Consider the following 132,905-nt stretch of genomic DNA (forward strand, 5'->3'; position numbering starts at 1 on the left):
CGAACAAAATTTTATACATACGTAACACGAACACAAATTCGGAAACAGTTAAAACTTCTGTACCACATACGAAAATTTCTCAAATCAAAGTGCATGTGTATGTCTCTGTGTTTATTTTTCTGCTAGAACACTGATAACATGTGTGTGTTTGTGAAATAGATTTGGAAGGGCTAATTAATTTGTAAAATTTGAAAATTGTTGAAGTGATGAGAATAAAATGGATAGATATATGTGTGGTTATGTGTATATAAAAATAGGATAAAATGAAAAGAAAAAGTAAAGAGTAGAAGTATACGTTAGATGGGTTTGGTGATATGGTGATGCATGGAAGCATTTCCCAATAAGAGAATCGAATCAGTACTCTCACTAGCCTTTCTTTTTGCTTTCACAGCTTGCTACAGCCTTCTTTACCATTCCCCAAGAAAAATGGTGGGTGATTTCTATTAGTTTTAAGATTTCCTTCTTTTTATTTTTTCTGGGGTTTTTCGAGCTATATGTTTTTCCCTCTTTGCTAGCTAATTCCCTTTCTTTGAGAGAGAGAGAGAGAGAGAGATAAGGAAAAAAGAACGAGAGAATATGCGATAATGAGGAAGGAAAAGAACATGACAGCGAAAAAGCCATATCAGTGTAACGAAGGGGAAAAAGAAAAAGAAAAGATGGTCAAAATTTGAACCTCGAAGACTTCTCTTCCATCATCATCAACTTCGACTATCTTTATCGAAACTCTACCAAGTTTTGCTCCTTGCTTTGATTTTTGAACTATTCCTTCAATTCCAATCAACATTTAGTCATCAATGACAATCGTTTCTCTTTCACTAAGTGGCATCCTAGTGCAATAATTTGAACCAAGGACGTTCCTTGAAGTAATGCCCATGCAACTTTTACTTTAACATCGCCTACCTCTCGGAGCTATACACAATTTCACCCATCTGACATGCACGAGTGATCCTCATTTTTTTTTTCCTTTTCCTTTTAATATATATTAACACAGATTTACATGTTTCGCAGTCCAAAATCTCGTCGCCACTATCATTACTATAACCATATGCATGTGTAACCAACATTAACTACACTATTTGCATTCGGGACCACTTCCATTAAATATCAGGATTACTAACTTAATATTGCTTAGATGATCATAAACCCTTTTTAGTATCTTCCTTCTGTTGAATGGCTTTATAGTATGCTGGGGAATGGCAACACACACCTGTAAAATTTCTTTTAATTTTTTAGAGTCCATGATGTTGTTCATTAATAGAGTAAAAGATTTAGGAGGTAGTAGGTATAAAATATTAAGGTAAAGAAGATGACATAAGAAGAAGGTTATGTGATATTATAATCCTTTTGACTTACGGCCAAAAGAAATTAAGTGGGAAGTACAAAAGAGGAATATTGAAAATTGAAAAGCAGCAGAGATTTTTATACAATGGTTCTTGAGAATTATTTATGAATATGGGAATATATAAGCTGGTCCACTGCTAAGCACTGGGGTCAACAATCTCTGATATTAAGGTTTTCCTTGAAGTGTGAGGAATATTCATTTTGTCTGGTGATAAACAATGAATTTTCTCTCCTTCTTATCCACTCCTCTCATTGATCAATGACATGAAAAAGAGAAAAATTAGAAAAGATGCAGTCGGAGACCATGCGGTGGGTGATTTCTTTTCTTTTCTTTCCCCGCCACTTCACTATAAATGAGGGTCCAATTAACACATCTCCACAGTCAAAAAGGTCTTTTGCTATCATTTATGGACTACAACATTTAAAAGACAGGGCACGGGCAATGCCCATTGTGCTGTTTAGAGGTTACAATGCTAATTTTGCTTTTTGTGGGCACACAAAAGAGCAGCTTGACAAAGTTGAACAACTTACTTCTAATTTCCATAATCAATTCTTATATTTTTACGTGCATCTCCTAAAACCCTACACAATAACTCTTGTTGCCCATTTCATACTCATATATACTTTTTATTTATTATACAATATGGTGGTGTGTATGGAGTGGCACTTCAAAAATTCCTTTCACTCCAAATTTAGTTTATGATGATATCACATTGGGTTGAAGGAAACAAAAAATAACCACCCATTGTTCTGCCCAGCTACTTACTTCGATCTGCTCGATTTTCGAGGCCCTAATTGGCAGTATATATACCACCTCAGCCTCTGCACTCATCTGCACCACAACACACTTCAACAATATCTCTCTCCTTATTTAACTTCTCCAGCTACTTCCACTCTCATTCTTCACAGGTGAATATCCCTCCTTCCCTCCTTTTCAGTTTTAACGTTTCTCTTCTTCTTTTTTTCCCATGCACTCTCTCATTCTTTTACGTTAACATCTACACTTCCATGCACCGCCAACAGAAATTCTATAATTCTAGTTTAATAACGTGCTAAAATAAACAGACGAGAAATTCATTGAATACTAATTCTATATATGCATGGTGGAATTTGGAAACTATGAAGGAAAATGAGCAGACCGGGAGATTGGAACTGCAGGACATGCAACCACCTTAACTTCCAGAGAAGAGAATCGTGCCAGCGATGCGGGGAGCCAAGGAGTGGCGGCGACTACGGCGGAGCCTTCGGAGGCAGAGGCTCTTCCTCCTTTGGCTTCACCACTGGCCCTGATGTTCGCCCCGGTGACTGGTACTGCACCGTCGGAAACTGTGGAGCCCACAACTTCGCCAGCCGCTCCAGCTGCTTCAAGTGCGGTGTCTCCAAGGAGGACTCCTCCACCGGATCATACGACGTCGACATCACCCGAATGAGACCCTACGGCTTCGGCGGCGGCTCCTCCACCCGGCCCGGCTGGAAATCCGGTGACTGGATATGCACCAGGTACGTATGTCACTTCATTCAGTATCATACTATACCAACCAAATTTAAGGGTTTTATCATATGTTTTTTAGTCAATTGTTGAATGGTTTAAACGCACTTAAGATAAAGAAAAAAATTGCAACAACAATGCCAAAATTCTTATTTTCTTGAGATATATATATCTTAGAATTTCTCCTGTCCCACCAGTAGCTTTATCTGTTAGCATGTAAATTATATCTGCAACTCATGTTATACCTAAGTTTGTGATAGATATGTTACAGTTTTATTAATTATTTTATTATCTGTGTTTGTTTAATAATTATAAGCATAATTTAAGAAAAAAAAGAAGTATGAGTAAATAAAACAGTAGTGATATTGAAGAAGTGGTGTGATTAAAATGTGCAGGTCTGGATGCAACGAGCATAACTTCGCCAATAGAATGGAGTGCTACAGATGCAATGCACCCAGGGACTCTAACAGTGGCAGACCACCCTATTCATCGTAGAGTTCCTGATCCATGTGGTAATTGCAATCATCTTTATAATCAAAATAATTTCATCATGCCATAGCTCTCTGTTTGTGTATGCAGAATATTATAGATAGTTACATGCACTGATGACCCTTTATTTTGTAATTTACAGCTTTGCTGTCCAAGGAGAGAATCAAGAGGCTATCCCTATTTCCCAGTGACAGTTACTTTTTTTTGGACTCTTGCCTCCACATGTTACTTTCATCATCATCATCATCTCATGCGGATATTTATTTTTGCTTTTTTTTTCTTAATTTGATTTTCTTCCAGCTAGGAAGGTTTAGGTGAGTTATGATTTTGAGGTTTTGTTGGCGCTGAGTGATTCTGGTATATGACTCAGCAGCTAGCCCATGCACTCTTTTAAGTATCAACAATTTAATATCAGTGTTAATGTGTTTTGAGAGGGGGCTAGCTATATAGCTAGCTAGCTTCTAAGCCTCACTATGATTTGGTGCAAAGCGTTCTTTATCTAATTCTCAGATATGTGTTCAGAAAAGATGCTCTTTGCTTCTGTCTTTCTCTCTTTAACTCTCACATATACACATAGATGTGTATAGCTTTACAGTGGGGACGTGGTCCAAGGAATAATTGATTCATGACATAACTGTAGTCGTAAAACTCAATGTTACAGTCCATCTTCTTTAATATAAGGACCACTATCAAACAGTTTCCTAGTATAATACACTGTGTATATGCATGCATATGTATGTGATGATAAAAATCTCATTCTTTCAAAAGGATTGAACACGCGCGCTTTCTCATTTTGAAATCAAGAATATAGCCATTGCATTAATATTAGCTTAACCATAGGTCAAGACAAACCCACCAATATGCTGCTTTTATATTGTTGTTTCTTTGGTGAATTTAATACTTTAAGACTATACCGATCAAACTTTGAAAAGAAACAGCCAGCTGCAATTTCTAAAATATGTATGTTGTAGAAATTATAGTACCATTGCCCTGAACATTTGCCAGTAATGACAATGGAAGTGTATTGTTCGTACAGAAATTACTAAGCGTTCTCAATCGCATGATGTTTCTAAACTTTCTATTAATAATTAAAAGAAAAATGTCAATACTTTTTTTCATAAATTAAAATATTTAAATATTAATTTACATAAAAATTAATTAAGATCACAGATAAATATACGTTGATTACCTTATATTTTGTCATAATCATGTTGCATGATAGACTAATAGGTATAATTATAATACTAGTTACAGAAAGAAAAAAAAGTGGGAGTAAATTTTACTCCCTTTATGTAATGCACGAAACCTTTAGAAAATAAAGTAGTAAAAGCAGTAAATAATTGTATGGATCACGTTTAATTAGATAAATTGATATAATAAATGTTAATATTCTGAATGATTTAAAGTGTTTCAAAATTTACATAGCGTATATGAATAAAAAAAATTGTGATATTATAAAATTTATGAAATATTACTTATAATATTAATATTTTAAATATATTTTTTAATTTAAAATACTAATATTTATATACATGATTATATTATTAAAACCGGTTGTAAATATGTTCTTTATAAAGTGTCATAGAGTAAAAATTTTCTTGATAAAATTTATTGCTTATAAAAAAAATTCGTGACTTATGTGAAAGTGTCAACCAATCATTCTTGAATTTTTTAAATATTTTTTTTGAATCTTGTTTTCTCTTTTAAAATTATGATGAAATGTTTACAAAATGTTTTGTGGCGAGAAGGAGCTAATCCAACCGAAAGGGAGTTTATGCAATGGAGAATTTCTTAAAAATTTGCTTAGAGTGAAATAGGATAATTTCTTAAGTGTGTTCAGAAAATTTACAGTCTTATTTAAGATAGTTAATATTTATTGGGTCTTTTTTATGACATATTTCAAGTGCAATTCACAGTAAATTTATTTCTGCCCTAGCTATTTCTTTCTCTTTTTCCCGAGTTCCCTAGCTATTTCTATTTATGGTATTTTAAGTATATATCCATTTAAGATCTCTAAGACATGTGAGTAATTTTGTTGTCAGTTTTCTTTTTCTTCTTACAACACTTTTAAGTCTAAATCAACATTTATACAAGATGCCCTGACTTTTCTAAATGATTGATATGATTTGATAGAAGAAGATCCAATAAATAAAGAACCATCTTTTTTCATAACTATGGAAGTTATATACTAATTTTAGAATATTGGATAATACTAGTGAGACATAATGTTAAATTATTATAACTTGTTATGAATGTTATCCATTTTCGATTTATGATTTGAACAAGCCAATGAGAATCTTTTCTGTCGTGTATTATATTGTTGTCTTGTTAAAAAGTTTTATTTATAATATTTGTTATTACATACCCTAAGTCTTAGAGTGATGGATCGGTTTTTCATACTACTACATGACACACATTCATTCTGACATGTTTTTTTAATAAAAGAATAAAAAATAATAATGTGTCAAACTAAAAAGTATATTAAAGTGATTTTTTTATCGAAATATATAAACATATATATATATATATATATATATATATATATATATATATATATTTGAAAAAAAAATTAATATTGTAATTTTTTTGAAATATTTAGTAAAATAATATGAATAGTTAACGATAAAAAACTCAGAAGATTTAAAATTTATTATTTATCACAAATAAGTAAAAGGTATATTATGAAAAAACTAAAATAAAACAGAAAATCAAATTTAAATTTATAGTTGAAGGTATAAAAACATGAATAAATATAAATAATTTATACTAGATTATATTACATTTTAATAAACAATTTTATTTATTAATTAATTATTTTTTCACTTAATTATTGACCATCAATCAAAATAATGATATAAATAAAATATTGATCTATATTTATCACATAAATAATTATATATAACATTAAAAATTTAAAGAACGTAATTACACATACATATATATATATATATATATATATATATATATATATATATATATATGGGTTTGTTAACGCGTACGTCTGTTTTTCAGTTGGTACATTTTAGCAATGTGTATCGGGCTTTAGTAGACAAAAATACCCTTATATATCATTGATTCTAAGTTTTAAGGTTAAGGGTATTTTAATAATTTTCATTCTCAAAACTAAAAAAAAAAAGAAACTCCCAAACTCTTACTCACCTCTCTCATTCCTCTCAACCCTTTCTCTTTCATCTCTCTCACTCCAACGTTTTATCTGCCATCTGTACTGTAGTCCTAATTGAAAAAAATCAGAAACACTTGCCGTTAAACAATCTTACAAAAAAATGATTTTATAATGAGTTTTCATTTTATAATTTGTCTTATCTAATTTTATCCAATTTTCACAAGCATGGAATTGGTAATTGACTTGGAAAAAAAAATCAGAAATACTCGCCGTTAAACAATTTCTTACAAAAAACTGATTTTATAATGAGTTTTCATTTTATAATTTGTCTTATGTAATTTTATCTAATTTTCACAAGCATAATGACATCAAAGGAATTGGTAATTGGCTTGGAAAAAAAACAGAAACACTTATTGTTAAACAATTTCTTACAAAAAATGATTTTATAATGAGTTTTCATTTTATAATTTTTGTTGTATATAATTTTATCTAATTTTCACAAGCATAATGACATCCGAAGGAATTGGTAATTGGCCTGGAGGGTTTTTTTAGAGATAATGATTCAACATATGCAGATGATGAAATTAGAGAGGTTAGTGAAGATGGTGAAATTGAAGAGATCTTGAATGAACCTTTGCCTGAAGGTGAATATGTCAATGACTCAACTCTTTACAAAGATAAATTGTTTAACGGCAAGTGTTTCTGATTTTTTTCAATTGGAGCTACAGTAGGGATGACAGAGAAAAAGGTTGGAGTGAGAGATGAAAGAGAAAGGGTCGAGAGGAATGAGAGAGGTGAGTAAGGGTTTCCGGGGTTTCTTTTTTTTGTTTTGAGAATGAAAATTATTAAAATCTCTTAACTTTGAAACTTAGAATCCATGATATATAAATGTATTTTTGTCTATTAAAACCGGTACAAATTGCTAATATGTACGAACTGAAAAACAGGGGTACGCCTTAGCAAACCCCTATATTATATTATATTATATATATATATATATATATATATAAAAGTTTAATTTACGTAATATCACTTTTAATTTAAAATATTTACGTAATATAACTTTTAATTTAAAATATTCAAATAACGAGTTTATGAGTTTTTTTTGGTCATGTTTATACTTTAACTTATATTCTAAGGTAATTTTTTTCCTGATTAATTTTGAAATTTATTAATATGAGTAGATTATCAGGATTTTTTTTTCAAACTAGACCATTTTACTTTTTAAGTACAATTTCTGAAAGACTAAATTCTAATAATGTTTTTTCTAATTTTGCAGGTTGTTTGCGGTTGGAAATATGTTTTTTGAGGAACGAAATCTTAACAACATTTTGTTCTAGTTCTATAGATTTGTAAATTTATTTATAATAAATTATTATATTAACAAATTATATTTTTTATAAATTTATATGAATATAAATTTAAAAAATATATTTAATTTAATATTTATAAATTAATTGAGAATAAAAAATTTGAATAATGATTATAATAAATAAGATAATTTAAATCTATTGTAATGGTAATATAAAAATTAGCATAATAAATTTTGTAACAAGGGTTGTTTTTCGTAAAATTAATTTTGATAAATATATATTTATTTGGTTAAAATAATTTATGTAATATTTTGTGTGTGTAATATGTAACATCTCAAAACTACAGTGTAAAACCATATATGAGAATCATCACGTATTAACAATAATACATATCAGTTCTACACAGAACGAGATACTATTATGGCCGAACGACCTTACATAATAACAGAGAATTTAAAAACGTACGCTAGCTACTACTAGACTGAACGGTGTACAAAATAAATTATACCGAATGGTCTTACAACATATAAAGCTAATAACAGACCGAACGTCCCTAAGGTTCGGTCTTCACTTCTGCCGCGTCTTCCAATACTTCTTCCAGCAGCTCTCCTTCTGCTCACATCCACACGGATGATCATTGCAACAGGACAACGACAGGACGTACAACACAGACAAAAATAATAAATAAGGTAAGCTTATGTAATTTAATTTATTCAATCACAACATACAATATTCATAACAAAACCAACAACGACCACATCATAATTCATACATCCATGCATGCAAATAACGACCACATGACTCTAACTGTCTGGACTGTATGAATCATGTGTAGCTACGACGTTCGTGCACCCAGGTGATGTAGTAACTGGGATACCCTCAACAGCTGCCACCCGAGGTTGATCCGTTCCGTCCAAGTTAACCTTATGGACTAGGACCTCCTGCCATTCCCACACGTGACTTACTCCTCTCTACATGAGAACGAGTAATCATGGAATATCAGGATGAACGCCCGCTAAGCTTTGCCCACATTCATACTTTACCAATCAATAACCACTTTCTGAGATATTCCTCCCTAGAATACTCGTTCATAATCAACTATTTCATACACATCACATCTCAATTTTTCCTCATACTTAATCATCCATACATTCAAATGAAATAAGATCATACGCTCTTATCATAGCCCAAGTACGACTGGAATAACGCTTCTTAGAAACTAACCAGACTGAGCGCTACTCATCTACTTTAATAAACAAACTCCTAAGAGTTCAAACCGGACGCAACGAAGCCTAGGCCGAGTACTAAGACTCTAGGCCGAACACCTTTTAAAGACCAACACTGACTTATACTAAATAATAATACTGATGAGAAACTATGAATTAACGAACACTATCTAGTTTGAATAAAGACTCTGATTCTAAGCACAATAATACTATATTACAGAAAACAAGACCTAGCGCTTGGTTTAAGACCGAGCCCTGTAGAAACCGAGCACTTTTGAACGAGCGCTACTGAAACTAAAAGATTGGTCCAAGACCGATCGCTAATAAACTCACAGAAAATGAATGAATATATATATACAATTGAGCCACCACTTATTCTGAATGAAAAGAACAATAATGTCTACGACCTTAAGTAGTATATAACCCATTTAACTAAACTGTTTAGGAAGGCTAAAGAAGAACTTAACATGAACGGACGCTCAATGAAAACTGAACGATGAATACAAACTCTCGGTCACAGTTTACCTATTCTTATATCATATTACAGAAAGACTCTTAAACAATATCCCTAACGCATGATAATTCAAGTAAGACCATGCACTCCCAAGAAAGACCGAACGCTTGCTAATGACGCTCGACCATACTATCACCTTTGCTCATAATACTGTGGTTCAAAAATTAAACTCTATTCCAACTCAGTTCACAACGTATATCATACGTCCATCCAAACGTCCAAACCAGTAGTACAATCATATTTCATACTCATCAAATAATCAAACGTATCATGCAAGCATACAAACATTCAACACAACAAGCTAAATTAAATTATATAAGCTTCCCTTACCTCGACACGTAACCGAACGCTCAACTATGCAGAATTTGAGCTCCCTACTACGAAAGACTTAAAGTCCAACAGCCACGTTTTAGGAATACTAAACCACATAGAAAACCAGAAACACTCAGAATAATATTACCCACTCAGGCGACCAGAACTAGAGGGTTACATGCGAGTCTTAAACGAACACGCTTAAAGAGAAAGAACTCACTAGCTCAGAATCACAAACCGATCTATTTAAATGGAAGCTCTTGACGCCAGGAGTGTTCCAGTGGTGCATGAGAGGTGATCGGAAGAAGAAATGATGATGTTTTCTTAGAGAGAAGAAGGAGATAATGGTTTCAACAGGGTGGGGAAGAAGAAAGACATGCAGAGAAGTGGCATGATATTTGAAATTTAGCCTTAAATACTACCGTCGTCCAAAACGAACGGTCACTCTCCTACAGCCATCCACCTGTTCTCTACTAACTGAAACGCTCACTCACTTCTTGACACATGGATCCCACTACTTAGGATTTTTGGGAGTATTTTTAATGGGGTCTGACATAATAAGTTAGAAAAATAAAATTAAATAATAATATAATTGTATGTGAAAATATTTAAAAAGAAATTTAATGTAAAGTTAGAAATTAGTAACATGAATGTAAAATATTTAAGTTTATTAATAAAAGAATATTTTAATAAAATATTAAAAAAGTACATAATTTTTTAAAAAGGTTTTATTTAGAAAAAAATATAAATTTAAAATACAGAAAAATATGAAAGTTCTTAATATAATTTTATAAAAAATTAAATTACAAAAGGTTTAAAATTTAAAAATTCAAATTCAAATATAAAATTCAAAAATTCAAATTTAAAAACAATAAAACAAAAGAGCAAAGGATATCTATTTGTTGTTTTATTTTATTGTTTTTAAATTTTATTTTATTTTTTTCTATTTGCTCTTATATTTTATTTTATTTTTTAATTTTATACCTTTTGTATTTCAATTTTTTTTATAAAATTCTATTTAGAATTTTATATTTTTGGTATATTTTAAATTTATATATTTTTTCTAAATAAAACCGTTTTCAAAAAATCTATAATTTTTTAATATTTTCTTTAAATATTTTTTTATAAACAAACCTAAATGTTTTGCATTCATTTTACTAATTTTTAACTTTACATTAAATTTATTTTCAAAATTTTCCATCTCCAACTATATTATTATTTAGTTTTATTTTTCTAACTTATTACACACAAAAATAGTACATAAATTATTTTAACCAAATAAATATACATTTATCAAAATTAATTTAAAAAACAACAACCATATTTAAAATATTTTAGTATGATACTTTTCCTATTACAATAATTATAATATATTTAAATTATCTTATTTATTATAATCACTTTTCAAATTTTATATTTCTAATTAATTTATAAATATTAAATTAAATATACGTTTCAAATTTATATTTACACTAGTTTATAAAAATTCTAAATTTTTTTAAAAACAATTTATTATAAGTAAATATACAAATCTATAAAATTGGAAAAAATGGTTGCGAAGTATTTATTTATCCAAAAACCAAAACAACAAATAACTTAAAAATTAAGAAAAAAAAAACCATGATGAGAATTTAGTCTTTTATAAAAAAAAATGTACTTAAACAATAAAAAGTCTTGTTTGAAAAAAATGTGTTAATAAAATACAAAAGTGGTCTATAATAAAAAAAATATCAACAAAAGTTCGTAATAACTTTATATGATAGATTTGGAACAGAGGTACTCGTAATAACATATTACTTTGGAAACAAGTAATAAAAGTAGATATTAAAAGGTGGAAGAAATGTGATTATTTGTTCACTAATTTGATTAACACAATGAACTTTTCCAACTTTACAAAGGTGCAATATGTGAATCGGTATGAGAGGTATTTCTCTTGTCAGTCATGAAAACTACACTCATGAAGTAAGAGAGCTTAAGGTGGACTGCAACTACGTATAAGATAAAATTACCTCAAAAACTATACATAAAATGTTAAGAAGATGCAAAGAAAAGTGATTATTGTTGAAGAAACTGTGGTTTGTAGGGGAAATATTTGTATAGTATGAGTGTAGCAAAGACAGAATTCTGGTTGTATATTTGTATAAATGAGTTAGAATACCTAAGATAACTTATTAATAATTTTTTCTACGTACTCAATAGTTCTATATTACTTGAGAGTCGAATTTTAAAACAATTTAAATACTTTTATTTTTTTTCTTTTTTTATTTTTTAAGAACAAAATTGTAATAAAATTTTACACTTCAAAATAAATAATAAAATAGATAATACTTTGAATGTATATATAACAGTATCATTCAATAATAAATAAAGAAATGACTAATACTTATTATTGAATTCATAATAAATGAATTATGTAATATGATTAAAATAATATTTATTTATTAAAAGTTAATCCAATGTTATTATACCTCAATGATATAATACATGTATAGAATTAGTTAATTAAGAACTACTATTTCTGTTGTCATATAGTAAACTTTTTTTCTCTTTTACAAAAGATAAACCTCCTTTGAGATTCACATTTTTGTTTTGATTTGCTGCTAAGTTGATTATTTGTTTTCCACGAAAATTCATTATTGAATTGAAAGTTTGTATTACATTACGTACCTTATGTTCATAAAAAGTTTATTTTTTATATGTTCATAAATTCAAGCATTGAAATAAGAACTATTAAAGTATCGTAGGTTTGATACGATAATTAGAAATTACGTAAGAAAACCCTTTGGCACTAAAGTAAAACTTAGATGAGTTAAAACATAAATTTTCTTTATTTTATTGATCAACGGAGGGGGTTTAATGACCTTGATTAATTAAGCAAAACCAAGCTTTGTGTTTTTGTTAAAGAAGAAAAAGAATAAGAGTAAAAATTTGAAAGCATCAATTGACATAGGATTCCGAAACTTTAGAAGCTTATGATAGATTTCATGGGTTTCCCCATTGACCTCTTGTGTTGGTTACGTTTAACAGCAACACTCGTTGGTCAAAAGTAACCCAATTCATTAATAGTGTCTGCTACTACACTCCATTATATAGCTTTTAACAAGATTCTTTAAATCCACTTTAGTCTAAGCTTTATGTTACTTCATATCCTTTCTTCAATCATGTCTTTTGCTCAACTACCTCCTACTTCTTTACTCAATCATGTATGTAATTTCAGCCATTTTTAGCACATTTCCCATGAATTATTTTCAAGTTCAAAAGGGAGAAGGTTTAATTAAACCGTTTTTCAGTGAATTAGAAAGGTTTTAATTAATTTTGTTGTCGTGTTTTGATGGGTGGTTGTGTGTGAGTTTTTAGGTTTTTTCATGGCAATGTAACAAAGACAAGACCTACGAAAGACAGTTGTTTATAAAAGCAGAACAAAAACATCTTTAATGATGAGGATTTGGGTCCCAAATACCATCAAAACTAAAACCACCCAACCAGTTGAAAACTGTATACTGTGGCAGTCAAGGTTAGGACTTTTTATCCAAAACAAAATAAGATACACTTTCAAAAGCTTTAGTTTCCCTTTTCCTTTCTTTTCAACCCAAGCTACCATGTTTAAAGGTTTCCTTTTCCTTCCTTTCAAATAAATCCTTTTAGCTTTGGTTTACAGGTCAAACACACTACCTCTTCCAAAGTTGTATAATTCAGATCGATACATCATGTGCTGCTGCTTGTGCTACGTCCCAAATAACTAGCTGACACAAACCCCTAAAAACGATACAAATAAATCTAACTATTTTAGCCTTCTTCATCACTTTTTGTATCCCTCTCTACGTTAAAATCAATCATTTCTATCTCAATTATGCACAACATGATTGAAAATGGTTTTTTTTTAAACAATTATACTACACAGTTACATTCATGATACGATAACTCAACCCAAACTAAATTCAAATTCAGAAAAAAATAATTAAAAATTTACATCAATTTATATAATTTATATATTATAATTGATATGAAATTTGCATTCTCACTTATAATGAATTAATAATTTTTACGTCTCGCATTTAAATATTTTTATTTATTATTTTTGTTATATAAGAATGTTTCACTTTTATTAATTTCAAGTTTTGAATCATATGGTTAAATATAATAAAAATTATATATAAAATTAACTTTTTTTTAATTCAATATCACATAAGATTTTTTTATTATAATAGAAAAAATATAATTTAAGCCTAAATTATAAATAAAAAAAAATATTAAACTAATTAAAAGATAAAAATAAATATAAATATGAGCATAATAAGCCTTGTTAATTTGTTGTTGTTTTTTGAATAGTTCAAACACTTCATCATCGATCTTCTCAAACCCTTGAAATAAAAAGTCGCTGGCAAAGATGATGCACATGACCTTTTACTGGAGCCGGAAGGTGAATCTCCTGATTGATTCCTGGCGGACCGAGGATTGGACCCATTATCTTCTCACCCTTCTTGCCTGCCTCATGGTTTCCGCTTTCTATCAGTTAATTGAGAATTGCAGAATTCGCCTCAAGCTCATTGGTGCTGGAAAGCCCTTCCCGTCAGAGATACAGACCCCTCTGTTGCAGCGGAAGCTCACCGGAAACGGAGACAAGTTGGGCGTGAAGGTCGCTGGGGCGATTCTCTTTGGGCTGAGCTCGGTCATAGGGTATTTGTTGATGTTATCGGTTATGTCCTTCAACGGAGGGGTCTTTGTGGCCATAGTCGTGGGTCTCGTTGTTGGTTACTTTTTCTTCAGGAACGAGGGTGAAGATTCCATTTTAGTAGACACTTCTTGCGCCTGTGCTTAAATTCAGTCACTTTTAAATCTTTCAATCTTTTCTGCTGAAAATCCTAATTGTTGTTTATTATTCCCTGTTTTAATTTAGCCCTATTCATTATGGATATGTAATTTCTTCTATGGAATTATAATTAACTGTAACTGTAATAATGGGAAGTGGGAACCCTTGATTGATTCTAAAGTTTAATATATTTTTCGGCAGCTTTTTATTCCCAGGCAAAAAAAATTACACAAACCCTTTTATTTATTTATTAGGTAATAAAAAAATTTCTTTATTATGTTTGATTTAATTTTTATTTTATGTGAAGATCTTTTGTTTTATTAAAGTAACTTTAATTGTTTTTATTGTAATTTTTATTTTATCACATTCTTAATTATACTTTTCTTTACAATTTATTTAATATATTAATTTGTTTATGAAATACACATTATATTATTTTTATTTGTGTTGATTTTTGCCATATAAAATATTTTTTTGATATTTTTTGTTTATTTATTTTTATTTTATACTCATTATTATAAGTATTATTTTATTATTGTAATTGTATAAAAATATTTTATTTAATTTAATGTCATGAATCTTATTTATTACTATGAGATGAATATTTGTTTTTTTATAATTTTTTAAAATATCTTTTGTATTTATTTTATTAACTTTGTTTCTTTAAATTGATAGAGATAAAAATAATACAAAAGTTATATATATATATATATATATATATATATATATATATATATATATATATATATATATATATATATATATATATATATATATATATATATATATATATATATATATATATATATATATATATATATATATATATATATATATATATATATATATATATATATATATATATATATGGGGTTTGCTAACGCGCGTACGTCTCTTTTTCAGTTGGTACATTTTAGCAATGTGTAGCGGATTTTAGTAGACAAAAATATCCTTACATATATATATATATATATATATATATATATATATATATATATATATATATATATATATATATATATATATATATATATATATATATATATATATATATATATATATATATATGAATTCTATGTTTTAAGGTTAAGGGTATTTTAATAATTTTCATTCTCAAAACTTAAAAAAAAAAAGAAACCCCGAAACCCTTACTCACCTCTCTCATTCCTCTCAATCCTTTCTCTTTCATCTCTCTCACTCCACCCTTTTCTCTGTCATCCTACTGTAGTTCCAATTGAAAAAATCAGAAACACTTGTCTTTGTAAAGAGCTGAGTCATTAACATATTCACCTTCAGACAAAGGTTCATTCATGATCTCTTCAATTTCACCATCTTCACTAATCTCTCTAATTTCATCATCTACATATGTTGAATCCCAGGCCAATTACCAATTCTTTCGGATGTCATTATGCTTGTAAAAATTAGATAAAATTATATACAACAAAAATTATAAAAAAACTCATTATAAAGTCATTTTTTGTATGAAATTGTTTAACAAGGAGTGTTTCTAATCTTTTTTCCAAACCAATTACCAATTCCTTTGATGTCATTATGCTTGTGAAAATTAGATAAAATTAGGTAAGACAAAAAGTATAAAATAAAAACTCATTATAAAATCATTTTTTGTAAGAAATTGTTTAACAACGAATATTTCTGATTTTTTCCAAGTCAATTACCAATTATTTTATGCTTGTGAAAATTGGATAAAATTAGATAAGACAAAAATTATAAGATGAAAACTCAGTATAAAATCATTTTTTTGTAAGATTGTTTAACGGCAAGTGTTTTTTATTTTTTCAATTGGGACTAGAGTAGGGATGACAGAGAAAAGATTGGAGTGAGAAAGATGAAAGAGTAAGGGTTGAGAGGAATGAAAAAGGTGAATAAGGGTTTGGGGTTTCTTTTTTAGTTTTGAGAATGAAAATTATTAAAATACCCTTAACCTTAAAACTTAGAATCAATGATATATAAGGATATTTTTGTCTACTAAAACCCGGTAGACGTAAGCGCGTTAACAAACCCTTATATATATATATTACGTTTGATTTTTTTTTAGATCACTATAATGTTAAAATTTCCGATAAAATTTTAAATTCCTTTTGAGTTCTATATTCAAATGTTTTTTACATATTTATTTCAATTTAAAATATTGATTTATTATATTCGCCTATAGTACAGAAAGATATTTACAACTAGTATATAAAATCCGTTAAGTAGAAAAAAGATATTTAAATGAATATTCCAAGAGCTAAATAAATTTTTCTTCATGAATGGGATGAGAGCAAATATATTTGTAAACAAGAACGTCATACATTTGATGGAGATTTTTCTGCAGTTTTTTTACAAAAAAATTAAGAATTTTTCACCTTTTTTTCATTCGTTAGTAATTCCTGTGAGTAATTATAGTTACTGTAGAATTTTAAAATTGGATGAAAATTTCTTGTAAAATTTTCTATAAAATACGAAAAATATCCACAACAAATTTTTATGAAAAAAAAAATCGTAACAATTTTTCTTGTAAAAAATCAGTAGGACACTTTATCTTCAAATTTAAATTTTACAAATAATTTTCTTACACATTTTAAATTCGCAACCAATTTCTTAAAAAAAAAATTCCAACTATTTTTTCTTGCCAAATTGAATTTGTAAGTATATCTTTTTCACAAATTATTTTGCAAGAAATTCCACAAAAACTTTCTATAATAAATTAAAAAATATATAAAATTACTCTTCGAAACCTAGTACTGTTATTTAATCCTTATATATTTTTTAATTATAATTTTATCAAAATTTAAATTCTATATTTATTGATATATTTTATATTTTAATTAAATAGACTACTTCTTAGTATTCCCTTAAATGAATATAACAGATTTAAAGTTGAATTGAACTATAATAGAAAGTAAACAAAACATACAAATTTAAAACCATAAAAAAAATCATAAGAAAAATATGAATGAATTAAAACAAAATGATTTAGCTTATTACTTTTGTAGTTTTATTAGTCACTTTAGTTCAAAGAAGGAAATTGCAAAGATCTATCACTTTATTATATTCCAAAACCTATAGACAAATAATACAAATTAGAGACTCAATCAGTAAAATGCTTGTGTTTTTTCAATGAAAACTTGTGGGGCTAAACCTACATATTAAACAATAACATAAATCTGTGCAAGATTCTGCAGAATACAAAGATTTGTGCTAATGGTGGTCCCACCATTCTATTAAAGCTCTCGACTATAAACCAAACCTATAGAGATACAAATAAAATAGATACCTAAAAGTTGCCCCCACTTCCTCATAACTAGCCAAAGTAATGAGTTTTAAAAAATACATCGAAGATTCTTGAATGCTCATGTGACTGCTATACTCTCAGCTCAACATAGAAGTTAACTAGCTAATCAAGATCAACTGCTATTACATCACCAAGATCGGTTAGTTCTATTAGACACCTCTGCCCATGCTCCGAATGAGTTATAGCTTTCAACAGAATATCCACACAGTAAGTCACCATTTTCTAGCAAGATAGGCTGAATAACAGTTCTTGAATTCAGTACCAAAAACATAAATTTGTCCTGACTGAGTTATAAACCCCAAGGCCAAAGGTACAGACAAAATGTTACTTAGTAAGTCAGTAGTTTCAGTTTAACCTTATTCTTGATAGGTCCTAATATACCAGGAGGAAGTTGTTCTCTTTCTGTCCAGGTAATTCCTTTGTCATTTGAGCGTTTCATGAATCCATTCCACCTGAAATTAAACAACCAAATTCTCCTCATTTGTTCGAAATTAACTAGAGCCTCATACATTTGAGTACGATGACTACCAAAATGATCAATATAAAACACTTGATTCAGTAAAGAAGGCAAAAACATGTTAAGATGAATATTGAATTGATATTCCATCTTTAAAACAATTGTTTTCTATAAAACTTAACATTCAAATGAAGAGATTTCCAGATTTGCTGTTCCTTAATTAAAAAAATAAGCATTTCCCGAAAGAAAATGTTCTGGTGTGTATTCTAAAAAGATTAAGACCGATTTTCTATAAAACTTAACATGAAATGAAGAGATTTCCAGATTTGCTGTTCCTTAATTACAAAAATAAGCATATCCTGAAAGAATGTGTGCTGGTGTGTATTACTAAAAAGATTAAGACCGATTTAAAATTACCTACATTTTACTAGAGAGTGATATTGAGTACCAAAACATGGATCTCAATCAATGGAGTGTCACACATTCATACTTGGGAATGTAGACTTTCCATAATGCATGGTGATACCACTTCAAAGATTCTTAACCATAAAAAGATACAAAAGCACCCATGAAAACAAAAAGAATCAAGTTGACGTAGTGTGGAATCCCATTCCCAGCCAATGTATAATCCTACTTTATGTAGGATGTTGCAGAATAAAGAAATAGGTAGGAAATATTGTTATAATTGCAATTTTGTATACAATAAAGGATGAACTTCCCTCTTTACAAAGGGAGAACATTTTACCAAAATCGGGATCATATCTCAATTGTGTAGGACATGGGTGCAAAAGGAAGGGAATTTTGGCAAAAAAGAATAAGTTTGATGGTGTATAAAGTAATTATTCCCTATGGTTTTGTTTTCTACAGAAAATGTGGAGATGTTGTGCTAATTGTTTTCCTCCTTCCAATTGTCATATAATCACTAAAAATTAAGCTTATAAGTGTTCCTAATTTCTTCAATCAAAGGAATCTTATCTTACCGTCAAATAGAGAATAGCTGCAAAGATTTGTGCTAATGGTGGTAATTTAATCAAAGACATAGGACTGTATCTGTGCTCTGGTATTGCTGAGTTTGTAGTAAGCATCCGCTGCCTTTTCTGCCAATGCTCGATATTGGATAGAAGCAACCACAGTAACAAACACATTATCCTCCTGATGGAATGCATCACAACATCCGATAATTCATCATTTCAGCCATTACTGAGATGAATATATGTTCAACCATTTGCAGGAAAAGAAATGACCAAAACAAAGTATTGTTAGATATGTCATACAAGCTCTCCTGAATTCGGGTGCTTGCTCGATCTTAACTTGGTTAGCATTTCATTATACGAGTGAAGATAAAATATTTGACATATTTTTCTCCTGCAAAGCAAATAAGAAAGTTGGTATCATTAACTGTTTAACAAAATAAGAGAACAGATTCAAATATACCTGGCCACCGGATAAAAGCAACACAGCTAACTTGCCATCTGAAATAGCCTTCAACCCCATTTTCCACCGTCTCTCACGATCCTCCTGGCTTCTCTCCTCCACCGTAGACACACTGCTCTCCGGCACTGGCTCAATGACCGCCGACGGCAACCCTAGCAAGCAATCACAATTCAGCCACAGGAGGCAAACAAACAATCACTAACAAATGCACATGAAGGGAAGAAATCGATTGGATTAATTAACAAACACGGAGTCACTTATTAACATCAAAACCTTGAAATCGTAGCGAGCATTGAATAATCCGACCAATTCGCCAAAAATCTCAACTCTGCAACACGGAACACAATTAGCGAATCTGGAGCTCGGGATTCTAACCGGAGGCGAAAAGAGGGAATTGGATCGAGAAAAGTTAATTACCTCAATGTCCTTGATGAGGAGGTCAGGTTTCTCGGGGAAGAGCTCATACCAGAGGGCGAAAGCATCTTCCTGACCGAAGTCTCTGAGTCTCTCGGGGAGAGCTTGCGACGGCGGAGAAACGATGTCGTTGCCTTCGAGTCCCACCGACGACGGTTCCCTCATTTCTCAATCTTTCTTCGATTTCGATTCAGATCTCAAGTTGTGAAGAGAGAGGGAGGTTGAAGGTTTTGTTAAAGAGACAGGGAAACAGTGGTGAGGAAAGAATCAAATCGATAGTGAGGTAATAAATAATTTTAAAATATTAATTTCTATTCCAGCAGTGTATTTTCCTCGGAAAAATATGTATGAAAAAACTACATATAAGTATAGTGTAGAATACTAAAACGTAGAATTTTTATATGTAAGAACGATAATAAAGAGTATATACATTAAATAATTAAATATTTTGTAAAAACAAATCAATATAAATGAAACATAACTATTTAACATTACAACACACAAACACGATATAGAGGAGAATTGAATTGCTCTGAAATGAGTAATTAGAGAAGATGGATACAATAAAATAAAATAAAATAAAAAATAGAGAAACAAGGAAGTTGACTGATTGATGAGGTCTTCGAAGGACGTGAGCATTCTAAGATTGTTTTATCTGCCAGATTGAGCAAATTGTTTGAACAAAAGAGAGAATAAGAACAACAATAGCAGCAACGGTAGCAGCGGTTTGCCAAGGACTTTTACAGTAATCACGTCTGAGAGTTGACTTCAACTTAAGACGACGACTTTTATACGAAGCATCCAAGTCCTGCCATAGAGAAACGTAATCAGAACTAAAATCTTTGAGAACAATATTTCTGCAAAGACGTTTAGTCCTTTCAGCCGCAGAATCACTGTCCCCTAATAAGTTCCTCATAATTCCCGCTCTAACCAGTACATCCACATCCTTACCTGTGTTTACTAGGTATTGCAGAACAAGAGCATACTCTGTTATGTAGCCATCATCAGGATAGTGAAACTGCTCCAAAGCCACCATATTGCGAAACAAAAGTTCAGTACCATCATCCACTCTGAATTTTGGTATTTTAAGAACCTTTCTTGAAAAACTCAAGTTTAGAAAGCACTTACTTTCGTTGGTTTCAAACCTTATTCCTGCTTCTGACAGCTTAGTAACACTGGGAATTTGCTGCCATTGGCTACTCCTTGTAGTTTGTTTTCTTCCACATAAGTAAAAATTTCGTAACAAATCTGTGAAATGGTGACATGTTGGGATAAGATTTGGAGACAAATCTAACCTATTGAAAAAGTCAAAGTATTTAAATGTAAGCAGGATGAATGAAGGAATGTCACTGTCACCACCGCCAATAGATAGGGAAAAGAGATCGTGAAGAACAAAAAAAGGAACTTGGTTCTCAAGCAACAACAAATCATATAATATCATAAATCCAAACCATGGTGTTGAAAGATACTTGTCATATGTCTTATAGTGAGTTGTCCAAAAGAGTTCGAGTATAAATCCGGAATCCACACAGATTATCTCTACCAGTTCCTTCGGGCTAAACTCAAGTACGTCTGAGTAGCATTGACGAATTTGGAGCTCCTTACCTGCTATATAATTGATCCAGCTTTCCATCCTTGTGTTGGTTCGTTCAAGAAATGACTTGCAATACGTTAGTTTGTGTCTTTCCATGTTCTGAAGATGGGAGTTGTTATGGTGATAAGGGCCTATGGAAACAACCTTTGGGGTGTAAGCTTCATGGTTGATTTGGCGAATAAGTAAAGGTACTCTGTAGATGCAGCACTCTTCAGATATGGGTGGGTTTGCTTTCTCCAGCATTCCTTGAACATGGATCACAACATCATCCATGTTCATCATTCTACTAATCTAAATATTAAAAAATGTAACTAGTAAGGTAGAGTCAGAAACTAAAACCAGAATTAAAATGATCAATTTATCACATAATCTGACAGTAGGACATTGTGGCTGATCCATCCCTCTTTTCCCTGATCCATCTATTTATATGTCAATCACGCACCTAAACTTATTATTGTGCATTTTTTTTATATTTACATCATTCATTAGGCTATATTAATTTTAGTCAAGTTGTAGAAATATTTTTTTAGTCAGAAAGTTGCCGAGGAAGGGCAATAAAATGAAGAAACTATGAACATTCCATTCCAAATTCAGCAACTACGTTTAATCTCTCATCGTGGTGTTAAAATCCTAACCATAATTGTTGATTACTCCACACACAAAATAATCTGATTAATTTAAGTTCATTTAATTCAAATGATAATTCTGAATTGGTCTTCTTGTTTGTTAGACAAATAAATTATTAGATGTTCTCGAATTAGTCTTCTGTCGTTTGTTAGATGAATAAATTATTAGATGATTGTTAAGCGTTGAAATGTATTTATTTTATAACGTGATAAAATTATACTTATTTTGCATTGAGATTGATAATATCTTTTGTAATTATATTAAAAATGAAAATGGATAATACGTGATGCATGGAAAATTATACTTTATCCTAATGTTTTTTTCTAAGTAATTGATGAATATGATTTAATTGGAAAATTTACAATCAGTGAAATGTAAAGTAAAAACGTTGAATAACTAATTAATTTGGTGGAAGAACGTGAAATTACTATAAAAGCTAAGAATAAAGATTCCTTGACACACCTAAATATTTTACATTCATTTGATATTATCTTTACTTACTTTTTATTCTCTTTTTTTTAAACAATACAAAAACTTATTCTTATAACCTGTGTCAAATAAATGTAAAAGTGTGTCATGGTATCATTACTAAAAAATTAACTAAAAAAAATTGTTTATGGTCATGTAACCATAAAACAGAACCATCATCACCAAGTAAGGACAGCTTAATTTGTCATTACTTTCCGTGACTATTTTATAAAAGTTTAGAAAAACTTTATTCTAAGTGAATTTAATTCATACATGTAAAAAGAGACATTCTTCTAGTGGTCTGTTTAATCTCCCCCGGTGGGTGATAGTTTCCATTATCCGTGTTTGTTTGAGTGTGGAAAAACCTTCATATGAGTGTGAACCAGAAAATTGAGAAGAGAAGAACCAAATAACAAGATTTCTAACCTCTTATTATTCAGTCATGTCCACAATCTATAAATTATTGTAATATACCGTGTTCATGTACACGTTGTTTTATCTTGACTTTCACGCTCCATCTTCTACTTCTGTTATCTTTTCTGGTCTTCAAAATTCTATAAACTATCCTCGATATTAATTTTTCTCCTGGCTCTTCCTCCACAGGAGAATCCGCAGTATCTAACTCATCCTGCCTTTCATCACCAGTGGGATACTGGTCCTTTAGAAGGTCATTTATAATCTCAGCTTTGTCCCTTGCACCATTGCATTCTGCTCTGCTGTCATGCACCTCTTTGTAGGGGAAAACATTTTCATGAAAAATGACATTTCTACTTATAAAAAGCTCCTTGGTATTTATGTCCAGCACAATGTAGCCTTTCACACCATATTTGTATCCTAAAAAGACTCCCTTTCTAGCTCTAGGGTCGAGCTTGCTTCTGTTATTTTCAAGGGTTGAGGCAAAACATAAGCTGTCAAAAGTCTTGAGATCTAAATAAGTGGGAGGTATTTTATAGAGAAGTTCATGAGGCGTTTTATGGTTAAGAATTATGGTAGGTAGTCTATTTATAAGATAGACAGCATGGCCAACAGCATAAGACCAGTAGGCATTGGGTAGATTGGATTGAAAAAGAAGGCCACGGGCAACATTTAAAATATGTTGATGTTTTCTCTCAACAACAGAGTTTTGTTCTGGGGTCTCAACACAACTCTTTTGGTGATTGATCCCATGTTTATTATAAAAATCCTCACAATTGAACTCAGGTCCATTATCAGACCTTATGGTTTTGATTAATTTGTCAAACTGATTTTTAACTTTGATTACAAAATTCTGCAGTAACTCCCTAGTTTGACCCTTATTGTTCATTAGAAAAATCCATGTGTGCCTACTGTAATCATCCACAATAGTGAGAAAATATTTATGGCCATGCACAGAAACAGTATTAAGAAGACCCCAAATATCACAGTGAACAATTTCAAAACTATCAGTGGTGACAGAAACACTCTTAGGAAAAGATAACCTTCGTTGTTTAGCATAGTGGCAAGTGTCACAAACAGTATTAGTGTCAACCTTAACATAGGGAAAAGTTTCACATATGAATTTCATAACCCTGTTTCCAGGGTGGCCTAATCTATAGTGCCACAAGTTTACATCAAGATTCTTAAACGAGAAAGCAGTCTTAACAGTATATCTTTGATCAGATTTAGGGAAAGCTTGTAGATAATAGAGGCCCTTCCAAGAGTTAGCACATCCAATCATCTTCAATGTATGATTCTCCTTTATCTGGCAGGTCTTAGAGTAAAAAGTCAGACTGCAATCTAAGTCTCTAATGAGACTTTGAACAGAAATTAAATTGAAGCAAAATTCAGGTATATAGAGAACATTAAAAATAATAAGATCCTTGGAAAATTGTACAGTTCCAGCATATTCAGCAGTTAAAATAGCATTGTTTGGCAGTTTTACTGAAATAGGTTTAATTTTATGAAAAGAGACAAAGTTCGTTCTATCATGTGTCACATGATCTGTGGCACCAGTGTCTATAATCCAGGAAAGTGTACCTTGTTTATGTTGAGTGTCACTTCTCTGAACTTGATTAACTTTGTGAGGAGGTTCATCCATTTTGTCCATCATCCTGAGTAGTTTTTGGACTTGTTCAGCAGTGAAGGGGGGAAGAATATTACCACTGTTTGTTTGTTGTGTGCTCTGAACTCCTTCAGGTTCAGTGCTGGTCTGGCATGCATTTGCAGACCCCCAGTCAGTCCTCTTGTCTTGGTTATTGTCACCCTTCTTGTACCAAGGAGGGTATCCATGCTTAGAATAGCATTCATCTATAGTGTGGTTCATCTTGTTACAAAAGGAGCATTGTTTCCCATAATTGGGATTTCTGCCCCTTCCTCTGCCACGAAAACCAGATCCTCTTCCCTGGCCCTTCCATTGGCTGTTCTTATCAGTTGTATTTGCCAGAATTTTGACTTCGGGAGAGCTGTGTTTCTCTTGTCTCTCCTGCTGCATAATGAGAGAGAAAACCCGATTGATATTGGGTAGAGGATCCATTAAAAGGATCTGTGTCTTGACTGTACTATAAGAGTCGTTTAACCCTTTCAAGAAACATATTACATGCTCCATCTCCCTGTATTTTAAGGAGATTCTTGAAAGATCACAACTACAGGGAACTTTACATGTGCAACTAGGAATGGGTCTTAGAAATTCCAACTCTTCCCATAGGATTTTCAGATCAGTAAAGTATTGGCTCACTCCCCTTTCTCCCTGTTTGATAGAGTGTATATCCTGTAACAAGTCAGAAATCTTGAAATAATCTCCTTTGGAGAATCTTTCTCTCAGTTCATCCCATAATTCCTTGGCCTCTTCAACATATATGACACTTTCAGCAATCTGTGGAGAGAGAGTCTTTGTTATCCAAGATAAGATCATCACATTACATCTTTCCCATGCATCAAACAGTGCATCAGTTTGCTGGGGTTTCTTTATGGACCCATCAACAAACTTGGTTTTATTCTTGGAGAGCAAGGCTCTCCTCATACTTCTGCTCCATGAAGAGTAATTACTCTCGTTCAAAGTCTGTGTAATGAGGGTGAGACCCGGGTTCTCACCTGGATGCAGATAATAGGGGCTGGATGGGTTGGTGGGGTCTTCCATAAAAAAAACCGAAACAGCCCAAGAAGATACCAAGAATAGAATCAGAGGTGCAAGGCAGCAGAGCAGGTACTAGACCTGCTCTGATACCATATTGAAGTTGGCCCAGCACTGTGCAATCAGTTGTGCGGCCCAGCCCATTTGGAATTGCACCCGAGAAGGCTTAATACAGAAAAGAAAAGCCACGCAAGCAGAGTTGCGTGATATGCGCACAGGAAGAGAGAGAACGGAGCGTTCTGGAAGCTCCTTCAACCTCGGGTGCTGTCCGTTCAAGGTGGTGGTTCCGGAGGCAGCGGTTGACGACGGTGAAGAAGGCAAAGATGGAGAGCGTGCCAAAACAGGTAAGAAAAACCTAGCATTTTCTCATTATCTGAAATCTTAAGAAGTTCTGATACAGATTGAATGTAATGTAATATTTCTTAGTGTTAACGGAGGAAAAAGGGGAGAGCTCTATTTATAGAGCTCTTGTCTGAACAACCATGAAAAACATAGGAAAACAGTAAAACCTAACAAACATTTAAACTAACTAACAGAAAACAGAAAGGGGTTACTGTCTTTATGACAGTAACCAACTTTATTCCCAATATTCCATGTTCTGGTTTACGGTGATAAGGGCCTATGGAAATAACCTTTGGGGTGTAAGCTTCTTCGTTGAGTTGGCGAATAAGTAAGGGTACTCTGTAGATGCAGCACTCTTCAGTTACGGGTGGGTTTGCTCTCTCCAACATTCCTTGAACATGGATCACAACATCATCCATGTTCATCATTCTACTTATCTAAATAATCGAACTCTGTTTCTCACCCTATGCACAGACAATTCCCACCCTCTTTGATACAAATAGACCAAGAAATAGACATAACGTGTGTTCGATTACAAAGAAAGTGAGATCATATTTTAGTATTTTAGTATCTCCTCGAAAACTATAACCTGTAGAAAACTCATTATATTAATATTTTAATTATATTTTTTTATTTTATTGCCAAAGAAAATGGAAATAAATATTAAAGCTGGTTGGTGTAAGGAGACATATTCTGTTTAACGTAGTTTCCACGTAATGAATTATATAAGCAACTAGTTCTACAATGCTCAAGGATCATCGTTACGATGAGAGATTATTAATAGATTTTTTTATTATCAAAGCTGAAATTATTGTATGTACAGTTGGACTTTTTCTGAATTTAAACATAATGTAAAAACTTATGATTTTCCATTTTTGCAATATATATTATCTAAATTATATTTTTATTCTTTCTAATCTAAAAATAAACATGTGTCTCTTTTTAATAAAATGAGTTTACATTATTTTAATCGTATATTTATTTACTTTTTGTATATTTTAATAAATGACACTATTTTTTTATATTTTTATTTAAATGTCTCTCACCTCCCTTTTTATTTAAAAATATAATTCATCAGAACTTACATACAAAAATTATGAAAATTAAAATTAAATTTTTAGAACATAAAATTAAATATTTTTAAAAATAAAAATTGAATGATTTTATCGTAGAAAAAAAAAATGTTCATATATGCAGTCCAAAAATATCTAATTTAAACGAGAGTTTACTAACAAAAATCATAATCATCTCAATAAAAATAGGTAATACGGTGTACAAATCACTTATAAGTGTTATAATTTGGACAATTATAACACTTATAAGTTCCAATAAAAGTTATCTTATATCGACAGTTATTGCTCTATAGTTATAATCTTTTGCATATGTATAGCAAGACATCTTAGGTATGCATTTTCTTCTGAATGTGCTATTTTAGCATGGCTCTTCTCTTTAACGTTCATATAAGTTTATTAATTTTATTTTATTGTTTGTTTTTGTTATCTCTTAGTATATGTAATTAGTTATGAATAGGTCTAGTTTAAGTTCCAAAAGTCTAAATTCAATGCAAGCTATCATATGCCAAAAAAAAAACATATTTGTGACCGTTTACATCTGTCCATCTTCATGCATACTTGTTATGAGCGCTGAAAACTGCAAGTGTGATAGTATTTAACCAAAATTTTGTTGTGCTTTTCTTTATTGCCATGCTAGAGTAGGACAAATAAGTAGTTATCGTGTTCGAATGAGCACAGTATATAATAATACATAAAGCAGATATCATAGCTTATGTCAAAATGTTACATATACATGTGATGGCTTTTAATAAGGTGTTGATTGCGTTAGTTAGCTGGCTCAGATGATTATATTATTTTCCACTTTATTACCGAATTCAAGATTGCTATATTATTGGTTAAATATGGTTTGAATTACAAATTTTTTTTTGCTAAAAACAGACATTTAGCTACAATTTTACTGCATTTATGACACAGTGTGATGTTACTGGGATTTACATAAAAATAATGATATCTTCCCAATGAATATTACTTGCGTGTTTAACAATTTGTTAAAATATCATTAGTTAAATCTACATTTAAACATAGAACAATTTGACGCTCACAGTGAAACAAATTAACTTCAAATTTTATCAATATTTTTATTTTTTTAAATTAATTATGATTCTTTTTCATATCTCTACTAGTAGAAAAACAACAAATTTCAGTTTTTGGTATTTTATAAAACATGAACTATGAATGTGTAGTGTATCAACAACAAACAATAATAACAAAATAACAAACAAGTTCAATCAAACAACAAAAACAAACAGATTCAACCAAACATCAAAAAACAAGTTCAACAAAAAACAAAAAACAAGTTCAACAAATAAGTTCTTTAAAACGAAAACGAAAACTAATCTTCAAAATGTGGATTCGTCGAAATAAAGGGTTGCCACCATTGAAAGAGAAAACACACCAACAAAAACACGAAAATAATCGGTCAAAACAAAAGTAATTAATTAACATTCATTTGTAACAAATGAAACAAAAATTATATGTGATGGTCGTCAAACTTTGTTCCAGACAAATTTGAGCAAAGAAGAGGGTATCGCGTCCTAACATAAATTGAATGAATTTTCAATCTTCCACTCAAATTTATATCCTTTTGACGTCTAATTCTATACATAAATACATTTTCACCTTCACACCAAACATTTTCGCAAATTTTACCCAATATAGCAAATTGACGTCAAATTACAATCCTAAACTACCTCTAATAATTGTATTTATTTATAAAAATGTCACTAATCATTTATTACGTTGATTATTTTTGTAACGTTATAGGTTGTTTTTACACCAGTCCTATATGCAATTTATTGACAAAAGAAACTTTAATTCCATTGTTAAATGTGAAAAAAAACTTTAATTTTAAAGTAATTATTGATTAACTTTTAATTCCATCTTTAAATGATTATTAAATTTTTATTGTCGATCGGTTATTAAAAAATTAGTCATATCCAAACATTGAAGACCAATTTAATGATCAAAACATGTTCGTAATTATGCTCATTAATTTGACAAATTTTTCGTTTGTTAATTGAGTGGTTGAAATAAAAATATACAGCAGCCAATTCTTCGGTTGAAAATGGGACAAATTTTATTAAATTGAAAAATAATTTCGGTTGTTAATTTGTTCAGGATGTGAATTGTATAATAATATTATATAGTTTTCGGTTGCTAAGATGTGAGATTTTTAGTTTAAATAAAATAGCTTCTATGATAAACAATAAAAATGTTTAGTGACCAAAATATTTCAATAGTTAAATAACAAATTTAAATATTTCTTTTGTCGAAATACTAGTGACTAATTCAGTGTACAATATGTTGACCTTGTAAACAATTTTATAGTGGGAATAATTGTCAACTCCAATTTATAATGCAGTAGATAGTAATATAAAAATTAAAAGTATTAATATTACATGAATAAAACTAAAAATAGTTTTAAATAAATATCACAATATTTAAAGTTTTCATATAATTAAATATACACCTAACAATTCTCTTGTTTATCATTATTAGGATAGCAAAAAATTATGCGGATAAAATCCGCGATAGATAGTTGGTACCTGCTGATATTTATTACTTGTTTAGTAGGTATTTTAATACCCGTTAATAAATGGGTAAAATGCAGATATTATATTATTTGTATCCGCGTATATTTGATACCTCAAAAAAAAATTTAATTTATATTTTATTAAGTTAAATTTAATTAAAATTAATATTAATTTATATTTTATAAGGTTAAATTTAATTAAAATTAAAATTTAATTTATATTATATTTTATAGATTTTTTGTAATTTTATTTAAATTTTATTTTAATAATTTATAAAATATATATTTTTAAATATTTACGGGTATCAACAGGTATCCGTGAGTTTTTAAATACCTACGAATATCTTTTAAGCAAATATCTGTGCAAATAACAGGTCGGATAGCGGATGAAGTTTTTTTATCAGGTCAGATTATGGATAGACATTGTCTGTGTCCGATCCGAATGGTCTACTCTATCATCTCTATTGTTAAGAGAATTAGAAGAGTATGGTATAAGATTTTTCAGTTCACTTTGCTAAAATAAGTTTTATATGCTCATTTTATTGTGTATGCATTCACTCTAGCTCGTAATTTTGCATTTGTTATTCTCTTAACATCCAATTTGGTCCGAAGTAAAAATTATTTATAAAAAATTTCAAAAATAGACCTTTAACTAAAAGGGTAAAACAAAGTTTCCTCAAATTTAAAAGAATATTAAAAAATTAATTAATTAATTTTTTTAATTAAAAAAATCAATTAATAAAAATATTAAATTAGATTTTTTTGTTGAGTTCAAGTCCATTTTCATTCCCACACCATCCCTTTTTTTACACCTTGATTTTATTTTATTAGGCCAATTTCTTTTATTCCTACACGCTCCCATTTTTGTTTTTTTTACCAAGCAACCCACTCTTACCACTACAACCCAATTCATTTTTTTTAACATTTTCTCCTCCTACCATTAATAAAAATATCAATATAATATTTATATAAATAATAAATTTTATTTTAATTTAAAGAAAAAAATATTATTTTATTTAAAAAATTAAAATTAAATTAAATAAAAGAACATATATATATATATATACATATTAAATTAAATACAAAATAATAATATTTAATGATAATATTAACACATAACATTACATGTGACAGTGAAATGTAACATTACTATGTTACATGATATGCAACATACTTGACACATAATAAAAAAAGTTTAGATAAAAAATATTAAAAAATAATTAAAATTAAAATAAATAAAAGACTCTAAACTGACATGTAACATTGTTGATTGTTGGTATATTATTAACGAAAATTATTTAATTGAATTAATTTTTTAAAAATTAGAACCTAATAAAAGAAAAACAAATTTGTAACTTTTCAGTAAAAATTAGAAAAAAATTAAAAATAATTAAGCCTAATTAAAATAATATTTTTTTCTTAAGAAAATTATAATGTTGAGGTTAAATTATTATATCATTAAAGAAAAACTGAAGATTTTAGAACTTCTACTAAAATTTAACGTTAGTATATCTATATTATAAAATAAAAAGGGTGTTACAGAATATATAAGTTTAATTTATGGAAAGGCACGTAAGTGAAAATAAAAAATAGAAAAGGCGAAGTGTTTTGCTTCTTGTTTTTTTTTTTACTTTTAGAACAAAAGATAATACGAATATCTTAAAAGTAAAAGTAATGTAAGAACGTGATACCCACAAAAATTATTAAAGAAATTAGTGTAAAAGATCATTGTTAGATATATTTATTAGAATCCCCAATCAAATTGGTTAAATTAATTGGTAGTTTAGTTTGGTTAATTAGTCCATTTCTCCCAAATAAACTAAACAATTTAAAGTAAAGTAGAGCGCAAACACCAAAAACGGACAAGCAATAAAAGTGCTCAAAGCGTGAATATTATCCCGTAATGTGAACTGTGATACTATCCAACTGGCAGCTTATTGTAATTTGTAATTTATTTTAGTGATCTTTATTGCGGAAAATAATATTTCCATCGTAGTTATACATAATTAAAATAAGACGAATTAATTGATAAACCATAAAAATGTTATCTACTTTTATCAATGGTTGACACAATTTAAAAGATGCTATATAAATTTTAAAATTCTAGAAGGGTGGGAGCATTAATAATAAAGTATCAAGTTTAAATATCAAATTAATCTTTTATTGTGAACTAAAATTTAAAGAATAATATTATCAGTATGACCTGTAAGAGAAAATGTCGATGCCATACTGTAAGTAAAAGGAAAACATTAATTTTAAACGAAAATTTTATATGACAATGTTCTTTATTCGTATAATAATAGAAATTAATATAATAAATTGAAAAAAAATATATCATGCAGATAGAACAATCTCTTTTCAAGACATTATCTTTATTTCAGATCTCTGCAGTCCCAGCGAGACTCATTACATTAGATTAGATCATGTTCTGCATAATATTCTTTGAGAGCATCACCAAGCTTTACGCTTAGCATCATAAGAATAATCAATTACAACACTCCAAGTGAGGAAACCATTGAAACACCGAAATTGAACTGATTAAAAAAAAAACTCACAACAATTAGCATGTAACATGTAAAAATAACTGAATTGATCAGGCATAAATCTATTCTTTCGGGAGTACACCGATGATAGAACAAACTGTTTGAATCACGGAGAGAACAAGGAGAACAATTGCAGCAATGGTAGCAGCAGTTTGCCAAGGACTGTTGCAATAATCACGTCTCAGAGTGGATTTCATCTTATTAAAGATATTACGATAAAAAACATTCAATTTTTGGCTGACAGTAAGGTAATTTGAATTCATGTTTGACTGTGTAATATTTTTGCTAAGACTATTGAACAGATTGACCACAGTATCAGTGTCTCCTGTCCAGTTCACCAGTACTTCCTGTTGGACAAGTGTATCCACATCTCTGCTGCTGTTTATAAGGAAGTCAAAAAGACAAACATAGTCTGTAATGTAGGAGTCTAGAGGATAGTTACACTGCTCCAAAGCCACCATATTTCGAAACAAAACCTCAGTACGATCTTCCACTGTCAACTGCGGCATTTGAAGAACTCCTCCTGAAAATTTCAAGTCTAGTAAAGAAAACAGTGGCCCAACAGAAGGCCTAAACCTGTGGCCCAGTATCGAGACTTAAGTCTCTCCTTTGCAAAATATCTTTAGAATCAGAAAGTGGCTGAGAACGTTGAAAGCTTCAAATCCCGTGTGCTCTGCAAGGACGATGCGCGACAAAGACACTTGGATGTCCGTTCCGGTCAGTTCGATAGTGATGGAAAGTATTCCGGTGAGATGGCCATGGGTGGCAGATGAGAAGGATATCGGAAGAAAAGAAGATGCACGGTAAAGGTATGTAATCTATATTTGAGAGAAAAGTAAAATTGCTGTTGTTATTTTCTTGATTTCTTCTACATCTTTTGTTTCTGATACTGGAAGCCCTTATATAGGGTTCCGGTAACACCAAAACAGAAAACCCCAAAAATAGAACACCCTAGAAGCAAAATTACTGTTCAAATGAACAGTAACCACTAACAGAACAATAAAAGACTCAACGGAAATAACAAACACAATTTAATATCCTCCCCTCAAGCTGGATGGTGGATGTTCACCATTCCAAGCTTGGGAATAATCGACTTAAATCGAGTGCGATGAGGGAATTTTGTGAAGACATCAGCAAGCTGTTCTTCTGACCGAATAGGTAGTAAATGTAGAAATTTAGCTTGTATCTTCTCACGGACAACGTGACAATCCAACTCTATATGCTTGGTGCGCTCATGAAAACTTTGGTTTTGAGCTATGTGTCTCGCAGAGTTGTTGTCACAGTATAAGATAGCTGTAGCAACCGGTGTGACTTCGAGGTCTTGAAGGAGATAATGCAACCATTGCATCTCACAAACTGTAGCAGCAAGAGCCCTGTATTCCGCCTCTGTAGATGATCTCGAAACCGTACTCTGCTTCTCTGATCTCCAAGAGACGAGAGATTTTCCTAGGAAAACGCAATAACCTGTGGTTGATCTCCTTGTATTAGGGCAGGTGGCCCAGTCAGAGTCGCTGAATCCCTTTATCTGTATCTCCGAATCAGAAGCAAAGAAAAGTCCTTCAGATGGACTTGACTTAACATATCTAAGTATATGTTGCAAAGCCTGATAATGATGCTTGGTTGGTTCCTGCATAAACTGACTCAACAGGTTAACTGTAAAACATATATCAGGTCTAGTGTTAGTAAGGTAGAAAAGTTTTCCTATTAGTCTCCGATAATCACTAGGATTATCCATGTAATCCTCTGTCTTGTATAATGAGTTGTTGTTGCTCAAATATGGTGTAGAACTGGGTTTGCTTCCAAGCATCCCTGTTTCCTCAAGAATATCAAGTGCATATTTTCTTTGGCAAACGTGTATTCCTTTTCTAGACCTAGCAACTTCAAAACCAAGAAAATACTTAAGTTCTCCCAGGTCCTTAATGTGAAATTGGTTGTGTAAAAGGGTTTTTACCAAACTGATTTCTTTCATTGAATTTCCTGCTAAGACAACATCATCAACATAGACAAGTAAAGCTGTGAAGTCTGTGTTAGTTCTTTTGACAAATAAAGAGTGATCTGATTTAGACTGATTGTATCCAGAAGAAATAAGAAATGAGGAAAGTTTATCAAACCATTGTCTACTGGCTTGTTTCAAGCCATATAAGGACTTAGTTAACTTACAAACTTAACCTTTATTATCAACATTTAAGCCTGGCGGAGGATCCATATATACATCTTCATTCAAGTCTCCATGGAGAAAGGCATTGTCTACATCAAGTTGATGTAGAAACCAATTCTTAGAAGCTGCAAGAGCAAGAAGCATTCTAACAGAAGTAAGTTTAGCAACAGGGGAAAATATGTCTAGAAAATCTATACCCTCTTGTTGGGTATACCCTTTGGCTACCAACCGAGCCTTGTATCTTTCAACACTACCATCAGCTTTGTGTTTGATCTTATAGACCCACTTACATCCAATAGATCTCTTTCCCGGAGGAAGTTGAGTCATGAACCAGGTTTTATTTGCTTGTAGAGCTTGAATTTCCTTTTGCATAGCATTGATCCATTCTGGGTTGTTCTTGGCTTGTTCATAAGAACTTGGTTCTTTGTTATTAGTTATAGCAAGAGTATATCTTAAGTGCTTGTCAGATAGATTTTTGTAAGATAAAACATTTGTTATTGGGTAAGGAGTACTCAAACCATTTTTGACAGTCAAGTATGTAGATGGAGATTCATCTCCTTCTTGAATATAATTCTTCAAGTATTCTGGAGTTTTTCTAACTCTGCTAGATCTTCTGTGAACATTTTCTTGCTGCTGTTCTGTGGGATTTGTGTCTTCATTAGTGGAAGTATTGCTTTCTGTCGAGTTTCTACCATTTGAATTACTTTGATCAGGATTCTGGTTCTCTCTTTCATCCTCTGCAGATTCTTTCTCATTCCTGGAATAAATATTATCAAGGAAAAACATATTTTCTTCACCACAATTACCACTATCTTTCCCTTTCTGTTTATCCCTATATGGGAATACGTTTTCATAGAAAACAACATTTCTGCTTATGATTATCTCTCTACTATTGATATCAAGAACTATATACCCTTTCATTCCACTCTTGTATCCTAGGAATATTCCTTTCCTAGCTCTCGGATCAAGCTTGCTCCTATTGTTTTCTAAAGTAGATGCAAAACAAAGGCATCCAAACACCTTTAGATCAAGATAGGTGGGTGAATCATTATACAAGAGTTCAAAAGGTGTTTTGTCATTGATAACAGGAGAAGGCAATCTATTTATTAAAAAGACAGCATGAGATAAAGCATAAGACCAATAGGTGTGAGGGATATTTGATTGAAAGATTAAGCTACGAGTAACATTCAATATGTGTTGGTGTTTTCTTTCAACAACAGAATTCTGTTGTGGAGTTTCAACACAACTTCTTTGATGCTCAATTCCATTAGAATTATAAGTAGCAAGGCAATTAAATTCAGGTCCATTATCAGTCCTAATAATTTTAATTGTTTTGTTAAATTGAGTCTTGATTTTCATGATAAAAGCCTGCAAAAGATCTCTGGTCTGACCTTTGTTATTCATTAGAAAGGCCCAAGTGTGCCTACTATGGTCATCAACTATGGTAAGAAAATATTTGTGCCCATGAACAGAAGGAGTAGAAATAGGACCCCAAATATCACAATGTATTAAATCAAAACAGTTAGTAGACAAAGTATTGCTCTTAGGAAATGTGGATTCGTCGAAATAAAGGGTTGTCACCACTGAAAGAGAAAATAGAATGCACCTGTGAAAGACAAGAACACGAAAATAATCGGTCAAAACAAAAGTAATTAATTAACATTCATTTGTAACAAATGAAACAAAAATTACATGTGATGGTAGTCAAACTTTGTTCCAGAAAAATTTGAGCAAAGAAGAGGGTATCACACGCTAACATAAACTGAATGAATTTTCAATCTTCCACTCAAATTTTTATTGAATTCACTGGCATTTTAACGTCTAACGCTGGGGCATTCGACGTTTTATATCCTTTTGACGTCTGATTCTATACATAAATATATTTTCACCTTCACGCCAAACATTCTCTCGCAAAATTTACCCAATATAACAAATTGATGTTGAATTACAATCCTAAACTACCTCTAATAATTGCATTTATTTACAAAAATGTCACTAATAATTTATTTACGTTGGCTATTTTTGTAACGTTATACGTTGTTTTTACACTAGTCTTATATGCAATTTATTGACAAAAGAAACTTTAATTCCATTGTTAAATGTGAAAAAAAACTTTAATTTTAAAGTAATTATTGATTAACTTTTAATTCCATCTTTAAATGATTATTAAATTTTTATTGTTGATCGGTTATTAAAAAATTAGTCATATCCAAACATTGAAGACCAATTTAATGATCAAAACATGTTCGTAATTATGCTCATTAATTTGACAAATTTTTCGTTTGTTAATTGAGTGGTTGAAATAAAAATATACAGCAGCCAATTCTTCGGTTGAAAATGGGACAAATTTTATTAAATTGAAAAATAATTTCCGTTGTTAATTTGTTCAGGATGTGAATTGTATAATAATATTATATAGTTTTCGGTTGCTAAGATGTGAGATTTTTAGTTTAAATAAAATAGCTTCTATGATAAACAATAAAAATGTTTAGTGACCAAAATATTTCAATAGTTAAATAACAAAATTTAAATATTTCTTTTGTCGAAATACTAGTGACTAATTCAGTGTACAATATGTTGACCTTGTAAACAATTTTATAGTGGGAATAATTGTCAACTCCAATTTATAACGCAATAGATAGTAATATAAAAATTAAAAGTATTAATATTACATGAATAAAACAAAAAATAGTTTTTAATAAATATCATAATATTTAAAGTTTATATATAATTAAATATACACCTAACAATTCTCTTGTCTATTATTATTAGGATGGCAAAAAATTATGGGTACGCAGATAAAATCCGGATAGTTGGTACCTGCTGATATTTATTACCTGCAATCTTAGGTATTTTAATATCCATTAATAAATGGGTCGAATGCGGATATTATACTATTTGTACTTGCGTATATTCTATATCTGAAAAAAATAAAAATAAAAATTTAATTTATATTATTAAGTTACATTTAATTAAAATTAACATTAATTTATATTTTATAAGATTAAATTTAATTAAAATTAAAATTAAATTTATATTATATTTTATATATTTTATGTAATTTTATTTTAATTTTATTTTAATAATTTATAAAATATATATTTTTAAATATTTGCGGATAACAACGGATATTCATGGATATCTGCGAGTTTTTAAATATCTACAAATATTTTTTAAGCAAGTATCAGTGCGAATAGCAGGTCGGATAGCGGGTGAAATTTTTTTATCAAGTCAGATTGTGGATAGGCACTGTTCGTGTCCGACCCGAATGTTTTACTCTATCATCTCTATTGTTAAGAGAATTAGAAGAGTATGGTATAAGATTTTTCAGTTCACTTTGCTAAAATAAGTTTTATATGCTCATTTTATTGTGTATGCATTCACTGTAGCTCGAAATTTTGCATTTGTTATTCTCTTAACATCCAATTTGGTACGAAGCAAAAAATTATTTATAAAAAATTTCAAAAGTAGACCTTTAACTAAAAGGGGTAAAACAAAGTTTCCTCAAATTTAAAAAGAATATTAAAAAAATTAATTAATTAATTTTTAAAATTTTTTAATTAAAAAATTCAATTAATAAAAATATTAAATTAGATTTTTTTGTTGAGTTCAAGTCCATTTTCATTCCCACACCATCCCTTTTTTTACACCTTGATTTTATTTTATTAGGCCAATTTCTTTTATTCCTACACGCTCCCATTTTTGTTTTTTTACCAAGCAACCGACCCTTACCACTACAACCCAATTCATTTTTTTTAACATTTTCTTCTCCTACCATTAATAAAAATGTCAATATAATATTTATATAAATAATAAATTTTATTTTAATTTAAAGAAAAAAAATATTATTTTATTTAAAAAAATTAAAATTAAATTAAATAAAAGAACATATATATACATATTAAATTAAATACAAAATAATAATATTTAATGATAATATTAACACATAACATTACATGTGACAGTGAAATGCAACATTACTATGTTACATGATATGCAACATACTTGACACATAATAAAAAATGTTTAGATAAAAAATATTAAAAAATAATTAAAATTAAAATAATAAAAGACTCTAAACTGACATGTAACATTGTTGATTGTTGGTATATTATTAACGAAAATTATTTAATTGAATTAATTTTTCAAAAATTAGAACCTAATAAAAAAATAAAAACAAATTTGTAACTTTTCAGTCAAAATTAGAAAAAAATAAAAAATAATTAAGCCTAATTAAAATAATATTTTTTCTTTAGAAAATTATAATGTTGAGGTTAAATTATTATATCATTAAAGAAAAACTGAAGATTTTAGAACTTCTACTAAAATTTAACGTTAGTATATCTATGTTGTAAAATAAAAAGGGTGTTACAGAATATATAATTATAATTTATTGAAAGGCAAGTAAGTGAAAATAAAAAATAGAAAAGGCCAAGTGTTTTGCTTCTTCTTTTTTTTTTTTACTTTTAGAACAAAAGATAATACGAATCTCTTAAAAGTAAAAGTAATGTAAGAACCTGATAGCCACAAAAATTATTAAAGAAATTATTGTAAAAGATCATTGTTAGATATATTTATTAGAATCCCCAATCAAATTGGTTAAATTAATTGGTAATTTAGTTTGGTTAATTAGTCCATTTCTCCCAAATAAACTAAACAATTTAAAGTAAAGTAGAGCGCAAAAACCAAACGTGGATGATAGAAAAAGAAAACCAGAGAAATGCGTAATGTCGTTGAAATGTGATGAACAAAGATGGAATAATCTGAGTGGAGAAATATGCAGAATTACACGATTCCTTTCTTTCGATTAAATTTTGAGTCTTTGTCACGAAAGTTTTATCTCTTGCTTGATGCTTTTCTTGAGAGAATCAGAATAATTAATACTCATTTCTTGTGAGCTAAGGGTTTCTTTTATCACAGAACAATATCTGATACACCTTCAGTATGAGTATGATTGACAAAAGCACTGGTATGCATGCATTCGTAATTCCAGCAGCTTTCTAACCGTTTCTCTTCATCTTTCCTCCCTGTAAAATCTTAATCTTATATACCACAAATTCTTATATATCTTGTGCCCAATCTTTACTAGACATATGCATACCGTGTTGAGAAACAACGGTATTTGTTCTCTATGTGAACTCCAAAAATAGACACTGTGCGAAAGCGTAGAAATAGAAGTGTATGCGTAAGAAAAATAATACCGGAAATTTTAACGTGGAAAACCCTCTCGGGAAAAATCACGAGACCTAGTCAAGAAAAATATTTCCACTATAAAAGTAGGATTACAGTGTTTCTCTCACTCTCTCTGAGGATCTCACAGTAAATCTCACCCTCTCGTATGGTATACAAAACTCTCACTTTCACACTCATATTATCTTCTATTGCACTATATCTACACCTCTCGATCGGTATTTCTCTCACACAAAAAATACTCTCTATTTCTCTCCTTCACCGTAGCTCTCTTTTCTTCACGGTAGGTTTCTCTTCTTCTTTTTGTTGGTGTATCTTCTCCATTGATGACCTCCATTTTATAGTAGAGTAAAGAAGAAAAAACAAGGAACATGGTTGGTGAGGTGCACTCATGTTCCGTAAAAAAAGGAGAAATGGGAGACATTTTCTCCAACTTTCGGTGCACTATCTTTTGGTGCATTATTTCTCACTTTGTTCAGCAAGTGGTGGGTCCATTTATTTGTTTATTCAACAAATCTCCCCCATAAGCATTAAATGGACCTTTTTATCTTTCTGACTTAGTTAGAAGGTACCAATATACCAGCACCTTGGCAACAGTCTTCAACCTTCTTGGTTGGTATTGACTTAGTCATCATGTCAGACCAATTCAAGTCTGTATGGATTTTCTCTATCTTCAATTTTTTCTCATCCAGCGCTTCTCGTATCCAGTGATACCGCACGTCGATATGCTTCGAGCGTGAATGAAACATGGGGTTCTTGGTTAGATGGATGATACTTTGATTATCATAATTCACCACATAATCGTCTTGATTATGTCCTAATTCACTTAGGAAATTCTTCATCCATAGCATCTCTTTAGAGGCTTCAGTCACCGCAACATACTCTGCTTCAGTAGTAGACAATGTCACACATTTTTGTAGCTTTGACTGCCAAGAAACAGCTCCCCCTGCAAAAGTAATGAGATAACCTGATGTTGACTTCCTTGAATCGACATCTCCAGCCATGTCTGAGTCTGAATATCTGATTAACTTTAGGTCTCCATTGCCAAAACACAAGCTTCTTTTGACAGATCCTCTTAGATACCTTAATATCCACTTAACAGCTTCCCAATGCTCCTTTGCTGAATTTGACAGGAATCTGCTCACAACTCCTACAACATAGCCAATATCTGGCCTTGTACAAACCATTGCATACATAAGGCTACCCACGGCAGAAGAGTAGGGTACCTTGCTCATTTCTTCTTTTTCTTCTTCATTCTTTGGACATTGCGACTTGCTAAGTTTGAAATGTCCAGCAAATGGAACACGAGCAGATTTGACATTGTGCATGTTGAACCTTTTGAGAATTTTCTCAATGTAATTTTCTTGAGATACCCATAACATTCTTCTAGAACGATCTCTGGAGATTTTCATTCCAAATATCTTCTTTAGTGCACTCAGGTCTTTCATGGCAAAAGACTTGCTCAATACCTTTCTTAGAGCAACTATTTTAATTTTGTCTTTTCCTACCATCAACATATCATCAACACACAAGAGAAGTATGATGGACTCACCATTTTTATAATGCTTCAAAAACACGCAATGGTCTTCTTGAAATTATGTTGGTTGTCAAACATACCATTTTCCATATTAAAACTATTATGAATGCGTGGTTTACTAATAACTCGGCAGGTATGGGTGAACTTCACTCCTCTATTTAACAAACCCCAAACACTGCACATTCATCCCACATAACTTTCTTTGTAATAATTGAGATTTCATACGAATAAGGACGTCGTCAATCAGGTAATATATATCATAATTCCCCACTGCTACATTATTTCTTAATGTCATCATTTTAATTCCTTCCCCATTTTGGTTTCTGGTTTCAGAAATTACTGGAAAAAGATGAGCAAGGATGATGTAGAGATCGATATTAAAAAGTTGTTGGAGAAAGGAAAGTCTCTCATAACTGATGAGTGTTGCATCTACAGAGTACCCTTAAATATTCGCAAACTCAACGAAGATGCTTACACCCCACAGGTTGTTTCTATTGGCCCTTTTCACCATGACACCATCGATCGCCTTCGGGATATGGAAAGTCACAAAAGAATGTATTGCAAGTCATTTCTTGATCGAACCCATACGACATCGGAAAGCTGGATCAGCTACATTGAACGTGAGGAGCCCAAAATTCGCAGTTGTTACTCAGGTACACTTGTCTCCGACAAGAAGAAACTGCTAGAGATAATCTTTGTGGATTGCGGTTTTATACTTGAACTCTTTTGGAGAAAATATTATGATGACAATGTGTTAAGTGATGACATCAATTCTCTTTCAGCACCATGGCTAACCAATATGATGCTATATGATTTGTTGTTACTTGAAAATCAACTTCCCTTTTATGTCCTTGACAATCTCTATTCGGCCAGCTATGATTCTACATATGGTCGTAATTGTAACATCCCTTCGTTCATCGAGCTTACGTATAGGTTTTTTGGCCGTTTCAATATATCCGAGTTGACTTTTGTCAACAATAACGAGATAAAACACTTCACTGATCTGATACGAGTCTTTCACTTTAAACATCCTTGGAGAGGAGAACAAGAGCTTTCAAGGAGCGACGAATTTCTGAAACATCTTCCCAGTGCTACTCAGTTGTCAGAAGCAGGAGTAAGGTTTAAGGTAACCGAAAGTAAATGTTTACTGGATTTGAAATTTACAAAATCGGTTCTTGAAATCCCGCAATTGCTTGTACATGATGCTTCTGAACTTGTGTTTCGCAACATGATAGCTTTAGAGCAGTGTCATTATCCTTATGAGTCCTATATTACTGATTATATTGTAGTTCTGGACGTTCTAGTAAACACAAGCCATGACGTGGATCTACTGCTTCGAAAGGGAATACTGGTGAACTTTTTAGGAGACAGCGATTCTGCGGCTAAAATGATTAATGGTCTTTGTAAAAATTTACTGCAGATAAATTTTAGTTGCCATTACTTTCGTCTCTGCGAAGACTTGAATGCTTTCCTTAGAAATCCCTTTCGTAAATTGAGGTCAAGTTTGAAACGTAATTATTGGCAAACCGCTGCTACCTCTGCTGTAATTCTTCTTGTTCTCTCTTTTGTTCAAACACTTTGCTCTATCTGGGAACTATACAAGCGTTAGAAGTCAATACCTGCTCAATAACTCTTTCCTCTTTCTTTGGTTGCTGTTTATGTTTTTTTTTTTTCATTTGTACCTTTTTTTTAGCTTTATTGTATCATGATCTCTTTGTCTTGTTGCTTAATTAAGAGCAACCTATAGTTCTCTTTTTTATGTTGTGTTTGGTGTGTCATTTTGCTACCAATTATTAATGTACCGTGTTTAGTAATTTCAATGCCATCAATTATGTCAGGTTTATTTTAGTTTTGTTTTTTTGCTCATTTCTTTTTCTTTGCAAATTATTTTATTGACATAATAAATAATTTAATCTACGTACCAATGTATACTGTGTGTTATATTAACAGATTAACAATTGAAAATTAAAGGAATAAAAGACCAATTTTATTTGTGAGAGGAACCAGGTCAATGATTATATATATATATATATATATATAACAAAATGTTAATTAAGATAATCCTAAAGATGGTTTCAGTTATATGGTGTTCTTAACACTTAAGGACTGGTAAAAACAATACATTTTTTTTGAGTATTTTTAGTGTAGGTCTATCAATAAAAGTGGAAGGAAGGATGTTCGACATCGAAGAAACATGTTGAAGTATTGCTCTTGACAATGCTGCCACAAATTTCTATTCATGTATTTGGTGGCCTATTTTATATAAGTTATAAATATTTAAGAATTGAAGTTAAAAGGTTACTAATACAAGTTTATATATATATATATATATATATATATATATATATATATATATATATATATATATATATATATATTAAAGTATGGTGTAGAAAGGTGGAAAGGTTCCAAGATAACATTGTAATAGAATTATCAGTTAAATTATATTGTATATTTGCTTGTGAAATTCTTAAAGGAAACAGTGTGGATGAAAATAGATAGACCATAGCTCGTGGGGATTTACTTGTGGGAGCATATGACAAATATCTTAATTATTTTAAATTTCAAACAGCAAAAAGTTTTAATGTTTTAACAATTTTTAAAAATTATTTAAAATTGATTTGACAACTAACAACAAAGATTAAATATAAAATTTATAGATATAAGAATTATAACAGTTTTCATAACCTTGAGGACTAGAAAATAATAATTTTTTTTGTACAAGATCCAAAACAAAGATATTTAAATTAAATAATTAAAATATCTTTTAAAAATAAAACCATAATCACAAAAACAAATTAATACAAATGAAACATAATTGTCTAGCATTACAATAACTACACAAGTTATTAATTGGCAGCAAAAAGGCACACCAAACAAAACATGAAGGAGAAGTGAGTTACTCTGATGTGAGCACAAAATAAACAAGGACGGAGACTGATGATATTCGGAAGAAGGTGAGACATTCTAAGACTGTTTTATCTGCCAGATAGAACAAATTGTTTGAACAAAAGAAAGAATAAGAACAACAATAGCAGCAACGGTGGCAGCGGTTTGCCAAGGACTTTTACAGTAATCACGTCTGAGAGTTGACTTCAACTTAAGACGACGACTTTTATACGAAGCATCCAAGTCCTGCCACAGAGTGACGTAATCAGAACTGAAATCCTTGAGAACAATATTTCTGCAAAGACGTTTAGTTCTTTCAGCAGCAGAATCACTATCCCCTAATAAGTTCTTCATTATTCCTGCTCTAACCAGTATATCCACATCCTTCCCTGTGTTTACTAGATCTTGCAGAACAAGAGCATATTCTGTAATGTAGGCCTCTTTAGGATAGTGAAACTGCTCCAAAGCCACCATGTTGCGAAACAAAAGTTCAGTACCATCGTCCACTCTGAATTTTGGTATTTTAAGAACCTTTTTTGAAAAACTCAAGTTTAGAAAGCACTTACTTTCGTTGCTTCCTAACCCTATTCCTGCTCCTGACAACTTAGTAGCACTAGGAATATGCGGCCATTGGCTACTCCTAGTAGTCTTATTTCTTCCACATAAGTGAAAACTTCGTATTAGATATCCGTGAAGTGATGACATGTTGTGATAAGATTATCAGGAGACTAATCTAATCTATTGAAAAAGTCAAAGTAGTCAAATGTAAGTCGGATGAATGAAGGGATGTCACCGTCACCATCAACAGTGGAAAGATTGAAGAGATCATGAAGAACAAAAAAAGGAAGTTGGTTTTCAAGCAACACCAAATCATAGAATATCATAATTCCGAACCATGGAGTTGAAAGATACTTATCATATGATGTCTTATAGTGAGCTGTCCAAAAGAGTTCGAGTATAAATCCGGAATCCACACAGATTATCTCTACCAGTTCCTTCGGGCTGAACTCAAGTGCGTCTGAGTAGCATTGACGAATTTGGAGCTCCTTACCTGCTATATAATTGATCCAGCTTGCCATACTTGTGTTGGTTCGTTTAAGAAATGACTTGCAATAGGTTAGTTTGTGTCTTTCCATGTTCTGGAGATGGGAGTTCTTACGGTGATAAGGGCCTATGGAAATAACCTTTGGGGTGTAAGCTTCTTCGTTGAGTTGGCGAATAAGTAAGGGTACTCTGTAGATGCAGCACTCTTCAGTTACGGGTGGGTTTGCTCTCTCCAACATTCCTTGAACATGGATCACAACATCATCCATGTTCATCATTCTACTTATCTAAATAATCGAACTCTGTCTCTCACCCTATGCACAGACACTTTCCACCCTCTTTGGTACAATTAGACCAAGAAATAGACATTAACGTGTGTTCGATTACAAAGAAAGTGAGATCATATTTTAGTATTTTGGTATCTCCTCGAAAACTATATAACCTGTAGAAAACTCATTATATTAATATTTTAATTATATATTTTTTATTTTGTTGCCAAAGAAAATGGAAATAAATATTAAAGTTGTTTGGTGTAAGGAGACATATTCTGTTTAACGTAGTTTCCACGTAATGAATTATATAAGCAACTAGTTCTACAATGCTCAAGGATCATCGTTACTATGAGAGATTATTAATAGATTTTTTTTTTATCAAAACTGAAATGGTTGTAAGTACAGTTGGACTTTTTTCTGAATTTAAACATAATGAAAACTTATGATTTTCCATTTTTGCAATATATATTATATAAATTATATTTATATTCTTTCTAATCTAAAAATAAACATGTATCTCTTTTTATGAGTTTACATTATTTTAATCGTATATTTATTTGTTTTTTGTATCTTTTAATAAATGACACTATTTTTCTTATATTTTTATTTAAATGTCTCTCACCTCCCTTTTTGTTTAAAAATAAAATTCATTAGAACTTACATACAAAAATTATGAAAATTAAAATTAAAATTTTAGAACATAAAATTAAATATTTTTAATAAATAAAAATTGAATGATTTTATCATAGAAAAAAAATGTTCATATGCAGTCCAAAAATATCTAATTTAAACGAGAATTTACTAACAAAAATCATAATCATCTCAAGAAAAAAAAAGGTAATACGGTGTACAAATCACTTATATGTGTTATAAATTTGGACAATTATAACACTTATAAGTTCCAATCAAAGTTATCTTATATTGTCAATTATTGCTCTAGTTATAATCTTTTGCATATGTATAGCAAGACATCTTAGGTATGCATTTTCTTCTGAATATGCTATTTTAGCATGGCTATTCTCTTTAACGTTCATATAAGTTTAGTTAATTTTATTTTATTGTTTGTTTTTGTTATCTCTTAGTATATATAATTAGTTTTGAATAGATCTAGTTTAAGTTCCAAAAGTCTAAATTCAATGCAAGCTATCATATGCCAAAAAAAAAAACATATTTGTGACCGTTTACATCTGTCCATCTTCTTGCATACTTGTTATGAGCGCTGAAAACTGCAAGTGTGGTTTTTTTAACTAAGTCAATGACATGAAATTAAATCATGATTCATCCATGTTTATTCCCTAATAAATTTTTAATTTACTAAAGTTCAAAGCTGTTTGGTGATTGGTGATAGTATTTGACCAAAATTTTGTTCTACTTTTCTTTATTGCCATGCTAGAGTAGGAGAAATAAGTAGTTATCGTGTTCGAATGCGCACAATCATATAATAATACATAAAGCAGATATCATAGCTTATGTCAAAATGTTACATATACATGTGATGGCTTTTAAGGTGTTGATTGCATTAGTTAGCTGGGTTAGATGATTATATTATTTTCCACTTTATTACCGAATTCAAGATTGCTATATTATTGGTTAAATATGGTTTGAATTACAATTGTTTTTTTGGCTAAAATGTGGCTACAGACCTTTAGCTACAATTTTACTGCATTAATTATGACACAGATAAGTGTGATTTTATTGGGATTTACATAAAAATAATGATATCTTCACAATTGAATATTACTTACGGATTTAACAATTTGTTAAAATATTATGAATTATCACTCTACATTAATACAAAAATACTTTATAAAGTCAGTGTGTTTTAACCTTTCATATCGAATTCGAGGTCTGGAAAGACGTTAAATTGACGTCAAACATAGAACAATTCGATGTTAACCGAATTAATGTCAAATTTTGTCAGCGTTAATAATTTTTTTTTGTTTTTTTAATTAATTGTGATCCTTTTTTACAACTCTACTAAACATGAAAAGAAGAAAAACAACAAATTTCAGTTTTTGGTATTTTATAAAACATGAACTATGAATGTGGAGTGTAGTATCAACAACAAACAACAATAACAGATAACAAATAACAAACAAGTTCAATCAAACAACAGCAAACAGGTTCAATCAAACAACAACAAACAAGTTAAACAAAAAAACAACAAACAAGTTCAACAAATAAATTCTTCAAAACGAAAACGAAAACTAACCTTCAAAAAGTGGGTTCGTCGAAATAAAGTTTTGCCACCAGTGAGAGAAAACATAATGCATCTATGAAGGACAAGAACACGAAAATAATCGATTAAAACAAACGAAAATCATACATAAAGTAGTTAATTAACACGTATTTGTAACAAATGAAAGAAAGATTACATGTAATGGTCGTCAAACTTTATTCCATAAAAGTTTGAGGAGAGAAAAAGGTAAATTAAATGAATTTTCAATCTTCCGCTCAAATTTTTATTGAATTCAATAACCTTTTAACATCTAACGCTGGTCATTCGACGTTTTATATCCTTTTGACGTCTAATTCTAGGAAATTCGACCTCATACGTAAATACATTCTTATCTTTACAGCAAACATTTTCGCAAAATTTAGTCAGTATAACAAATTCGACTTCACCATTCATTTTGAAGGTTAGCTATTGAGTGGTTGAACCCGTAATGTTATATGTATTTTTTTTTTTGCATTAGTGCTATATGCACTTTATTGACAAAAAAAAACTTTAATTCCATTGTTAAATGTGAAAAAAACTTCAATTTTAAAGTAATTATTGATTAAATTTTAATTCCATCATTAAATGGTTATTCAATTTTTTATTGTTGATCGGTTATTAAAAAATTAGTCATATCCAAACATTGAAGACCAATTTAATGATCAAAACATGTTCGTAATTATGCTCATTAATTTAAAAAAATTTTCGTTTGTTAATTGAGTGGTTGAAATAAAAATATACAGCAGCCAATTCTTCGGTTGAGAACGAGACAAATTTTATTAAATTGAAAAATAATTTCGGTTGTTAATTTGCTCAGGATGTGAATTGTATAATAATATTATATAGTTTTCGGTTGCTAAGATGTGAGTTTTTTAGTTTAAATAAAATAGCTATGATAAACAATACAAATGTTTAGTGACCAAAATATTTCAATAGTTAAATAACAAATTTAAATATTTCTTTTGTCGAAATACTAGTGATTATTTCAGTGTACAATATTTTGACCTACACCTAAAGCATTATTTTAATATGCTTGTAAACAATTTTATAGTGGGAATGTAGACAGTAATATAAAAATTAAAAGTATTAATATTAAATGAATAAAACTAAAAATAGTTTTAAATAAATATCACAATATTTAAAGTTTTTATATAATTAAATATACACCTAAAAGTTCTCTTGTCTATCATTATTAGACGGCAAAAAAAAATGCGGATAATATTTGCGAATAAAATTCGCTACGAATAGTTGTTATATGCGAATATTTATTACTTACGAATTGTGGTAGTAGGTATTTTAATACCCGTTAATAAATAAGTCAGATGGGAGTATTATATTGTCTATATCCATAGATATTTGTTAGCCTAAAAAATAAATAAAAAAATTTAATTTCTATTTTATTAAGATAAATTTAATTAAAAAATTAACATTAATTTATATTTTATAAAGTTAAATTTAATTAAAATTAAATCTTAATTTATATTTAATTTAAATTATATTATATTTTATATATTTTTTATAATTTTATTTAAATTTTATTATCCGTGGATTTTTAAATATTCACAAATATTTTTTAAGTAAGTATCTGTATAAGTAATAGGTTGAGTAGCGGATGAAATTTTTTTGTCAGTCAAATTACGGATAGATATTATCCATGTCCGACCCGACTTATTGTTATTCCTAGTCATTATTATTAGTATCGTTTATTCTATTATCTCTATTGTTAAGAGAATTAAAAAAGTATTGTATAAAACTTTTAAGTTCATTTTGTTAAAATAAGTTTTTTATGCTCATTTTATTGGTGTATGCATTCACTCTATTATCATAATTTTGTATTTGTTATTCTTCTGTTAACATCTAATTTGGTCCAAAGTAAAAATTATTTATCAAAAATTTCAAAAGTATACCTTTAATTAAAAAGGGTAAAACAAAGTTTCCTCAGTTTTAAAAAGAATATTAAAAAAAATAATTAATTAATTTTTTTAATTTTTAATTGAAAAATTCAATTAATAAAAATATTAAAATTAGATTTTTTGTTGAGTTGAAGTCCATTTTCATTCCCACACCATCCCATTTTTTTACGCTCCCATTTTTGTTTTTTTTACCAAGCAACCCACAGTTTTTACCACTACAACCCAATTCATTTTTTTAACATTTTCTCCTCCCACCATTAATAAAAATATCAATATAATATTTATATAAATAATAAATTTTATTTTAATTTAAAGAAACAAAATATTATTTTATTTTAAAAAAATTAAAATTAAATTAAATAAAAGAACATATATATACATATTAAATTAAATACAAAATAATAATATTTAATGATAATATTACACATAACATTACATGTGACGGTGAAATGTAACATTGCTATGTTACATGATATGCAACATACTTGACACATAATAAAAAAAGTTTAGATAAAATAATTAAAATTAAAATAAATAAAAGACTCTAAACTGACATATAACATTGTTGATTGTTGGTATATTATTAACGAAAATTATTTAATTGAATTAATTTTTTAAAAATTCGAACCTAATAAAAAAAAAACAAATTTGTAACTTTTCAGTAAAAATTAGAAAAAAATTAAAAATAATTAAGCCTAATTAAAATAATATTTTTTCTTAAGAAAATTATAATGTTGAGGTTAAATTATTATATCATTAAAGAAAAACTGAAGATTTTATATGACAATTATCTTTATTCGTATAATAATAGAAATTAATAAAATAAATTGAAAAAAAAAAATATCATGCAGATAGAGCAATCTCTTTTCAAGACATTATCTTTATTTCAGATCTCTGCAGTCCCAGCGAGACTAACTACATTAGATTAGATCATGTTCTGCATAATATTCTTTGAGAGCATCACCAAGCTTCACGCTTAGCATCATAAGAATAATCAATTACAACACTCCAAGTGAGGAAACCATTGAAACACCGAAATTGAAATGAATAAAAAAAAACACTCACAACAATTAGCATGTAACATGTAAAAATAACTGAATCGATCAGGTCTTCAAGGAGATAGAGGCATAAATCTATTCTTTCGGAAGTACACCGATGATAGAACAAACTGTTTGAATCACAGAGAGAACAAGGAGAACAATTGCAGCAATGGTAGCAGCAGTTTGCCAAGGACTGTTGCAATAATCACGTCTCAGAGTGGATTTCATCTTATTAAAGATATTACGATAAAAAACATTCAATTTTTGACTGACAAATAAGTAATTTGAATTCATGTTTGACTGTGTAATATTTTTGCCAAGACTATTGAACAGATTGACCACAGTATCAGTGTCTCCTGTCCAGTTCACCAGTACTTCCTGTTGGACCAGTGTATCCACATCTTTGCTGCTGTTTATAAGGAAGTCAAAAAGACAAATATAGTCTGTAATGTAGGATTCTAGAGGATAGTGACACTGCTCCAAAGCCACCATATTTCGAAACAAAACCTCAGTACGATCTTCCACTGTCAACTGCGGCATTTGAAGAACTCCTCCTGAAAATTTCAAGTCTAGCAAACAGTCCCTGTTGAGAACCTTAAAGTGCACACCTGCTTCTGACAACTCGTTAGCAGTAGGAACATGTTTCAGTAATTCATCACGCCTAGAAGGTCGGTTTTCCTGAGGATGTTGCAAGTGGAAAGTTCTAACTAGATCCGTGAAGTGACTTATGCTAATACTTTCATCATCGAATTTCAACTTAGGTTTGTTGTAAAAATCAAAATAGTGAAAGGTAAGTTCATCAAATGAAGGAATGGCGTTGTTACCAGCATCAGATCCAGTGGTGCGAGAGAGTTTGAAAAGATCGGTGAGAACATGAAATGGAATCTGATTCTCAAATAAGAACAAATCTACTGCTACAGTGTCCCTTATCAAGGGAATTGAAATAAATGTGTCATTCTCAGACCAGTCCTTGCAATAGTCTTTCCGGAAAAGCTCAAATATAAAACCAGAATCCACCAAGATTATATTCACCAGTTCCTCCTTGCTGATCTCAAGCTTTTCTGAATAACAGCGGCGCAAATCAGGCTCTATCCCTTCTATGCGGCGGATCCAGGTGTCCACATCTGTTTGGGTTCGTTCAAGAAATGAGTTACAATAAATGAGTTTGTGTCTTTCCATGTTTTGAAGGCCAGGATGAGTGTTGTGGTGAAGAGGGCCTATAGAAACAATCTTTGGGGTGTATGCATCTACTTTGTGTTTGCGGATATCAAAGGGCACTCTGTATATGGTACACTTTTTAGTTATTGGTGGCCCTGCCTCCTTCAGCTTCTTCCTTATATCGATCACAACGTCCTTCTGGTCCCTGTGGTTCGTCATTCTGATCACTTAGTATGTCCAGAAAACAAAACCCCAGAGAAAATGCAGAATCCTTCTAGTACGTGGATGATAGAAAAAGAAAACCAGAGAATGCGTAATGTCGTTGAAATGTGATGAACAAAGATGGAATAATCTGAGTGGAGAAACATGCAGAATTACACGATTCCTTTCTTTCGATTAAATTTTGAGTCTTTGTCACGAAAGTTTTATCTCTTGCTTGATGCTTTTCTTGAGAGAATCAGAATAATTAATACTCATTTCTTGTGAGCTAAGGGTTTCTTTTATCACAGAACAATATCTGATACACCTTCAGTATGAGTATGATTGACAAAAGCACTGGTATGCATGCATTCGTAATTCCAGCAGCTTTCTAACGTTTCTCTTCATCTTTCCTCCCTGTAAAATATTAATCATATATACCACAAATTCTTATATATCTTGTGCCCAATCTTTACTAGACATATGCATACCGTTGCGTTTAACTTATGAAAACGAAAGTCAGTAGAGATTTTGTTTTACATCAAGTTACAGTTTGGTGATGATAATGGTGGGAGAATACATTTTTGAAAGGATATTTGGTGGCTTAATTCTTCTATCGTGTGCCCTTCATTTGTCTATGGATGTTTGTAATCACAAAGACAATAGTAGGTTGACACCATTCCATTCATTTAACATTTTCACCGGAAAAAACTAAAAAGTAATGTGTTAAATGAGTGTATTTTTCATTTGATATATCTCCTTCGTAAACCAAATAGATGGCAATCTTGCTTTAGGAAGCTAAAAAAATTTGTTCAGCAGCATGGTAATTGATTTAAGGATGTTTGGTCATAATGTATGGTAATTGTATTATTATTTTAGTTCAAAATTTTATTTATGCTGGGCATAGTCCAATATACATGCGTGTAGTGTATCATTTCAATATAAATAACTATGTTAGTATAGTTGATTATTTTCCTGGTTTGGGTCTAGTGGCCAATTCAAATCCCATAATACCTTTTTCACTCCTCCTAAGTACACTTTGTCCTAAATGTATATTATGTGAGCATGTCAAGATATCCTAAAATTAAACCACAAGTTAAAGATAACCAGAAGAAATTACATCTGTAATACAGTGACTTGGTATAATTAAGTACACCAATCATGCAAAATTCATAGATAAAAAATAAATCATACAAACATCTTTATGAAATTATTGGAAGCAAATTCCGTTCTATTTCTAAGATCAATCAACATATACACAATGATTAATTAATTAACAAAATGCCCCATTTTCATATTCTTCAAATATATTTAAAGGTGAAATTCTACGCAATTTTTATATACATCCCCATGTGCATGTACGACTTATGATAAAAAAAAATACGGCTAGTTAGATAACGTGTGAATGCTTGGAAAATGGTGCTGTCTTCCATGGTGTTAGTGGACTCTATTTTTTTCTTGCTGATTAATAAAAAACTTTTACAACTTGACTAAAAAAAATATATCCTAATGAATTATGTAAATATAAAATAAAAAAAGCACCATAAGTTTAGGTGTGTTGACATATGATAAATAGATGGATCAGAAAAAAAAAGAGATAGATTAGTAGAATGATGAACATGGATGATGTTGTGATCCATGTTAAAGGAGTGTTGGAGAGAGCAAACTCAGCAATAACTAAAAAGTGCTGCATCTACAGAGTACCCTTACTTATTCGCCAACTCAATCAAAAAGCTTACACCCCAAAGGTTGTTTCCATCGGCCCTTATCATCATAACACCCACCGTCTTCGGAACATGGAAAGACACAAAGTAATGTATTGCAAGTCATTTCTCCAACGAACCAACACAAATATGGAAACTTGGATCAAATATATCGCAGGTAAGGAACCTCAAATTCGTAAATGCTACTCAGACGCAATTCAATTCAACACGAAAAAACTGGTAGAGATAATATGCGTCGATTCAGGTTTTATACTCGAACTCTTTTGGATAGCTCACCACTATAGGACATCTGAGACGTATCTCTCAACACCATGGTTTGAAAATGCAATATTTTCTGATCTGTTGTTGCTCGAGAACCAACTTCCTTTTTTTGTTCTCAATGATCTCTTCGGTTTGTCTGTTGACGATGACACCACATCATTTATCCAGCTTACATTTGAATATTTTCAGTATTTCAATAAGTCCAATCTGTCACATAGCCATATTACATGTCATCACTTCACGGATCTGTTACGAACATTTCATTTATATGAAAGAGAAAAAACCACAAGGATTTTCCACACATGGCCACATATCCCTAGTGTCACTAAGTTGTCAGAAGCAGGAATAAGGTTTGCAAGCATCAAAACTAATTGCTTACTGAACTTGAGTTTTTCAAAACGGGTTCTTAAAATCCCAAAATTCAAAATGACCGATAACACTGAACTGTGGTTTCGCAACATGGTGGCTTTGGAGCAGTTTCACTATCCCAAAGAAGCCTACATAACAGAGTATGCTCTTCTTCTGCAATATCTAGTAAACTCAGGGAAGGATGTGGATATACTGGTTAAAGAGGGAATTATGGAGAATTTATTAGGTGACAGTGATGTTGCAGCAGAAAAGACTAAACGTCTTTGCAGAAATATCGTTCTCTCAGATTTTAGTTCTGATTACATTTCTCTTTGGCAAGACTTGGATGCTTTGTATAAAAGTCGAAGTCTTAAATTGAAGTCAACTCTCAGACGTGATTACTGTAGAGGACCTTGGCAAACTGCTGCTACCTTTTCTGCAGTTATTCTCCTTATTCTCGCTTTTATTCAAACAGTTTGCTCTGTTTGGCAGACAACATAGTATTAAAATGTCTCACCTCATAATCTTGTTCCTTTCTTGTTTCTTTTTTATGTGTGTCCTCTTTCTCTAATTCTTCACTTACTTCTTTTCAATGTTCTGTTTGCAGTATCTTTTTGTTATAATTTATTAATATATATCGTGTTTACTTATTATAATGCAAGACAATTATATTTAATTTATCTTAATTTACTTTTAAATAATTTAATTTATATAAAAAAAAAATTCGTCCTGACAAAAATTTTACGTTTTAGTATGTGTACATTTTCTATTTTTTTAGTATTTTTTAATTAAAACTTTGGCGTTTTAATTCTTATATCTACAAGTTTTATATTTTAATCTTTGTTGTTAGTTGCCAATTCAATTTTAATTCAATGTAAAATTAAAATAGATAACATTAAAGCATTGTAAAGTTTTTTTTTTAATTGTTAAACCATCAAAATATTTTTTATTGTTTGAAATTTAAAATGAAGATGTCTCTTATATGCTCCAACAAGTGTAAATCCCCGTGAGCTATCTGATTTCATCCATACTCCTTTCATAAGAGTTTCACAAGCTACTTTATACTCTAGTTCAGCTGATGAATATATTCCTATGTCATGCTTACCATTCAATATATACAGTTTCCGTATGAATGAACGTTGAGTAACATATTGTAAAAAGAAAATTGAGTAACATATAAAAGAGAAAAAAAATCCTTTATAGAGACAAATTATAAAATTTAAAATTAAAAGAAGTAAATATTTTCTTGCATTAATTTATTTTACTTTTATTTCTGAATTAGTCTTCGTGTTTGTTAGATAAATAAATTATTAGATGTTTGTTAGATAAATAAATTATTAGATGTTCTCCAATTAGTCTTCTCGTTTGTTAGATAAATAAATTATTAGATGTTTGTTAAGCGGTGAAATGTCTTTATTTTATTATTTAATATTTTATTCGTAACAAAACATTAAGAACTATTGAGATTTGAACTCCTGGAAATAAGAGAGTACGCTTACACTATGGAAGATGTATATAAAATATTATTCCAAGCATTATTCCAAGAATTTGCGTATTTTTTTATCATAAGTCGTACATGCACATGGGGATGTATATAAAACTTGCGTAGAATTCAGCTTTAAATATGATTGAAGAATATGAAAATGAGGCGTTTTTTAATTAATTAATCATGGTGTATACGTTGATTGATATTAGAAATAGAGCGGAATTTGCTTCTAATAATTTTATAAGGATGTTTGTATGATTTATTTTTTATCTATGAATTTTGCAGGTGTACTTAATTATACCAAGTTATTGTACATGGTGTGCTACAGATGTAATTTTTTTTTTGTTTACTTTTAACTTGTGGTTTAATTTTAGGATATATCAGAGATGGCATAGGACTTGCGGTAGTAGCAGGAGCTTCCATGGCTTCTAGGGCTGGAGAAACCGTGCAAAGAAAAAAGGGGAAAAACAGGTAAGGAGAAAGCTGAACTTACTCTTTGATCGACATCTGTGTGTTATCATGTACAAGCAAAAAGGGGAATAAGGGGGAAAAAATTGAAAACCAAACTGATTAATGTTTCTAAGCAATAATTCATTCAGCAATTTCAACCGTCTCCCTTAAGTTGATGGTATATGTTCACCACCGATCTTGGAAATGATATATCGAAAATAAACGCACGGAGGGAACTTGATGAAGATATCTGCCAATTGTCATCGAAAAAATATAATTGGCAGATACTTTGTTTTTCACACGCTACTAATTAGGTATAATATTCTGCTTTAGTGGAAGATATGGAAATCATACTTTGTTTCTTAGATTTCCACGATATGAGGGAAGATCCTAAGAAAATACAAATCTTTGTAGTGGATTTTTTAGTATTTGAACAAGTGATTCAATTTGAATCATTAAAAACCTTTATCCGAATATGAGAATCAATAGCAAAGAAAAAAAAAACGTTGTATCTAACATTAGCACAATAATCATCTTTAAGGTAGAGTTCTCCTAAATCTAACACATATAAGAGAAAAATGTTAGAGTGTAGAAAGAAAAATCACAATGTGTAGGACATTAAAAATAATGATTTTTTTTTTTAAATTGAATGATCCCTGCATGTTGAGCGGTGGCAACCAAGTCGTTAAATAGTTTGACCAATATAGGTTTTATTTGATGAAAAGTGACAATATTTTTCTCATGGGTAAGATGATCAATGGCTCATATGTCTATAATCTAGGAAAAAAAATCTTGTTTGTCTATTAATGTGTTTTACTACACTTCATTGACACTGTGTGAGGAATTGTTAGTACTTTCTATTATCTTTAGTAAATTTTGTGTCTATTTTGGAGTGAAGGAACTAAGAGAACTGTTAGTGTTGACGTGTTGAGTGGTTTAGGTCTCTATAGAGGTAGAGACATCTCTGCAAACATTGACATAATTCTAGTCATTTTGTCACCCTTTAGCACTCATCCACGATATGGTTCATTTTGTGGCAATAGGAGCATTATTTCCCACAATTAGGATTTCTTCGACCACGTAAGCCAACACCACATCCTTGAAACTTTCAGCTCTGTTTTTGCTTTCAATGATTCAGTTTGTCAATAGTGTTGGACAAGATTTTTGTTTCTACATAATGATGCTAACAACTTGTCTTTTTTGTCTTTTTTGTTGCATGATGAAGGATAAGACTCGATTGATGTTGGAAGGGATTCTATTAAAAGAACTTGTATTCTCACAATGTTATGAGTGCTTTTTAGAAAACAAACATATTCATTTTTCTTATTTGATAGAAATCTTAGATAAATTGCAACTAAAAGGAACATCACAAGTACAACATGATATGGGTCTACTAGATTCTAATTCTTCTAAAAGAAAATTCAAATCAATAAAAAATTAACTTCCATTCCTTTCACCTTATTTAATTGAGTGAATGACAATGTTGGTTTGTTAAGTTTAATTTGTTTTTGTGTGAGTGGACATCCATTCAGATATTTCAATTCTCAAGTTAGATAATATTTAATAAAGTTAAATATATTTTTAATCATTAAACTTTGAGATAATTTGGTCATCAAATTTTAAAAGTGAAAAAATATAATGCATAAAACGAATATACAACTAAAACGTCAGCCTAAAACGTCATTTGACATATCAAAAATATTTAACACATTTTAGTTATGAGGACTATATCTATTTATTTTTAAAGTTTAGAGACCAAATTGTATCAAAGTTTAGAACATGGACAAATTCTAATTTTACATAAAAATTTAGGGACTAAAAATATATTTAACTCTATCTACAATAGAGAATGTTATCTATTTTTTATCAAACTGAACATTGTCACTATACCAAAAATTATAACAAATAATTAAAGTATGATTCTTTTTATTTAAAAGCACACTATCCCAAATATGATAATTTGACTATAACTTGACCCTATGATAATTAGTATCACCTTCAACAATCTCTTTCTTACTAATTATCTTACTATAAATCAAACTTATAATCTTGATATGATATCAATTATTAAACTAATCACTTATCAATTGGAACAAATGTTATAACTAATAATCAAAATTAACTATTTTCTACTGAAGTGGTTAATATGTGTCATTCAATGGTGACTTAGTAAAAAATAACCTCTTTCACAAAATAATTGATATCATTTAAAAATCTTTGGTTTCCTGAGTATAAGTTATTGATAGTAAATCTAATCATGACATTAAATAAATAGTTCGTTCTTGGTTGAATTTAACAAATATAATAATTGAAGAAAAGATATAATTTTAAAAAAGAAAGTAAAAACTAGATAATATGTGTGATGATGAGGTGGTATTAGTTTTAACCTTATGTGGCATTTAATGCGCCCTCTCTCATAAGGTAGTGTGATTTGAACTGTGATCTCAACGCCTCAATATTCTCCCTCAAAAACCTTAAATTGAAGCCCGTATCACCTGTTAAAAAATGGGATCATAACATACATAAAATTCAGAAAAAATAATCAAATATATTAATAAAAATTGAAAAGAAAAAAAAAACTTTTCAATAATCTTAGACTACCTTTCTAAACAACTCTCACAAAACTCTCTTTTGTTTTTTAATGTTTTAGAGGTTCACATGTTGTTAGAAAGCCATGTGTATATACTAGTTAATAAATAGTTTAAACCACACGAATATAACTATTTTCCTAACTTTAACTGTATGAAATTGTGAATGAAAAAACTCATCCTTGATATTTTTTTATTTTAGATGTAGTGAAACCACAAAACAACAACGCTCTAGCTGAGAGAATTAGCATCATTAAATCATAGTTTGCACCACAGTCTAGTAGAAGAGCACTGAACTTCATGCATATCCATCATCCCAATCGTGATGAAGAAATGATCAAAAGACTAAATCAATCTGCTACAACATCTAGATAAGAAAACCATCCAAACATTTCCAGAGAAAAGGAACGCAACGACTCAGCATTTAGCAATAATCGAAATTGAGAAGTCTTGACGTGGAGGAGGCATATTCTATTTCTGAACTGTTTGCAAGATAGAACAAACTGCTTCAACTAAAGAGAGAAAAAGGAGAACAATTCCAGCAGTGGAAACAGCAGTTTGCCAAGGAGTGTTACAATAATCTCGCCTCAGAGTGGACTTCAATTTATTCAAAGGGTTGCTACAAAAAGCATTCAAGTCTTTGCAGAGAAGAAAGTACTGGTAATTGAAATTTATATGTGTGATGTTTTTCCAAAGACCATTAAACATGCTAGCCACAGAATCACTCTCCCCTAGCCAGTTCACCAGCACTCTCTTTCGAACAAGTAAGTCCACATCTCTGCTGGTGTTTACAAGGAAGTCTAATATAGCAACATAATCTGTAATATAGGATTGTTCAGGATAGTAACACTGCTCCAAAGCCACCATATTGCGGAACAAACGTTCAGTCCAATCTTCGACTTTCAACTGTGGGATTTGAAGAACCCCTCCAGAAAATTTCAAGTCTAGTAAGCAGTCACTTTGGGTGTTCACCTTAAACTTCACACCTGCCTCTGACAACTCAGTAGCACTAGGAAGATGTATTATTGTTTCATCAGTCTGAACCCGGTGTTGCAAAGGGTGTTGCAAAGGGTGTTGCAAAGGGTGTTGCAAAGGGTATTGCAAGTGAAATATTCTGATCAGATCCGTGAAGTGCATTATGCGAATATTTTGAGATGCCAATTTGGATCTATTGTAATAGATAAAATAGTCAAAGGTTAACTCAAGAAATGAAGGGATCTTTTTGTTAGGAGTAGCGGCAGGTGCAGAGGCGAAGGAGAGATTGAAGAGGTCTTCAAGAACAAAAAAGGGAAGTTGGTTCTCAAGCAGCAACAGATCTAATCTTATATTAGTAGCTAACAAAGGTTTCATGAGAAAGGTGATATTCTTCCCCAACCATTCTTCATAAAAGATACACCAAAACAGCTCAAATATAAAACCACAATCCACAAAGATGATCCTCACCAGTTCCTCCTTGGTGAAGTGAAGGGTCTCTGAATAACAACTTCGAAATTTGGACTCCACCCTTTCTATGTAGTGGATCCAGCTCTCCAAACTTATTTGGTATCGTTCAAGAAAAGCCTTGCAGTAAATGAGTTTGTGTCTTTCCATGTTCTGGAGGTGAGGGCTATTGTGGTGAAAAGGGCCTATAGAAACAACCTTTGGGGTGTACGCCTCTTCGTTCAGTTTGCGGATATCAGAGGGCACTCTGTAGATGCAACACTCCTCAGTTACGGCAGCCTCTGCTCCCTCCAGCATCGCCCTAATTCCGTTCACAACACCATTCTGAGCCATCGTTCTTCTAGTAAGGTTAAGCGCAAAGCAAATCCAGATAGCAAAATCTACAAACTTTTGCTAGGAATTTTAGATCGGAGGGCGAATTATAGCAGCTATTACCCAGTTCCTTTGTCTTTCGATCGAATTTCCAAGTCCCCACACCGAACCTTCATCCTTTCTGGTTTTCTCCAGGGGAAACATCGCCTGAAACCGATTTCAGTCTATACGAGAATGGCATAGACAAATCTTTACAAATAAAAGTACTATTTTAATATTCACAGCGAATCTGAAGCGTTGATGAAAATCGGACGGGTGAGTGTGTGGGAAATGTACGTTGGTTGGAAACATAGGATAACGACACACTTGTCGAATAGTGATGTAAAAAAGTCTCGGACCTAACATTTTCACTGGGTAAGAGTAGAAATTCCACAGGATAAGTAAACAGAACCTTCCTCGCAGAATCCATAGATTTTCTGTAAGATGATGGAACCAAGGAGAGAGTAAGTGTCTATAAGAATGAAAATATTGTTTGCTAAAAATAGAATAATTTTTGGTTTAAGATTTTACCGTCACTGTAGCTGTATATATCAGCTTTGTTTTTTTTTTTTCATAAGTGCTTCAAACTCAAAGATATAAATAATAAGAATGAAATAGAACTATACTTCTTTGTCAGAATTAATATACAAGAACATAATAAAATTTAGGTGGCACTGACACTGATATATAACTTCCTTCCATGTGAATAAAAGAATAAATCCTATTTAAATATTTTCTGATGTCTGTTTGATACTCATGCACAGCACAAATCAAGTTCCGTATTCCATTTACAGGCATTGACAGCACTTACCGACTCTCACGTAGCAGGACAATAATAAAGATTCTGCTATTAAATGTTCAGCTATTTGCCATTAAACTCCTAACAGTTGTTGAATTAATCTGTACTATTATTTAGCTAATTTGTGAATCGTTTTTCAAGCAACCAATTATTTTTATTAGTTGCTGAGGAAATATTCTCAGAGAGGTCAAGGAATTGTCAAACTCCAACAACTTAAGTTTTTCTCTTTACTTCTATCTGTGATTCTTTTTATAATTTAAGGATATGTATCATATTATATCGGTTATCGAAGAATGCAATCTTCAAGCTGCGTTTCACTTTTGGCGTTGGTTTCTATTGAGAAGTATACGTAATTTCGAGATGACCTTCGAGTGTGGGACATAACTTTCTTTGAAACTTGGATTTAAATTACTGATTATGTTTTGTTTTCCACTTGGACAATCTGATATTTCTTGGTAAACTTTAAATACCATAAAACTACAGTATGCCCTGACTCGTGATCTTCATCAAATAAAAAACAAAAACATTTGTTTTACTGTGTGAGATTATATAAATAAATTTTATGTACCAATACGTTTTCCATGGGAACAAATACGAAATATTTGGTAGGGTGGCTTCAAAAATACCAAATTGTAATTCGTTCCTTTTATGTCCTTCTTCCTACTTCAGTTATTTTGGCTGTTCACGTTCACGCCTCTGGTTTGCAAAAATATATAACTTTCATAAACAAACAACATGAAATGGAATTACAAAAATGCTGAAATTTTTCGTAGTTAATTCTGAGTTAATTCTGGGTGTGCCAAAGTTGGCTGCAAGGAATTGAAATTTCTGGCATCACCAGATTAACCAATTTCGGGAGGAATTTGTATCTTTTTTTCAAAAACTATAACTACAATTATTTGTTCATGTTCTTTTTTTCAAATCTATCTTCTATTTTACCAGAATAGGTAAATTTTAAAAAAATTATGAAAATAAGTAAATCGTGCATGCCTCACACGATTTTATGCTCCTTGTACACCTCCTAATCAATTACGTCAACGACCTTAAGGGGTAAGTCGAAGTCTTACCCCAACATGACTTCACCATTGAAGTCATCTACCACACACAACTTCATCCTTCAAGTCATCTATTCCACACGACTTCATCCTTCAAGCCATCTATTCCACACGACTTCATCCTTAAAGTACTAGTTCTCGTAATTGATTACAATTCAGCAATACATAATTGATTACTAGTCATTGAAGTCGTTTAGAAGTGCACAACTTGAACTTTTCAGATATGACAAAACTGAAATTGTCTAGAGGGGCATTAAAATCTGCCTATTCTCCTAACATAGGAGACAGATTTGTCTATTTTCGTAAAAAAACCCATTTCTTCCTATATACACTCGCACAGTAAACTATTCACAGAAAAGACACTAAAAATGCACATCATTAGTTATTTATTCTAATATAACAAACACTTGAATCAGTTGATTGATATCTATATTTATAAATAAGTTTGCTAAGCATCTTTCCTATCGAAGGATCAACAAGCTCAATCGATTAAAAGGGTTGTAGCAAAATGAGTAATGATTCTGGAAAAACTAACCTAAATGTTCCAAAATGAATTTGGGTGGAAAGCGTACAACTTTAACTTGTCAACATGAGAATAGCCTATTTCAGCTTAGACTTAGATGAGCTCTGAAGCGGTTTAGCAGAAGACCTGACAGGGGCTGACCTAACAGCCTTCTTCACATCATACTTAACGGACGAGAAAGCACATAACAAAGCAATCACCATTGTTGGATAGACGTACACAGCTTTTGAAGGATCAGAATTTACTGGTTTTCCTAAAATCCCTTCTTTGACCAGTCCCCAAATAATAAGAAGGTTCCCAAACACGCTCATTCTTCCGGGTTTCAGAACACCCACAAGTGCTCCTGCCACTAAGAAGTAGCTTCCGGCAAGAACCTGGAAAACAATTGATGTATATTTAGAAGAAAGTATCAGCAGAAGCATAGAAACAGAAACCTAATGGAAAATGGAATTGTGAGATACAAATCAAATAATTAAAAAATCCACACAGAAGATGAAGGTATATCAAATTGCAAACAGATAAGAGGGACAAGGATTAGGCATGGATCACATTTAATGTAGCTTTTAGGAATTAAAAGGGTCAAAACAAACATAGAAACATAAATCCAATGGAAAATGGAACAATGTGCTACAATGAAATCAAAATATAAATCCACAAGGCAGATGAAGACATAACCATTTGCAATTAGACAGGAATAGCAAGAGCAACGACGGCACACATTTTACATGACTTTTAGTAATAATGCCTCTTTAATTTATCAAAGAAGTATTCTCTTTAGCCATAGTTTTTTCATCTTCCTTGGATGGCAACTAAAACTTGCAATCTAATAATCAACTTTTAGGGCTCAACTTAGTAAAGACATCACTATTTTAAATGAAAATAGTCCACCAAAAATCCTTGACAAGCGTAAAGCTCAAATTAGAAAAGATGGTCACAACTTACAAGAACAAACAATTCCAGAAAATGAGAAAGTAGGTTTAATTTTATGCCAAAAAAAAGATACCCAACAACCAAAAGACAGAAGGTGTAGGGTGATCAGATTGTCTAACCTCCAAGCGCTGAAGATCAGTTACTGCAGATGCTTCCTTCACATTGGTCAAATTATACAAGTCCAGCAAACTATCCCAACTTGGAATGGTCATGTTGTGGATGAGGCCGTTCACTGCAGCCCCTGGGTACAGAAGGCCTTTCACCACAACAGCAGGAAAGATTTCACTTGCAATTAACTGCGACGATGTGACATGCAAAGGGTTTGTACACATGCCAGATCTGCAACTCACCCTGCAAAAAGGATAATTTTCAAACAAGCCCAGTGGAGAACTTTTTCTATAAGAACTTCAAGAACAAAAAAAATGAAGAAAACTGATAATGGCTTCTCAATAGATTAAAATTAGTTCATATATTTGTAGAAACTTCCACTGAATTTTAATTGTTAGCTTATTTTCAATCGAATTTTAGCTTCGCCTACCTAATTCAATTATCCACATATCTACTATCAAACCATTAGAAGCATTCCCTAATTCAATATATCAAGATTAAAGTAAATCACATAACGATATTTGAACAACATTTTAGCACCAGTATATCTTAATTAAGTTATTTAACTGTTATATAACAACACAAATAACAGGGCTATATTAGATCACAGAATAAACTAAGTAAAATTGGTAGCATGAGTGAAGATGATCAAAGTCAACCATCAAACGATTAATAATTTTAGATTTGATATTAACATTCTTAAGCACAAAGGTGGTTTAACATAAATGAAAAACTAATCAAATATCGATTTCTGTCTAATCGAACACAAACATTTTTTTCTTCCCTTATTTCCCCTTTTAATTTTCTTTTTTTCTTATGACGGGCTTGGAAGAGTTGGATGAAGATGATATTGAAAGTAAAGACAAAAATTGGGCATAAATTGGAAAGGAGTGAAGGTGGGGAGTACCTGAAAAGAGGGATCTGAAAGATGATAAGAAGGAACAAGATGCGAGCTGCTATTGAGGAAACGTTGTCGGTCCATTTCGACGATTTTGAGGGAGTTGCCATGGAGACGGAGGTTCTGAAGCTTCTCGACTCAGTGGAACCTCTTCCCCGTGACAGCTATTAGCGACAGCGAATCCCTCTCTAATTTCCCCTCCTTTATGTGTTCTAGTTCATTTTTTTTTCCTCTTTTATGCAAAAATAAAATTATCAATTCAATTTTTAAATCATTCGATCTGATTTACAAACATTTTTTGTTCCCAATAGTGTCTGTTATGAAACTAACATTTTTTATTAGTATATTAGCTTCTTTAGTTTTTATTTATTTATTTTTGGTTAGTTGGTTTCGAATATTGTTTGAATCTCTATATATATTCAGTGTACTGAAAAGTTGTAATCTTTTCTTTTGAATAATATTAGTCTGTTATTTGAGTTTTTCTTCCTTTCTTACATCTTTTTGACGCTGCAAAAAAAAAATCAGGCACTCTCAAATTATGTAAATATGATGCCACATTAGGGTTGTGTAATAATATACCTAATCCGTTATTAAAAGCATAAATACTCTAAAACAAACATTAAAAGTATAAGCAATCATTTTATGCACTAATAAAACATTGAAAGTTATGTGATCAGTTATTAAAATAGAATTACCAATATTACCAATGAGCACCACAATGATATATTAATACAACTCAACTGCTATGCGCTGACTTAGATAAAAAGACAAGCTCTACTACTCTCAGAAGAGTTATATCAAAAAGTAGAAGTCATTTATGCATTAAATTATATTTAATAATAGCATAAATAAACAAGGATCGTGAGATTTTGAAAGTTAGTAAAGTTTTATATATTTTTTAAATTCATGATTTTAGAAGTAACAAAGGAATGATAAATGTTTTGCGTTAAAGAATAAGACACTTACTGTGAAAGGGAAAATTTGAAATAGATTTAATGTTAACGAGAGAGATTGTATTTTCCATTAAAGGGTCACAATCATTCACAGTAAAATCATCACTAGAATATTTTATATTTTGAATGATTTAATGTTTGTTGAAACTTTTAAAATTTAGATGAACATCAGTAGTATTTCTTTTTTCAAATTTTCAAAACTTTTTAAAAAAAACTCGTTTCAAAGCCCCTAACCCACACTTACTGCAACAGTAACCTGATAAAAAAAACAGACAATAAGGATTTTGATTTATGACCGAGAGAAGAAGATTTGATAACAACAAATATCGCCCAAGAAGATCAATTATAAACCTAACCTGCAACCAAACTATAAACAACCTTTGTTTCAAAGATTAAACAAAAAAAGCGTATGTCGAATGAAATTCACATAAAGAATCATCCCAATTTGTCTCAACAAATCACATATAACAAATAAACACCTTCTTCAAAAATCACAATATTCTTAATACCAAATTCTCAACAACGTCGCTTTGGCCGAGTGGTTAAGGCGTGTGCCTGCTAAGTACATGGGGTTTCCCCGCGAGAGTTCGAATCTCTCAGGCGACGTCACCTTTTAATCATATTTTTTTTCTGAAAAAAAAAAAGAAAAGGAAAAACATTACCAGCTACTGGACTTGGGGTTAGGGAACATACCATGTGATATAGATATTAAGAGGCGATAATTGAAGTTCCGACGACGATGATGAAAAAACATCGGAATAGAGGGAACCGCCGAAAGGCTCTCACCACGCGACAGGGCGCGAGGGTGAAACTTAGGGAGCTAAGACAGAGGCAATTAAAAAAATCGCCGCTGCCGGGGATCGAACCCGGGTCACCCGCGTGACAGGCGGGAATACTCACCACTATACTACAACGACCAAGTTATTGGTTTTAATTACCTGCTTTAAATTTTAAACAAAATTCTACCGTGAAAATCTTTACAAATTATTTTACATATAAAATAAATTCTTTTAAGAACAAACTCTTTTTTTTCCTACGTTTAACTTCTAGAAATTAGTTTATACAGAGGTTAGTTTAAATTTATAGGAAAACTTATTTTTCTCTCTAAAAGGACTAAAATCTATATAAAAACATTTGATATATATAAAAAAAAAACGTTAAGTAAATCAGAGGTTAAAAGTCATTTTCCTACAAGTTTAGAAAAATAATATATTTAGCGTTAAATTCTTTTTAAAACTTCTCACAGTTTTGGATTCCTTTGGTGAAAATTTATTTTCGAAAATAATTGAATTCCTTGATTCCTCCTTTATCCTGTATAACTTTTAATCAATACAAACTAAAAATGTTAAATTAAAGTTTGAATTAGTAAATAAAGATTCAGAAAATTTTCTATTTAAACTTTTCAATCAAATTCAGTTAAATATCTTAAATTTAATCATTCATTCTAAACTTAAGGATTCATAAAATTACACCACATAAATTGTGTATTTTCAAAAAAGAATTGTGTTTCTCTTTTCTAAGTCTAAATTTTTTATTTAATTTAAACAACTATTATTTCGCCAAATCAATTATTATTATCTTTCAATAATTCAACTAACTTTAGAATATCTTTTTCAATAATTCAACTAAATTTATATCTTACAATTTTTTTAAAAAATTTAGAATATCTCTTTTTTTTTTTTTTATTTCAAAGTCTACTTCCAATAATTTTTCTTGTAACAACAATGTCACCCTTCCTTTTTCGGGGACATTAAATATAGAAACACATTCAACATCATTCTCATGACTAAAACGCTCCGGTTTCCTCTTGCAACTATAATTTCTTCTCACAATCTTAAATTATAATTTTCCTCGTTATCCAAATCTCTAAAACACCCATTAATCTTGTCAATCAACTCAACATTTACAAAATGAGCCCAACATTTTTGAACAAAATCGCCTTTTTAGTTTTTAAGTGAAATGGTTTTGTATAATTTTGAGATAAATCAGTTTCTAATGTTTTATATAATTTAGTTTTTATTCACATAATTTCTTTTATAACTATGTTAGTAACACTACAACGATGGAATGCAGATTATACAAGCTACTAATTCCTCAATAATATACTTTTAATACACATTATATTTATTTGATAACACATTATAAAAATAAAATAATCATAAAAAAAATAAAAATTAATAGAAAAAATGTCAAATGAGTATACAAGACAATGTTAAAATATCATTATTCTGTCAACGTACCTCGTTGATGACTATGGAAAAGCAAAGGGATACAAATATTTCTTTTATCCCATTATTAATTTAATCTCGCCTAAAAATGTAATGAAAATATGACTTTTTTTTTTGGTCAGATTCATAATATCGACATGTTTTTAAAAATATATTAAAATAAAAATATTTAAAATAATGAGTTGAAAAAGAAAATATCATAAAGTTATAAAAAAAAAGTATATGTTAATGATTTTTCTTTTAAAAAGAAAAAGATCTTCTAAACCCCGAAGAATATCAAAGCGCATCAGCCAGCGGATAAACCCGGAAAAAGAGAAAGATGAGTGCGGCGTTTCAGTGTTTATCGTGTGCGCGGACTGAACCTTTCCTCCTCAGACCAGCCCAATCCCTCACTCTCCCTTTCCAACGAAAACCATTTTTCTGCTCTCTTCCTCTTTCCTCTCGCGCTCGTAACCTCTCTTCTTCAATCGTCGCTGCTTCTTCCAAAAAGAAAAAAAACAAGGTAATTTCATTATCACAATATCGTCTCTGCTTCTCTATATTTATCGTCTTTTTCAATTCTCTATTCATTTTTCTCCCTATCTTTATGGCTTTTAGATTTCTCCGTGTTCAGATTCAATGTCACTCAGTTTATCGCTTTATCTTTTGTAGAAAAAACTGTCTCGTCATCATGTTACCGAGGGCGGCGAGGAGGACATGGACGCGTTTGAGCTTCTCTTCAACCAACTCGAACAAGATCTCAAACGCGGTGATTTGTCAGATGATGATGGCGAAGATGGGATAACGGAAGAAGAGATGGCATTGCTTGAACGTGAGCTGGAAAATGCCTTGGGGGACTTCGATGCTGAATTGTTGAACTCGGATGTAATCGACGTAGAACTTGGTAGTGGTCCAGAGAATGATGACGAGGATGGTGATGGTGATGATGCTGAGAATCAGGATGGAGATGAAAACCCAGTGAACCTTAAGAATTGGCAGATGAAGAAATTGGCCAGAGCTTTGAAAGCCGGCCGCCGCAAAACAAGTGTAAGGTTCTTGTTCACTATTTTGAGAAATTAACTTGCTCCGTTTCATATATGTGCTTAATTAGCTGACTGTTACGAATGGATAATTGATAACAATGTGTTTTTGAGACCATAACCAAGGGTATATGAGATTGTTTTGGTTACCTTTGGCAGAGGTTAAGTGGTCTGATTTGTTCCCTACTTGAAGTGCTTCTGGGATGTTTCATTTGTGTTTGATAAATCACGATCAGTTTGGGAACATGTCAATTAGTTTATAAGCCTTCTATCCGAACATGGTCACTAATATGGTGCATCTTCTGATTTTATACTCTCTTTTTAGTAGTCGGGGAAGGTCGAACTTAAGCTAACTATAACCTGACTGACAGATAAAGACCGGTCATGTCTGGTTGCTTGCTCCTGGAATGACCTGGATTCTTTATTAAATGCAATTAATTTTTCATTGAAATATTCAGATTAAAATAGTGGGTTGAACTTTGCTTGAAAGGGAGCAAATTTGAAGGTAGTATGTAAGATTAAATGTTAAGGCCACCACTGTTTTGGGTTAATATGTGTTTGGTGCATGAGTGGTGTGTGTTGGCTGCTGAAATGGTGTTTACTGCATTCCTTAAATATTGCTATCTGGGGTGGTACTGTTAATATAATTCTCGTGGATAGTTACCTGCATTCAATCCATCTTGGCCATGCCTCCCTGCCTCTATTCTGTTTCAAATAGTAAATCATGCCAAACTGTTACAATAAAGCAAAAACTGAATAAGATATATGTGGTTATGGTGACAGTGGTGTCCACCTGAGTGTTACTCGTTGGCCCTATGTGGTAAGCCCTAACTCATCCAGTGCATATGTGCTTCTTCGTGGGTTGATACCTGCTTGATATACCTCATGAACTTTCCACTAGAAATTCACTATCTAGTATTGTAGTATTTAATTTCATATAAAATTGATGCAGCCATTTTTCCTCTTAGGAAGTATTCTCTGGTTTTATTATTCTGATTTATTATCTAATTGGTGCAATAAATGGTGGTATATCTAATCAAATGCATGTCTTTGGATTGAAAGTTCAGGTATGAAATTAAGTGTTTTATTGGCCTTGGGGCAATGAGGTCCAGGTGTTTAAAAAAATACAGTTTGAACCTTGGAACGTGAAGTCTAGAAATTTTCTGGTGCAGTTTTGGTTCTGGCCTAGTTTATTAGACTCTAAATGGATTGAATGGGCAGTAGTTGATGGTCAAATTTCTAGCTTTCCTCATAGGTGGTTTTATTGGATGAATCCTGGAGGTTATTTACTAACAACTATGCTTGTTGAATTGAATGTCACATTGAGAATGGTCAATCTAGTCACTGCCCTCAATTTTTATAAGACTTGTGGTAGTTAGCAAATCTCTACTAGAATGTATTGATCTGTTTTGTGAGTTATAAAGCCAAATCACGTGCTACTTTTGTGCTTAACGAATTGATGAGAGTCAGGGTGAAGGGTCGTTGTGGTTAGTGTGTATCCTGGCTGTATCTTGTAAATCCAGGGGTTGTGCCTTTGTCCATGATGGACAATGGAGTGATGGTATCTCTTCACCTTTTAGGGGCGGTAGAAGAGATAGGTCTCTTCGCCTATCAAGGGTGGTGACAGGGACCGAGGTTCGAGTAATGGTCTTTCCCCTTTCGAGGGGGTAGAAAGGAAACGTAGGTTTCCAGTTTGAGCTGAGTATAGTGCCCATTATGACAGTAGCAGAGTTTTTACTCATAAGTCTTGAAGGAGCAAGAGAGATAGGTCTGAAACTGCGGTGGAGGACGACTTGAACTATCCTGTTATGGTGAACAGGTTTTGTACAGTAAGGTACGGGAGGACGACACATGGGTTGGAACTAGTTAGTATTGATGCTTTTTGGGCTTGACATGTGATTGAGCTAACCTGGTTGGTGTGATCTGTTGATTGCATTGGTTTGATGTATGTTGGATATTGTTTATACTCTTTAGTTGGATGTTTTATTTGGTAGCTCACCCTTACTTTTTGTTGTGTGTTGCGATGATCGTATCACTCATATTATTATATGCAAGCAGATGTTATTACAGATGCTCTAGTTGATGAATAGAGCAGTGAGAAGCTGGGGAGAGTTTGAGAGTTGTTAGTGTTTTACTTTTAAGCATTTCCATTTTATGTACAGTAGTTATTTCAGAATTTTTTTTGGAAGTTACTAGGATTGGAATAAGTTTTCCTTTATTGGCATTTTAATAAATTTAAGTTTTTCTTGTAATTACTTGTGACATCCAAAAACGGAGTGTTTCATAGTATGTGTGTCCATATGGTTAAGTTATAGAGAAATTAGGAGAACATCATTAATCGTAGGTGTGTCATGGACACTGTATTGAAGGATTATTTTGCCTTGAATATAAATTTAATAGGTTTAATGTCACTTTAGGTCTCTATTTTTGGCCCAAAATCTCAAATAGGTCCCCTTCTTTTTCGGCGTCTCAATTGAGTCTTTATTTTTGTAAAATTGAATCAAATAAAGGCTTTCCGTCAATTTCATCAAACGCCGTTAAGGAGGGCGTGCTGACTGTGTAATTTTTTATTATGTGGCATTAAAAACGTGACTGAACTGTGTTTTTTTAATTTTTGAATAAAAAAATGAAGGTTAAATAGTGGAAAGACGTTTCACACTAAGGGCAAAGTTGGAAATGAAATAAAATTAAGTACTGAAAGCCCCATTGTCCTCTGCAATTGCGAAATCGAAATGAAATTGGGGAAGTTGAGGTTTAGGGTTCGTGGGAGAAAATAAAATCCTTGTTGTTCGATCCTTTCTCTTCCTCCCACTGGAAAAAGTGTCACTATGCCGGCGTCACACTCTCACGCCGTTTTCGCTCCAAATGGGAGACAACTTTTCAACTTAATTTGCTGCTTGCCACTCTCACTCACATCTCTTTCCTTCACTCTCTCACTCTCACTTGGCGCCGGAGCTCCATTTTTCAGCCCCCTCCTTGCCGACGACGTATTTCCGCCACCAGATTCACCCACCATGGCTTAACAAACAAATTTCGAATCTTTCGAAAAAGCTAACTCGTTTTCATTCTCATTTTGATTATTCACACACTCTCTGAGAAACATGTATTGGGTGTTTAGTCAGCTTATTCCTTAGACAGTTGTATGCATAACAGCAGCGCAGCTGTCCCAGTGTTTTGTTTCTCTGTATATAAACAGACACATGTACACTTACGAGAGACAATGTTTTTTAGTGCATTCAGTTTTACAATATTTTGTCTTTGTTACAACGCTGCTTCCCCATGGAAGCTGGGGAAGATTGCTGCGTCAAGGTCGCGGTCCATGCTCGGCCTCTCATCGTTGAAGAGAAGCTTCAAGGATGCAAAGATTGTGTTACAGAGTTTGAATTGGAATTACTTTTGAAAGTGATCTGACAAACTTACAAAGAAGGCTTTTATCCATTAACTGTTAAGATCGTTCGGTCTTAATTGTTAATGGCCGAACAGTATCCGAACGCGGTAGCCAAACGGTGCCGAATGGTATTCACAGTTAGGAAGTCTTTCTCCTCTTATAAAGTCTTCACTCCCAAACATTACTCAAAGGCTGAGCGGTTCCGAATGTGAATGGAAGTTACATGCCACTACAATGGTCTCTTTTTGCATTTTACCTGCAGGCAGGTTCTGGGAAAATGTACACCATGGGAACTGGCTTTAAAGATGGTTGCCAAACAAGAATAATGTTAGGATCTAGGATGATAGGATAGTTGGGGTTTACAATAGAAGCCGAACAGTAACGGGGCTAACCGAACGGTATCAAGGGAGGGGCCGAGTGGTAGCGGGAACAGGGTGCACGACCGAACGGTTAAGGCTGTAGAGGGTTATGCTCCCAACCTATTCGTTGTAAAAGGGATTTCTTTCACTGTGAATAATAGAAAAAATCCCATTCTTCCATTACTGTTTCTATCTATTGAATGTGTGCTTAGTTAGGTTTCAATCCCAGGAACCTAACAAATAATACCTTAAGTTATGAACGTTTTGTTTAGTAAAATTGGGACCCTAAAGCACCAGTTGATTTTTAGTTGCATGTGTCTTTTATTTTAAGAACCCCCAAATCGCGAAACTCCCTTTCGCGCAGCCATGGGAACCTGCAAAAAACCAGAAAAATCATCCCTTTTGCGACGCCGGCGTAGTGACACTTTTTCCGGTGGGAGGAAGAGAAAGGAGGTTTGGTGGCCGAGGGAGGGAGAAAAAAACTGATGGCGTTGCTGACGGAGGATGAAAAGAAGCGAAGGTGGTGATGGTTGTGGAGAGAATGAGAGTTTCAAAGATCTTCTTCATGCCGATGTTCTTCACCCACCAACACTCGTGCTTCGAATCGAACAACAACGATCTTCTTTTCTCCCACGAACCCTAAACCTCAACTTCCCCCAATTTCATTTCGATTTTGCAATTGCAGAAGACAACGGGGCTTTCAACACTTAATATTATTTCATTTCCAACTTTTCCCTTAGTGTGAAACGTCTTTCCACTATTTAACCTTCATTTTTTTATTCAAAAATTAAAAAACCACAGTTCAGTCACGTTTTTAATGCCACGTAATAAAAAATTACACAGTCAGCATGCCCTCTTTAACGGCGTTTGATGAAATTGACGGAAAACCTTTATTTGATTCAATTTTACAAAAATAAGGACTCAATTGAGACGCCGAAAAAGAAGATGACCTATTTGAGATTCTGGACCGAAAATAGGGACCTAAAGTGACATTAAACCAATTTAATAATGAATTTTAATGACGTTTTCCTGGAAAAATTTTGATTCGCATTAAATGTATTTTGTACCCAATTTTCAAGGAGGAGAAAAAAGAAAAAGAAAAAATTTCATTTCCAGAATTCTTACAAAACTTGCGGAAAGACAAGATTAATACAAGTGAATAGGATTAATGGATCGGTCAAAACAGGATTAGACTAGATCAGTAAAATAAGGTTAGAGTATATTGGGTCAAGAGCTTACTCCTCGGGAATTTTAGATAAGATAATTTTTTCTTTGTTTTCTCCACATCTTAAGGGTTAAGCGTACATGAGTGGATTCATTTTATTGTTATGCACACATGAATACTTAACATGAAAAGGTAATGTTGCTAGAACCGTCCCTTATATCAATTTCGGGATTCCATTCCTCAAGTTCACTTTTTGAATTATTGCAGATAAAAAATCTTGCTGCCGATCTTTGTCTTGATAGGGCTCTTGTTCTTCAGTTACTTCGTGAACCTCCTCCAAATCTCTTAATGATGAGTCTTACTATACCTGATGAACCTGCAACGACAGTAGTATCACTTGAAACTAAGCCCAGTGAGATTCTCCTTCAAGAAACAAGTATTGATCAAGTTGAATCTGAACCCGAGGCTAAAGTACCTGTTCATACCTTGCAACGTAATTGGTATGCTCAAAAGCGATTGAAGAAGGTCCATGTTGACACTCTGGAGAGAGTTTATAGGAAATCAAAACGACCTACTGTAAGTGCCTTTATCATGCTACAATATTATAAGTTTTGTGATAGACGATGATCCATTACTTTTTCTGATTTATTTTACTTTTTCGCTTTTACTAGCAGTTATTCCCTCTTGAATAAAAAATTTTAAGGGTGAAACTTCAAACAATGCATCTTTTACTAGTATTAAAGTTTTATGCAAAACAGTTAGATTGTATAAATTCAATACCTTTGTGTTTCATGATTCTGTGTCATATTTTTTGTTTGAAAATTTCGTGACATGTACTTCGATTACTAAAACGACAGTCAATCAATGGTTCTAATTCTCAGAGCTCAAGGTAAATGTTCCATCCATATTAGTATGAGATATAGAGACTTCATTCCCTCATACACGCACTCCCTCTTACACACACTAAAAGTCAATAAACACTATTTTTTCACAATTTCACTTGTTGTTACCTTTACTCTCACCAAATGAAGTGAAAAAAGGAGGCTGACGAAAAGAAAGAAAAGTCTGCCTAATCAAACTACTCTGTTTTCTAACTTTCATTACCACGTACATATTGATATGTTGCATTTGATAATGGCAAACATGAGTCATGCATTTTGTTTTATTCTCTAATCACAATTGAAGTTTTATCTGCTAATTTGTATAAAGGTGAATCTATTCTGTTTGGAGAATAACACTGAAAACGCCTAAAGCAACTACACAATTTTTTAGTTACTATAATCGTTTATTAGTTTTCCTTACTACGAATTTTGTTAAATTTGATACCCTTGTCTGTATGCCTCGAATCAATGCAGAATGCAATGATCAGCAGCATTGTACATGTAACAAACATTCCTCGAAAAAGAGTTGTTAAGTGGTTTGAAGACAAACGTGCTGAGGAGGGAGTTCCAGATCATCGTCTTCCTTACCAGCGCTATGTTCCTGAGACGGCTTGAAGATATTTTTTCTATGGTTCTGTTTTTGTGCTGTAAGATCTGACAAATTTTACAATTGTATAGAATATACATATATATTTATATATATACATATATATTTATATATATACATATATATATATATATATATATATATATATGTTGCGGTTAGTTCGAATTAATTTCTTCCATGTTAAAGTATTTTTTTTCGTCTTTTTCAATATTATGTTTTTGTTAATATAGGTTGTGAATATCACATAAATGTAAATTATAAATTTTTTTCAACCACCACTGATAATGATGGGTTTATTACTCAAGATTAATAAAGTTATTTTTTAGTCAATACAAATTAGGAATTTTTTATCTACATTAATGAAATTATTTCTCAAATTGTAGGAGTATGAGTCAATATTAATTTGAAACTAATGGATATCAATTACATTTTTCTGTTGAAGTATGTATTGATTATTTTTTGTTGATAAGTATAAAGTTAAAAAAAATTATTTTGTATTGAAAAATAATTAAAATATTCTATCCAAATAAAATAATTAAAATATAATAAATCTAAACAAAATATTTCAAAAAAATGGAAAATTTCCCATCTACTTTCATTGCAAGTAGTTTGATGTTTTGGAAGTCTAAGCGAGATTCTTTAATTTCTTCGTCTATTAAAAATAAATTACTTGCAAAACATAGCAATACTTCTTTATTTTAATTTATAAATAAAAGTTTAAAAATTGTAATAGTTAAATATGTCGACAATTGTAATTTAAAAGCAAATACTATATGTTCAATTAAAAACATGATTATCAATTACAAGTGTACTCTTTGAAAGAAGTCACTGTAATAATTAAAAAAATAAAATATATAAGTGTAATTTGAAGATAAAAAATTAAAGTCTTAAGTGATAATTTATTCTTAACTTTTACTCATCTTATTATATACAGTCCACTTTTTCTTTTCTCTATGCCTCTAAAGTGCAGATATAGAAACAGGTGTTGCCCAAGCAATAATCATGTTATTATTGTAACGTTTTCATTTTTTTTAAGATTCATAGTTTGTAATGCCTATTACCATTTTAACTCATAAAAAAAAATAGAAGAAATTACAGGAAGTAGGTCCGCGAGGTTGTCGGTATAATTAAAGAACTCACTTAAAAATGAACTCTCTCATTAGATATATATAATCAAAGATTTTTTAGAGTTCATATGACTAAGCTTCTAAGCAATTTGAATCCGGAGTTTGTATGTAAAGTTTTATATTTTATCTTTTATGAAACAATTTTTTTTAAAATTTAATTCCTTTACTTTTTTACTATAAAAGATCATAACCATAAACATAATTGGATCAAGATAATGAATAAATATTTCGAGTCATAAATAAATATTTATTTATTAGAAGAAAATATTGATTACAATTATTAATGCAATGATTTAAATTGACAACTACTTTTGACGTGTGTAATTTATAGTATTATTGTAATCCTACATAAGCTTCCAATGGGCATATTTTTGAACTGTGTAGGTTCCTTTTTGAATTAGTATAAAGTGCAACTGCTGACAGAAACCCGAAAACAATGTTTTACCCAATGTTCTGTCCAAACTCCAACATTTCCAAGTACCATTCATTCAACATCTTGTTTTATTTATTTATTTATTTATTTATTTATTTTTAAGAGGAAACTAGCAAACGATTTTAGACAAATAAATATGCTTTTACTTTTGATTTTGAAGCTTAAAATAAAAAAAAAAACTGGCTTTCAAACTATTCACAGCAGGCTTTGTTAATATCATTTTCTGACGACAACATGAATGAAGTATACACAAATATCAGATTCGAAGTTCACATTACTGTATACAAATATTTACCAGTTATACAAGTAACTTTTATTATTTAATTATATAAAAAAAGTATTTATATTTAATATAATAAAATTTACATATGATAAAAATAACTTAAAAATACCTTTTCATTAAATGGACACATATTCTCTTTTGTCGGTCACTGATACTATTGTTACAATATCTTGACAACAAATTAATCAGTGTTAGTTGTAACGGTCCAGTTATTATATTTGTAATAGGGTAGATCTGTAATTTGGTGGATGATGGAGCACATTTGTCAATGGTGTGGCACCGACAGCGGGTGAAAGGAAAACCGGAAGCGACCGGTAATAAGTCGGACAGGCTGGTGCCACTTCAGGAAATATTCCACATGCCAAACTCCGCATCGCTTGGTGTCTCTTTCAAGCGGTTAACACGTGTCTGCATGTGATTGGGTCTTTGAGAAGAAGCCAATATAATGACTGAGCCGAGCCTTAAAAGCCGGAGCTTAAGCGGCTTGGGAAGGCACCGGGAAAGGGTTCATCCGGTAAAGTAAATAACCATAAAACAGAGAGTGAGAGCGTGTTCTTAGCTTAGCTAGCTGTAGTATGCAAGTGAAGAGAGAGAGAGAGAGTGAGGAGATGGCGTATTGAATGGGCGAAGATTATCACGCTTTGCTTTTGCCTCCAAATTGATCTCTCTCTGCTCTGTTACGATCTTCGATCTGAAGCACTTTTTCTGTGAAGATGGAAGCGAGTGCGGGAATGGTCGCTGGCTCGCACAAACGGAACGAGCTCGTTCGGATTCGCCACGATTCTTCTGACAGCGGGGTTAGTTAACTCTGACACTCTCCCTAACAATGTTGTTCTCGTTTTATGCTTCTGCTTCAGATCTGATTTTCGTTTGGAGTTCTTTTGCGTTACTTAGTTCGATCTTCGAGTTTTTATTTAATTAATTATGAAATTAAGAAATTGAATGATTATGACTCAGTGTAACTCTCTTAATCTGCAGTCTAAACCCTTGAAGAACTTGAATGGGCAAATCTGTCAAATATGCGGTGATACTGTTGGATTGACTGCGACTGGTGATGTGTTTGTTGCTTGCAACGAGTGCGCCTTCCCCGTGTGTCGTCCTTGTTATGAATACGAGCGAAAGGATGGGAACCAGTCTTGTCCACAATGCAAGACTAGATACAAGAGGCACCGAGGTTAGCGAGTTTTTGTTTTTTGGTGAAAGTGTTGTTGTGATCGAGTTTTGATTTGAATAAGTGACTGTGAAAATATCAGGGAGTCCTCGAGTAGAGGGAGATGAAGATGAAGTGGACTCTGATGACATAGAGAATGAGTTCAATTATGCCCAGGGAAAGGCCAAGGCCAGGCGGCAGTGGGAGGAAGATGCTGACCTTTCATCGTCGTCTAGACGTGAATCTCAACAGCCAATTCCCCTCCTCACCAATGGCCAAACGGTAATAATATAATCCATTATTTTGTGGTTTTTATATGCCGATTATGCTTTAGATTTTCTCTGCATATTTATACTTTAGCCAGGGTGTGAGAAGTGAGGGATGCAAAAAAAGAAGGATGGTGAGCGAGATAGGATTTAGTGCTACGTTTTTTTAACATTATTGCCTAAACTTTTGATGTCTCTTTTACTACGTTGAATTGTCTGGATAATGCATTTTTTTTTCTGTTTTATTGATGGTCGGCTGGAGAGTAATGTAATCTTCTAATCACATTTTTTAACTTAATATGGTCAGATGTCTGGTGAGATTCCATGTGCCACACCTGATACTCAATCTGTGCGAACTACTTCAGGTCCTTTGGGGCCATCTGAGAAGGTTCACTCACTCCCCTATATTGATCCGAGGCAACCAGGTATAGAGTTAAAGAACTGATGCTACAATGTGAGATTTACTGGTTACTATGAAATTTATTCACCAAATCTTGTTATTAAAACAGTTCCTGTAAGAATTGTGGACCCATCAAAGGACTTAAATTCTTATGGTCTGGGAAATGTTGACTGGAAAGAAAGGGTTGAAGGTTGGAAGCTTAAGCAGGAAAAAAATATGGTACAAATGACCGGTAGATACGCCGAAGGGAAAGGAGGAGATGTTGAAGGGACTGGTTCTAATGGAGAAGAACTTCAAATGTAAACGACTCAGACCATTTTTATTGACTTTTAATGATTATAGATCATAATTTCGAAAGTATTGGAGAAATCTTTGCAAATATTGGTTAGACACTTGTTATTATTATTATTTTCTTTGAATGACACTCAAGATCTTTAAAAGGTGATTCACATTCTCTTCTTTAGGAAGATTGCATTTAGTTGCAGTCATTATATGATAGATTAATAGTTTACTTGTGCTTGTGTCACAACATTTTTAATTTTTGAAAGTGTGTATGCTAGGGGGAAGATGGTTATAGGTCTAGATATTTATCCATTTTGATTTACATTTCTTCTATTCTATGTTAAATTTATTTTCTCCTGACAGGGTTGACGATGCTCGACAACCCATGAGTCGTGTGGTGCCAATTCCTTCATCTCAGCTGACACCTTATCGTGTTGTTATTGTACTCCGGTTGATTATTCTTGGCTTCTTCTTGCAATATCGTGTAACACACCCTGTGAAAGATGCATACCCACTGTGGCTGACATCAGTTATTTGTGAGATTTGGTTTGCCTTATCCTGGATACTAGATCAGTTTCCAAAATGGTCTCCAGTAAATCGTGAGACTTATCTTGAACGGCTTGCTTTAAGGTCAGGATGGCCCATTTTATTCATCTTTTGTTAGGCTTTTGCATCTTGGTTTAACAATCATGTGGCTTTTTCTGTCACTAATCTTGGCATGTATTCTTTTAGATATGATCGTGATGGAGAACCATCACAGCTAGATCCTGTTGATGTGTTTGTGAGTACAGTGGACCCCCTTAAAGAGCCACCTCTTGTAACTGCAAACACGGTGTTGTCAATACTTTCTGTTGATTACCCTGTGGACAAAGTTTCCTGCTACGTATCAGATGATGGTTCAGCTATGCTGACGTTTGAAGCACTATCAGAAACAGCTGAGTTTGCGAAGAAGTGGGTGCCCTTCTGCAAAAAGCACAATATTGAACCAAGAGCCCCGGAGTTTTATTTTCAACAGAAGATTGATTACTTGAAGGACAAGATTCAACCCTCATTTGTAAAGGAGCGACGAGCAATGAAGGTTGTTTTTTGAGGCAATTGTTTTTCTGCTTCCAGTTATATACTTATATCTATACATCTTTAATGCACCAAGTGAAAAGTTTGTTGACAGCTAGGCACGCAGTTATAAACTCGAGCATATAACATCTTTAATCCCTCCACCCGTGGCCTACCTTATTGTTCATGAGTTTTAGAACTTAAACATAAATGTTTTTTCTTATCAGAGAGAATATGAAGAATTCAAAGTTCGGATCAATGCCCTTGTAGCCAAAGCTCAGAAGATGCCAGAGGAAGGTTGGACAATGCAGGATGGAACTCCTTGGCCTGGAAATAATCCTAGGGATCATCCTGGAATGATTCAGGTATTATCATTTTCTCCAAAGTGCATGTATAATCTTTTTGCAGTTTTTTATATTTTCAAGCTGTAATATTTGTTTTCTGCAGGTGTTTTTAGGTCATAGTGGAGGTCTGGATACAGATGGAAATGAGCTTCCTAGACTTGTTTATGTTTCTCGTGAGAAGCGACCAGGCTTCCAACATCACAAGAAGGCTGGAGCTATGAATGCATTGGTTTGTCACACTGAAGCTTCTTATTTTATGTTTCATGGATTTGCTGATTAATGCTTTTATTACTGGCTTTCATCCGCATCTTGCTTCACTCATTGAAGTTTATGGTTTTTATGTGTAGCAGTGGGTTTTACTCATATGCTTTTGCTGGAACTAATATATGTTGAAAATAACCTACAACCTAATGCTGTGATTCAAAATGGCACAATGATACACTAACTGCTGAGTAACAAGTTTTCAAATATAGGATGTGAACAATGTTGGTAGTTGATCACGTGGATTTTGTATAATTTAATACAGGAAATTATTATTATTATTCCATCTGCAAACCAGCTATACGTTTCCTTTAATATGTAATGCTTTGGTATGATATGGATGCTGCTTTTATTTACCGGAAAAATGTTTTAAAAGCATATCTAACCTTGGTTTACTTTGTGTTGTGTAGATTCGTGTATCTGCTGTCTTGACCAATGGTGCATATCTTCTGAATGTGGATTGTGATCACTATTTTAATAATAGCAAAGCTCTGAAAGAAGCCATGTGTTTCATGATGGATCCTGTTCTTGGAAAGAAGACATGCTATGTGCAGTTTCCTCAGAGGTTTGATGGCATTGACTTGCATGATAGATATGCCAATCGTAATATTGTGTTCTTTGATGTAAGTCTCACGTTAATTTGTGTAATTTATTAGGTTTCGACATAGAATATATTTTCTGTTTGCATTGCTGTCTAATGCCTTGGCTAAATTTCATCTCTCTTTTTTACCTTTCAGATCAACATGAAAGGTCATGATGGTATTCAGGGTCCAGTCTATGTGGGAACTGGTTGTTGTTTCAACAGGCAGGCTTTGTATGGTTATGATCCTGTTCTAACTGAGGAAGATTTGGAACCTAACATTATTGTAAAGAGTTGTTGGGGTTCTAGAAAGAAGGGAAAGGGTGGGAATAAGAAGTACATTGACAAGAAGAGGGCGATGAACAGAACTGAATCTACTGTTCCCATATTTAATATGGAAGACATAGAGGAGGGTGTTGAAGGTATGCTACTATGGATTTCTTGTTTATGCATGTGAACTTTTGTATGCTTATTTCATGTATTCTTATTGTCACCTGTAATTGACAAGTTTTACCTGTAATTTTCTCTAATTTGCTTTAGTTGCTGAATTATCTGAAAACAAGATAACAGACATCTTATCCTTGGTGATATGTAATGTGTCCTTTTTAAGGTTATGACGATGAAAGGTCGCTGCTTATGTCTCAAAAGAGTTTGGAGAAGCGTTTCGGTCAGTCTCCAGTTTTTATTGCTGCCACTTTCATGGAGCAGGGTGGCATTCCACCTTCAACAAACCCTGCAACTCTTCTTAAGGAAGCAATCCACGTTATCAGCTGTGGTTATGAAGACAAGACTGAATGGGGAAAAGAGGTGAGCAAGTCAATTTAGCGTTGTGCTCTTAATTCCTGTTCTCTGGTATGAAGAAATGAGATGAGCATTGATGAGTAGCTTGTTTAGATATTAATTGAACATTTTCTGGCTTAATCAGATTGGATGGATCTATGGTTCGGTGACAGAAGATATCTTGACTGGGTTTAAGATGCATGCTCGTGGTTGGATTTCCATTTATTGCATGCCACCTCGCCCAGCATTTAAGGGTTCTGCTCCTATCAATCTTTCAGATCGTCTCAATCAGGTGCTTCGGTGGGCATTGGGTTCAATTGAGATTTTTCTTAGCAGGCATTGTCCCTTGTGGTATGGATACAATGGAAGGTTGAAGCCCCTGATGAGACTTGCTTATATTAACACTATTGTCTACCCCTTTACCTCAATCCCTTTGATTGCTTACTGTACGCTTCCTGCCTTTTGTCTCCTCACAAATAAATTTATTATTCCTGAGGTAAGCTATTTCTCTCATTTTTTGCTGATAAATTTATAATTCCTAGTATGATGTAATTGTCAATGTGAACTACATAAATTTGGAAGTTCAATAACAATCGATTCACCTCGTGCAGATAAGCAACTTTGCCAGCATGTGGTTTATTCTGCTCTTCGTCTCCATTTTTACTACTTCAATTCTTGAGCTTAGGTGGAGTGGGGTCAGCATAGAAGACTGGTGGAGAAATGAACAATTCTGGGTCATCGGTGGAACTTCTGCACATCTTTTTGCTGTGTTTCAGGGGCTTCTAAAAGTGCTTGCTGGGATCGATACAAATTTTACTGTTACATCAAAGGCATCGGACGAGGATGGGGATTTTGCAGAGCTTTATGTGTTTAAATGGACATCGCTTCTCATCCCTCCTACGACGGTGCTTATTGTGAACTTGGTAGGGATTGTGGCTGGTGTATCCTACGCCATAAACAGTGGTTACCAGTCTTGGGGTCCACTATTTGGGAAGCTGTTCTTTGCTATCTGGGTCATTGCCCATTTATACCCATTCTTGAAGGGTCTCTTGGGCAGGCAAAATCGTACCCCAACCATTGTCATTGTCTGGTCGGTTCTTCTTGCTTCAATATTCTCCTTGCTCTGGGTGAGGATTGATCCCTTCACCTCAGGCTCCAGCAGATTAACCAATGGTCAATGTGGCATCAACTGTTAGTTCTCTTACAAACATTCATTTTCTGTTGGTATTCCCTCTTGTCTGGAGACACTCAAGGTTGCTGTCGTGTATATAGCAAGAATTTTCAGCCTATCAAAGTTGTTTGGAGGATTGAACCCCTGAAATTGATGGGAATGTACCCTCTCTGTAGCATTCGTATTTCTATTGTTTATTTATCTACATGTCCTTACAAGAATAGTAATGTTGAGGTGTATGCATTATATTTTTTTCCCACAAAATATAAATTGTTTATGCGAATATTTGTTCTTTTACATGTCCTCTCATCTGTTGATTTTCTCCATCTCCAGAAGGGGACGGAGCAATTTAGAAATGAATGACAATTATTAAGGAGACCCATTGTTTCAGAAGAATTTCGGGGTGTGTGAAAATATATTCAAACACGTACTGTGAGCGTGTCTTTTTATATTCAATGTCTTTGGAATAGTAACTAAAAGAATCAATGAATAAATATTTATTAAAAATTGCGATAATTAAGTATTATATTTTAATAAAAATACTTTTTAATTTTGTAATCATAAATCATGTGTTCACTATTGCTTGCTGAAATTATTAAGAATAATAGGATATATGCCAGATCTGTTTTCTGAGCAGTGGTAACGTGCTTTGTGCCGTTAGACCAAACTCCTGCTATTTGTATGTGAATATTGCCATTAAATAAAGGAAGAAGTGAAGAATATTTTCAGTCATTTGTCTTCAATCTTGGAGGCAGCCTTCCCTCTAAGAAGGCCTAGCATTGGCTCTACGAAATTAAAAAAAAACATGAATAGTGGGTTCCATTATTAGTTCCTATCGTCATGAAAGGAAACAGGATAGCAGCCAGGCCGCTTTAAAATGTTTGCTTTATCGCCTTTCTGCTTAGGTTTTTACCTTAAAAAAACAATTATCATAGACTCGTTACGTTGAAAAATTGCTCTGGAAATCACAAGTTTTAAGAATGGGTGACTAAAGATGTAAAACAACCGAAGCTAATTATTCCAATTTCGCTGACTTTTTAATGTTCCAATTTGTTTGTGAAATTAATTATACCAATTTTAAGTAGACTTAAGTAAGCTTAAGTTAATACTTTTCGCATTCATTTACACACGCATATATATCACTAGATTCATTTTTAATACCTGAATATTTTTCTAAGAAAATAGTTTATGTATTATTTTTTTATTGGCATATTAGTCTGAAAAAAATTCAGATACTACATTGATAAACTTTTCAATAAACAGAAAAGTTAATTAAATTATAAACGAGTTAAACAAATAAACTCAAACTTAATATTTTTAAACAAATAAAACTCAACTTTTCAATTCAAATCGGTTAAATAAATTATTGAAGTTTAAATAATTAGTTATTTTAAAATTCATGTCCAAGTTTCAAGAATTTAACTCAACCTGATACGTTTATATAGCCTATTGATGCTTACCACTTCTGAAAATGCCTCAGGAGAATTTTGATTGCCAGTATAATTTTATGTTCTTAAGAATCATGTTATTTGGAAATTATATTCAGAAATGATAAACATCTGTTTCGGTATCTAATAACATTTAAAAAAAATATATTTTAAAATTTGCTTGATTTTAAAATTGAAAAACAAAATAAAAAAGAAAGATGTAAGAATCATAGTTATTATAGTTTATTATATTACACATACCTCTCCATTTGGGACAGTATGTAGTTTAAACCACTAACTCCCTTAGATTTGTTGTCTTTGTCTAATATTGATTTAATGACTAACGAATATGGTTTTGTCAAAAGCTATTTTTGTTTGAAACTTGCACAAGGAAGTGAAAACACAAATTGAAAATTGAAAAGAAGAAGAAGAAATTAGCTTCTAAAGCTAACCAAGAGAGGATGGAGATGAAGTTTGAGCTAGGTGACTGGCGTAGTACACCTTAGGAAGGAGAGATTTCCTTTCAAAAGGAAAATTAAGCTCCTATCCAGAAGAGATGGACCTTTTCAAGTTCTTAAGAGAATTAATAATAATACTTACATTGTTAATCTATTTAGTGATTATAGAATTAGTTTTAGTTTCAATATTAATGACTTATTTTCATTTGATATAGGTATTAATTTGAGGACAAATTCGTCTCAAGGAGACAATGATAGAGAATTGTCTCTTGGGAAGAAGAACTTAAGAAAAAGTTATTAGAATTTAAAGGACCTATTACAAGATCAAGGAACAAATACTTGGAAAAGCAAATCTTCTTGAGATTTATGATGCTCAACAAAGATTGTATATCAAGGGACATAAAGATCATACCTTAGAGAGAAATTATACAATAATTTAGACAATTAAAAATATTTGTAATTTTTTTTAATTGCAAACAATTCTTTTGTTTTAAATTTTCAAGTTATTTTTAGACCTAATGTCTTTATATTTTCTTTTAGAATTTCTTGGCTAAAACATTTGTGTTTATATATAAGTACATCAAATACATATGTAAACACTTTTGAATCATATTACATGCATTTTCATTATTTGAAAAAAAAATCCCTTGATTCTTGGATTATAATTATGATGTTCTTATCAAATATTAATATCTTTGTGACTAATACTCACTTATCAATATACTAGATTATGACTTCTTGAAGATTCAAATTTAGAAACAATTATGCTCTTTTCTAAACAAGATCTTATTAATTTGTCTTCGCAATTTTGCTATTATTGGCTAACAATGTTTGTTTTTTGCTTCACTTACCTATTGTCTGCTGCTGGGAACTTCCCTGTGCAACAAAATGATTAGATAAATCTGCATGACTAAATTTTGTTTGACATTTAACTGCCAAAAGTGAGATTCTGTCTTAGAATTCAGAGATCGACTTCGAAAATGGGAAAAAGAAACACTGCATCAGAAGATGTCGCAGCAGTGAAGCATAAGCCAGAAAAAAATGCTGCATATGCTAAAGCAATTGATTCTATGAGAAGATGAACATATTCAAAAAGGTCAATAATCAGTTACTTGTAAAATTGACAAGAATACATCAAAGAGTTGATTTTGATTTGATCATGAAGATGACAATGAAATGGAAAAATACAAAAAGGACAAAACCAATACTCCGTTCTCAATTCCTTATAAATGTAATCTGTGAGGGTGGAAAAAATTCGGTACTGAAAGAGAAATCCAAAATAAGTTATTGGAGTAAGCATGAACAGAGCAAAGCAGTTCCGCTTCTTGATCTCAATGGAAACAAAGCACTTTATTTGAAACATCCTAGTCCTCCTCATCGTCCTCTAGGAAGATCCTCTTGCATGCTTCGTAGCACATGAAAGAGATTCCAGCGGCCGGTATCAACTTCATGCAACTTGGTACCAACCCTCTGTATAAACCTTGGATCCCTTCTTGTTCTAGTATGCAAGCAAGGGCATGAAACATATTCTTGTAAACCTGTCTTCCACTGAGGGTACCAAGCTGCATTTGCTTGCGAGCTACCTCCATTGGAAAAGTTGAACTACTTGAAATAGCACCAGCTACAGAACCGATCAAAAGGGTCTCAATATTCCCCACCTTCTCTTGTTTAAAAACTTTCTTGTATGCTTTCTTCAGAGTGTCATAGGCATAGTAATTGGCTGCAGCATAGGGCACAACTCCTATAAGACTAGCTGCAAGACCACTGTAAAGTTCTGCAGGACCCTCTTCTCGGATTATTTTCAAGAATGCATGAAGCAGACCATCATAAACATCTCTCTGCAAATCATTAATCAAGTTTTACTTTTTCCTTTCATTTTCTTATAGGATGCTGAGACTCTTGTATTGGAAAGCAAGCAAACATTTTTTAACCTTTTTTATGCACCTACCTGGACAGTTAGTCGAGTCTTGACTAATTCAAGAGGATAGGTACATATAGTTGAAGTCACTCCAGCACAGGCACCTGCAATCAATGATGCAGGAATTGGGAATTTGGACTCTTCCCCAGGCTTTGGGGATAGGTTCTTGTTCACTGTATCGAAAGTAAATAGCTGCAGGAACAGGTGAAAATATATTGAGATATAGATAAAAACTATCATGTAGCTTTATTTTTAATGCTTTTTACATCTAGCAGTAAGATTTTCCTACAGAAGATTAACAAGCAAAAAGGGATTTATTTGTCTGCAGAATGGGATGGTATCTTTGTCAGTTTCTTGTGCGTGCAAAATCGAATCAGAGAAGGAAAGGTGAAGCAAATAAATGTTAAGTTTGTATAGCTTGGGAGTTTTTCAAATGTGATTTCATGCCCCCTGTTGAATACTCCTTCAAACATTTGTTTCATACTAAGTAGCCAATAATAAAATATAATGAAATCAATCCCATTTTCAAAGAAGTACAAAGATAGGACTGAATTTTTAATCAATTCAAACCCAATCTCTTTTATAATAAGGGATTCCAAAACAGAATTTGATTTCTAAATCAAACCAAATCATAATTTTCAAATTCAGAAACACGATGTATGAGAATCAAAGTCCTTCGATTACAAGGGTTTGCCTGACTTCAAAAAATTGAATTCACAAGTTCACATGCTGAAATTTGCGAAAGTTAAGCATACTTGCGCATTGACTTACCAGAAGGGTCATTTAGCAACATAAATTGAAGCAAATTAAGTAAAAAAATTGTTAGGGATTAAAAGGTAAGGCAAATGTAAGAAATGCATGAGAATAAAACTTAGAAGTATTTGAATTCTGAGAGCAATAAACCAAATTATTTTTCAAGAAGATCCCGAGAGAAAGAAACATGGCCAAATGATAGATTAAAATACGAAAAAACACACCTAAAGTGAACTTGTCTCTAATGTTCACAAGGGTGCATTTACCCGTGATTTAATTTAAAGAAAATTGTAATCTTAACTCACCAAAAATTCATGGTAAACAACATGCTTGTGCACTTTACAGACATTGTCACTTTAGAGTGGCATTTTCAGTGAAGACTACATAAAAAAAAACTTATGGACAAAAAAAAATATTGGAGCGAACAGTTGAAGGCATATACTGTCATGAAAAGAAATGGTTGCACACAGTTTCAATGGGTAGATCTCTCGATGAAAACATTTAAAGGTGGACTAGCACACGAGCCTCCTAAGAGGAGAGGTTCTTCTGCGAAAAAACCAACTGCACCTGAATTAGAAACATTGCAATTTACAGCAGAAAAGAAAAGGATTTGAGGGATAAAGTGACATAAACCACCTATTAACATGTGCTCTATACTTGTATTTATGTTCAATCATGACCTTTTACAACTGTGTATGATAGCTAATCAGCAAATGCATAATAATCCCCGCACTAAATTTCTCTCTCTATCCTTCTGAGATAACAAAAAGTTCTGAATACAGAGCTGTTTGTGTCCATGTCCTTAAAATAAACTTCAGAAAGTATAGCCTCCCTACCCAAGAAACCTCTCATCAAATTTATCAGACCATACACTTCCAATACTCGCGATTCAAGAATCTTGTAAACACTCCTTTTTACATAGAAAATATGAATTGCTCTCAGCCCTCCTAAACACACACCCTTACAGCAGCTGAAAATCCGATCCATGGTATAAACAAATGCACAAACCAAGAAAAAAGTAATTAAAATGAACAGAAACCCACTCTTGGTATCAAAACCAATGATCAAATAGACGATACACCATCTTCTCAGTATAGGACAATTGTACAAACGATATCAATCGAGTAATCCAAGAGAGAAAAACAAGTAAAGCCTCAAACATCATGCAGTGATAAATGTTACAAGTGTAGGAGAAGCATGTATACATTACCTCAATGGCCTTGCTAGGCGCAACCCGAATGACATTAACAAAATTACCCCTAAACAAGCCCTTCCAGCCATCAGTTTTCACGATATTATGGAACATCTCAGTGGTCGAATGGTCACTATTCCCCACCATCATAAGAGTTCTTATAGTCTCCAAAGGTGCCACAGCAGTCCGAGACACAGCCCCAGCTATTGCCCCGCTAAACAACCTTCTCAGTGAAGGGTTTTTTATCTTAAGCCTCAGTGAAACACCACCCTTTCTCTTCTTGCCATCAACCCTTTCTTCAACAACCTCATCTTTTCCCTGGTACTTGATGAACAGTTCATTGAATGGAAGTTTCGTGTCACCATTGTCGCGCGAATCAGAAGGATCACTCGGTTGCACACCAACCCCCACTCCCATCTGACTAACACTGGCAAACAAGCCTCCGAATTGGTAGCACCTATCTTCGGATTGAAACCCCAAGCAGCTGACAGAAAAAAACCCATTACTTTTCTCATCAAACAGTTGGACTCTCCTCCTACCCATCAACGGCAAAGGCCTTGTGACTTGTGATTTGTTACAAAGATTACTTTTTTCTTTCTGGTAGGGGTTCATGGGGACTGTCCCTCGCAGTCAAGGTTTCAGGGAGACTGTGAAATTATCATTAGAATCGAAAGAAGAAGGTTGATATGGGAAGTGGGAAAATGAACGAAGATGTTATTGAGTAGCGTGTTGCTTCTTCTCTACTTGGAACTTAATATCACAATTTTAAATTCGTGTTCGCTTTTTGTTTTGTTCATTGCCGTTGTCTCTTCGAGGGTTAGAAGTTAAGTATTTGCTCTTTTTTAGTTGCGGTGTCGTGGCACCGAATCTTAAACATCGGTTTTGTACATTTACATAAGCATATATACAAGTAACATAGTAATATACGTCGGAGAAAAAGAAAACATAGTAATATACAAATATATTCGTCATTCTGTAATAGAAAATCCTTCAGTTAAAAGAAATAATAATAATAAAATGTATTTAATATTTCATTTTTCTAATATAATCTTCTATTTATTAAAAATCATATTACGGATTCACTTACTTCAACCTTCATGATCGATCAATAGCATAGAATGGAATGTCTTGTAAATTTCAAATAATAAAAATAGGATATATTGACAAAAATGTATTAGAAAAATATATAAAAAAACATATTGATAATATTCATACTACATCAATAATGAAAATGTTTAAAAAATCATAAAATGTTTGTTGCCATGACTTGTTTGACGTCATTTCACTTGTTTTTTTCCCTTTTTATAAATTTTTATACTATTCTATTTTTTTATTTATAAAGACGATTGAATTTTTAAAATTAATTTTACTTATTTTTTTCTTATATATCTACGTTATCGTAGTATTATTTTAATGTTTATTGTTGGTATTTGTAAAAGTAAGGTCTCTCATATTATTTTAAATGCTTCTGCTATTATTATCTGAGCATAAAATCCATTACTTTAAAAACAAATACATATATTTTATTTCTGTGGGAGAATGAATACAATTTTTTAAAGATGTTGTGTGCTGTGCTGTGTCTCTTATCTACTTGGAAAGAAGGAGTTATACTTCAAAATATCACAATCTAAATTGTTTTTTTATAATTTAATTATTGTTTTGTTTAGTGCAGGTGGCTCTTGGTGGGTTGAGATGTTAGGTAAAGTTGCTCCTTTTTAAATCTTGTGTTGATCTCCTACCTAATCCCAATCGGCTAAACCTAAATTTTATATATTTGCAGAAAGGGATATGCTTGTAATATAGTTTTCTTATACATTCAAATAAAAATATATTATCAATTTTTTTATAATATATATATTAAAGTTTAAAGAATATGTTATAAATATTTTTATTTAATAAAAAAATGTGTTGAAAAGATGTGATGCAGATTACTATTATGTTATGTTACCTTCTACCAAAATTTACTAAAAACATCTCAATTTGTTGAAAGAGATTGGATTTTGACGTTGTTTGACTTTTTTCTCTTCTTATCTTTTTTCCGCGTCAGGGACCTTTGCATTTATAAGAACAACTGTATTTCTTTATCATTTAACTTGTCTTTATATCCATATACTATATTATTTTATTTTTCACTACAATTGTATACTTATTGAAAATCGTTCTTACTACTAAAAAAATATGTCATTTGTAACGGTTTTTTATCTAAAATTCTTCTACAATTATTTTATTTTTTAATGAATAAATAAATTACAAATTTCCTCAAAGAGTAAAGAATAAATTAATCATTAATTGGTTACTTGAAATAAATAATTTTCCAAAAATAGGTTGAATGCTTTTTTCTTATTTTATGGTCCTTGAAATTTGAAAACTAAAATAGTTCACAAATTCGCAATTATTGATTATATTAGTCTTCGTTAACAGCATTTCTCAATTTGATTTCTAATTCGATATTTTTTTACCACTTTACCGTTTTCATATTTAGTCTTTAACTTTAATGCATATGAATGATCTCAACGCCTGTTGTAAAAAATGTAAACTTAAAGACTAAACATGTTAATGCAATAATATTAAATATTAAGATACACTTAAATGAATCTGTAACTACTTTCAAGTAAAAAAAAAGATTAACTTTTTCTTCGTTTATATAAAATTTAAAAGTAAAACGTTTAGAAATTCATTAAACATGTTCAACAAATTAATTTATGAATAAAATGATTTCAATTTATAAAAGAATTATTTTAATATTTTTCTTTTTCTTCCTATTGTAAATACTTTCGGAGAAGTGATAAATTGATTAATGGTTATAATAAAATATCATTTTAGAATACATTACTCTCATTTTTTTAATATAATAAATATAATTTAGAAAAAAAATGGTAGTAATTTTTATAAGACATTTTTTTCATAAACTATAAATTTTGTTTTTTGTTTCGGGTACGAGGTCGAGTCACTTCAAACACTTGCACAATTTCTCTAATAAAGTTGTCTGATATCTAACTCGAGTCTTGGTGTTTACTTCAACATCTGGAGGTGTATCTGCCAAAAGTTATCCGATGATAAAGTCAGTGAATTGTCTGTACGATATCTCAATGCAATAATAATAAATGCACAGTAAATGTGATCACTTACCTCTTACCTTTGACCTGTATTTATAGTTTTCGACATGGATTTGAGATTAATGAGACCTGAATCACGTCCAGTCTCAGTCCAATGCCCTTAAGTACTAATTACCTTAATTTTTAGAGGGACCGGACGTTCTGCTTACGGCCCTCCGGTCGTACGTACTGCCTCAGTCTAATTGCCTTAATGCATTTCTGTTTGCTGAAGGTGTCCGGTCTTGACTTGACATTTGGTGTATTCATGTGACTGTTCATCCATTATGCAGTGCACGTTATTGACTCAAACCCGACGTATTTGATTGTAGGGTGATATCATGGCCTGTCAGCCCTCACAGTACATTTTTCTTACTTATCTCGTGTGTGTATATATATATATATATATATATATATATATATATATATATATATATATATATATGTATATATATATATATATATATATATATATATATGTATATATATCATTAATACATAATAAAAACAAATAAAAATTATTGATAATTATATAGGTTGAGTTTAGCTAAATTCCAAAATAGAATCCGAGTAGCAAGTCCATCAGTTGAGACACGGCCGATTGAATGTTGTTATCCAATTCAAAAAAGAAAATTATTACAAATTAATTTGGTAATTGATTTAAGATTTGATTATAATTATGTTAATGATAAACAAAAGTTCATTACAATTTATAAATAGAGAGTTTAAATCCTAAATTATTAGTCTTTCATGAATAAGATGAAATATATAATGAATAAATAAGAAAAATGAAAAAAAAAGGTGAGAAATGTGGTATACAAGAACCGCACAAAATCATAATTGTTAATGTCTCATTTTTGTTTTCCCTAAAACTTTTTATATAAAACTCTATTGAACTTGGATTTTAACTTTTCTGAAAATAAAATCTTTCATCTATAATATTTTTCAAATAATTAACAAATTCAATCGATTCTTAAAAGTATTTTGCAAGTATTTTCCGTTGATAATTTTATATATAATTAAATTAAATATTTTATAAAATATCTAATACATTATCAACAATTTAATTTTCTGTAATACTCAAGTGAGTCTTTGCATTCACATGGCAGAAAAACTCAAATATATCAATATTTACATTTTAATTCTTCTTATTTTGTCATCAGGTTGACTATCCAGTAAGAGAGTATCTCGTGACAGATCCCTTTTTTTCTCAAATAGGGTTTTGTTGCCTCGTCTTTCTCGTGCAAGAAGGAGGTTCGATGCATGTGTAAACTATTCGCGTTTTATCGGCACGAGAACTGTTGCGCGAGGGTTTCGCGATTTGGGGGCTGGCCATGCTTACACGATTGGAGGTTCAGGGAGCTGCGGTGGACGCCAATTTGGTTCGCGTGGTGGAGATTTGGTGCGTCACGGTAGGGCTCCCCGATGGCTTGCGTTTCGAATCTGTGTTGGAGAATGGTGCTACTCTCAGTCTGTGCTCGCGATTTTCAGGTGCTGCAATGGTTCAACATCTGGTTCCATGGTGACGCGTTTCGAGAAGATGGAGATCCAGTGGTTTCTGGTGGGTAAAGGCGCTGTGGTGCTCGCGGCACGGTGCAGGAACGCTGCAGTGGCTCGACGTTGACGCTGCTGTGGTGGTTCACCGGCGAGATGCGTGGTGGTTCAAAAGGGGGGTGCGGAGGTTGCTTCGATGAACGAACCTAGTGAGAGTGTTGAAAGTGACGATGACGTGGCGACATGTGATTGGTTCAAATGAATGTGTTAGGATCACCATGTGGTATCAGGACACGTGATCTAATCTGAGTTTGTGAGGTGAAAATAGGTAAATATAGAGTTTGAAGTGGATTTCATGTGATCCATCTAAAGGAGAGTGTATAAGTAAAGTAAAGGTTTTTAAAACAGATTTTTTTTTTCTTTCAAAATTTATTGATTTTTTGTTTTATTTTGAAGGTGTTTTGTAATTTCTTAAACGATTTTAACTATGTCAACAAATATAAGTCACTTTTTAAAACGTTTTTATTTCACAAACTCAATAAATTTAATTATTAGAAATTATATTTAGGTCAAAATTTTAAATATGAAATTCAATTAAAAATTTAAAACTGGAACTAAAATAAGGTGATAAATATACATCTAGAGTTTAAGTAAGATAATTGATTATTTTGATGATTGCATTCAATATCCTTACCAATGAACCTTTTCTGACATAAACATAAAAAATGTCTTTTACAAGTAAGAAAGCTGGACGAACAGGAAGACATGATTGCCGAACGAATTGAAGATTAGGACAGGAGAATGGAGAAAAAAAAAGAGATGGCAGATAACTGGTTACTCAAAAGTTAGCGGTACCCAACTAATTCTCTGGAAATAAAATGAAAGTAAATTTGATATTAATTATTTTTAAAGATGACAAAATAAATTGAATTAATGACGCGTGTTTATCCCATTTGCTTTGACGTGAAAGCCTTATTGCTTTCCATTGCAGATATCAAATACTTCGGGAAAAAGGATATACTTTCTTGCGTTGCGTTACAGATTTATAGCATATAATATATAGTTGCTCAAAATCATGTTTCACTCAGATTAAAAAATATTAAATTTTTTATTTTAACGTAATTTCAGATAAGTTTATATATCTTTTATTTTTCAAAAGAATTTTCAATACACAGTATAAATAGAAATAAAAAAAATATATTTATTACATTTATATTATCTTAAAATTTTAACATTAACAAATAAAAAACAATATTTCTTAAAAAAATGACTATTATATACTACTAAAGAAAGCAAAATCTAGGTCTTTACGGTTCAAAAATGAAAACACACACACACAAACTCACTTTTATTTGAAAATATATTTTCTCTCACAGGAAAACTAACACATAATAATCTATAGCCAGATATTGAAGTAACAGTTTTCTTAATCCAAAACATTATATGGTATTAATCTCCAACACTTTTACTAAATATGAAACTTAAATTTGCACTATTCCAACGAATAAATATATTATTTAATGCTACTGATTGTCTAAAAGTCCTGGATGTCGAACATTTCTCCGCTTCTTGCTTTCGTAACCGGTCGTGAAAGTTGAGAGAAAAAAGGTAGAAAATTTGAGTTATATTCTCACTAATAAATTCTATTACTTAACGCGTTTGAGAGGAAAAAAAAAATAGAAAATTTGAGTGTAAAAGACGATGAGTAACGAAAAGGAAGAGCGAGTCCTCATTTCCTTGTTCTGACGTTGTAGCATAAATCTTACTGTGATTTGTCACTAAAAAAACATGGGATTATCATTGATTCACGCCACTATACAATGATCACAAACATCATGGTTTTTAAATGTCTCTTATCGTGATCTTCTGTACGAGAAGTCTACCACTATAAGCAAAGTCAAATGGGATGTGCTACACGAGGGAAAACTCAGCCACAAAATTCCCACAAACTTCATCTACAACCTTAAATTAATTTAACCCTTCATGTCATATCATATCATATTTCGTAAATAATTGTTTTAACGCAAAAGCATCTTCTGATAAATATGAAAAAAAAAACTTAATCGATGGTTATAAATATTGAGAGCTAGCACACGGGATTAAATCAACCATTAAGAAAAATTAATCCTAGCTAGCTCGAGCACTATCTTTCTCCATTCCCAAACCATGATGAAGCTCTTTTCCTTCCTAATATTTTCAAGCTTTTTTCTCAGACGAGTGAGCCTGGTTATTGGAGACGTTGGTACTGCTGCATCTTATGGACCACCATACATACGTGAGTCAACATTAACTGATTATTCATTCTTCATTTCTCCGTTAGATGACTTGTAAAGGAGTAATATGAATCTATATTAGTTACATGCATGCTTCCGAAACAATACAACAGTGGAAAAACAAGACATAAGAACATACAGTAAAACTTTTGTTGTTGTTGTTGCATATGTTTGTTTGGGCATGCAGCTACTGCTTGCGGGGGAAACAGGGCAGGGCAATTTCCTCCAGGAAATCTATTTGCGGCTGTGAATGAAGGGTTATGGGATAACGGAGCAGCGTGTGGAAGGAGATACAGAATAAGGTGTGTGAGTGGAAACAATAGACCATGCAAAGGTGGTAGCATCGATGTCAAAGTGGTAGATTCTTGTCCTGGCTCACCTTGTCCCAACAGCCTCCTCATGTCAAATGATGCCTTTGCAGCTATTTCACGCTTCCCTCATGCAAAAATCAACATTGAATATACCCAGTAATTACTCTCTCTATCTTTTCTTAACTTTCACTTTTCCCCACACACTTCTTTTACTCAATCAATTCACCCCATTCAACTTCACGCAATATAAAGTATCTTTCAAATATTTAGACAGAAAAAATTATCACATGATTATGAAGTTTCGTGTATTAAAACAATTGTCCAAAAAAAGTAAATTAAACGTTTATATATGGTCTTTTTGATCCCCCACGTAATCAATTTAGTTAATGCTGTTCATACAGGATATGACTTTACAGTTGCAGTGCACTACTCATAAACAAACATCGTCAAGGACAAGGAATATATGAGCTAGCTGGTGTTTTGCTGAAGAAATTCTCAAAGCAGAATGTGATGATGCCATGCAAAATTGTGCTGCCTTGGAACAGTTTATGTACTTGAATTGACGTTGTCGACAGTAGCGTTAGTAAACTGTCAGTGTTCTTTAGTAAGGAAGATTTTACTTCTTGGAGCCAAAACATTGATCCAATGAAACGCGATTTTAGCTCAACGTTTTGACGGAGTTCTTCAAACAGGATTATCTAGAATAATCTTTTTTAATACTTAAAACTATTAATTTAATTATCAGACGACTTGATGAAATTGAGTTTGACTTTTTTTGTTCATGGATGATGATGATTAAATGGTTCACAGTTTTCTTTTGAAACGTTTTCTAAGATTTTTTTTTTTTGAATGACAATTTAAAAATAAAAATCTTTGAAACAGAGAAAATTAAATACACCAAAAAAAAGTGACTTCTTCTTAGTCCTTAATTGAAAAAAATAAGATTTTTTTATTGATGTGATAAAAGAGGAAGGATAAGTTGAATGTTGTTATACCTTCTCTTTTCTTATCTAATAAATGTCTTCTTGAATTACAAGTTTGATGACTTATGATCTAGAAACTTTTTATAATATTTGTATATGTCTCCAATAATAGGTCATAGAAATGATTACGTAAAAGAATGTCAATAATTTTGTGTAATTTATATATATATATATATATATAACAAATCATTAAATATATTAAATATGTTAAAGATTATTGTATTTTATTAGTTAATTATAAAATAATATAATTAAGTAAACGTGGTCAATCGTTAATTTTTAAGGGGATAAATTGAAATTATTGAAACTTAAAAAAGTAAACGATAAAGATTACATAAAGAGTCATGATTGATTACTAATTGTTTTCTATGGCCAACACTTTATATAAGATTGAGTTAAAAATAAAATCTTAATTTTTATATAAATTTATTATTAGTATCCAATTTTGTTACTACCTTTTTTTAAATAAAATCTAACTAGTGGTACAAGACAAATTATTGAGCATGATATTATACTTATAAAAATGAGATAACACATGATAACGAAATATAAATCTAAGTCACACACAATATTAAGACTACCATGAATTTAAAAGTTTGAACATGATAGATTTGGTTGATACATTGTAGTTGGAATGAAAATGAATTGATAAGAATATGGAATGGATGTGAAAGAAGATAAAGGTTAATTAGATAACGTTGAGTTGAACTACCAGATATGGGTTGATACATATATGTTGCACGCACGCCAGTTACCACATATAAGAAGAAAGTGGTGGAGAGAGAACTCATCAACTTACTTATTACTTAAGTGCACTACACATACTTAGAACAACCCAATTAATTCTATACTTAGTGCTAATTATTTTTCAACTACTGCAACTATCAGCCGTCAAGCTCCACGCAATTTCTCTTTTTCTCCCTAACTTCAGCTAATATTTTATGCACAATCGTCTAACGTTCAATTTCCATTTTTAAACCAATCCTCACGTTGCCACACTATTCATAAAAAATAATTAATACCTTTATTTATCACAAATTCACATATCAGTATAAACAATAAAAATATATTTATAGTATATATATATTTTTTAATATTTCATATTAAGGTTATATATTGGAAAAAATATATAATGAAAAAATATATATGAAAAAAAGTAAAATATTTGAACCGAGATTCCCATGCTAAAAATCACGTTGCCATAATTGTTGATTGTTGAGTAGCAAAGAATGATGATGATTTAAGTGGTGACTCAATATAAAGAAAAGCATGATGAAAATAAATGAAAACCGTGAAAGCAATTCCTATCAAAGTGTATAATACATTATGAATTTGTGATGTGACGTCATTTACAAAATGCGACATTTAAATTTATGAAACTTCAATTTTATTTTATTTTTTCACCGACAAGTGTATATAATAGATATTATGGACTAGAAGAAAAGAAAAGAATAACACAATAAAAGAAACAAAACTTACAACTGGCAGTTACTTTGTATTTACTTTAGGCGTGGACAAAAATCTAAAATTTGAAATTCATTCTATGGTAATAGGTTAGCTATAAAGTACAAAAGCTTTTTTTCGAAATTATCTGTGTGTGGAAAATTTCATGTTCGAGAATATAAGGTTAATATTTTATTTTGATTTAAAATCACTTTTTCTCTAAAACAATCATCTTATTACTTTTGAATTGTTAAATGATCTTAAATACTAGTCACAACTTATTTATTTAATATCTAATTTACCATCTTATATTAGAAATATGTTAAAATCCCACTATTATTAGAAAACAAAAAAGAGAATATATAAATAAGTGATATGAAAATAGAATGTGCTAACCAAATTTGAATTGTCAACTACATGAATGATTTTTATTAATTGATCCATTAACAAAGGCTAATAAATAATATTTAATTTTCAAATTATTGTAAAAAAGTGTTAGTAGTTTAATTTTATTACTACTACATGCATTTAACATTATAATAATATGAAAGAAAACTGTTACAAAGAAAAATAATAATGTCCCGTATTTTATCTTAAAACGGTAAAAAAAGAGAGGATATTATTAAATAATAATAATAATGATAATACACTTTTAAAAATAAATAATAAAACATTATTTACTTATTTAAACCTTAAACAAAAATTATTACATAATTGAAAACCAAATTTTGGTCTTCTATATAAATAATTATATGTAGTAAAGATATTAAAAGACACAACGCCAAATTAAAAGTGATTATCAAATGGTGTTGGAGTAGTTTGATAGTTATAAGTCTAAAAGATTATGAGACCTCTAGTAATTAAAAGGTAATTATATGTAATGGGTAAATAAAAACATAACGGAGCAATCTCATATGTTTATAAATAAGTTAATTTCGAGATAAAAATATTATTGAAGGATGGTCTGAATGAATAAGGGTAAGGGACTAAAAAGAAGAAAGGATAAGAATTCAAAAAAAAAATCAAAATGAATATGAAGGTAATAGTTGTTGCTTTTTGTGTTAGGATTTAATATTTGTTATGATTTAATATCTTGTTAGGATTTAAAATCTTGCTTGTTATTATTTCTGTTTGTTATTATTCTATTGATATAGCTGGTAGATTAGATAGAATTATAACTAATTTTGTTATAATCTTAATGTATAAATATTTGTATCTGCATTATGCATATATGAGATAATACACAAACTATTTTTGTTTATCTATTTTTCTTCCTCTGCATTGCAATCTAAATACTTGGTTTGAATGATGATTCTCATTATTTAAAATGGTATCAGAGCTCTTCAATTGAAGAGTTCTGTTGTGCCTATGATCTTCATTCGGTTCTTGCCCCTTCTTGATTTATTTGCATTTTTTTTACCAAACTAACTCATGGCTACCATTGATCAGAATCTTATCATGAGTAATATGAGTATGTTGAATACAGCCACAACAAATGACAGTAACAATGTATCTTGCACATTCTGTGGAAAAGATTACCACACGGATAAAATTTGTTACAAAAGGAATGGCTATCCATCAAGATCTTCAAGATCCTCATACAACAAAGGGATAAAAGGAGGTCGAGGCTATTCATCAAATAGAGGAGGCTTTGGCGGAAGATCAAATTCAGGTTCATACAACTCAAAGGTTTGCACTTTTTGCAATATCACTGGACACACTGTTGATGAATGCTTTAAGAAGCATGGTTACCCTCCTGGGCATAAACTGCACATACCTCTTATGGTGATTAATGATTCTTTGTCTATTTCTAATGTCCTATATCTTCCACAATTTAATTTTAATCTTATATCTGTTTCCAAGCTTACTACAGTCCATAATTGTCAACTAATGTTTCTTGACAATCAATGTTTTATACAAGACAAACACAGCAAGAAGATGATTGGTATAGTTGATGCACAAGATAGATTGTATACACTCAAGACTTCTTTTAGCTCCATCAACACCACAATTTGTAATAAGGAAGCCATTGATATTTGGCATTACAGATTAGGCCACCCATCCCATGATAGGTTACATATAATGCAACAATTATATCCTGTGATTAATTTTGATCACTCTTTTATATGTACTCCTTGTCATATGGCTAAACAAAGAAAACCTTCTTTTCCTCAGTACTTCTCATGCTTCTTCTATTTTTTCCTTATAACATGTTGATATTTGGGGTCCTTGTGCGGCTACTTCCATTCATGGTCATAAATATTTTTTAACCATTGTTGATGATTTTTCTAGATATGTATGGGTGTTTCCTTTAATCTCAAAAGCTGAAACTCAGTCACATTTACAATCTTTCATTACCTATGCTGAAAGACAATTTAAAACCAAGGTCCTAACCATTAGATCTGACAATGGAACTGAGTTTATTATGGCCGAATTTTATAAAAATACTGGAATTGTTCACCAAACAACTTGTGTTGAAACCCCCCAGCAAAATGGCTTAGTTGAGAGAAAACACCAGCACTTATTAAATGTTACCCGCTCTCTTCTTTTTCAAGCACACTTACCAAACATTTTTTGGTCTTATGCTCTTATTCATGCCTCTACCCTCATTAATTTCCTTCCCACTCCTTTCCTAAATTATCATTCTCCACACCAACAATTATACAGTTCTCCTTTTGATATCGCCACCCTTAAAGTTTTTGGTTGTCTTTGCTTTGTCAACACCTTGTCAAACAATAGACATAAACTTGATCCAAGAGCCTTACCCGCTATTTTTCTTGGCTATAAACCACACAAAAAAGGCTTCATCACCTTCAACCTCAAAACCAGGGCCATTGAGATTTCTAGAAATGTTGTCTTCCATGAAAGTTGTTTTCCTTACCACAATGAATCATACACCACTTCTAATTCCCACCTTCTCACCCACCCACCTTTGCTCTATATTGACCAATGTATGCCCATGCCTCATACAAATCCTTCGCATCCTTCTCCACCTAGTTCACCTTCCACTCTACCAGCTCCTGACATTAGAAGATCCACCCGACAGAAAAACAGACCTTCAAGACTATCTGAATTTGAAACTTCTTATGCATCAACTATTACCTCTCATTCTTTAGGTATCAAACATCCTCTTGCTTCTGTCATTTCATATAAGAAACTTGCAGCACCTTATTATCGATTTATTATGCATATCTCTGCTAACATTGAGCCTAGATCTTATTCTGAGGCATCCAAATATCCTCACTGGGTTAGAGCCATGGATGATGAGCTTGATGCATTGGCCATAAATAACACTTGGGAAATCACAGATTTACCTGTTGACAAAACTGTTGTAGGCTCCAAATGGGTTTTCAAAATCAAGCACAAGGCTGATGGAAGCATTGAAAGATATAAAGCCAGATTGGTAGCCAAGGGTTACACTCAAATTGAAGGTCAAGACTACCTAGATACATTTTCTCCAGTGGTTAAAATCACAACGGTTAGACTGGTTATAGCTCTTGCGGCAGCACAAAATTGACATCTTAAGCAACTAGATGTTAAAAATGCTTTTCTTCATGGTACATTAAATGAAGAAGTTTATATGATACCTCCTCCAGGGCTCAACTGTATCAAACCCAATCAAGTATGCAAGTTACAAAAATCACTTTATGGTCTTAAACGAGCAGGCAGACAGTGGTATGCTCGTTTATCTGATTTCCTCTTATCTAATGGCTTTCTCCAATCTGCATCTGATCATTCCTTGTTCACCAAACATTCTGATTCCAATGTCACTATTTTAGTGGTTTATGTTGATGATATAATGCTCACAGGAAATGATCTCACAAAAATCACTCATATTACTCATCTTCTTGACGCAACATTTAAGATTAAAGACCTTGGCAATCTTAAATTCTTTCTTGGTCTTGAAGTGGCTAGAAACAAAGAAGGTATTTCCATTTCCTAGAGACAATATACTCTGGACATTCTCAAAGATGAAGGTTACTTAAACTCTAAGCCCGTTTCCACTCCTTGTGACTATCATACAAAGGTCAGCACGAATTCTGGCCAACCTCTAAATGATGCAACTTCATCTTCTTATAGACAATTGATTGGTAGATTATTATATCTCACCAACACTAGACCAGATATTTCATTTGCAGTACAACAACTAAGTCAATTTCTCTCAAATCCCAACACAGATCATCAACAAGCAACTTCCAGGATTCTTAGATACCTTAAAGGTGCTCTTGGAAAAGGGATTTTCTTTCCCAGCAATAACATCATACAGTTGAAAGGCTTCAGTGATTCTGATTGGGCAGGCTGCATTGATACCAGACGAAGTATCACTGGTTACTCTATCTATCTTGGCTCCTCACTTATTTCATGGAAATTGAAGAAACAAGCCATTATATCCAAAAGTTCCTCAGAAGCTGAATACAGGGCTCTTGCCACAACTACTTGCGAAATTCAATGGTTAACTTTTCTTGTACAGGATCTTCACGTAACTTTTCGACAACCAACAGTCTTGTTTTGTGATAACAAATCTGCCCTTCATATTGCTGCAAATCCGGTTTTTCATGAACGCACGAAGCACATTGAAATAGATTGTCATATTGTAAGAGAAAAACTTTCTTCTGGCTTACTTAAACTACTACCAATTCCTTCTGCATGTCAGTTAGCTGATATCTACACAAAAGGACTTCCTCCTGCAGCTTTCAAATTTCTGGTTTCCAAACTGGGAATGATTGACATTCATTCTCCAACTTGAGGGGAGCTGTTAGGATTTAATATTTGTTATGATTTAATATCTTGTTAGGATTTAAAATCTTGCTTGTTATTATTTATGTTTGTTATTATTCTGTTGATATAGATGGTAGATTAGATAAAATTATAACTAATTTTGTTATAATCTTAATGTATAAATATCTGTATCGGCATTATGCAAATATGGGATAATACACAAACTATTTTTGTTTCTCTATTTTTCTTTCTCTGCATTGCAATCTCAATACTTGGTTTGAATGATGATTCTCATTATTTAAGATTTTGTGGAACTGTAGGTGATACAAGTTTTATGATCTCTTAATGAAGTCAATTTTTGTATCAAAAAATGGTTGGTCTTTTTAGGATTTCAATTTTGCAAAAAGAGATATAGTTTATTGAATTTTTCTTTGAGGAGTAATAAATGGATATTCCCACGTGTGTTCTTGGCATTGTACAAAATCATTTTCCAGGCTTGTTCAAGACACAAACAAAAGCAATGTAGAACCTTTTGTGCAAGAAGTTTCCAAAAGAACCTATGTCACTAACGAAATCAAATAGAGAATCATTGCATTGGGCGCATTTCGATCTTGAGTGACATTAGATAGATATAAAAATAATGTTTCTCAATAATAACATAACATTGATGTGTTAAATTTATAAGATACAAGAAAAGTTTGTTTTCAAATATTTAAACTTTTTTTTTATATTTTTTCCTTACGTTTTAAGTCAGGATAAATTTGAGTACTTTTTAATTGAGTTTTAATAAATTTTTATGGTCCATTAAGTATTTAATAAATTTAATCTTTTTAATTGAATCTTTGTTGTTAATTTTTTTTGTTAACTTAGTGATAGAGATGTTAAGTAACTAATGTAAAGACTTAGAAAATAATGTTTTAGAAGTGACAACAATTTAAAAATAATGAAACTTGAATTATTTTAATATTAAAAGATTATAAATGATTTTGTTATCAATGAGTTTTATTATTTTAAAATACATACTACCTCTATAAACCGCTTTTATAGAGTTCTCTGATTTCTTTCTAAGCGTTCTTCCTCTTCGCTCGTCTGATTGAAGAACTAAGACCATAGAATTTATCCTTGCAGCAATCTCTTCAATTTGGACCAATAGGTTTCTTCGTTCACGTAAGTGGAGTTCCAACACTTTTTCTTTGTCTTTTCCTGTTATATGTTGCATATGAGCTTTCTTTCACTTGCATGCATCTTTTTAGTCATCTATGAGTCTTTGTTGATAAATAATTATAATCTTATGTCCTGATCTTGTTTGTATTGTTCATAGGTGTAAATAGGATATCATGTGAGATTAAAAGAGGTTTAAGATTCTTTTGAGCAAGTTCGCCTGTCTTCATTGTAATGGATGCTAATTGTCTTTGTTTTTAAGTTATAGGTATATCAAAAATTGTTGATAGATGATTTGTTCAATTTGGTTGTTTTTTATGTTTTGCCTTGATTGAGTTTGTGTTGATTAAGGAACTTAGGATCTGATTCATTGAGTAAATGGGTATGTGTTTTGACATTTAAAAGTTGTTTCGACCAAGGTACTAAGAATGGAATACCAATTTGACAATTTGAATAGATTCCATTTGTCCCAAATCACAAAAATTGGTCTATTGTTTTCTGATGTAGCTTTGAGCAATGACAAACTAGAGTTGAACGTCAGTTCATTGGAAAGGTCCAGGAGCGTTTTAACTCTAGACCGCTAAGCGCCAGTCTTGTAATGCTAAGTGCATAAAAATGCGAATCTTTTAGCGTTGAGGGGTAACAGGGCACTGCTAAGCCCCATGTTTCACTGCAGGTCTAGAGCATTTTGTTCCAAGACACTAAGCAGCAGTAGGGTTTCGTTGAGTGTGAATTTTTGCAAGAAAAATGACTATGAGTGTCGAGACTGGTGCTAAGTACCACCATTTACAAAAGGTTTAACGTTGAGCGTTACAACTACGGTTGAAACTCACCTTCTACGAGAAGCCAAACATTGGATGCCAGTTTTGAGTATCAGTGTACATGTTTGAAATTTCTTATCAATTTGCAGGTTTGGAATTTCTTATTCCATGGTTATTTGATATATATTTATGCATGTGTAAAATTGAATATAGCTCGCAAGAAATGGCGACATAATTCTTTTGTTCTTTGAACTAATCACAGGGCCTGAGCATCGAAGACGGAGAACGGGGAGCTTAGTCTCCACTATGATGCAAATAGGGATAAACAGCTAATTCAAAATGCAAGAAGGTGGGGGCATTATTTATAAATTTTAATGCCATGGATTTTCGTCCTTATCGAAAAGTCTAAAATTGAATATAGCTGGCAAGAAATGGCGACAAAATTCGTAGCAGGAACTAGAAGAGCAAAAATATAATACTCAGGGATGTTACAGGAGGCAAGAAGAACAAAAATTCTATGTCACAGGAACTAGAGCAATATGGTGCAAGACAACATGCACCGATAAACCTTCTTCACAGAAAAGCAGAGCAAAGGCTGTTTCTGTTTCCATTTCATAAGGGTGAATTGGGTGTTCAAAAGTGTATGGTCTGAAGTATTTTACAAAGTGCCAAAAACTGATTGAAGCTACTTTATCAAAAGAACAAGGCAGAAAATATTCGCGGTGCAAGTGCTAAACCAGACAGATAGAGGGTAATATAAAAAAAGTGAGGATATAAGAACTGAGAGAAAGCCCGTGAGTGTTTATTTTGGTTTATATATTCTTATGTGACCCACACTCGATCAATCTCCTTTGGTGGTTGTTGAGCAGAGTTCACTTTATTACCCGATGAGCTGAAAAAATGGAGACACCAGCCCTCACAGAATTTGGACATCAAAAATATGAAAAGGATACGATTTCTATTGTGTATTTGATGGCATTATGATCATACTCTCAATCCTGTTTTGAGAACAAATAAATTTACTGGTACCTTTGTACAGACATCACGTTGAAGTTTTCTTAAAAAGTTGAGATCATCTTTTTCTTTTCTATAAAAAGAACTTTACTCAAATTAAGGATAGCATTCTCATCAGGTTGGACTTAATTGATAAAGTTTTTCCTCTGTCCACCCAAACCCGTTAATGTTTTTTTCCTTGTTCAAACCAAACTTTTTTTATTTTGGTAAACGACTGCTGGGAACGCAGGAGAGTCATGCTAAGCCAACCCGAATAAGAAAAGGAGCACATTTTGTTTATCACAGATTACGTCAACATCAAACACTGAATTAGTCAAATATTTTATACCTAAACGCAACTTACGCACAAACACATGGATTATTATAATTGAATTCGCTTTTGGGCTTATCTGTCGGTGACTATCAAGGTACGAAATCCTGTTGTGCAGCAACCAAAACCAAACCAAAGCTAATGCCACCAACTTACGATTGACAATGGCAATGATCACTCACTTCGAGATAATCAGGCCCGTAACACTGAGTAGCTCAGTGAGTACCACTGAAATAAATTCATTGATAAGACATGTGGTTTTTTCCAAAAATGGTAAGTCAGCGTTAATGCTTACCTGCCTAGCAATTAATATACCTCTTCTGGGATAATGAATGGGTATCTACTGGGCAAAAGTGATGACACGTGTTGGATACTGCCAAACCAAATAAAGAGGAGGGTAATTGGGTGTATTTATCCTAGTGTTTCAGCTGATACACACTTTAATAAAACAACAAAACTCTGCTTTTGCTTTCTGCTGTAACTCGTCAATCCGTTAGAGAAAAACAATATAATGGAAATATTACTCTGCGTTTGTAACAAGCGATGCTACATGTAACAGTTTAGACAAGCAATCAGACAAACGCGGCGCAAAGTTGGGCAGATCACACTCTGCGTTGTGCAAAGGCAGACAATACTGTAAATAAGTAAAGGTCTTTAACAGTTGGAACATTATTCACGGAAAAAGAAAAGCAGAAAAGCATGTAGCCTTTTCGAGTTTGTTCGACAGAAATATCAGTGAAAACATGCCATTTTCCCAATCAAACAAGGACTGTTGCAATTGTCCTACTTGGAGGAATTAGATGGAATGGGGGCAAAGAGAGCGACAGAAAGCGGGGATAAGAACATAATCAAGCATTCAATATACAGATACCAACAACGACTGAGTGCAACATCAGGCGTCCATATCACACTAAGGCGTTTTGAACATCAAAACCAATTTACAGAATATTAACGTCTTGAATCATTCCCCATAAATGAATTAAATTTCTATAACGATGGCCCAATCATAGTTGCATTAAAATATAACATCCTAGTATTTCCGACGACAGTGCATCTGACCTGGTCCCTGCCTTCGATGTGGGGCAAAAAAGAAGATCCAGTACCGCTACATGGAACGGAACCACACAAAACAAGGGAAACGACCATAATTGCAAGAGATCAAAAGTTACTTTTACAAACCCTCAACAGTGAACAACACATCCAACCGAACAGAGAAATCAATAAGGCAAAAGCCTGTTCTCATCAGAGTTAAACCACTTTCAGTTCCTCATCAGCTCACAGTTATGTAAGATAAATCCCAAATTCACAATAGCAGCAGAAGAAACATCATATAACAGAAATGTACTGAGAATTAATAACCATTTAAGGCAATAACTGTGTAAAGCAAGTCAGACTTCAAACTCTTAAAGGCGAGTTTAATAGTTGAGAATGGAGAGTAGAGAACGAGTGGCCGAGTCAACTCGGAAGAAATAGCCGTATTGTGGAGAAGATCCTAAGGTCACTTACTAAGGACTTCCAGAATATTGTGTGTGCAATTGAGGAGTCCAAGGACTTGACCATGCTCTCGAGCTTGCTGGTCTTTGGAGGCACACGAACAACTAGGAGAACATTGTTTGAGCCACTTGATCCTAAGGTCACTTACTAAGGACTTCCAGAATATTGTGTGTGCAATTGAGGAGTCCAAGGACTTAACCATGCTCTCGATTGAAGAGTTTGCTGGTCTTTGGAGGCACACGAACAACGAGGAGAACATTGTTTGAGCCACTTGATCATGTACTTCAGGTAAAACTTGACTTGAAAGGAGGTGCTCGAAATACTCGAGGCCGAGGTGGTCCTGGAAGAAGAGGCCACGGATGAGAAGGTCGTGGCCAAAATAATGATGGAAGTGATTATGAAGACGACAAAGAGCAAACTGGTGTGGCCAAGGACAAAGTGATACAGAGGTGGTCGGTCAAGTAAGTCTGATGTTAAAGGCTATAAATCTAGCAAACATGGCCACTATGCGAATGAGTGTAGGTCGATCAAATGTTAATGTTGTGGTATAGCAAAATATTGTCGGGATGAGAGAAAGAAGACAAATTTCCTTACTGAGGAAGTCAGTAAAGAAATTGGAATCCTCATGATGGCAAGAAGCCTGGATGATGAGCTGCCAAGCACAAGCTGGGTTGCCGAGCTTCAAGGCCAGGTCACCAGGCTGCAAGACCGAGCCGTCTACTTGTCGAGTAAGAGCATGGAAATTGGTGACGGAAGCACAGAGGAGTATCTACATAGCTCGATAGAGAGCTTGGAGGAGTTGATGGAGAACTCAGACTACTTCATGGAAATCTCGAATAGGCCTAGTGTGAACGAGTTGGAGCGGCGAGAGAGTGAGATTGATAATGCTAGAAATGATAAGCTCTAGGAAGAGATGAAAGAGACTACTGATAAATTGGTCAGCTTGCTTCCTGGTTGTACTAGAATCCTTGATGTCCGTGCTGGTGAGCCCATTCATTCCTAAGTTGTAATGAGTGACATGGAAATGGATGTTCCATTGGAAACAACTTTGTTTGACATGTATGCTAAGTGTGGAAAATTTGACAAGACCATTGTCGTTTTCTATTCAATGGATGGCAAGAATTTGCAGTCCTGCACTGTCATGATGACGGTTCTTGTTGATCATGGGAGATATAAAGATGTTATCTCTTTGTTTAACCATATAGAGGATATGTGGCTGCAACCGGATAGTTTGGTTTTTGCTGTGATTCTCTTGGCCTGCAGCCACTCTGGACAGGGAGAAGGTATTTTGATCGGATGGTGAGAATGTATGGCATAAAAACGAGTGTTGAACACTATGGATGCAAGGTTGACTTGCTAGGAAGATCTGGCTTCATTCAAGAGGCATATGATATTATCAAGGGCCTACCTATGGAGCGGAATGGTGTTATATCGAGGAGTTTTCTGGCAGCTTGCAGGCATCACGGGTGGGTTCCTAGTTTGGATGCTGATCTTTTGTCTGAACTGGAGCATGAGTTGGGAGCTGCTGTCTTGATCCAGACCGTCCAATTCTTTCTGCTGATGACTAAGCTGATCAAATAGCTGAAGTTCTTAATCATTTTGGTCAAAGTGCAGATGGAAAGTTAAATGTTCTCATTTATCCAAACAAAACTGGTGGAAATAGGTCCAGGCCGCAATGATTTCATTACTGATTTTTCTCTTATTGTTAGTCAAAATGCACGTGTTAATGTGCACCAGTGGGAGAAGGTTACACAAAGTATTAGGGATACAATAGTGTAAAATATCCTGAAAAAATGGAGACTTCCACATACAGATATGGTACGGAAGGCTATTATGCATGAAGCGGGCCGTTTATATAAGAATTGGCGCATCAAGCTTCATGAGTATTACTTAAAGTTTGAAACAAAGGTCAAGAGCCAAGATGAAGAACAAGTCGGCCCGATTATTAGAAAAGTTGGTCAAGGTAAAACTGATGAACCCAATTGTTACTGTGGGTTTATGCAGTTGAAAAGTCTGGAAGAAAGAAAACAGAACATTTAAGTTTAAGGGGAGTTTTGTTAGAGCATTTTCAGTTTCTCATCAGAGTTAAACCATTTTCAGATCCTCATCAGCTCGCGGTTATGCAAGATAAATCCCAAAATCACAGTAGCAGAAGAAGAAACATCACATAACAGAAATGTACTGAGAATTAATAACCATGTAAATTCCATAAATCGAGTTCCTACAACAACAGAGCATAAAACTAAACCACCAAAAAAGCAAATGGGAGAAAAAAAAATTAATAATGATAAAAGGAAAAGAGACTCTGGCTCCAGTAACACGTAATTGTTCTCTACGCAAAACAAAAGCAGGAATCTCAAATCCAAACCTACTAATTAACTATCCACGGCCACCATTGGCAACTAGAAGAGGATGTATAAATAAACCCAAAAAAAAAAGCCGTACCGAACCGGTAATTAGGCCAGAGAGGACGATGCCATTGCCATATATTCGCTCAAATCGAAACCTCCTGGTTTTATTTTCCTCGTACCGACTTTTTTTCTCTGGAATCTGTGTAAACGAAACAGAAAATGAATTAATCAATTAATTAATTAATTAAAGCAATTAATTCTGCTGGTCGTTTATCTTGCCCATTCCGTCGGCCTCTCTCTCCTCGAGCAGCCTCCCTTCCTCCTCATCGGCTTGGGCGGTCTTCTTCTGCGCCTCTTTGGCCTTCAGCGCCTGCAACTTGGAGTGGTTGTAATACGCCACGCCAAGGAACGCCAGCCCGTAACCGAACAAATTAATCGGCGTCACGGTGTCCTTGATAACCGACCACGAGAAGGCAATCAGGAGCCAGTCCTTCACCACGCCAGCGACGTTCATTGTCAGTGCCGAGGTCTTCCCGACGAGGAGAAAAACTGCGAGGTTGAGCGCGAAGGCACAGAAGGAGTTGGTCCCGAAGACCACGAAATCGAACTGAAAGGTGGAGGTGTCTCGGAGGACAGGGTACTCGACGAAGATCCAGGGGATGGAGAGGAAGACGAGGCAGCAGGGGGCGACGTAGTAGAGCGAGGTGATGGGGTTGAGTGAGATCCCCTTGGAGGTGAGGAGGATTTGGATCATGACGAGGCGCGTGGCCTCGAAGGCAACCGCGCCCAGTTGGAGGAGGACGCCCCAGGCGTCGAAATGCGCTTCCCCGTAAGCGGCGACGCCGACTCCGAGGGAGATGGAGAGCATGTTGAGCATGGTGTCATTTTTGTAGGACTCTTTGCGGAGGAGGACGCCGATGGAGTATACGGCGACGGGCATTAGAGCCTTCAACATCTGGATGAAGGAGACGGAGAGGTAGATGTAGGCGGAGTTGGAGAGCCAGAGGGAGAGGGAGTAGAGGGCTCCGATGGGGACGACGGAGGAGAGGTATACCTCGCGTGACATTGAGACTGGCTCGACGAGGCGGAAGACGCGGACGAGGAGGACGGCGAGGGTGGCGCAGAAGGACATGTGGATCATGGTGAGGGAAATGGGGAATGGCCAGTTGTACATCTTCTTGTCGAGGATGTACTTGTTGTAGACGATTACAGTGAAGCTGAGGAAGATCCATATGGCAACGTAGGTGTACGATAGCACGATCTTCTTCACAACGCCATCGCTCAGAGATCCACCTTTTCCCATCTTTCTACACACCCAGACTCAAACACAATGAATCACAGAGAGAAGAGATGTGGGATGCACTGCCTCTGCCACACACCACTTTCTTCACACTTACTTTTTATGCCCTCCCACCCTCAAATAAATAAATCACATTATTATTTTTTTATCTTAATTTTTTCTTTTTTTTCTCTTTTCTTTTCCAAAATTAATAACCTTTTATTTCTTTCATTTCTCAATATGGGAAATCTCTATCATCAAATTAAATTCGTGATATATTGAGAATAAAATTTTGACAACTTTTTCTCAATTCATGTTTAATTGAGTTATTGGTCCATTCGAAATTCCTTTTTAAATGCAACAAAAAACTTAGAATTGGAGATAAATTGAGTTATTGACAATGGAAAAGCGGTTTAGATTTGATTTGCTTCTTTCTATTATTTCTTTGTGGTGTGTCTGGATTGCTTATTTTTTGGTGATGCAATCTTTATCGATGACACTTTTTTTCTTTCGTTTATCATCTTTGTTGTCAAAAAATTGTCGTCCTTTGTTTCAATGGTCTTTTTTGCCAATAGGTTTTTTTCATTTTCTTTTTTGTTGTGGGTTGTGAAATGAAGAAATCCAGTGAATATGGTTATGGGAGCAAGGTATCGTTCTTGGAAAGCCAATTTTTCCTTCACCCTTCCCCATTTATCCTTTCCTCCTTTCCTTTTCAGTTTTTCCTTTTTCCATTGTCATAACTTAATAGGGTAATTTTTAATGCAGGTGTATGTGTGACATTCATTCAAAATAAAGTTAGTTGGTGTTTTAAATTTAAGATTGACTCTAGAACATCGGTGTTTTATTCAAAGCACCCCATTTGATTGGTTTTTAGAGTTGCATGAAAATGTTAAGATTGGTAGGAGTCTGTTAAATGAGTTATGTGTTAGATGGATTGACCAGAGGGATGAGTTTTGTTTTGGAGAGAAAGTTATTGAATTTAAGGAAATGGATGTATGCTCAGAGCTAGGGTTGAGTTTAGCTGAAGAAAAAATTAATTCAAATGGGATTGGTGTACATACTTAATATAGGAATATATCAATCTTATATATATATATATATTTGTTGGAAGAACATGCAAATTTTCCTTTAGCACATTTTTGTACCTTATACATTTTGTCAGGGATATGTGAGGTTTTGCTTCCTAATCATAACGGAACAATATTTTTCATTCTTTTTAAGATTGTTGATGACTTAAGGTGTGTAGATCAGTATAATTGGGAAATTTAGGTTATCACTATTTGTTGTGTAGTTTATGTAATGCTTCAATAGCATTCAAGAATGGAAAAACTGCAACCTACATGCATATTGTTGGATGTGTTTACATGTTGCAAATAAATCATGTATATTTATTGAAATGTAAATTATCTATGTTATTGTTGGATGTGTTTACATGTTGCAAATAAATCATGTATATTTATTGAAATGTAAATTATCTATGTTGTGGAGTGGTATGTGAGTTAGTTTTCGGTTTTTGACATTTTTCAAGTATAGTTTTACGATCATTTTATGAGTTATCACTCTTGCGTAAGTACATTTCCAAGGGTGTTGCATTGAATTAATATAAATGCGGTTGAGAATTTCATCAAACATGTTATGAAAAATGTTGCGGTGTGTACTTGGTTATTTGAGATTTTTGTGTTATATGTATTGTCACTTAGGAATGTATGGATCTTTAGAATGGAATTTTTTCTCAGGTGATAGATGATTTTGGTGTGTCGAGAGAAGAACTTTGTCATGCAGTTGTCAAAGAAGTAGTTGAAAAGAGTGGTGAGGAATTCAACGATTAAAAAAGAACACATAATATCACACATAAAGAAGTTCTTATACGTGTTTTAGAGGAATAAGATTTGGTAATTGAAGAACTTGAAGCTTCAGTTTATGTTTTAGAAAAGTTGATTGAAGACAAGAATAAAGATGATGGTGGTGAAAAGGTCAAAAGGTGTTGGTGGAAGTGTTGTTCCTCATGTATTTCAATCATTAGACATGTAGTTTGGTCTAGTTCAAGGCGAGGGAGGCATTGACCAAAGCAATATTGATGGAAAATACCCTAGCCATGGTCAAGCATCTACAAGAAGAGTTGAAGTCATCTATGAAAATGGTCTAAACTCTACCTTTTGAAGCCATCATGGAGCATAGCTTGGAGTAATATAGGTTTAAATTAAGTCATGTATTTTGGCCAAGTAGTGTAAGCTTGTTTAAGGCTTGTATTAAGACCTAATTTAGTATAGGATTTTTCCTTAAGGCTAGACATTCAAACCATGTGAAAATTATGTATCATGTGTCATGCTTCCATTGGAAAGGATTTAGCTTTAGTAGTGACCACATGACACTTTAAGAATGGAGAAGATTATGTTTTGTGAGTAGTCACATGTCCTCTCATCATTAGATAGGATTTGTGGACACTTATCCACATCTTAGAATGCCTTATTTTCAGCCAATGAGTGCAAAGGTGGGAGATCATGCTTTTAGGGCTTTTAGGAGACACCCTTGCCTATATATAGAGGTGTCTCCTCTCTTGTAATCATCTTGGAAGTTTATTAATGTTATGTTGCCCAAATTTGGCCATACATTTCCTAGATCAAGACTAGAGCAATCTTAGAGGCCCTTATAGTCACCTTCCTCCTTGAGTTGGCCTTCGGAGCCACCAAACACTAGAGATTGTGAGCTTCTACACCATCCACACCTTAGCTCATCATCCTTTGACGATTTACCACCACTTTTTCGCACCATCCATCCAAGGAAACACCCATCCAAGGAAACACCCCTTCATGGACATCTCCTAGCTTTGGCCCAACCTAGCCAAGGAGGTTGCTATCAAATATGTATAAACGAAGGAAACATACGTCACAAGAGTCGTGCGCTAAAAACTTCCTATGATGGATATGGTCCCAAGCAACAATGATATATGTATTAAATGCTTTCTTTTTCTATGAAGTTAACTAGACAAAATTCATATCGTTGTAAATTTCACTAAATGAACATTCATTACAATAATTATTGTCAATGGTAATATATATGGACATATTTCCATTCAACATTGTTATTGATGTAGTTTTCAAATTGTTTGAGTAAAAACTTAGTATCCAATAATGATGATTGTCGTCATTGGTGTCTCAAATGTTTTGAGTAAAAACTTAGTGTCCAATGTGATTTGAAGTGATGATTGTCATCATTAATGTATGTTATATGTATCCAGGACATCCAATTAAGTTATTTAAAGGAATGTGCAAAACCAACAACGTGACTCCCTAGATATATGAAATAGGCTCCCAATGTGTTCCTTGGTAATTGATTACAACGAGAATGTAATTGACTACCAGAAGAGTTTCCATGGTTGGTTCAAAACCCTCAACGTGACTCCCTAGATACATCAACCGGGCTCCCCAACATGTGTTCTAGTAATCGATTACAAGGGGATTGTAATCGTTTACTAGTGACTAGTGGTCTTATACCATGCATCCGTAATTGATAAAATCAACTTGGGTCCCCGAAAAATGCTCTGGTAATCGATTATAAGGACATTGTAATCGATTACCAAAGGAGATTTAAGGAGTTGTACATAACCCTGAACGTGACTCCTCATATATACCAACTAGGTTCCCTAGGGTTATTTGGACTGTGTTTTGGGTGATTTTTTCAGTTTTTTGACTTGGGTGAGTGACTTTCATCATATTTGGTAGTCCTTAGTGTTTGAAAATCATTATATTTCTTTAAATTCTCGACATCAAATCCTATATAGTTGGTATGGAAATAGGTTGTTCAAAACCCTCAACTTAGGTCTCCAAAATAGCTCTCGTAATCGATTACAAAGGAATTGTAATCGATTACATGAGGAAATTTAAGTGGTTGTCCAGAACCCTGAACGTAACTCCCCAAATATACCAACTAGGCTCCCCAGGGTTGCATGGACTGTGTTTTTAGGTTATTTTTTCAATTTTTTGACATGGGTGAGTGGCTTTCATGATCTTTAGTAGTCTTTAGTGTACGAAAACCATTTTATTTCTTTAAGTTCTTGACGTTAAATCCTATATAATTGGTGTGGAAATAGGTTGTTCAAAACCCTCAACTTGTGTCCCAACAAAATGATCTGATAATCCATTATAAGGGCATTGTAATAGATTATTATAGGAGATTTAAGGAGTTGTGCAGATTCCTGAACATGGCTCCTCAAATATACCAATTGGGCTCCCCGGGGTTGTCTAAATTGTGTTTTTAGGTGATTTTTTCAATTTTTTGACTTGGGTGAGTGACTTTCATCATATTTTATAGTCTTTACTGTATGAAAACTATCTTATTCCATTAAATTCTCGACTACAAATCTTGTATGAGTGGTGTGGAAATAGGTTGTTCAAAACCCTCAACTTGGGTCCCCAATATATGTTCTGGTAATCGATTACAAGGGCATTGTAATTGATTACCATAGGAGATTTAAGTGGTTGTTCAGAACCCTAAATGTGGCTCCCCAAATATACCAATTAGGCTCCCAAGAGTTGTCTGGACTGTGTTTTAAGGTGATTTTTTAAATTTTTTGACTTGGTTGAGTGACTTTCATCATCTTTGGTAGTCTTTAGTGTATGAAAATCATCTTATTCCTTTAAATTCTCCATGTCAAATCCTATATAGTTGATGTGGAAATAAGTTGTTCAAAACCCTCAACTTGGGTCCTCAATATATGCTTTGGTAATTGATTACAAAGACCTTGTAATCAATTACCAACGGAAATTTAAGGGGTTGTTCAAAACCCTAAATGTGGGTCCCCAAATATTCCAACTAGGATCCCCAAATTGATATTTCAAATAACATGGGATCCATCATTGTTTCTCTTCATACAATGTACTTAGTCATTCATTGTGTTCCAAGCCATGTGCAGTCACCAATTGTGTCCAACCAAACTCAAAGTCTGTTACAGTAACATATTCATAAACAACATCCTTCAGCTTACTCTTGATAACACTATAATTTTTATATCCTTGTAAATTTTTCTAGTACTTTTTTTTCATAATGTGCCAAAGACACCACCTATGGCTTGTATTTGGGAAGACTTATTTAGTGACATTTGTCATTGCCCTGCATTGATCAATTACAATACCTTGTGGGGCCTTGTTAAGCATGCATCTAACTAAGCCAATAAGTCAATATTCATACAAACAACGTAGTGTCCTCCGAAAAAACCAACCCACAACCAAGTAAAATTGATTGTCCGTGGTAATTTACACCAACGAATGGTGCAAAGGGCCTGTCATACTTGTTTGTGAAGTACGTTGTGTCAAAGGAGACAACATCACTGAAATCCTCACAAGCAGCACGACTTCTAGAATCAGCCCAAAAGACACTACAAATTTGATTTTCTTTGTCCATTCAATTTCTTAGAAAAATTCGTTATTTAATTCTCCCATTCTTGAAAAGTGTCATAAGAGGGTTTAACCATCATCGTCCTTACATAAAAACCTTCTTTGTTGTTCAATGTAGTTTCGTGTATCTCGCTCCATAAATTGAATATTTTCAAATCCACTCGCATTGCTAATAAGGGAAAGGAAACTTTTATTCATTCGTACATCTACATCATCATTTACTTTCAGGGTGTGCTTCGCTTACATGTTCAGCTTTTTGTTCCCACAGATAAGGTTAGAGGTCTTGGGACATAGGTCATGGTTGTGGCCTAGTACAATAGTAATTATAAACCATTTTCCTTCTTTTCTTGCAACCATTATTCTTGTTGGACATTCTTTTGTTTGACTTGGGAGTGTTTTTAGCTCTAGCCTAATGGAAGACATGTGGTTCCCTTTCCTTGAGCAAACTAATTTTAAGTAATTCAACTATTTATTCTCATCTCTCTTTGAAGTCTTTATTCGGACACTGAAACCACATCTTATTTCGTAGTCCATATAAAATTTCTTGGCTTCTTCCATGGCATCGAAACACGTGCATTGTTGAAACCAACTCTAATTTCATCATTCAATGTGGGCATAACAATATTCATGTGAAGTGGCCTTCACAATGTAGTACAACCTAATGATAGTGCACAAAACATATCCATATTTAATATTGAACAAGGACAAAACAGAAGATCATTTGATATTATTTTAAGTATTGCACAACTTCTAAGTTTATAATGGGTTTGTTAATTTATGTAACCTTTTAAAGTGTATCAAATTTTAGTTGACAAAAATACCCTCATATATTATGGATTCTAAGTTTTAAGATTAATAGTATTTGAATAATTTCTGATTCTTTTTATTTTTTTATTTTAAATTAAAAATAAAAATTATTAAAATACTCATATGTTTAAAGTATGTCTTTTTTTATGAATAGAGATTTTTTTTCAACTAAAATTTGGTACACTTTAAATGTTCCATAAATTAGCAAACCCCATGGGTTTGTTAATTTATGGAACATTTAAAGTGTACCAAATTTTAGTTGAAAAAAAATCCCCATGATTATAAATGCAAATGCAAATTAAATGTATATGTTCTTTATGACTTATAGTTATTATTGGTGTTATTATTTAAAACTTTTATGCATATTTTTTTTTAGTTTCTTATATTATTAATTGATTGCACTTTTTATTTTACTTAAACTATAGCCTCTTGTTTTTCAATTTCTAAAACTTTGATTTCTTACTTAAAGAATTTGGGTCACAACAAATTCTAATTTTATTTCTTTAAAATATCGGTCTAGTGCTAAGATACATGCCATAGAGACTCCCTTTAATGTTCTTACTTGGATACTCTCCCTTTAAAATTTATGACTTGATATATTTTTCTTTTACATTATATTTTTCCCTTTAATGTTCTTACTTGAATACTCTTCTTCATTGTCTCAATTTTTTATGCTTCAACACTTACTAACACAATTTTTTAATATTATTTTTAATTTAGGTTGGTTGATATTATTTTCCACCAACATCAAGTAAAACACATGTAAAAATTATTTGTCCAACCAAATTTATGGGTCATTTTTAATGCAAGAAAAGATTTCTTATAATGATAAAACTACTTTTTTATTGATGTAAATCAAAGTTTCTCAATAATACCGATGGAACTATTTTTATATTAATGTATTTTTTTAGATGCAAGCGGATTAAAGTATTCATTTTTGTATTGACTAACTAATTGAAATACTCTGTAAAAAGAAATTAGAAAACATAACAAATAGTTTCGTAAAAGGATGCTCTGAACTTATCATGTACTTCACATAAATTTGAGGCGTTAAAAAATGGTTGAGTGTTGTACACACGTTGCCTTTGCTAATGTCTACGTCTCAATCAAATTTGAAATGAATACGGAAAGAGCCACTGAGTAATACAAAGGAACGATATAAAATCCGAAAGGGGACAAATCATCTTCAATTATTCTAATATTTCTCATGTTCTTCATTTTCTTTTGTTCTTTAAACTAATCACAGTGCCTGAGCAGCGAAAACGGAGAACGGGGAGCTTAATCTCCACTATGATGCAAATAGGGACAAACAGCTAATCCAAAATGCAAGAAGGTGGGGGCATTATTTTTTCGAGTAAAAGAAAAAGTTGGACAAACTATTTTAAATTTTAATGCCATGGATTTTCGTCCTTATCGAAAAGTCTAAAATTGAATATAGCTGGCAAGAAATGGCGACAGATTTCGTAGTAGGAGCTAGAAGAGCAAAAATATATATAATACTCAGGGATGTTACAGGAGGCGAGAAGAACAAAAATTCTGTCACAGGAACTAGAGAAATAGGGTGCAAGACAACATGCACCGATAAACCTTCTTCACAGAAAAGCAGAGCAAAGGCTGTTTCTGTTTCCATTTCATAAGGGTTAATTGGTTGTTCAAAAGTGTATGGTCTGAAGTATTTTACAAAGTAAAGTCAAAAACTGATTGAAGCTACGTTATCAAAAGAACAAGGCAGAAAATATTCGCAGTGAAAGTGCTAACCCAGATAGAGGGTAATAGCAAAAATGTGAGGATATAAGAACTGAGAGAAAGCCCGTGAGTGTTTATTTTGGTTTATATATTCTTGTGTGACCCACACTCGATCAATCTCCTTTGGTGGTTGTTGAGCAGAGTTCGCTTTATTACCCAATCAGCTGAAAAAATGGAGACACCAGCATCATAGATTTTGGACATGAAAAATATGTAAAGGATACGATTTCTGTTGTGTATTTGATGGCATTACGATCATCTTCTCAATCCTGTTTTGAGAACAAATAAATTTACAGGTACCTTTGTACAGACATCACGTTGAAGTTTTCTTAAAATGATGAGATCGTGCATCTTATAAGTATCATGTTTTTGTTTTCTATAAAAAGAACTTTATTCAAATTATGGATAGCATTCTCATCAGGTTGGACTTAATTGATATAGCTTTTCCTCTGTCCACCCAAACCCGTTAATGTCTTTTTCCTTGTTCAATACCAAACTTTTTTATTTATTTTGGTAAACGACTGCTGGGAACGCAGGAGAGTCATGCTAAGCCAACCCGAATAAGAGATGGAGCACATTTTGTTTATCACAGATTACGTCAACATCAAACACTGAATTAGTCAAATATTTTATACTTAAACGCAACTTACGCACAAACACATGAATTATTATAATTGAATTCGCTTTTGGGCTTATCTGTCGGTGACTATCAAGATACGAAATCCTGTTGTGCAGCAAACAAAACCAAACCAAAGCTAATGCCACCAACTTACGGTTGACAATGGCGATGATCACTAACTTCGAGATAATCAGGCCCATAACACTGAGTAGCTCAGTGTGTACCACTGAAATAAATTCATTGATGAGACATGTTGTTTTTTCCAAAAATGGTAAGTCAGCGTTAATGCTTACCTGCCTAGCAATTAATATACCTCTTCTGGGATAATGAATGGGTATCTACTGGGCAAAAGTGATGACACGTGTTGGATACTGCCAAACCAAATAAAGAGGAGGGTAATTGGGTGTATTTATCCTAGTATTTCAGCTTATACACACTTTAATAATACAACAAAACTATGCTTTTGCTTACTGCTGTAACTCGTCAATCCGTTAGAGAAAAACAATATAATGGAAATATTACTCTGCGTTTGTAACAAGCGATGCTACATGTAACAGTTTAGACAAGCAATCAGACAAACGCGGCGCAAAGTTGGGCAGATCACACTCTGCGTTGTGCAAAGGCAGACAATACTGTAAATAAATAAAGGTCTTTAACAGTTGGAACATTATTCACGAAAAAAGAAAAGCAGAAAAGCATGTAGCCTTTTCGAGTTTGTTCGACAGAAATATCAGTGAAAACATGCCATTTTCCCAATCAAACAAGGACTGTTGCAATTGTCCTACTAGGAGGAATTAGGTGGAATGGGGGCAAAGAGAGCGACAGAAAGCGGTGATAAGAACATGATCAAGCATTCAATATGCAGATACCAACAACGACTGAGTGCAACATCAGGCGTCCATTTCACACTAACGCGTTTTGAACATCAAAAAACCAATTTACAGAATATTAACGTCTTGAATCATTCTCCATAAATGAATTAAATTTCTATAACGATGGCCCAATCATAGTTGCATTAAAATATAACATCCTAGTATTTCCGATGACAGTGCATCTGACCTGGTCCCTGCCTTCGATGTGGGGCAAAAAAGAAGATCCAGTACCGCTACACGGAACGGAACCACACAAAACAAGGGAAACGACCATAATTGCAAGAGATCAAAAGTTACTTTTACAAACCCTCAACAGTGAACAACACATCCAACCGAACAGAGAAATCAATAAGGTAAAAGCCTGTTCTCATCAAAGTTAAACCACTTTCAGTTCCTCATCAGCTCGCAGTTATCTAAGATAAATCCCAAATTCACAATAGCAGCAGAAGAAACATCACATAACAGAAATATACTGAGAATTAATAACCATGTAAAGTGATTACCGTGTATATCAAGTTAGATTTCAAATACTAATAGGCGAGTTTGAGAGTAATGGAAAGTAGAAAACGAGTGACAGAATATATATTTCGAGTGGAGGTAGTAGCGAATCAACTCAGAAAAAATGAAGAGAAGTTGTCTTGTAGCCGCATTATGGAGAAGATCCTAAGACCACGGACTAAGGACTTCAAGAATATTGCGTGTACAATTGAGGAGTCCAAGGAATCATGCTCTCGGTTGAAGAGCTTGCTGAGTCTTTGGAGGCACACGAACGGCAGAGGAGAACATTGTTTGAGTCACTTGATCAGTATTTCAGGCAAAACTTGACCTGAAGGGAGGTGTTTGGAATACTCAAGGCCGAGGTGCTCCTTGAGGAAGAGGCTATGGACGAGGAGGTCGTGGCCAAAATGATGATGGAAGTAATTATGAAGACAACAAGGAGCAAACTGGTCAGCAAAACTAATGTGGCCATGGACAAAGGTGAGACTGAGGTGGTCGGTCAAGTAAGTATGATGTTAAATGCTATAAATGTGACAAACATGGTCACTATGCGAATGAGTGCAGGTCGGTCAAATGTTACTATTGTGGTAAGACCGGTCATATAGCAAAATATTGTCAAGATGAGAAAAAGAATGAGACAAATTTCCTCATTGAAGAAATTGGAATACTCTTGATGGCAAGAAGCCTGGATGTAGAGTTGCTAAGCACGCCAAGCTACCGAGCTTGGATGTTGAACTGCCAAGTAAGAGCCTGGAAATTGGTGACGGAAGCACAGAAGAGTATCTACATAGCTCGGTGGAGAGCTTGGAGGAGTTGATGGAGAACTCGGACAGTTTCATGGAGATCTCGGATAGGCCTAGTGTGAACGAGTTGTGGAGCAGCGAGAGAGTGAGATTGAGGCCGCTAATGTTAGAAATGAGAAGCTCCAAGAAGAGATGAAAGAGACTACTGATAAATTGGTTAGCTTGCTTCCTGGTTGTACTAAAATCCTTGATGTCCGTGCTGGTGAGTTCATTCATTCCTAAGTTGTAATGAGTCACATGGAAATGGATGTTGCATAGGGAACAACTTTGTTTGACATGCATGCTAAGTGTGAAAAAATTGACGAGGCTGTTGTCGTTTTCAATTCAATGGATGGCAAGAATTTGCAGTTCTGCACTGTCAAGATGACGGTTCTTGCTGATTATGGGAGACATAAAGATGTTATCTCTTTGTTTAACCATATGGAGGATATGGGTCTGCAACCGGAGAGTTTGGTTTTTGCTGTGATTCTCTTGGCCTGCAGCCATGCTGGACTCGTTTGTGAAGGGCGAAGGTATTTTGATCGGATGGTGAGAATGTATAGCATAAAACGGAGTGTTGAACACTATGGATGCATGGTTGACTTGCTAGGAAGATCTGGCTTGATTCAAGAGGCATATGATATTATCAAGGGCACGCCTATGGAGCCGAATGGTGTTATATTGAGAAGTTTTCTGGCAGCTTGCAGGGATCACGAGTGGGTTCCTAGTTTGGATGCTGATCTTCTGTCTGAACTGGAGCATGAGTTGGGAGCTGCTGCCATTGATCCAGACGGTCCAATTCTTTCTGCTGACGACTTAGCTGATCAAATAGCCTAAGTTCTTAATTATTTTGGTCAAAGTGCAGATGGAAAGTTAAATGTTCTCATTTATCCCACAAAGCTGGTGGAAATAGGTTCAGGCCGCAATGATTTCATTACTGATTTTTCTATTATTGTTCGTCAAAATGCACGTCTTAATGTGCACCAGTGGAAGAAAGGGATACAATAGTACAAAATATGCTGAACAATTGGAGACTTCCACATACAAATATGGTACGGAAGGCTATTCTGCATGAAGCGGGCCTTTTCTATAAGAATTGGCGCATCAAGCTTCATGAGTATTACTTAAAGTTTGAAAGGTCAAGACGGCCAAGACGAAGAACAAGTCGGTCAGAGTATTGGAAAAGTCGACCAAGGTGAAACTGACGAACCCAATTGTTACTGTTAATGAAAGGAGAAAAAATAACATTTAAGTTTGAGGGAGAGTTTTGTTAGAACATTTTCAGTTTCTCATAAGAGTTAAACCATTTTCAGTTCCTCATCAGCTCGCGGTTATGCAAGATAAATCCCAAAATCACAATAGCAGCAGAAGAAACATCACATAACAGAAATGTACTGAGAATTAATAACCATGTAAATTCCATAAATCGAGTTCCTACAACAACAGAGCATAAAACTAAACCACCAAAAAAGTAAATGGGAGAAAAAAAAATTAATAATGATAAAAGGAAAGGAGACTCTGGCTCCAGTAACAAGTAATTGTTCTCTACGCAAAACAAAAACAGGAATCTCAAATCCAAACCTACTAATTAACTATCCACGGCCACCATTAGCAACGAGAAGAGGATCTATAAATAAACCCGAAAAAAAGCCGTACCGAACCGGTAATTAGGCCAGAGAGGACGATGCCATTGCCATATATTCGCTCAAATCGAAACCTCCTGGTTTTATTTTCCTCGTACCGACTTTTTTTCTCTGGAATCTGTGTAAACGAAACAGAAAATGAATTAATCAATTAATTAATTAATTAAAGCAATTAATTCTGCTGGTCGTTTCTCTTGCCCATTCCGTCGGCCTCTCTCTCCTCGAGCAGCCTCCCTTCCTCCTCATCGGCTTGGGCGGTCTTCTTCTGCGCCTCTTTGGCCTTCAGCGCCTGCAACTTGGAGTGGTTGTAATACGCCACGCCAAGGAACGCCAGCCCGTAACCGAACAAATTAATCGGCGTCACGGTGTCCTTGATAACCGACCACGAGAAGGCAATCAGGAGCCAGTCCTTCACCACGCCAGCGACGTTCATTGTCAGTGCCGAGGTCTTCCCGACGAGGAGAAAAACTGCAAGGTTGAGCGCGAAGGCACAGAAGGAGTTGGTCCCGAAGACCACGAAATCGAACTGAAAGGTGGAGGTGTCTCGGAGGACAGGGTACTCGACGAAGATCCAGGGGATGGAGAGGAAGACGAGGCAGCAGGGGGCGACGTAGTAGAGCGAGGTGATGGGGTTGAGCGAGATCCCCTTGGAGGTGAGGAGGATTTGGATCATGACGAGGCGCGTGGCCTCGAAGGCAACCGCGCCCAGTTGGAGGAGGACGCCCCAGGCGTCAAAACGCGCTTCCCCGTAAGCGGCGACGCCGACTCCGAGGGAGATGGAGAGCATGTTGAGCATGGTGTCATTTTTGTAGGATTCTTTGCGGAGGAGGACGCCGATGGAGTATACGGCGACGGGCATTAGAGCCTTCAACATCTGGATGAAGGAGACGGAGAGGTAGATGTAGGCGGAGTTGGAGAGCCAGAGGGAGAGGGAGTAGAGGGCTCCGATGGGGACGACGGAGGAGAGGTATACCTCGCGTGACATTGAGACTGGCTCGACGAGGCGGAAGATGCGGACGAGGAGGACGGCGAGGGTGGCGCAGAAGGACATGTGGATCATGGTGAGGGAGATTGGGAATGGCCAGTTGTACATCTTCTTGTCGAGGATGTACTTGTTGTAGACGATTACAGTGAAGCTGAGGAAGATCCATATGGCAACGTAGGTGTACGATAGCACGATCTTCTTCACAACGCCATCGCTCAGAGATCCACCTTTTCCCATCTTTCTACACACCCAGACTCCAACACAATGAATCACAGAGAGAAGAGATGTGGGATGCACTGCCTTTGCCACACACACTACTTTCTTCACACTTTTTATGCTCTCCCACCCTCAAATAAATAAATCACCCTATTATTTTTTATCTTAATTTATTCTTCTTTTTCCTTTTTTTCTTCCCAAAATTAAGAACCTTTTATTTCTTTCATTTCTCAATACGCTAAATCTCTCTAATCAAATTAAATTTCAGGACCGTAATATATTAAAAACAAGGTTTTTTCACAACGTTACGTGTGTCATTGAGTTATTGGTTCATTCAAAATTTTCTTTTAAATGCTAAAAAAATACGTTAAATTGAAGATAAATTTGAAATAGGTATTTTTAAAATTTCCCACTATAATTTTTGGAAAAGATATTCATATAGGATATGCTTCTCTCCATTCTCCTTCTACTTCTACGGTCTCATTGTCTGTTTTCCAGCTATTTAACTTTTATTCATGATTTTTTTCTCATTTCATCAACCATTTTCGGTGTTAAGACGTTGTTTTTAGTTTTTTTATTGTAATGACTTAATAGGATAATTTTTAATATATATATGTCTGAACGATATTGTCCAAAACGAAGTTAGGTGGTGCTTTGATTTTAAGATTGACTTTGAAATAGAAGTGTTTTATTCATAACACTCCATTTAGTTGGTTTTTAGAGTTATAAGAAAATGTTAAAATTAATAGGAATATAGTTAAATGAGTTATATGTTAAATGGGTTGACTCAGAGGTGAATTTTATTTTGAAAGAAAAGTAGTAGAATTTAAAGAAATGGATTATTATTTACAGTTTGGGTGTATAGTGAATGTACAAATTACTTTGGTGGTGGAAAGTAATGTCAATCTTATATATCAATTTTTTTTTAAATCATAAAAATTTATCTTTACCACGTTTTTTTGTACCTTGTATATTATGTTAAGGATGTGTGAGGTTTTACTGCATCATCCTAACAAAACAATATTTTTCATTCTTTTTAAAATGATTGATGACATAAGACGTGTGAACTAGTATAATTAAAAAAATTTAATTCACACTTTTATGCCCTCCCACCCTCAAATAAATAAATTACATTATTATTTTTTTTCATCTTAATTTATTCTATTTTCCTTTCTTCTTCCCAAAATTTAGATAACCTTTTATTTCTTTCATTTACGTAAATCTCTATCATCAAATTAAATTTCACTCCATTAATAACATCAAAAAATTATATATAATAATTTCCCCAATACTTTTACTTAATATTACGACATAACAAACCATGCCAAGTCAATATTTGGAGTATAATTTATTTCTTTCTCTGTAAAACATTTAGAATAATGTTATATTTTCCTTCAAAGTTTTGCATAAATTTTTAAAGTTTTTCCATCAATAAAAGTAAAATACAAAGCTCTATTGTGAACTCTAAATGTAGTATTATATACTTTTTACGTGATATGATAATTACGTATATAGAGATAGTTCTTATTAAAAAAAAAGTTTGGTTATGATGCATAAACAAAAGCTAAAGTCAATTAAAAGAAGTCAACACCAAACCTATATTTCATAGGTTTCGGATATGTGATTTTAATGTTAGGAAAGCGACTTTTCGAGTGAGATATATGGCACACAATTATGTATGGTAAATCTCAATATCAGGGGAAATTCCATATTTTTTTTTCTTTGTAATATATTTACTATTCACTATTATTTGATAATACTAATAAATTCCTTAAGTTTTTTTATTTGTCAATAAAGATTTGTTGTTTAGAGTAATGAAATATAATGCTTTTTTCTAGTTAGATAGTGTTACAAAATTTATGTATTATCTAACACAATAAATACATATAAGTTATTTAGAAATGATAGTAGAGACTAAAGGTGTAGTATAATAATAATAATAATAATTTTATTACAAATTTAAAGAAATAGATCAAAAGAAATAAATTTTATTTTAAAATAGACACGGATAAAAAAGAACCAAAGGAGTTTTCCTTGTCGCTTATTTATTTATCGTTTACCTAATCTTTTATCTAATCTTTAATTAATTTATATATATTCACTATGGTGTATAAATAAAGAAGATAGAATAAAAAATTGACTTATTATTTTATTGTATTTTAATTTTAAAAAAAAAACTAAATTACACGTACTCTTATTACTTGCATCAAAGAGGAAAGAAAGGGTAATGTTGCTTTCATTACTATGCATAATGGTGTTTAGAATTCAACCGATCTAACTTGAAATATAAAAATTTATAAGCAGCGAAAAATAAAAATTAATTTGTATTTTTTTTTCTCTGATCTCATTGATATTCAATTTGTTTTAAAATTATGAAAAATCTGAATAATCCAAACAGAAAAAAAGTTTTAGTTGTTTTTTATTGTTTAATTAATTTTAACTAAGCTACATTGCACTTTATGTTATTATTTTTTATTTGTTTGAGTGATTTTTTAGTTTAGAACTATGTTAAATTACATTAAAAAAAAAGGTGCGTGAAACAATAATGAAAAAGACGTGACAAATGTTTCATGCAAAATAAAATAAAATAAAAAATACTAAGTTGATGCAATGACTATTTGTAAGTATTTTAATAATATTTATTTCCTATGTAACAAAGTTATGTAATAAATATTTATGGTTTCAATTATAATAATTAAAAAATATACTACAATAATAAGTAAAAGAAATTGAAATATTAATCATAATAAAATTATTTTATTTTCCTCTCATTTTTTACACTTTTTCATTTAATTCAAACAATCTTTTTTCATTTTTTTTCACACAATTAAAATAATAATAAATGTGTCAATTTGTCCATTTTATTAAGCAGATATTTTTTGTCTGAATAATTATCAATGTTTATAATACATTTATAAAAAACTATGATATTTTATTCGTCTTAAAACGACAAAGACATTTAATTGGATAGCTGTAACTATGGAATAATAGTGGGGCTGAGTGGCTTAAAATAAATAAATTACTGAATTAAATAAATTTGTCATTTAGTAAATTAAAGATAATGCAGTTATTTACAAAACTACGTTTCTCAAGCAACAGTCAGTAACAGAAGTTTTTTACAAAACTGTGAACTATTTTAATCCTCTCATTAAACCCAATTAACGGTCTGCTTGTTTATGATAATTAAATATTACCATTAAGCAAAAACATAACAGATGTCCTATTATATTAAAAGATAAATTTATTTCATAATTAAGAATATACAACTTTTATAATTAAAAAATAAACTAAGTAATTATTAGCCTTAAGTTTTTATAAGAATTTACAATAGACAATGTTATTAATTAAAAATATAATCCACATAATTGTTAACAATCCTAGTAATAAGTTAGTATTGAATCGACCAACATAATCTTAAGTTTGTTAATTAAAATTAAAACAAAATGCCGAATGGTGAAATAGACGTTGTTTTAACCTGATTTTTTTTAATGTTTTTTTCTTTGTTGTTTTAATCTGATTTCCATGATTAAATATAAAATATAAAATAAATAATTCTCTAAAATGACATATGCGAAAGAGATAAAATTATGATAAAATAAATTATTTTTTAACAAAAACATCTAAATAAACTTATGTTAAACATTATTATAAATTTTAATATCTCAACTATATTAATTTTTCAAAATATATCCATTATTTGAAATTATATGAAATTTTATTAAAATAAAAAATAAATAAATTAATATGAAACATATATAGAATTACATTAATCTGTAACAAAAGTTATTACATTTCACAAAATATAAATAAATTATATAAAAAAGGCATAAATAAAATATATAAAAAAAACTAACATGTTAATTTTCAGTTGTCCTAAAATCAAAAGATTATATATATACCTAATGGGAAGTTTTGTATCTTATTATCTAAATCAACTGAAAAATAGAAAACACTTCATTATCTACTTAATTTGAGCTATTGAAAATGTATTAAGTAGTGCGAAATTAGATTGGTATTTTTATGAATTTAGATTAATAAAATTGTTGGTGAACGTATTTATCTCTTCTATACTATTTTTTTTACCTAAGTGTTGAATGATCGTAATTAGCTCAAGTTAACATGTTTGTAGGTTTAAATGAAAAAAAAATATTATTTTAATGTTCAGATCCATGTAATTTATGTTGTTTTGTGGTTTTATGTTCCTTTAAACATAAAGTTTGTCAATAAGGTTTAAATAATGACATCTATGGTTAAGTTGCACAAATACCACCTTTATAGCTTAACTAATGATGTTTAGTGTTTAAGTTATAATAAGTTGTAATTTGAGTGAAAGAGATATCCAAAAATATATATTATTTTTAAAAAATTTCGTTACTAAATAAATAAGTAATCGTTTAAACGAAAAAGAGTGATAAACATAAAACAAGTAATAAAAATTTATAACTCCAAAAACAAAAAGTCACATTACTCAAGTTATAATTTCACATTCGAGAGCAACAAGAATTAATGTCCCACTTGAAATTATATGTTTTTAATGAAATTTTGAAATTTTTCTGATTTTTTTTTATTAAATAAACCTTGTTATCTTAATTGACTATGTCTTAAAAGATTTCAACTATAATAATTGGCCAATAACTTTTAATTGGAGTGGTAGTAGTAATTATTATAAAAATTATATAAAGTATTGATAATAATCCACGTGAACTAAAAATTTCAATTCACAATAATACAATAAAGAACATTAAATTAAAATACAAAAGAAAATATTCCCACCGTACAAATGTCGAGGGTTCAGCAGAAGAAACAATCCTGAATAGCCACAATTTGAGTCCCAAATATAAATTATTTAAACACAACTTGCAAGGAAATCTGGATTTATGGTGTTAAAGGAAATTAGTTTGTGAAGTTAACGTAGCTTTGAATAGTTTCTCACAGATCAAAGAATGAGTAATAGAAAAGTCTTAATTGAAAATTTTATAATATATAACAAATCTCAAAGAATGAGTAATAGAAAAGTCTCGATTGCAAATTTTATAATACATAACGTGAAGAACAAATCTCCAAGATGCACGTTTCACGTAATATTATGTGCTATCAATTATTTTTTGTTATTTTCCATCAGAATCTTACTTCACATATAACGTTTATTTGTGTTTTAAAAGTGTAACATTTATAAATAGGTGATCTACTTTATCTATAACAAAAAAATGTGAAATGAAATTTCAATCTTAGGATTATGGAATTTAATAGAAAAATTAACTTCTACTTTTATCTGCTTTAACATTTAGTAGTTTGACAATATAAATATAGGAAAATGGGTGAGAACTCTGAATAAATTTTTTTCATTATATTGACACTTATTATATTTAAGGAAAATAAAAAGAAGGAATCTTTACCTTTTTTCTACTCTAACATTAAGTGTTTGACAATATGAGTATAATAGAAGTTGAAAGAGAAAGATCTTTTAAGAAGCGATAAATATAAGCAAAGATCAACTTTAAGTTATACATTAGGGGAATTATATAAAATATGGATTAAATATGTTTCTCAAAATATATACAATATGCTAAAACAACTATAATTAAAAAAATATTATATAAACACAACAAATATGCAATGAAAATAATAATTAGGATGAGAATTTGTTATAATTTTAACAATTAAATAGCTGAGTGGTTTTTCATACACGCGGAATCCAAAGTTTGAAAAACAGGTTGTGATGTAAGAGTTAAGTACGTGGGATTCGACCTGCGGATCACCCGCAAAACGCGTAGCCTGGTAAGTAATTTTTTTATTAATTTGTACTGTTTTAATTAAACATTACTTAAAGTGGTGTTTTTTAATTGTTATACTTTTTTCCTTTTGATTCGTAAATTGTTCATTAAATTTCTCTGCATAGATTTAAATATAAGATAGTTTTTATTATATATAGAATTTGATTATTTTTCATATAACATATTTCTTTTCTATATTACATCATTTTAATATAAAAGATAGCCGAAACTAACAAAATATTCTGATTCCAGAAGAAATTGTTGGGCTAAACAAATTAATTATATTATCATCTTTTAAACTTTGTATCTAATAATTTGATACACGTCCATAGGTGTCGGTAGCAACGTACACGCAGAATTTTTTTAATTATTTCTGGTGTACGTATAATGGAATAATATTCAACAGCTCTATTCAATATATCCAAACGAGAAAAAACAGAAAAGTAATTTTATTTTGTCCATAATATTTTTATAACATTGATTTTGATTTTTCAATAGTAATTATTTATTTATTCGACCTGTATTTAGTTCAACGAGAGGCCAAGACATGTGAAGTGGTAGATGTCATAAGTATGTGGAAATCCATGGTTGACCGGTTAGTTCGTTTTGCTATCAACTTAGTAGAAAAAGCTGCAACGATGGTGAACGTGTTGGCCACTTCTAGTTCATCGCCGCAAATGTAGGGTTCAACCCAAGTGTCACCAATAGTTGTTTTTTTTTTTTTTTACAATAACATTGGAACAGATTAATAATGGTTCAAAATAGTAATTATTATTTTTGGATGTAAGAAATTAATAATTTTCTTCTAAAATAATTTATTACATACATATACAAAGTTGCATAAATACTTGATTAATTAAATTAAAGTGTGACAGAGTAGCTTCTTACCATTTGTCAACGGAGTTCTTAATACGAGTCATTAATTGCAATATAACATTGTTTACCTAAACCTAATGGTAGTGGTGGTTGCTTTGAGAGCAGGAAAAGGTAAAATTGACAGCACTTATTCCACTGCAGATATTTTATTGAGTTTTTACTATTTTTTTTACTGAATTTTCAAAATATTATTGTTGTTGGTGTGTTAAAAAAAATTAATATGTTTTAAAATATTAAAATAATATATATTAATATATGTTAAAAACTCACCAGAAAAGATATTAATATATTTACTTATTTCATTTATTTTTGGCAAACTTGGTGGGTAACGAAGGAATGCGTTACGCCTCCGCTTATAACGTCGCGTGTGTAATTAAGTTTATGCTGAAATGTGTTAGGCGAGTGGGGCTTCCACAAAAATACCATTTTTTGTTTCACTCGAGTTTTTACAAGACCATGTGCTATTC

At 32.3% G+C, this 132,905-nt stretch overlaps 14 protein-coding genes, 2 long non-coding RNA genes and 2 other non-coding genes across 28 annotated transcripts; 8 read left to right on the plus strand and 10 right to left on the minus strand.

Moving 5' to 3' along the window:
- The first annotated feature begins 2,106 nt into the window (after positions 1-2,106).
- Positions 2,107-3,845, plus strand: LOC108330989 (transcription initiation factor TFIID subunit 15). Its single transcript, XM_017565592.2, has 4 exons — positions 2,107-2,250; positions 2,467-2,841; positions 3,226-3,342; positions 3,462-3,845. Exons 2-3 carry the CDS (start codon positions 2,471-2,473, stop codon positions 3,323-3,325), a joined length of 471 nt encoding a protein of 156 aa, XP_017421081.1. The 5' UTR covers positions 2,107-2,250; positions 2,467-2,470; the 3' UTR covers positions 3,326-3,342; positions 3,462-3,845.
- Positions 3,846-14,113: 10,268 nt separating this feature from the next.
- On the plus strand, positions 14,114-14,827 carry LOC108331347 (copper transporter 5.1). Its single transcript, XM_017565999.2, has one exon. It carries the CDS (start codon positions 14,196-14,198, stop codon positions 14,625-14,627), a length of 432 nt encoding a protein of 143 aa, XP_017421488.1. The 5' UTR covers positions 14,114-14,195; the 3' UTR covers positions 14,628-14,827.
- Positions 14,828-17,711: 2,884 nt separating this feature from the next.
- Positions 17,712-20,530, minus strand: LOC108329879 (uncharacterized). Of its 3 annotated transcripts, none has more exons than XR_008248464.1 (5): positions 20,222-20,530; positions 20,078-20,132; positions 19,805-19,956; positions 19,351-19,735; positions 17,712-18,365 (listed from the first exon to the last, which is right to left on the minus strand). It is a non-coding gene; the product is annotated as an uncharacterized LOC108329879 (long non-coding RNA). The 3 variants fall into 3 exon arrangements; XR_008248466.1 differs by having other exon boundaries at positions 17,712-19,522; positions 19,645-19,735; positions 20,222-20,527; XR_008248465.1 differs by having other exon boundaries at positions 17,712-19,735; positions 20,222-20,520.
- Positions 20,531-20,711: 181 nt separating this feature from the next.
- Positions 20,712-21,591, minus strand: LOC128196309 (uncharacterized). Its single transcript, XR_008248467.1, has 3 exons — positions 21,347-21,591; positions 21,170-21,236; positions 20,712-21,026 (listed from the first exon to the last, which is right to left on the minus strand). It is a non-coding gene; the product is annotated as an uncharacterized LOC128196309 (long non-coding RNA).
- A 4,621-nt stretch (positions 21,592-26,212) lies between these two features.
- Positions 26,213-43,219, plus strand: LOC108331159 (UPF0481 protein At3g47200). Of its 5 annotated transcripts, none has more exons than XM_052877247.1 (3): positions 41,394-41,618; positions 41,705-42,497; positions 42,676-42,812. In XM_052877247.1, exons 2-3 carry the CDS (start codon positions 41,721-41,723, stop codon positions 42,676-42,678), a joined length of 780 nt encoding a protein of 259 aa, XP_052733207.1. In that variant the 5' UTR covers positions 41,394-41,618; positions 41,705-41,720; the 3' UTR covers positions 42,679-42,812. The 5 variants fall into 5 exon arrangements, with proteins under 5 accessions (XP_052733206.1, XP_052733205.1, XP_017421290.1 ...); XM_017565802.2 differs by having other exon boundaries at positions 41,395-41,618; positions 42,661-42,798; XM_052877246.1 differs by lacking the exon at positions 41,394-41,618 and adding an exon at positions 26,213-26,339 and having other exon boundaries at positions 41,705-43,219.
- A 1,119-nt stretch (positions 43,220-44,338) lies between these two features.
- On the minus strand, positions 44,339-44,965 carry LOC108330491 (uncharacterized). The gene has a single exon (XM_017564975.1). It carries the CDS (start codon positions 44,963-44,965, stop codon positions 44,339-44,341), a length of 627 nt encoding a protein of 208 aa, XP_017420464.1.
- Positions 44,966-50,605: 5,640 nt separating this feature from the next.
- On the minus strand, positions 50,606-52,171 carry LOC108331162 (UPF0481 protein At3g47200). Its single transcript, XM_017565804.2, has one exon. The coding sequence runs from the start codon at positions 52,122-52,124 to the stop codon at positions 50,841-50,843; it is 1,284 nt and encodes a 427-aa protein (XP_017421293.1). The 5' UTR covers positions 52,125-52,171; the 3' UTR covers positions 50,606-50,840.
- Positions 52,172-53,700: 1,529 nt separating this feature from the next.
- LOC128196281 (uncharacterized) lies at positions 53,701-57,550 on the plus strand. Its single transcript, XM_052876536.1, has 3 exons — positions 53,701-53,984; positions 56,297-56,393; positions 57,511-57,550. The coding sequence occupies exons 1-3, from the start codon at positions 53,714-53,716 to the stop codon at positions 57,548-57,550; spliced, it is 408 nt and encodes a 135-aa protein (XP_052732496.1). The 5' UTR covers positions 53,701-53,713.
- Positions 57,551-58,556: 1,006 nt separating this feature from the next.
- Positions 58,557-65,298, minus strand: LOC108331864 (uncharacterized). Of its 2 annotated transcripts, XR_008248539.1 has the most exons (4): positions 65,074-65,298; positions 64,178-64,409; positions 63,141-63,502; positions 58,557-58,867 (listed from the first exon to the last, which is right to left on the minus strand). XR_008248539.1 is itself a non-coding variant. In XM_017566849.2 (3 exons), the coding sequence occupies exons 1-3, from the start codon at positions 65,172-65,174 to the stop codon at positions 63,206-63,208; spliced, it is 630 nt and encodes a 209-aa protein (XP_017422338.1). In that variant the 5' UTR covers positions 65,175-65,298; the 3' UTR covers positions 63,013-63,205. The 2 variants fall into 2 exon arrangements, 1 of the variants encoding a protein (XP_017422338.1); XM_017566849.2 differs by lacking the exon at positions 58,557-58,867 and having other exon boundaries at positions 63,013-63,502.
- Positions 59,128-61,298, minus strand: LOC108331863 (UPF0481 protein At3g47200). Of its 3 annotated transcripts, none has more exons than XM_052876891.1 (2): positions 61,283-61,298; positions 59,128-61,188 (listed from the first exon to the last, which is right to left on the minus strand). In XM_052876891.1, exon 2 carries the CDS (start codon positions 60,731-60,733, stop codon positions 59,432-59,434), a length of 1,302 nt encoding a protein of 433 aa, XP_052732851.1. In that variant the 5' UTR covers positions 60,734-61,188; positions 61,283-61,298; the 3' UTR covers positions 59,128-59,431. The 3 variants fall into 3 exon arrangements, with proteins under 3 accessions (XP_052732851.1, XP_017422337.1, XP_052732852.1); XM_017566848.2 differs by lacking the exon at positions 61,283-61,298 and having other exon boundaries at positions 59,128-60,919; positions 61,111-61,171; XM_052876892.1 differs by lacking the exon at positions 61,283-61,298 and having other exon boundaries at positions 59,128-60,961; positions 61,111-61,128.
- Positions 65,299-66,541: 1,243 nt separating the features above from the next.
- TRNAS-GCU (transfer RNA serine (anticodon GCU)) lies at positions 66,542-66,623 on the plus strand. The gene has a single exon. It is a non-coding gene; the product is annotated as a tRNA-Ser (tRNA).
- A 239-nt stretch (positions 66,624-66,862) lies between these two features.
- Positions 66,863-66,934, minus strand: TRNAD-GUC (transfer RNA aspartic acid (anticodon GUC)). Its single transcript has one exon. It is a non-coding gene; the product is annotated as a tRNA-Asp (tRNA).
- Positions 66,935-68,512: 1,578 nt separating this feature from the next.
- Positions 68,513-75,779, plus strand: LOC108329882 (protein OVEREXPRESSOR OF CATIONIC PEROXIDASE 3). Its single transcript, XM_017564251.2, has 4 exons — positions 68,513-68,747; positions 68,897-69,271; positions 74,444-74,752; positions 75,532-75,779. Exons 1-4 carry the CDS (start codon positions 68,565-68,567, stop codon positions 75,670-75,672), a joined length of 1,008 nt encoding a protein of 335 aa, XP_017419740.1. The 5' UTR covers positions 68,513-68,564; the 3' UTR covers positions 75,673-75,779.
- A 2,281-nt stretch (positions 75,780-78,060) lies between these two features.
- LOC108331512 (cellulose synthase A catalytic subunit 1 [UDP-forming]) lies at positions 78,061-84,091 on the plus strand. Its single transcript, XM_017566230.2, has 14 exons — positions 78,061-78,304; positions 78,486-78,681; positions 78,761-78,939; positions 79,231-79,348; positions 79,433-79,622; positions 79,969-80,235; positions 80,338-80,683; positions 80,886-81,023; positions 81,106-81,231; positions 81,674-81,886; positions 82,001-82,265; positions 82,454-82,650; positions 82,769-83,119; positions 83,235-84,091. Exons 1-14 carry the CDS (start codon positions 78,221-78,223, stop codon positions 83,817-83,819), a joined length of 3,255 nt encoding a protein of 1,084 aa, XP_017421719.1. The 5' UTR covers positions 78,061-78,220; the 3' UTR covers positions 83,820-84,091.
- A 2,673-nt stretch (positions 84,092-86,764) lies between these two features.
- On the minus strand, positions 86,765-90,347 carry LOC108332225 (adenine nucleotide transporter BT1, chloroplastic/mitochondrial). The gene is made up of 3 exons (XM_017567423.2): positions 89,561-90,347; positions 87,628-87,789; positions 86,765-87,517 (listed from the first exon to the last, which is right to left on the minus strand). Exons 1-3 carry the CDS (start codon positions 90,152-90,154, stop codon positions 87,044-87,046), a joined length of 1,230 nt encoding a protein of 409 aa, XP_017422912.1. The 5' UTR covers positions 90,155-90,347; the 3' UTR covers positions 86,765-87,043.
- Positions 90,348-95,942: 5,595 nt separating this feature from the next.
- Positions 95,943-97,379, plus strand: LOC108331256 (EG45-like domain containing protein). The gene is made up of 3 exons (XM_017565903.1): positions 95,943-96,403; positions 96,589-96,868; positions 97,114-97,379. Exons 1-3 carry the CDS (start codon positions 96,295-96,297, stop codon positions 97,118-97,120), a joined length of 396 nt encoding a protein of 131 aa, XP_017421392.1. The 5' UTR covers positions 95,943-96,294; the 3' UTR covers positions 97,121-97,379.
- Positions 97,380-110,765: 13,386 nt separating this feature from the next.
- LOC108330563 (probable sugar phosphate/phosphate translocator At2g25520) lies at positions 110,766-112,347 on the minus strand. Its single transcript, XM_017565048.2, has 2 exons — positions 111,228-112,347; positions 110,766-111,147 (listed from the first exon to the last, which is right to left on the minus strand). The coding sequence occupies exons 1-2, from the start codon at positions 112,249-112,251 to the stop codon at positions 111,113-111,115; spliced, it is 1,059 nt and encodes a 352-aa protein (XP_017420537.1). The 5' UTR covers positions 112,252-112,347; the 3' UTR covers positions 110,766-111,112.
- An 11,978-nt stretch (positions 112,348-124,325) lies between these two features.
- Positions 124,326-125,903, minus strand: LOC108331865 (probable sugar phosphate/phosphate translocator At5g25400). Of its 2 annotated transcripts, XM_017566851.2 has the most exons (2): positions 124,786-125,902; positions 124,326-124,705 (listed from the first exon to the last, which is right to left on the minus strand). In XM_017566851.2, exons 1-2 carry the CDS (start codon positions 125,807-125,809, stop codon positions 124,671-124,673), a joined length of 1,059 nt encoding a protein of 352 aa, XP_017422340.2. In that variant the 5' UTR covers positions 125,810-125,902; the 3' UTR covers positions 124,326-124,670. The 2 variants fall into 2 exon arrangements, with proteins under 2 accessions (XP_017422340.2, XP_017422341.2); XM_017566852.2 differs by having other exon boundaries at positions 124,326-125,903.
- Between the last annotated feature and the right edge of the window lie 7,002 nt (positions 125,904-132,905).

The sequence above is a fragment of the Vigna angularis genome, chromosome 4 (assembly GCF_016808095.1).
Source record: "Vigna angularis cultivar LongXiaoDou No.4 chromosome 4, ASM1680809v1, whole genome shotgun sequence".
NCBI lineage: Eukaryota > Viridiplantae > Streptophyta > Magnoliopsida > Fabales > Fabaceae > Vigna > Vigna angularis.

What these genes read in the sequence shown, in the direction of transcription:
- LOC108330989 (XM_017565592.2), top strand. Translation starts at nt 2,471, where the DNA reads ATGAGCAGACCGGGAGATTGGAACTGCAGGACATGCAACCACCTTAAC. An exon ending in GGTGACTGGATATGCACCAG is followed by an intron (nt 2,842 to 3,225) that starts GTACGTATGTCA and finishes TAAAATGTGCAG; the next exon opens with GTCTGGATGCAACGAGCATA.
- LOC108331347 (XM_017565999.2), top strand. Translation starts at nt 14,196, where the DNA reads ATGATGCACATGACCTTTTACTGGAGCCGGAAGGTGAATCTCCTGATT.
- LOC108331159 (XM_052877246.1), top strand. Translation starts at nt 41,721, where the DNA reads ATGAGCAAGGATGATGTAGAGATCGATATTAAAAAGTTGTTGGAGAAA.
- LOC108330491 (XM_017564975.1), bottom strand. Translation starts at nt 44,965, where the DNA reads ATGTCATCACTTCACGGATATCTAATACGAAGTTTTCACTTATGTGGA.
- LOC108331162 (XM_017565804.2), bottom strand. Translation starts at nt 52,124, where the DNA reads ATGACGAACCACAGGGACCAGAAGGACGTTGTGATCGATATAAGGAAG.
- LOC128196281 (XM_052876536.1), top strand. Translation starts at nt 53,714, where the DNA reads ATGATGAACATGGATGATGTTGTGATCCATGTTAAAGGAGTGTTGGAG. An exon ending in TTGGATCAAATATATCGCAG is followed by an intron (nt 53,985 to 56,296) that starts GTAAGGAACCTC and finishes GTTTAATTTTAG; the next exon opens with GATATATCAGAGATGGCATA. An exon ending in AGAAAAAAGGGGAAAAACAG is followed by an intron (nt 56,394 to 57,510) that starts GTAAGGAGAAAG and finishes TCAATGATTCAG; the next exon opens with TTTGTCAATAGTGTTGGACA.
- LOC108331863 (XM_052876891.1), bottom strand. Translation starts at nt 60,733, where the DNA reads ATGGCTCAGAATGGTGTTGTGAACGGAATTAGGGCGATGCTGGAGGGA.
- LOC108331864 (XM_017566849.2), bottom strand. Translation starts at nt 65,174, where the DNA reads ATGGCAACTCCCTCAAAATCGTCGAAATGGACCGACAACGTTTCCTCA. An exon ending in TTTCAGATCCCTCTTTTCAG is followed by an intron (nt 64,410 to 65,073) that starts GTACTCCCCACC and finishes TCCTTTTTGCAG; the next exon opens with GGTGAGTTGCAGATCTGGCA. An exon ending in CTGATCTTCAGCGCTTGGAG is followed by an intron (nt 63,503 to 64,177) that starts GTTAGACAATCT and finishes ATTGTTTTCCAG; the next exon opens with GTTCTTGCCGGAAGCTACTT.
- LOC108329882 (XM_017564251.2), top strand. Translation starts at nt 68,565, where the DNA reads ATGAGTGCGGCGTTTCAGTGTTTATCGTGTGCGCGGACTGAACCTTTC. An exon ending in CCAAAAAGAAAAAAAACAAG is followed by an intron (nt 68,748 to 68,896) that starts GTAATTTCATTA and finishes TATCTTTTGTAG; the next exon opens with AAAAAACTGTCTCGTCATCA. An exon ending in CCGGCCGCCGCAAAACAAGT is followed by an intron (nt 69,272 to 74,443) that starts GTAAGGTTCTTG and finishes GAATTATTGCAG; the next exon opens with ATAAAAAATCTTGCTGCCGA.
- LOC108331512 (XM_017566230.2), top strand. Translation starts at nt 78,221, where the DNA reads ATGGAAGCGAGTGCGGGAATGGTCGCTGGCTCGCACAAACGGAACGAG. An exon ending in CTTGAACGGCTTGCTTTAAG is followed by an intron (nt 80,236 to 80,337) that starts GTCAGGATGGCC and finishes GTATTCTTTTAG; the next exon opens with ATATGATCGTGATGGAGAAC. An exon ending in GTAATATTGTGTTCTTTGAT is followed by an intron (nt 81,887 to 82,000) that starts GTAAGTCTCACG and finishes TTTACCTTTCAG; the next exon opens with ATCAACATGAAAGGTCATGA.
- LOC108332225 (XM_017567423.2), bottom strand. Translation starts at nt 90,154, where the DNA reads ATGAACCCCTACCAGAAAGAAAAAAGTAATCTTTGTAACAAATCACAA. An exon ending in CGCCTAGCAAGGCCATTGAG is followed by an intron (nt 87,790 to 89,560) that starts GTAATGTATACA and finishes CTGTTCCTGCAG; the next exon opens with CTATTTACTTTCGATACAGT. An exon ending in AGACTCGACTAACTGTCCAG is followed by an intron (nt 87,518 to 87,627) that starts GTAGGTGCATAA and finishes AATGATTTGCAG; the next exon opens with AGAGATGTTTATGATGGTCT.
- LOC108331256 (XM_017565903.1), top strand. Translation starts at nt 96,295, where the DNA reads ATGATGAAGCTCTTTTCCTTCCTAATATTTTCAAGCTTTTTTCTCAGA. An exon ending in TTATGGACCACCATACATAC is followed by an intron (nt 96,404 to 96,588) that starts GTGAGTCAACAT and finishes TTGGGCATGCAG; the next exon opens with CTACTGCTTGCGGGGGAAAC.
- LOC108330563 (XM_017565048.2), bottom strand. Translation starts at nt 112,251, where the DNA reads ATGGGAAAAGGTGGATCTCTGAGCGATGGCGTTGTGAAGAAGATCGTG. An exon ending in GAGAGAGGCCGACGGAATGG is followed by an intron (nt 111,148 to 111,227) that starts GCAAGATAAACG and finishes TCGTTTACACAG; the next exon opens with ATTCCAGAGAAAAAAAGTCG.
- LOC108331865 (XM_017566851.2), bottom strand. Translation starts at nt 125,809, where the DNA reads ATGGGAAAAGGTGGATCTCTGAGCGATGGCGTTGTGAAGAAGATCGTG. An exon ending in GAGAGAGGCCGACGGAATGG is followed by an intron (nt 124,706 to 124,785) that starts GCAAGAGAAACG and finishes TCGTTTACACAG; the next exon opens with ATTCCAGAGAAAAAAAGTCG.